Source organism: Melospiza melodia, chromosome 2, assembly GCF_035770615.1.
Source record: "Melospiza melodia melodia isolate bMelMel2 chromosome 2, bMelMel2.pri, whole genome shotgun sequence".
Taxonomy (NCBI): domain Eukaryota; kingdom Metazoa; phylum Chordata; class Aves; order Passeriformes; family Passerellidae; genus Melospiza; species Melospiza melodia.
In genome coordinates, this window is record NC_086195.1 from 127,805,301 (window position 1) to 127,949,479 (window position 144,179).

Below are 144,179 nucleotides of genomic sequence, written 5' to 3' on the forward strand. Positions count from 1 at the left end.
AGAACCCCACCCTGTTTTTGAAACACAAGCATGATTTAGAGCCAGGTGATTAAAAATGTATTTTTCATTATTCCACAATTAATAAAAAATGGAATTTCCTCCTGCAAACTCTGCTGTTCTTGTGCCTCTAGCCCATGTCAGCCACAACACTACCACCAGTGTTTTCATAAAGTGTTATTGTACTCAGCAATGCCCGTATTCCAGCCTGGCACCACAGAGTAGGGAGAGGACAGTCACACCCCTCTGCAGGTCGTTCTGTCTTGTGGCCCTCACTGCACGGCCCTGGAGGAGCGTTTATGCTAAATAAGGGGATCAAGGACCACCTCCTGCTGCTGAAACCAAGTGGCCCTGAGATGCTGTTCCCAGGCACAGCTCCTCCGGCAGGATGGGTGTCCGTGCCACGGTGCACATTGTCCCGTGATCTCTGCCACGGCCTGGACTTCCAAGAGATAATCACCCTGTTCACATGGGAACTCCTTTCAGAGAAAGAAGAGCCAGCAAGGTCCATGGTCAGGGCTCCAGTGCTCACATTCAATTTATGGGCGCTTTTATTTAACTTGTTGATGGCCCTTTCTGTCCCCAGCCCAGCACACCCGCTCTGCTCTGCCCAGGCACAGGGCCTGCTCACATTGGCACGGGGCCTGGGATGTGGCTGGGGTTGTGGCTGTTCATGACTGAGGATATATGAAGCGTGGAATTACAGAATCATAAAGGTTGGAAAAGGGCCTCCGAGATCATTGAGTGCAACTGCACAGCCCAAAAATCTACAGATCTCGCAGCCAGGAGGGGAAATGCAGGAAGAACATTCAGACAGGGAATGAGTCAAAGCTGAACAGTGAACAGCTGAACAGTGAAAAATGTCCAAATCTGGTTGCAAATCTTGGAAAGTGTGTCATGAATATGTCAGAGAACTTAAAACTTGGGTCCCTGCTTTCCTCTTACTTTTCTCTGGGTATCCATATTAAAACATGTGGAGAGTACTCAGGTGATTGCTAATGGCAAATAATTGCAGCAGAAGTGAACAGGAACTGTTCTTTGACTTTATGAAACCCTGAACTTACCAAGTTCTCTGAAAAATCCAGTTGAAAGGCATGTTACATGGGGGAAACAGCATTAGAGGACCTTTTTTCTTTTTTTTTTCAGTGTCTTCACTCACGACTTGCAAGAGAAAAATAACAACCCCACCAGGGTGTCAGGAGGATAAATTCATTAATATTTGTGGCGAACTAGAGCACTACAATGAGAGTACTATGGGAAAGCCCATGAGAAAATAATCAGTGCTGCATTTGGATGGAGAGCAGTAAATAATGGATAGGGCAGACATTGAGAGGTGAGTCTAAAAAGAAATATTGAACAACTACCCATTCATTGTGCTCTGTTCATCTTTTCCTGATCCCGCTGTCTGCACCTCCCATGAAGTTTGTTGAGTTTAATCTCATCTGATTTTAGTTTATAAAATAAGATGTCTAGTCTGTGCTTCCCCTGTAGTCAGTGAAAAGAGAAAGGTACCTTAGGAAGCAATTCATCACACTCCCTCTGACAGCTGTGTTAAAATGAGGTGATCACTGTCTGGGGTGTCTATCTCTTTTCCTGGACACACACTGATGGAGTGCAGAGAAACAATATGGCTTAGTCCGCCAGAGTTGGGATGACTTCAGTGTTTAGATTAATCCCTCCCTAAATCTCAGTCTGAATGGAGCAGTGTGCCATCCCAAAGCAGGTAAATCATTTTAACAGCCTTGTTTTCCTTCTGGTTTTCTGTGAATCATGATCTGTTTTGCACAGTGAAGTAAAGATGCTGAAATTTGCATTAGATTGTCACTGACAAGATGCTTCAAAGGTGCTATTTGTGGAGCAGCTGGAGAGTGATGGCATGACACCTGATTAGACATAGAACATCTGGTTTTGTTTTCCCTGTATTGACTAGAGAAGAATCCCTCCCTTTCTTTGTGTCACTGTATGTAGAAGATTCCTTCATAGTACACAAAACTGAAAAAAATTAGAGGGATTTTGAAAGAAATTATTTTGCATTAGGAAACAAGTATCCTTCCTTATCCTGGGCAAATTATTTTAATCATTCATATTGCCAATCTGACCTTTGTGTTATGCCAGGGTGAGGAATCACACACAGTGCAAAACCCCGCTAGGAAATCATACAGAGCCAATAATGAAATTTTATTTTGTGATTGAATATGTATTTAATTTTAAGTCCAAGGCAAAGAGGAGAAATAAAAGCTCAAATGAAATAGTTTAGTAGCAATTAGATGGGGGAGAGGTTTTCAGGCATAATTTTTAAACATTTTATTTATTATCTTTCTGCTATTAAAATGGATTTGTGAGAGCTTACCTGTGTCTTACAAGGACCAGGTTCCTACAAGCTTCTGAGGACCGGGCTTCTTGAAATTGTGAGTAACTAGCTTAGATTTAAATAAACCAGTAACTAGCTTAGATTTTAAATTTTTGCTTTTCATGAAAACCTTGGTGAGCTCAAATCCAGTTGTATTTTATTTGTTATGCATTCTTTTCTTTTTCCAGGATTGCTATTACAAGGCATCTTTTGTAAGTGAAATTCATGACTGTATTTTTGATGGTTAAATTTAAAAACTTATTTTGAAAGGGCGTTTTGTAGGAAAATGCAGAATAGGAGGTTAATTAACAGAAAGCTCAACAATCAATCATCTTCAATTAAAATTTGGCTATAGATAATGCAGTTACAAGCCTGTGTCAGTCTCTTCACTCCAGGGACGAGTCAAATACATAATGCAAATCCACCCTACTTTTCTTCATAACATTAATATTCATTCTATAAAATTTTCATGGTAGGTGAAGTTCTGCATTTTATTTTCTGACAGCAACTCAAAATAGCAGTTTTATGCTGGTCCTCTCATTTGTTTTCTTTATTTTCTAAACACTCCTGTTTCTTGTATCCCCAATCAGGCAACTCCTTTGCCATATGCAAAGGAGGGACACCAAGGCCTACTGCGTCCTATAATCAGTATTGAAAACAAACCAATAAATCAAAGAGCTGGCCAAATGAGATAAGATGGCTTTAGAAGCCACCTAAATAAAAGTCAAGGTGGCTTCCAAATGCTGTCTCAGGTATTACTAAGAATAAAGGTGGAATTGCTAAAAAGGTAAATTCCCTACATTTAGCCATTGCTAAGACATTGCTGGTTTTAGACTTCTGCAGTGACCTGCAGGAAGTGATCATCTGTAGACTGGGGAACCAGAGCAGAATTTCAATGGACTGATTTAAAAAGTTGTGACTTTCAGTAGTTTAAAAGTCTTATTGGAGGTTGGTGTAGATCTATGTTAGAACTGACTACATAAAGACACTTCATTTGCTCCAGTGAAAAGCTGGATTAAATTAGTTTAAGTGGCTTTGCACTGCAGTGAAAGAGGAATACTCACGTGGTTGGTTCTGCCATAGAAATGGCATCTCAGAGAGAGGTGATGGTAAGCAGCTGCAAAGTGAAACATATTGAAGTCCATGTGTTCTGCAGTGAACATCTCCCCATGTCCCAGGGGGCCTGACCACATCAGACAGGCAGCTGAAAAGGCACTTTCTATATGATGGAATTTGTTCCATATTTTTCTGAAGGGTCTGTGAGGTACGTCCTACATGTTCAATGTCCAAAACATGCACTGGCACTCTCTGTATTCTCATCTATTCACAGATGTACAAAAATGGAGACAGGGGCTTCTGCACAATCCCTCTCTCAGCCATTAACTACATGTGTTTACATTACCTTGCTAATTTATTAAATTTTACCTTGTTCTCATATGCACAATGTAACTTCAGTCTATAAACCAGTAACTTCTCCTGGGCAGTCAGTCTGGGTAACACAAAACCCCAGAGCTACCTCTGTGGGTACTTATGGATAAAAGACACAAAGAACAAACTGAGGAAGGACCAGCTCTGGCCAGAACTGCTCCTTGAATAACAGTGTCAGTGGCTACAGTGCAATTTAATGTGGAACGGTTGCAAGAAACTAGAGAGCTCTGAAATGTTAGTGCTGGATGATACGAATCAGGATTCAAGGCATTTTCAATGTCTCATGGCATCCAGAAAGGCTCATGGTCAGACACCTCATCAATCATCCAAAAATAAGAAACCATGCTGCTACTTGAAAACATGAGGCAAAACACAGAGCACAAAATTTTAAATTTTTTAATGTTTTAATTTGCCTTTAAAAATGTGGTTTTGTCCATTCAGGTTTTTTCCCCAGCTTTTTAAAGTGCAAAAAATGGACTCAATGACTATTAGACTTAGGGAGTATACTAGATTAGATTAATTTTAATAACACTATAGATACTCATCAATCATATGTTACCTAATACTCTCTCTCTGAAGGGTTGCTTGAAAATCAGATATTTTCATTTACTAGCAAGGTCTGGATTGAAGAGAAATGTCTCATGCACCATCTGAATTTCATGCTGCAATGTCTATAAATCAAAACTAAGTAAACAGTTTTGTTTAGTGTGCAGACAGTTTTCTCCATGCTTCAGGGCCTTCATACTGATTTCTTTTATGCTGACATTTGTTCTTGTCCATTGACTATTCTGTCACTATCTGCCAGTTTTCTATAACCACATATACTGTCCTTTCTTCTATATTGTCCTGCTATTCTACCCTGTGCTATTTTCTCCTTCTCAACACTCCTTCTCTGAAAGCCTTAAGGAAATATCTGAATGAAACTCCAAGGTAAGAATAGTTTAACTGCATGGGGTTTTTTGACTCCTGAAAAGATTTAAAATCTCTATGATAAATTTGTTTAACTTTCTTCCTCTTTTTTTCCCCCCCTGCTTTTTAGTTTTTTTCTTGTGTTTCAAACCAGCCCATGTTAAGCTGCATTACCTAGTGAGCTAAAACATTAGGGCAGATATGTTGAGGACTTTAGGAAATCTGCACTGAATTTAGTACCCAGGTGAATTATGTTTTTGAGTCATAAACAGATGAAAGGCAGCAACCTTATTTAATTTGATAAGGATGTCTCTTAAACCAGCCAGAAAATGTTCCATTTTGCACCATCACTGAATGTGAAGCATGTGAACTATGTGAAGTACCTTTTATTTTCCTGTTTTGAGCCAAAGTATGTTCTGAGTTGCCAAACAGGAGAATCAGTGTACAACTAATATTATTCCAAAGTCGAGTGCTGAGTGACATTTTGAATTATGTATTCCCACTATTGTGCATAACTACCTTCCAGTCTCTAATTGTGAGTCCCTTTTTGTGCATTTTAAGTAGTTTTTCTTCTTGACTGAATTATAATTTTATCTGAACATTTGCAAGTATGTGTGCTAATTATACAAAAAATCACTCTGCATTCGTTTTGAAACTAGAATATGTTTTCAAGAAAATGTTTCCATTCCATAAATGTGAAATTAAAACTACTGCTAGATTTTCCAGTCAAAAATATTTTTATTCATGTTATATATTAGAATATATTTATGAGACACATAAATAAAGTTACCACTTGTTTTCTACATTTTATTGTAGCATTTCTGTTAATAAAACAAAAATAACCTAAGACTATAATGATAAATTTCTAATACAATATACAGAATAAAATACTGGCCAAATTAATATAGGTTTTTTATTTTAGAGTAATTTTAAGGAAATCTTTTCCAAAAAAATTATTTTCCTTTTACTAGTTTATCTTAGCTATGAGATAGAATTTAATTTTAACTTTAGATATTTAAAATTATACCACTCTACTTCTGATTACACACATAATAATAGGTATTATTTTAAAATTAAAGGATCCACAAAGAAGATAGATTTCTAATGATTTCTTACCTAGTATGGAAAAGGAAGGACAATGAAATACAAATGGTCACTTGAAGACTTAACTGCTTAGTTATTAAATGATTGAAAGGGTAAAGGAAATAAATAATTTTAAAGTAATTTTGAAATGTAATTCTCCATTATACCATCAGTGATCCAGGCACATAGTGATTTACCAATGAAAAATTCAGCATCATATTAGGCAAGAGAAAACCTATGTCAATAGCTACTACAACACATGAGCACTGGTTTCCAGGAGAGAGAACTTGGTGCAAGATGGATAAAGCATTGTTTTTAATAATTCACAAGTTTTTAAACTTTATTACAGCTATTCAGAGCCAAAACAAAAAGCCTGACTCCTAACTTGGCTATTAATATCATGAAATTCTGATCTGTCAATGCTAAAGAATACTCTCCTGGCAACAGATATGCTATACAGAGGAATTACCAGTATAATTAAAAGCTCAATATTGATTTGAGCATAGTTTAACACTCAGATCTGAGTGTAGTTTAATTGTTAATTGTATAAGCTAATTTCTGACAATTAGCATAATGCCAGTACATGTGCATAAGATTCAGCCTGAATGCCATTTTGCTTTTGCTGTGCAGTCCAAAAATTTGTACCATGGGCCCATCTGACTTAAATCACACCTCCTTCACAGAAAGTACAGTATTTGGAAAACTATAATAAAAATTGTTGGGAAAATATGGGAAAATATAATAAATACTCCAAAACTTAGAATATTTAGAATTCTACCGACTTATGGAAAACTGTGTAAGTTCTATAACTGTTATATTATAAATTATAGGAGTTTTAAAAAGCAAATTGACTACACCAAATATTTTCTTTAAAAGTGTTGAAAAGAACCGAGAAAGGCAAGAGCTTAGCCACAGGGAAATCAGATTTCTTTGAACATGGAATCACTAATCAGGCATTGTGTAGGGGAAGTGATCTAAGACTGCACTGCTTAAGTGGTGATTTTGTTCTGACAATGCTTTCACATCCATGTGAAACAGAAACTTTATGTTTGGTAAAATCAGCATTTAGTGATATCAGAAAACTGATCCATGTCACCTTGTGTGCCAGCATGACAGGGACAGCAGGTATGGGTCATGCATGAGGTAGAAGAACTAACTCCATCAGTGGCTAGACTTTTCAAACTGAATTAAGCTGTTCTGATACCTTATGCCTTTGATGTGGTAACAGGACTTTCCGTAATCATGTGAGGAATTGAGTATTGAGGCATCAGTGAGCCTTTCTCCAGCAGGTAATAGAACATTTGCAAGAAGAGTCTTGTGTTTATCTTCCTAGGCTGCCAATCCATTGAACTGAATTGAAATGAATTCATTAATTGAAACCTACTTGAAAGTTTTAGAGAAGGTTTCTGATTCCTGTTAAGCAATATCTGGCTAAAAACTTTCCCCTTTCCTAAATGTGAAGAGAAGAAAATATATGATGTTCCTATCCAGGGAGCTGGGTGAGAGCACTCAACCTTCAACTTGAAGAAGGGACAAAACTCCTGAAATATGTTAAATACACCAGCTCAGGGGTGGCCACTATCTAGGCAACACAGTAATTACTGATGGCCTACCAAAATCTAGTGTTTTCCCAGTGCTTCTCAGTCAAAACACACTGTGTAATGGGCATAAGGCTTGTACTTCAGCCTAAATACCTGACTCCTAGGGAAGAAGATACTGAGATACCTTGTGCTGAGTTTCAGATGCACAGCTTCTCACTGCTGTGGTTACACTGGGAGCAGAGCAGCAGACCTGCAGCATTCCCATTTTCTGAACATGATTCCTTCGCCCAGGGTTTTTCTCCTGGGAAGCTGAAAGGCAGTGAGAGGCCTCAGAGAAAAGAAAAACAATTCTTTTCTCATTTGCTTCTCCTGTGTTGTGCTCATGTGGAATGTTTGGAGATTGTTTACCCAAGGTGATTTCTTGATTGCACTCCAGTGTGAGTTGTTTTGATTCATTGACCAATTAGGGCCAAGCTGTGTTGGGACTTTGGAAAGAGTCACCAGTTTTCATTATTATCTTTTTAGCATTCAGTAAGTATCTTTTCTGTATTCTTTAGCATAGTATAGTATTATTTAATATAATATAGCATAATAAAGTAATAAATCAGCCTTCTGACAACATGGAGTCAGATGCATCGTTCTTCCCTGCCACGGGGCTTGTTGTGCATTTGCAATGCAGCCCCACCTTCTGCCTTGGGTATGGCTGCACCACCAGCAACAGCAGCAACAGAGATTACACAGGATCACTTGGGAAAGGTAAGGGGTAGCAGCTGAAAATGCAGAATAAGAGCAAACAAAAGAAAAGCTGTACTTTAAAAAGAGCATAGCTGGGACAATCTAGAATATTTTATAGCTCCTGCTGGCTGCTCTTCTCTTCTGGAAGAAACTGGAAAACCCCTTTGTAAACTTGAGAGAAGAGCCACTGGGTCTGCTCTTCAGCTGCCTCTGCCTCAAGCTTGGCAGACTGGCTCAAATGGCCATGAATCCCAGTTAAACCTAAAGTGCTGGACTCGGGCTGGTGTGGCCGGGGAGCAAACACACTGGTTTTGCTTTGGGCATGGTGATGTCCACAGAGAGGTGCAGCAGATCCTGGGGGCACTACGTGCTGAACTGTTCCAGCGTGAATCAACACAAGTTTGTTGGTGACACTACTTTAAGGCACCCTTATGCAGTTGGATTGCTGTTGTTCATGAAGAAAAGAGCCTTTTTCTTAACTCTTTTCTAAGGATTAAGTTAGCATTATAGAGCCTGAGGCTTGGTCTTGGGTGTTAATTGGCAAATGGTGTGTGTGGGGACCTGCACAAAAGACTTTCCTTCAGACAGTGATCACATTTATTTTCTTGCCTCCACTGTCTTCTTCAGGGCCAGTAGCTCTACAGACTCTTCCTGAGAAGGCTGCAATGTTCTCATAAGAAGAAAAGTCCTGTAAAAAGTCTATTTCTTAGTAAGTGGATGAAAAAATAAGACCCAGAACAAAATTATCAGTAACATTTTCTAGAGCTGTCATCTAGTTCATCTTCCCTGTCAATTTAATCCATCCTGTTCATATATTACCTTTTCCAATAAGAAGTATTACCTGACTTGCCAATTTACTCTTAATTCTAGACTGCAGAAATCCATTTTGACTTGTCTGAAGTTACACTTAGAACCAAAATGTAAACTTACTACATTCAGAAAAAAAAATCTCAGTTTTTCAGTGGGTCTCAGCCTTCAGGCAAAGATAATTCAAACTGGTTTATTTTCAGCTGTATAACTATGTCCTAGATACAAGTTCCACTCTCCGTTGAAAGCAGAGGGTGGATCTTCCACACTAACTGTGCAGTGTGAGTTAGGACCCCTACACAGTAACATGATGTCCTTTTGATCCTGCTCTTGCTATTGAAAATTTATAAAGATGACAAGTGAATCCTAGCATCTAAAGAGATTGTCACCTGGAGCTATCTGTTCTCTACCCCTCCTTTTCTCCCTGACCAAGGTCCCAGCTGCCTCAGGCAAACAGCCATTCACAGAGGGAGTGATCCTCAGCCACCCTACGGCAGAGTCAGGGAGCTCAGCATAAACTTTCAGTACAGGTGAACATTAACTGTCAGATTTTGGACCAACATTGTAGCACATGGACTGGTATTTGAGCCACCTGGCTCCCAGCTGGGAGGGGATTTTCTGGCTGAACACAGGTCCTGACATTGTTTATAAGGGACTATTTGGAAACAGCAGCATATTCTGATAATGTTTTAATATTCTACATTCTCAGTATCCTCTCAGGACAGACACCTCCCTCTTTCCCCCTATTACCTCTTTTAATCTTTCTGGGGTAAAACTGGCTCAGTTAACACAACACAACAATCATGGTTGTATTAGCCATCTACAGATGGTAGTAATTTCAGATACCATACAACCCTTGAAGAGGGTGCATGTCCACAAGCTAATGTCTTAAAATGGTCACTTAAATGTGACCAACATTGGGCAAGAGAGAGCATTCCCAGGTGCAGTTCTCCATCCCCACCTTTACTGCAGGATGACTATGTCATGAATGAAGCTGTTAATGGCCATGAATTAAAGAAGCACATATCAGTGCTGGTTTATTTTGACAAGCCTAAAATCTTTTGGGTTATTATGGCTGCTTCCCAAAGAGCCTAGCCCATCTTGCAGTAGAGTGAGTAAAACTCAAAAGAGGGGAGAAAGCTAGACCAAAATAGATGACTATGAGCAGGGAATATTACAGCCGCACAAGCAAAAGCCATTCCAGCTTCTGAGTCAGAGTCCTGTGTGAGCATGAGTCAAGTCCCTTAATTGTATCAGCACAACCACAAGAAATTTCTAGCTATGGCACCTTATTGGGGCCCCTAAGCCAAGCCTAAAGTAGGAAAAAGCCCTATGTTTTAAAATTAAATGCCTAACAAAATGAAACCATTTCAAACAGGATTAAACCCAGGTTAACATCTAGAAAAACTGTTGCCTGACAAGTATGCTTTAGTGAGGAAAAGTATCACAAAACATTTGTTTGAAAACAGTAACTTTCCTGTATGCAACCTCTTTTTATTTTGCTGCTTTACTTTACTTTGTGCTGCTGGAAAATTCCTGAAGTTCCTGGCTTGTCCCTCAGTAATAGTAGTAATTTCAGACATAGTGCACACAGTGAATTGCATACGTCAAACCTACTCAGTACTCAAATTAATATGATGAGCAGAAAACAAAAAAGAATAGTGTGGGGGGGGGAAAGGGATGGAGGAAATGTAGTAAATTTAGTAGGCATGCACTGACTATATTTTCTGTAAAATATCAGGGACAAGCACTCAGTTGTTTGTTTTTTTTTGTGGCTGTGGGTCATCCAAACCTGAATGAGTTTTTCATATTCTTGTGATTGTCTTTTCCATATGCAAACCCAACATTTCTTAAAACATATGTGAGTGCTATTTACAAAGTCAGTCCAGTCATAGATGTAAAGAATCCAAATAGATTTCCCCTTAACTCAGTTCAGTGTTATTTTCCAAGCTCCTCTCTTTACACATGCAAGAGTCTTGCATTTAGAGCAGGCTGCCTGAGGTCACAGACAGGATTTAACAAGTGCAAGCCTGCTTAAGGAGGCTGATTTGAACTGAGTGGATACACAGCCTTATTTATGACACAATCATAATCTGAATGAAATTGGTTTATGTCTTGTTCATGTTTAAGAGTACTGTGCTACCCTTATGCAATATTTGCATTGGAAAATACGAGATTTGCATGGGAGTGAATAACTAACATTATTCACAAGGCATTACAGGATTTTACAGTGGATCTTTAAGAAGGAAATCAGGATGATACAGTGGCATTGATTTAAAAATAAAATCTGGATGCTATGTGTGAAATTCTGTTGATTTATTTTAGTGAAAAAGACTGTCTCACCATCACTCCAAATTTAAAATGCAAAATCTCTTACCTTTTAAATAATACCTTTTGCTCCAGAGCACTTGCAGCCTATCTATCTGCATCATGGTGTTAATGCAGGCATGTTGAACACGGAGAAGTGACTTAGTCAGAATGAGAAAGCCCTGTTTGGAGCACATAAGGTCATCTCTTGAATAGGAGGATTTTCTGCTAGCAGCTGCCACTGCTGAATCTGACCAGAGACTGGAAGGCATAATGCCAGAAGCTAGGAGATAAAAAGATCTTCAGGCTGAGAAGCACAAAACTGAAATGGAGAGGAGCTGATCAGCTCTTTTTTCTAGTTTTAAAGATATGTCAGGAAGGTGAGTGAGGCAATGACTGATGGGGTTGGCACCTGTGGGTTTGGCTATGGGGGAAAGATACACTAAGGTGAATTTAATTATCTTTGAAGTCAGCATATTTATTGCAGTGCCTGTCCCTGATATGCACCTTCTTGGTATAGGAAGGCATTTTTCATTTTCAACCTGTCATTAATGGATTCAAAGTAAATGGGAAAATCATGCTTACTCTGTCATAAAAATGTTCACGTGAAAGTTTGCTCTGATAAAAAAATGTAGAGACAAATCCATGTCAGGAAAGATTTGTCAGAATAGTTTTTCCAGAAATCTCTCTCAAGACAGGGGCATCCTGTAGGGGCAACAAAAGGCTTTGCCTGTGTAGCATGCACAAAAACATGTGCAAAAGAGCCAAATAAGCTGTACCACTTCTGTGCAGCAATGAGTGGGTTTCACCTTGAGGTGTTACTGGTATAAGAAGGATGCAGGACAAAGCACCTTGCTGGCCATTTGTATGGCTACCAAGGCTACTTGTTATACCAACTGCTTTGTCTGTTTAAAGTCGCATGTATATTATTTATACCACATTTTATGTCATTCTTAAGACTAGTCTGGTGATGCATAAAGACACAACCAGACAGACTATTGTTCTATCCACACCATGGTTGCTTATCAATTTCTAATGCAATAGTGAGCACATTGAAGAACATATTTAACACCTGATACAATAAAACACATGCAAGAGTCTTGCAGGGAACACATTGGTTTTGCAGAGGCACATATGGAAGAGGCACACACTCTGTTGATTGGGACTTTACTGCTGAAAATATTAATTACTGTTTTTTTTAACCTTAGAGAAACCAACATGTGCCAACTCTCCTGTCATAAGAACATAGCCAAGATAAGGTGCTTTAATTTTGGACTGAGGGGAATTTTCCAAGGTCAGACCCAGCCTAAGAAGACAGGGCAGATCTTGCTAAACTAAACTTATGGTGAACACAGTCCTTGGCTGTGTTTCCAGTTTGGCATATCATATATATCCAAGTGATTTTAGTGGAAAAATATTGGATTTTTTTAGCAGCAAATAACTAGTCTTTGTTATCTGTTCTCATGTTACTTCAAAAGCATTTCAGCAATTCTCTCCATGTAGCACAAAGCTTATAAAAGAGACTTAAATTCTGCATGCAACTGAAATTTGCTGTGGACATCTATGTGTCTAGGACAAGTCTCTGAAACAGGGAGCAGTATGTCCAGGGTGTTTCATTATCTTTGGTGATGCAATTTGTGTTTGGAATAGTCGTGTCCACACACATGGAATTGCTATGCCTACACAGCTGTTACAACATTGCTGCTTTGCATTCTTGGGAGATTCCATGGTTTATTGCCTTGCCTTTTCATGCTTGCTCACTGTGAATACTCCAGTACAGAAAGTACTGGAGTATTTTCTATGATTTTCTCTCATTTCATCACAACTTTGGAAATGAGCTCTGTTTTTAAAGGACTATTGATCATCAGACAAGAAGCACTGAAGACCACTGAGAGGCTCCTGGGGCTACTTGCATACCTTTAGGGGCAGGTGCACAGCTGAAGCTGGAAAGGGAACTGACTAAAATAATTCATGAAATGGTGAGGCTCAGTAGTGATGACATTTCAAAAGGTTTGGGCGTATTAACCTTCAAGAGCCTTAAAAGGAGAAATTGCCCCACAACTGTAAGAAAGGAACACTTCATAAGGGTTTATCTTGTCTTGGTGAAATATACTCATCCATTTTCATCTGTAGAGTCACCATTCTCATTTGGTAACCATTTCTGCAGACAGAAATCCACCGAAAAAATGGTCAGGTTTATTGTGAATGGGAGTTCTTATTGTATGCAAGAACTAAAATCCTGGTTGGTATATATGAGTTGGCAACACACAAGAATTTACTGATGAGACTAAATATTTGAAATGCGTTAATTTTGTTTAGGTCATTAGGTAATTCTACCATTAATGTGACAGATAAGGTTATTCTCACTTCAGGTTGTACCTCACAGAAGGTGGCATTTTCCTGTGATATAGCAGATGATCACTATGGGAAATTTACTAATACTAGAATGACATGATGAGTAAGTCCAAGAAAGTTACATTTTTGGAAATACTAGACTATTTAACGCTATTTTTTTCATTAAGGGCAAATAAAGAAAATAATAATGCTATGATTATTTTTGTCTGTTCAAAAGACTGAGAAAATTTGAGAAGTAAATAAAATAGTGATGGTAAGCTCCTCTGACTGATCAGAAAGACTGGAGTCAGTGATACCCCACAATTAAGTTGTGAAATGAGTGCACATTTGTGAACAAAATGCCTGACCTCTTGGGGCAGAAGCAGGGAAATTTTGATATATGAAGTTTTTTAATATATCACATAAGAGGGATTTTATTGAATTCTGTAAAGCCTTTAATATTATCAAGCAAGGTAAGGAAAATAATTTCAGAAAGTATAAGTTAGTACATACAGTTAGTATAAGCAGCAGAAAATTTTCTTTGGAACTTCAGAAACAGACTACCCCTTTGGGCAGATGAATAAGTTTATAGAGGTCCACCACAATAACATTTTATTTGCTGCCTTGCAATGTGGAATGTGGAATGTGGAAGAACAAACCTGTTCCTGCAAACTGCTACCTCAGTGGATACACAATTAGTGAATGAATTCTATCTCTGAAAGAAGAACATTTTTAGATCTATCTGCTGTCTGTCTTCTGCAAAAGCTGTTTCTAAAGGATCAGGACCATTCTCCTCTACTATCTCTCCTCTTGATCATGTTAAATTTAACCTTTTTTTCCATTTCTCCATAATTTTTTTCACTTTTTTGTGTACAGAGAATCAGTAAATATGCTACACTTTGATTTCTTTTCCTTTTAGTGTAGATTGGACAGGTGTTCCTCCAGTGTAGGCACATGTGGCTGTAGTTGCTGTAATGTAGCATGTATGAAAAAGATAAAAAGGAACAGGTAGTCATTACCAAAGAAATGGCCTCTGTGCCAAAAATAATAAAATATAGCTCTTTCCTTAATTGCACAATATCCTTACCAAAATAGGGAACGGTGTTGGCCTGAAGATTTCTTTTTTAGTACCCGTGGGTCAGTATAAAGTCATCTGTTAAATAGTTATGATTCTGCTGTCACTAAAGATATAAAATAATGAGAATCTCTGTAGTTATTATAATATTTGTGTAGTCAGAGTTGGGTGATTTGTAACAACTCTAAAGCTGAAGGTATAATAAAAAAAGTCAGAATATTTATTTTATCCTCTTTTTTTTTTCTGTTGTTATCCTTTTGTTTCTGCTCTTACAATTAACTTACCTTCTACTTGTTAGGCCACACAATGTTGCCCTGTTAGACATGATGTCTCTGATGAAAATGATAGAATAGGAGAGAAGAGTAACCATGATTAAAAGCTGTCCAGCAGACTTAATCTAAAAGCTGTTTTACATAAGTGGGACTGAGGTCTTGCACCTTGAGGCACTTCAGTGTTCAACTCCAAAGCTGGTATAGAAAATTAATGGTTTAAAATAATTTTTGTATCTTGAAGATTTTGAGGCTCACTTGCTTCCTTTCCTCATGATTATATAACAATTTATTTTTCTTCTTTTTTTTTTTTTAATCTCCATGAGAAAAGAAAAATGCTGCATGGATGTCCAGATGTAGAAGTCTGCTCTGCAAAAGAACTGGATCAGGACTAATCACCACGGGCTCCTTTTATTGTCTGTGGGGGGAAAAATGGAGAAAGAAGAAACTTTAAGGCATGATTCATACCATCCTAATGTAGGCATCTAAAATAGGTCAGGTTCATTGAGCTCTAAAATGTCTGTTTTTCTCTATGGACAGAGGCATGGTCACCCTGGGGAATCACTGGCTTAGATGTGGATATCTATGTTATCAAGTAAGGTGAGATGATTTCCACCCCATGTAACTTTTGTGACCAAGAATAAATATCTATAAAGAACGAAACATTACCTCTATAAAACAGGGCTTCTAATAGAATGACATGTGCTAAAGTTCTTGTTCCACATTGCCTACAATGACCTAGATCCTATAAAACTTAAAGATTGAAATCTCATCCCAAAGAAAAGCACGTTATAATATTGCATTATCCTTCATCCTGACTTGTGAAACTGATTTCTCACTCAACTTAAAACACATGCCAAGAAGTACACAGCAATGATCTAATTAAAGATGTGCACACAGAATTCAGAGCTGATTATTATGTGTATTATAATTACTGCATACAGCAGTATATTAGCGTATACACACATATATATGTGTATATACATGCTAATAGAACACTTAAAAGACAATTATAGATAATGGTTGTAATTTCATACATTAATAAATGCACTATATCGGTATGCACACTAAATAGATCTATGAAAACATAGGGATAAAGACAGCAAGAATATGTCCTTATTTTATTCTGAATTTCTGAAAGACTATTTAGCACAATAGAAATCTTAGTGCTGACATAGTTCCATCACTAATTGGGGAAAAGAAAAGCATTCATTGAATATTTCTGTTTTGCATTTAGAAAGAAAAGCAGTTTCTGCATTGCCAAACTATCATCTATTCTGACATTTTCTAAAGCAGATGGTAAAGAACGTCTATTAATTTTTTGAAATTGGCAGGTCCACATAACTTGATTGAAAGATTTTAAAAACAATTTGTACTGCTCTGCTTTGGCATACTGGAGAAGTCCAAGAGGCCTGGAAAAATCGAATGCCATGTTGATATTTCAGCAACGTAAACAGGATGACCAGGGTAACTCTAGATGAGTTAACGTGACCTTGGTTCCGTGTGAAAGAATGGAACAGCTGATATGGGACTCTGTCCATAAGGAAATATAACATGGTAACATAATTATTGCCAGTCAACAGGACTTTATGCAAAACAGGTTAAGTTAAACAAACTGCATAGCACTTTTATGAGATAAGAATTTTGATTATTTGATTTGTTTAATAAAGGTAACTATGTTGACAAAACAATGCCTTTCAGACTTCTGTTAAGCATTGATACCACATGACACTCTGATTAAATGTTACACCAGAACACAACCAAGACAACATATAATAAATGAGACTAAACCCTAGAACTCAGAATTTCAATGTGTAATTGTTAACTAAAATTTACCAAGTATCACCAGTGTGATGCTACAAAGATTCTTCCATGCCTTAGACAATTATTCAATCAATTTACCTATGGGATGACAAAAAAAAAAAAAAAGGGCATAAACTTAATATTGTCTCTAAATTCTGAAAATGGCAAGAGGAGAGAAATTATGAGGAGAGATTACAAACAGGAAGTGATTTATACAATGGTAGCTAAGTAAAAATTATATGGGTATAAATATTGCCAATTAAAAACTGTTTTGGGAGGAGAACAGAAATTACACTTGCAGGACTGAGTGTAGTGGATTTAAAAAATGGGTAAGCGATGGTTAATTGCTTAAGTTAATGGTTAATTTTTTAGTGCAAAAGAGCACTAAGTTGGTTAATGTGATCCATGGTTTTACACTGGAAAGGGTGAGAACTGGTCTTTTTATGGCTGTTGTAGTCAGACCAAATTAAGCTCTCCATAGAGAAAGACAGAAGCAATGAAAGCTACCATCCTACAGACACATATTGCTCTGTTTTGAACTATAAAACCAAGCAGCTTCCTTGGGATATATTGCAAACACAGCAGATGAAGAAATAGTTAGCAGGGGTTATGTACATCTGCATAAATAAGGCACAAGAAGAACAGCAGGGAGTTTTTCCTTGTTGTGTTTGGGGAAACCAGACTTTGGCTACATTATTTGTAAATAAAGTTGCACAACTTTGCTAGCCTTTGTGGTGTTTGTGTTTTTGTTTTGGGTTTTTTTTTTTTTTATTTCAGTAAGTACAAAACAAGTCTCAGAGTGAATCAAGAAGCTTGAGGCTGTGATGAAATTTTCAAGATTTTTACTGGGAAACTTATCCTGACCATGTCCTGCCTATTTTCCTGTATTCTGGTCCCCAGGGATTTGCTGTGTAAGAGTTGGAATTCTTTCCTGGTCCCTCCTTGGGGCAGCCATCACTGGCATGGAAGGACAGAGCTGTCTGTGGCACACACACACACACCATCCACAGTTACCCTGCTTCCTACAGTCTCTCTTTTCCAGGAACACCAGAGAAAGACACTGATTTTCCACTCTCTGTTTTCCTTCCTAGCATGTTTTTAAAGGGAAAGATGATAAAGACACACTCTCTGCAGGTCTCACCTCACTCTTGCAGTTCAGAAAGGAGAGAGCATGTCTAAAAGAAGTTTGATGGGGATTTGAGGAGCTATATGAGATTGCATGCAGCCAGCCAAGGGACCCTGATCTCTCAGTCCTCTCCAGTCTCCAGGCCCAGGGTTTTGGGTGGAAACCATGGAGCAGGAAAAGGGGACATTTAATATTTAAGTTCCATTTCTGTATGGAGTCAAATCTGAAGTTTGAAGAAACTGCTTGGGATTTGGTAATCGGGTAGAGCTCAGTAGGCTGCTGAAGGGAAGCAGAGGTGAAGCTGAAAAGAAAAAAAAAGCGGGGAGAGGTGAAGCTGAAAAGAAAAAAAACCTGGGGAGATGCATATCTCTTGGTATTAGTCAGTGTCTGTGGATAAGACAGAAATAATGGCAGATAATGTGATGGGGAATCAGAGTGATGCATCAGGCCATGCTGGGGAGCAGCCCTGCAGCACAGGCATACCCCACACACCTCAGGGTGCAAAGCACCACCACTAAAGGTGACTCAATACCGTACAGTCCTGCAGCCTTTTCTCTCTGATCTGACACATAACCCTCCAATACATCAGTTCATGGAATAGAAGAGCCTGAAGCAAAAATAAGTACAAAGTGGGCCAAATGGGGAGAAGTCAGGCAGGAGCAAGGGTACAAATCTCATTGTTAATACATGAGATTCAACAGATTGGAAACCGAGAGGCAAATGGGGGCAGGACTGAGAGTGGTGCTGGGAGAGTGTAGGAGTCAAAAAATCACCTAATCTAATCATTGCTGATATTCATATGGAATGTGAAGATCAATAATGATGAAAAGGGATAAAATGGATAGGTTATAAATAAAGCACTGCTGAACAACATCCCAGCATCTTCACCATCAAGGATATTGTGGGCTTCTGTCTTTAATCCCTCTTCTAAATAGCCTGTAATTCTACCCTTTCTAAAACAATGACCCAACAGCTGGTGTCTTCCTTCTTCCTCTACCATCATCAACAAACCATCTGTGAGAAGAGAGAGGGAAAAAATGAAATGTCTATATTTTGCTCTCACTGGCTGGCTAAGCATCTGTCCCACAGCTGTCACACAGCACTTAGAGAGCAATGGGTAACCTTAAAGTCCAAATGTCTTCCCGTTTCCTGGTTTTCAGGAAAATCATCTGTGTTGTGCTCTGTAATGCCTAAAATGTTTTCTGAAAATTTCCAATTTCCAAAGTGGTCATATTGTATCCAGGCAGCCAAGCAATTAAACATGTTTGTCTTGGCTTTGGAAAAGAGAAAGGGCAAGTGTTAGCTAGTTCTCTAGAGTTCCTTTACAGCAAATGAAGGAAAGTTATTCTGTAATGGAAATATGTCACACCTTTTTTAATGCATTGCTTTGTGATTGCTGACACCAGAACTGTATACAACTAAACATAAGGGTCTTTCAAATTAAGGTGAATGCTTTTGTTAAGTGAGCAGAGCACACAGCGTTGAGTCCATCAGGGTTTTATGCTACAAAAGCTCTAAAAATGCCCTAACTGGCAAGAAAATGAAGTGTGGCATGGTGAGGGGGGATGATATCTGTCTGGACATAAACTTCCTGGTACAAAGTTAATGCCTTAATTCTTTGTAAAAATTTGAATCAGTAGTTGCAATTGTAGGAATCAACACCTACATAATGTGGCTACATATTATCTCCTCCATTATTAAAATACATATTAACCAGATTCACTCAGCTTAATGTTAAACTTCAGAACTACTTGAAGAAAGGATTAATAACCCTCCCTTCATTACTTTGGAGGAACTCTAGAGGCTAAAATGCATTAGTCATTGAACTTTTAGATAGCTGTGGTTAGCTGAGATGAAACCACCTCACCAAACATGCAGGCACAGCCAATCCAGCCAAGTTTACAGCATGTCTTCACTCACCCCATCACTTATGGATATAACCTAATGGCCCCTCAAGGCCTGTGCAGGAAGACTTAAATATCATAATTGAGTTTGATCACAAGTTGTTTGTGCTGCAGAGGACATCAGATCTGAAACCTCCATAGCAGGCTTTAAAATTCATGCTGCTATAATAAATACAACCTAAATTGTGAATATCTATTCTTAAGTAACTTGTTAAGCCTGCAAAAAAGTATAAAATTTATCCAAGAAAACACAACAAAATAGAATGAAGTTGTTGAAAGAAAATATGTCTTGTGGATTGTGATGGTTTTCTTCAGATATAACATCTCTTCTGGAAATGCAGAGTACAGCTGCTGCATTTCTGTAATACCTGGTCTACTGTGGTGGTTTAAAACCAGGTGAGAATTAAACTCCAAATAATCTGTTCCTTTTTCCCCCTGCCTCTGCTCCAGTGAGAGAGGAACAAAGGAAGAGACTATGTGTTGATATAATAATTTATCAAAACCAAACAGCCATGGAAAAGAAACAACAGCATTAACAACAGAAGTGTACAAAGGAGAAAGTGCTTTAGACACAGAGGTGTTCACCACCTTGACCCTGTTCTGCATGGCTGCTGAGACCAAGACAAGATGGCAAGCACTCTCCACAACTGGCATTCCCTGTCCCAGAGCCTAAGACAACGAAAAACAGTGATGGACAAACACCCAAAGAGCTGGATGGTCTGCACTGTGCCACCACTTCCCAGGCTCCTGGCTCGGTTGCTGTTGGCAGTCTTCAGCTCGGCTCCTCTCCACTCAGCTTGGGATCGGCTGGGCTTGGGCTCAGCTCAGGCTCAGCTCAGGCTCAGCTCAGGCTCAGCCCAGGCTCAGCTCAGGCTCAGCTCTGGCTCAGGCTCAGGCTCAGCTCAGGCTCAGGCTCAGGCTCAGGCTCAGCTCGGGCTCAGGCTCAGCTCAGGCTCAGGCTCAGCTCAGGCCGGGCTCAGCCCAGGCTCAGCTCAGGCTCAGCCCTGGCTGAGCCCAGGCTCAGGCTCAGCTCAGGCTCAGCTCTGGCTCAGCTCAGGCTCAGGCTCAGCCCAGGCTCAGCTCAGGCTCAGCTCAGGCTCAGCCCTGGCTCAGCCCAGGCTCAGCCCTGGCTCAGCCCAGGCTCAGGCTCAGCTCTGGCTCAGCTCAGGCTCAGGCTCAGCCCAGGCTCAGCTCAGACTCAGCTCAGGCTCAGCCCAGGCTCAGGCTCAGCTCAGGCTCAGCTCTGGCTCAGCTCAGGCTCAGCTCGGGCTCAGCTGAGGCTCAGCCCAGGCTCAGCCCAGGCATGGCTCACCTCTGCTGCTCTGTTCCTGTGCCTGCTTCCCACAGCAGCCCCGCAGCCTGTGCGCTCTGCTGGGCTCAGCTGTGTTGCCACCTGGAGTTGCATTCTTCCTGAGGGATGGGAAGGGATGGGCAACAGTGAGAGAGGGACAAAGTCTGCAGGGCTGGTCCTGGTGACTTCCTCAGGGAGAAATGGAACAAAATGGCCCCACTTCCAGAGTGTGCTCCCCTTTTCTTCCCCTCCAAGCCCCTGTCTCCAGAGAGGATGCGCAAGGTATAGAATAGCAGCCTAGCTCCAGCCCTTTATCAGCACCTGCAAGAAAAACTAGGATATCTATTCAGCACTTAAAAGTTTAAAATGAGGGACAGGAATTAATTTACTGAAACTAATGAATTTGAGATAAAATATTGTCAGTTCTGTGAGGTCATTTTCAAATAGAAGGGAGCCTTGTCAAGTGATGTGTGCTCCTCAGTCTTGCTGAAACAATTGAGGGAACAGAAACACAGGAATCCTGAAGCACAGGAAGTTCCGCATGAAGATAGGCAAGAACTTCTTTACTGTGCAGGTGACAAAGTACTGGAACAGGCTGCCCAGTGAGATTGTGGAGTCTCCTTTCCAGCAGATATTCATGAGACATCTGGACAATCTTGAGCAGCATTCTCTAGGGTACCCAATTTGAACAGGGAGATTGGTGTAGATGACCCCAAGTGATCCCTTCCAATCTTAGTGATTCTGTGAGTCAGTGACTGGTTTGTAAGATTTTCATGTTTTTCTGAATATTAAAATCCAATTGGAGGCAATGTTTACAGTAGTGTATCAATTTGATTTGTATGTGGAGTGTGGTTACAAGTTGAACCTGTACTTGAAAAAAAAAAATATTAATTACAGAGAGCCTTCAAAAGTGAGAAATATGAAAACTTGCTATTTTTTTTCAATCTGAAAGTAAAAAAAAAACCCCAAAAAAAACCCCAAAAAAACCCAAAAAAAACCAAAAACAAAACCAAAAAAAAAAAAAAACACACACACACTAAATCAACAAGTCATTAAATGGTGTAGTAAGATTACTTCAACATTACCTGCCTAAAGCATTGGTAATGTAAGGATGTCTCAAAGTGGGAATGTTTTGGGGACTGTGGTTTTTACCTTGTAAATATTTCTTTAAATATAGGCAACAACTGTTGTTTTTAAACTTGACTATCCTGCATGAATAACAAGATCAGTTCCCCATAGGCATTTTTCAGCAAATGTTCAATTAACAACTTTACAGCCAGCTACTGACTTCAAAACTATCTGATCTTTCCACAAGCTATAAATTTTATCTGTTTAACTTATACCAGTGTGATAGTTACATTTTTAGAACACTGGCTGTGTTTATCCATTCCTGAACAAAGCAAAAATGTCATTTTATTACAAAGAAGGACACCTTCTCAGGAAATAGCTGCAGAGGAGACTTCTGTAAATAAACGCTGGCAAGGGTAACCCAAAGGCCAAACTGCAGTGCAGCCCCGGGATCTCTCACTAGGTTCAATTTAGTTGGGACTGAGGTTTTTGTTAGCAAACGGACTCAGAACACTTTGTATCAGAAATGCAAGGTCCTTTCAGCTCACTGGAAGGTACAAGAAAAATATACCCCTAGGAAGCTTCATTTCTAAGGCATCTTTCAGGTCCTTACACAACGCCAGCTGAAGAAAGGGTTTGCTTTGGCTTGGTCACTGCCAGGTAGTGAACTGAATCTCAGCTCACTGATCCACTTCCACACCAGCTGCATTCAGGAGGTGACAGCAGCTCTTGCAATGTCTACATTTGGAATTATTCATCTTTAAAAAATCTGCTTCTGTAACCTTGAAAGTTTTTACGAGTCAGCAAAGAGTCTCTCAAAAAAGAAGTGCGTAGGAATGAAGCGAGGCACCCAGAAGCATTCCCTTATTGTATGATTAAATGCAACAAATGAAATTAAAAACATATTCATGTGCCATGATTACCTCATTCTCTTCTGTTACATATGCTGTTCCTTTGCTTAATCAGCAGTTTAACTGAAAACATATACTTCACTTGTATTTTGTCTGTGGTCTCACACTTTAGTAATGAACATGTCACGTTCACATGAATATTTAAAAACATTTAGTGACCATTTCATTTTGCATCCATGAGCACTCAGCAGAACAGGCAAGAACTTTTTATTTTTCCTTTCTGTGGAATTTACTTGACAGCAACTTTTTAATCAAGTTATTATTATTAGACATGCAGATTGCCTCCAACCACGGTAGTGCTTGATACAACAAGTATCTTGGACATGCTATTCCTCCTTCTTATGCCCCACAATCCATGAGAGAGTCTCTGGCATGGGTGGAGTGTTTGAGCCCTTATGCCCAAGAACTGGGAGCAGGTTTCATTCAACCTTTTTCATTAGCACATGAAACTGCATGTGTTTCTGGTGCCAAGAGTTTTGTACTCATCTTGTTGTGATGCTTATCCTTCCTGAAATTAATAGTTGCACTTAATCTGCATACCTGAAAAAACGTGCTTCCAAAAATGTACTTCAAAAAGATCCTCCACCTCTTCCCTCAGGCCATGTGTTGCCTTTGTGCTTCCCCCATGCATATAAGCCCATCAAAATATGGAAGACTGACACTTTTTAGTTCCCTTTACATGCTGAGCGTGCCTGCAGTGTCCATTTGTTAGGAAATGGGTGAGCTGAGGCTGCTGCTTGTCAGTCAGCCACAGCATTCATGGGACTGCAGAAGTGCATTTGCCTCCCCACACTGGCAATACTCCTCAAGTCACTGCATATGTACAGTATATACACTAAACAACACAGAAGGAGGCCCACCATTAATTACCCATCTACACAGTGTCTAACACAATGGAAGCCTGAGGCTCCAGTGAGTTTCCCAGACATTGCCTAAATAATGCAGATAGATGGTAATTTTCCTTGAAAGTAGTCAGCCTGCTCTGAGGGCAAGCCTTCCTCACCTTATGCACATAAAACTTCCACTGAAGGGATACACTGAGAAAAGCAGGCAAGATTTTCCTCTGCAGTGTCTCTATTTCCCCAGATGTCTCTCCACATTCCCGGTGGTCTTGTGCATGCACAGATGAGATCAGCAAATGTCCTGCACAAGTAAGAATTGCACCAAAAGTGTATCCCAAACACTAAGAGATGATTCATAATCAGTTTTACACTCTTTATTTTGCACCGTTAAATTAGCAGATAGAGAAAGAAAAGAAAAAAAAATAAAAGAGAGAGAGAGAGAGAGAAAGTGAAGATTGTTCTTTTCTCTTTGAACAGTAATAATCCTGGAGCTATTTATAGGTATATATACATCACAGAAATCCAACAAAATAGGACTGGAAGTAAACATGAGATCATCTAGACTATCACACTGCCCTGAGTCAGGACAACTGTACTTGTGTCATTCCTGAACAATATTTGCACAGCTTAAAATGCTCTAGTGATAGGGACTCCATAAAAAATCCCTTGACAGTCTACTCCAGAATTGCATTACCCCTGCTGTTAGGAAAACTATCCTGATGTCAAGATAAATGATGGAGGAAGTTAGGCTACCTTCTGAAGTTTGTTTTTTTTTTTTTTTTTTTTGTAAAGGCTAGAGGAAAAAAAGCTACTACCTAAAGCAGATGCAAAGGCCAGAGGCAAATAGCCAAATGAATTGTAAGGCAGAGAGGAAAGCTGAATGATTGGAATGATTTTGTGATTTTGCTGGGGAACAGCCTTCAAGAGCATTCAGAAAAGAACAGAAAAGGTGGCTAGAGTAACCTGCCTTGGGAAAAAAAAAAAGTAAACAAATAGATTTTCAAACAGAATACTACTACAGTAAGAATCAGAATTGAAAAAGCAGAAAACAGACAAGCCCTCTTCTGTTCAAGTCCTGTGGTGTTTGGGCAAATGAGGCTTTGCAAATTTTCTGCAAACATTGCATCAAAGAAATATTGAATTATATCATCCATTCTCATCTTGGAGAGAAAAATACCCTAAAGGACCGTAGATCTTGACTATCCATACAGGTCAGAAAAGTACATTACAAAACCTCTTTAAAAAAAAAAAAAAAAAAAAAAAAAAAAAAAAAAAAAGCAAAAAGGGCTGTATGTTCTCAGAGGCAAGAGGAGTATTGACTTCAATTATTGCTTAAAAATATTTGTCTCTGTTGCTCCTCTAACACTTTGTTTTTTCCCCTAGGACAGAACTGGTTATAGTCAATCAGGCACTTTTCTTTAAATAACAGTATTTTTTTCAATCAGTGATCAATCCAGTAGGAATGAAAGACAGCATTTCCCCCGGAGGGAGGTGAAAAACAAAACAAAACAAAACAAAACAGAACGAACGAACAGAAACCAACAAACCATCAACAACAGAAGGTGTTTGGGAGCCCGCGCGCTGCTGCCTCGGCAGCGCGCCCGCGGTGCCCCCGCGGAGCCGCCAGGGGGGGCGGCCCCAGCACGGTTCCCCCACCGGGGGCGGCCCCATCGCGGTGCCCCCAACGGGGACGGCCCCAGCACGGTTCCCCCACCGGGGGCGGCCCCGACTCGGTGCCCCCACCGGGGGCGGCCCCATCGCGGTTCCCCCACCGGGGGCGGCCTCGGCTCGGTGCCCTCACCAGGGGCGGCCCCATCGCGGTTCTCCCACCGGGGGCGGCCCCATCGCGGTGCCCTCACCGGGGGCGGCCCCGGCGCGGTTCCCCCACCGAGGGCAGCCCCGGCTCGGTGCCCTCACCGGGGGCGGCCTCGGCTCGGTGCCCTCACTGGGGGCGGCCCAAGCGCAATTCCCTCACTGGGGGCGGCCCCAGCGCGGTGCCCCCACCGGGGGCGGCCCCATTGTGGTGCCCTCACCGGGGGCGGCCCCATCGCGGTGCCCTCACCGACCGCGGCGGGGGCGCGTACCGAGGCTGCCCCGCGGCCCTGCGGCTCCGCCATCGCGGCCCACCGCGCACATACATAAAGGAAAAAAAGAAAAAAAGAACCCCACAAAAAACGCAAACCGAACCCGAACCAAAATAAAACCCGCAACCAACAAAAATAGATGTTCCAGGAAGAAAATCCTGGTGATTGCGAAGCGCTGACGCATATCAGCCCCCAGTGCGTAATTTTCGAACCGGCAGCGGAGGGGCGGGAGCGGGGCCGGAGCTGATCCCCACCCCCCGCACGCCCCCAGCCCTTCCCCAGGCTCGCCCCGGCAGCTTTACCAAAAGCGGCGATTTCCGCGGGAGGCGCCGGACGCGCGCAGCCCCCGCACCGGGCGGCGCTACCGAACCGGCGGAGCCCCGCGGCGGGAGGGCCCGGGGAGCCCCGCCGGGCCCAGGGACAGGCTGCCGCAGCGAGACCGGGACCGAATGGGCCCTTTGCGGGTTCACCTGCCGCAGGAAGATGGACTGACTCCTTGTTCGGAGCCCGGGAACTTGCGCAGGGCTTTCCCCAAACACCACCAGCGTATCCGCCTGCCTGGGGACTCCGAGGTTCCGAATCTGCCCCTTGAGATATAAATTTGAGGAAGAAATGATCCAAATGGAGAAAAATATCCAAGTCGTAGTAAAAAAAAATTTTTAAAAATCTGTAAATAAGGCATGCTCCAGATTTTCCTCGGCTTAATCCCCCCTCCCATATAAGAACGTACAAGGTAGTGACATCAACATTATTTCTGTGCATATTTCAAATAATTAATTAAAATATTATTGCTTCAAGAATTACTGAATATGCACAAAGTTGCATAACTGTAATCCCTATTTATTTAACCTGGAATTCTCTGGAAAACTCTGGGTGCTATATTCACTGAAGCAAGTAACCTTTACTTAAGAAAGAAGTATTTTTAGAGTCTGTGATTTCTGAGTATCTTTCCCTCTTGTATAAAACCACCCATAGTTGTTTACACAGGAGCAGGGGGAAAAAAAAATTGACAGCCCCTATTTAAGGATAAGGGCAACTGTATCATTTAGCATTAGTTCTCGCTATAAAGGAATAAACCCTGCTGTTAGGAGTTAGTAAATTAGTGGTATCAACAGAGTCTTTTGTAAAACTATCTGGAAAGATGACCTGTCCTTCCTCCCAAATAACACAGACTTCTCAACTGGATAGTAGCACAGTCATGGTACATTAGCACTCAAAGGAGTTGAGAAAGGTTAGAGAGAAACAAGTTCACCGGAGTTCATGTCCTCTTACACTCAGGTTATGAAATGTATAACCAGAATGACACTGTATCAGGAATATGCAAATAAATGTACCAGGGAATAAAATGACTTCACCTGTTTATGTAGAAGTTCAAGGACATCAAAATATAAATCACTCTGTTTTGTTGGAACAGATAACTGTACTCTTGATAGTATAAGAAAATGTTGCTGACGCACATAATCTTTCTCTGCACCTTTTTCCCATGGCTTCACTACCATCAGCTCCGTGAACCTGGCAACAGGTAGAAGGCAACAGCCAAGCCAAACATCAAACAGATCCCTTTCAACTGTTACTCTTTATCCTGATATTGAAAGATATTTCAAAATTATATTTAGAATAAGAACAAAGGAAAAACTTATTTTTAAAGGATGTCACAAATTTTGAAATTCAACCTACTCATGCATCCAGTTTTTCAGAAAGTGTCTTCTGAGTAACTGTGAATTTGGGTAGTATGTAAATATAGCTACATATTCATAGGGCCTCATGCTTTAGTCCTGCAAAGGGAGGTGGAGGGCAGAGGGACAGGGAGCAAACAAAAAACCCCAACTGAATGCTGTATGTGCTGGGCTTGTAGAATCAAACTTCCAGATGTAACTAAAACCAGTTGCATGCCCCTAGAAGTAATAAATTCAATCATTTAACTATTATTCAGACAAACAGCCTTCCCAAGCAAAATTCATCGATGGCTTGAGAAGTTCATTGCTTGCAAAGCCGTGCTGTTGGCCAGTGTTTAGCATCCATCCATATAGCTCAGTAATGAAAACATGAAGTTTAAATACACTTACACATAAATGACATTATCACAATTTTTTTTTTTTTAATACAGCTAAGGAACCCCAAGTACTTGAAGCATGGAAATGTGCAATCAGTAGGGCTCTGTGCCAACAAAACTGTATTTGCTACTGAATCTAAACTTCATTGCCAAAAGCAAGGTCTATAATTTTCTAGTCATGCCTCTGTCATTTTAGGGTGGACAGAGTAAAATTTTATGACTGACATAACTGATGGCAAATGCCCCTCACACAGATAGTATATTTTGATAAATCTGACCATTACCCAACACAGTTTATTTTTCTTGGAGGAAGCCTGGTATGCTGGCAAAAGCAAAGTTTAGCAGGCAGGAAAGATGCTAATATTAGAATTATTTGGTCGGTGTACTTAAATACTAGCAAAGCATTCCCAATCAAGATCTCAAACTGGAAGGTGATGTGGTGAAATGGAGTTGGGGTAGAGTATATAACAGAAGAAAAGGAATGGGAGGGTAAAACAGGATCATTTTTTCTTTCAGGATGATGAAATTGTTCTACAGAGATGATTTAAGCAAACATCCTCTGGAAAATCTCTTGCACTACTGAAGTTACTGTCACCCCTATGTTGTTCCTGAAGTTGCTGGGTAGAAAAAGGATGCATGTGTTGTGCTTAACCATCCCAATTCATGGCTCTCTGTATCTCTGAAACCCCACTTATTTCAGAAATTAAAGCAAATATTGCTACACAATGCACAGGAATAGCTAAATCATAAAACATGCCAGCCTGCAGGACCAGTGAATTTTAGCTGAAAGGTGGGATGGAGGAGTGGTATTAGCACATTTATTGTAGGTAAATGTCCTGTAATTACATTGAAATGACTGTGAAAATTTTTCAGAAGGGATATAGTGTTGAAAAACAATTCAAAAGAGTTCAGATGAAACTCTGAATAAGACAGATCATCTATGTAAACTAAGAAGATTCATTTCGGAGTGTTGGTCATGAAATAATTTACTTTTTAACCTGTATTTTACACATGCCTGGGTCCCATTTCTTGTGTTCAGTACCCCAGTTATGCATTAAAAAGCCCCAAACATAACTATGGAAAAATAATGCTTGTTATGAATCAAACTCTGCTAAAAAAATGAGCTGCTGAATATATATCTATACCAATATAGAAGTAAAAACTATAAACTGCAAACTTGGATTCTAGTATATCCTAATGTCTTTGTCACAGAAATTATTTGCAAACAAAGCTGTGCTGCTGTAGCCGGTATTTTTAATCTGTTAATGGTCAAGAATAACATATACGACAGTGTTGAGTAGATGAAATAATATTTATCTTTTTGACATTTCAGACCTAAGAATGCTTGCTTAAGGTCACCAATATATTTCATAAATGTCCGGGGGAAATATTTTCAAATTCCCAGGGGGTTTGCAGAAAAAAGTTGGAGTTTATAGGCCCAGATCACCCAGTGGCAAGAAACTTTTAGTTACATAACTAACTCCCTTATGTCTTTGGTAGCGTGGATATAGGAGATAGTTTGGCCCACTACAGTCATGGCTAGAAAATCAGCTACTCCTGAGTTTTCATAAGAAGCTGTCCTCACTGAGATTTCTTATAAAATCATCACATATAATCTAAGTTTACAATTACCAATTCTATGCATTTTTCCAGATACAGAAATCCAAGCACATTCCCAGGACAGTAGAGATTGTCAGCATCATTTTCTGTGAAGAATCACATAGGTAGAGAGAGGGCACAGGTACCTTGCCTAAGATTACGCTCTTTTCTTGCTTCTGCAGAGAGGTTGGTGCCTCTGATCTCAAATTAATCTCTAACTCCGTTGACTCCCCCTAAATTTAATAAACGCCGGTAAGCACTAGTTAATGTTAATGTTATTATTTTCCCATAAAACGATGGGACAATTCTTCCTTCATAAGATGCTTTACTGCAGCATACTGGTGTTTACAGTGAAGTCTTTTCCAATCACACTCCTCTCACCCCGTTACAGCTGTTAATTTCTAAATGAGTTATTATGACCCAAACCGCGGAGAATTTCGTGCAGGACGGAGCTGAGCTGCAAGCGCGGTCTGTGCGGGCTGCGGGCGGCCCCGCCGCCTTCCCCGTCGGGAACACGGGAGAGCTCGGCCACGGCCCCGCACGGCGGCAGCTGGAAGCGCCGCATCACTTTCGTCTTTTTTTTTTTCCCTTGCTTGTTTGTTTGTGGTGTTGTTTTTGTGGGGGTTTTTTCCTCTCGTCTTTACTCGCAAACTTGGCTGTTTCAGCTTCGGCGCAAGCCGGCAAATGAAAGAGTGTCCGAAGGCAGTCCAGGGAGAGACGGGAAAACACGCAAGGGTGTTTTGCGTGACCCCAGCCTCACTTTTCTTCCCGGGCATGTGCAAAGGGAGGCTTCCCCAGCCGCTCCCGGGGCGGCGGAGATGCGGCTGCGGTTAGGAACCGGCTGGACGGTGTCAGTACAGCTTCTTCCCTTCATCCCTCGACTTTTACTATCGCTGTCCTCCCCGCACCTCTCTGCGCGCTCGGTGACGCGCCGCGACCGCCCTCATCGGGGGGCGAGAGCCCGGCCCGGCATCCCCGCCCGCAGCCCTCGCCTGGGCCCCTGCGCTCCCCCTTCCTTCCCCCGCTCCGCCTCGCACAGGAACATGCGGGCTGGACAGACCCCCGCCCCTCCTGCCGCCCGCCCCGGCCGGGGCCCCTCCGCCCCCCCGCGCCGTTCACCTCCCCCCGGTGGAGGGGAGAGAAAGGCGCTCATTGATCCCGGGCGCGGCCCGCCCGGTGACGAGCGCGCGGGTCCCGGTAAACAAGCGCGGCACCTCGCACACCCCCCCGTCCTTCCCCGCCCCGCGGAGCCCCTGCGAGCCCCGTGAGGGAGGGGGAGCGGCGGCGAGGGGGGCGAGCAGGAGGCGGGGAGCCCCGGGCAGGCGGGGGGCCCTGGGGCCGCTTTGCCCCCGCCACCGCTTGTTCCGTCATCACCGCGCCGCGATCCCCCAGCGGGGCCGGGATCGTTTCCAGAGGAAACGCGGACGCTGCCCTTATTCTCCACTAAAGCGAAGCGCCCGATAAATGAGTGCTGTTTAATGAACACGGCCGAACAGCGGCAGCCCCAGCCCCCGGCCCTCCCTGGGTGGCATTTCCCGCTCCGCGGGGAGCGGGCGCTGCGGGCGGGGCGCGGGGGCGGCCGCGCGCGCGTGGGCGCTGTGACACAGCGCGCGGAGGAGCGCGCGGAGCCGCCGCGCGTGTGCGGGCAGGGCTGACGCACTCGCGCGTGTGTGCGGGGGCGTGCGGGGGGCGCCCGGCGCTCACGCACGGCCGGAAGCTCCGCCCGGCGGGTCCGCAGCACCTGATTTGGCCTCGGCGAGCTCCGCCGGCGCCCCGCCGTGTCCCGAGGGATGGCGAGGGCCAGCACCGGGGCTCGCCGGATGTACCGTGCCTCCCCGCCGTGCCCGCGCCCCCGGCACGTTCCGCGCTGTGCGCGCTGAGGGCAGCGGCGACAGCAACGGGGTGCGCTGCGCCCGAAGGGGGCCGGAGGCTGGGGGCGGGAACGCCGAGGGGCGGGAAGGGGGCGGGGGGGCGAGGCTCCCGCCGTCCAACGGCATCGCGCCGCCTCGCTCCGAGAGCCCGCCCCGCCGCCCCATTGAAGGCCGCGGCCGTCCTTCGCGCTGCCCGGCGGCCAATGCGGGGCGGTGCCGGCGGCGGCGGCGCCCCGCCCCGTCTCGGTGTGTGAGCGCCTCGGTGAGGCGGCGGTCACGTGTTGTTTTGCTCTTTAGTTGGGGCACTCGGTGCGCGATGTGTTACTTACGGCGAAACTCCCGCCGGCAGCACCAGCGGCAGCGCCAGCGGTCGGGGAGCCTTAGCGGCGTCGCCGGTACTCGAGCCGGGGAGGACGCCGGGCGACCGCCAGCAGCACCCGCTGCCTAGAGGTGACAGCGGAGGATCCCGCTGCGGCTCCGAGCACTGCGCTCTTCTACGAAGGAATAACTTTATTTTACCTGCTTCCCTCCGTCCTTCCTTTTTTCTTTCTTGCTTTTTTTTTTTTTTTTTTTTCGTCGCGGCGCTCGGGCTCCGGATTCGCTCAGCGTCGGCGACAGCAGCGAGAGGAGCCGGGCGGCGCTCCCGCCGCGGGGCTGGGGATGGCGAGCCCTGCCGTGCTGGGGCTGCTGCCCCCCCTGAGCTCCCCGCCCGGCCCCAACCTGAACAACAACAACAACAACAACCAGGGCGTCAGGAAGTGCGGGTACCTGCGCAAGCAGAAGCACGGCCACAAGCGCTTCTTCGTGCTGCGCGGCCCCGGCGGCGGCGGGGAGGAGGCGGGGGGCGCCCGGCTGGAGTACTACGAGAGCGAGAAGAAATGGAGGAACAAGTCTGGGGCGCCCAAGCGGGTGATCGCCCTGGACTCCTGCCTCAACATCAACAAGCGGGCGGACGCCAAGCACAAGTACCTCATCGCCCTCTACACCAAGGACGAGTACTTCGCTGTCGCGGCCGAGAACGAGCAGGAGCAGGAGGGCTGGTACAGGGCTCTCACCGACCTGCTCAACGAGGGCAAGGCGGCCTGCCAGGGGTCCCCCTACCGCCACCTCGCCTCCCCCTTCTCCGCCTCCTGCAGCGCGGCCGCCGCCTCCCTGGCCGCGGCCGGCGAAGACCTTAACTACGGGCTGATCGCGCCGGCCACCGCTGCCTACCGAGAGGTCTGGCAGGTGACACTGAAGCCCAAGGGCTTGGGTCAGAGTAAAAACCTCACCGGCGTCCACCGGCTCTGCCTCTCGGCCCGCACCATTGGGTTCGTGCGCCTCAATTGCGAGCTGCCCTCGGTCACGCTGCAGCTGATGAACATCCGCCGCTGCGGCCACTCCGACAGCTTCTTCTTCATCGAGGTGGGGCGCTCGGCCGCCACCGGCCCCGGTGAGCTCTGGATGCAAGCGGACGACTCGGTGGTGGCCCAGAACATCCACGAGACCATCCTGGAGGCCATGAAGGCGCTGAAGGAGCTGTCCGAGTTCCGGCCCCGCAGCAAGAGCCAGTCCTCCTCCTCATCTTCCTCCGGGGGGGCCGGCGGGCCCGGCGGCAGCGGCGTCTCCGCCACCCATCCCATCACCGTGCCCGGTCGCCGGCACCACCACCTGGTCAACCTGCCTCCCAGCCAGACCGGCCTCCTCCGCCGTTCCCGCACCGACAGCCTCGCCGCCGGCGCCAGCACCAAGTGTACGCCGTGCCGGGTGAGAACGGCCAGCGAGGGTGACGGCTGCCGGGTGGGCTCCGCGGCCGGCAGCCCCATGAGCCCGGGCCCTGTGCGGACCCCCCTGAGCCGCTCGCACACGCTCAGCGGCGGCGGAGGGCGGCAGGCGGGGAAGCTGCTCCCGGTGCTGGCCGGCGGTGGCGGCGGCGGGCTGCAGAGCAGCCGTTCCATGTCCATGCCCGCCTCCCACTCGCCCCCCTCCGCCACCAGCCCCGTCAGCCTCTCCTCCAGTAGCGGCCTCGGCTCCGAGCCTGCCCACCCGCATCACCCTCAGCGCCCGTCCAGCGGCAGCGCCTCCGTGTCCGGCTCCCCCAGCGACGCCGGCTTCATGTCCTTCGACGAGTACGGCTCCAGCCCAGGCGGCGACCTCCGGCCCTTCTCCTCCTCCTCCACTGCCAGCAACCGCAGCAACACCCCTGAGTCGGTGGCCGAGACCCCCCCAGTGCGGGACCCGGGGGGCGGCACCGACCTCTACGGCTACATGGCGATGGAGCGGCCCCCGAGTGGCCGTCTCTGCTACCGGCCCTGCCCCGACGCTGCCAGCGACAGGTGCCATCGGAAGCGGACCTACTCCCTGACCACGCCGTGCCGGCAGCGACCCGCCGCGCCGCAGGTTTCCTCCGCCTCCCTCGACGAGTACACGCTGATGCGCGCCACCTTCGCCGGCAGCGCCGGCCGCCTCTTCTCCTGCCAAGCCGGGGCTTCCCCCAAAGTGACCTACACCCCCTACCCGGAGGACTACGGGGACATCGAGATCGGTTCTCACCGCAGCTCCGGCAGCAGCAGCACCAATCTGGGCCCGCCGGCAGTGGGGGGAGGAGGGGGAGATGATGACGGCTACATGCCCATGACCCCCGGTGTGGCCGCATCCTTAGGGCAGGGAAGCCGGGGCAGCGATGATTACATGCCCATGAGCCCCACCAGCGTGTCTGCCCCCAAGCAGATCCTGCAGCCCCGGGCAGGGGTGGGTAGCGGGTCCCCGGGGAACGGGAGCAGCTACAAGACCAGCTCGCCTGGGGAGAGCTCCCCTGACGATAGCGGGTACATGCGGATGTGGTGCGGCTCCAAGTTGTCCATGGAGAGCTCAGATGGAAGGCTGAGTAACGGCGACTATATCAATATGTCCCCTCGGGACCCCCAGAATGGGCCCCAAGCTCCCTCCCTCACCCCCCCGGACTTCTTTTTTGCCCCTTCAGGGCATGGGTCCAGTGAGCCCCCAAAGCCCAGCTGTTATTCATACAGCTCCTTACCCCGCTCCTACAAGAGCCAGGGCTTGGCAAAGGACAGCGACCAGTACGTGTTCATGAACTCCCCGGGGAGGATGATCCCGGAGGAGGCGGTGTGTGGAGCAGGCACCTTCGCCCCCTCCACCCACACGGTGCCTTCGCCCCTGCGGCACAGCCGGACCGAGAGCTTCCTTAGCCAGCGGTGCCAGCGGGCGGCCCGGCCGAGCCGCCTCTCCTTGGAGACCTTGCGGACGGTGCTGCCCAGCATGAACGAGCACCCTCTGCCGCCGGAGCCCAAGAGCCCCGGTGAATACATCAACATTGACTTTGGGGATGCTGCCGTCTATTCTCCCCCCTCGCTGCCTGCTGACAGCCCAGCCTCCTCCCTGGGGTCAGGCACGGGGCAGAGGCGCTCCCCTCTCTCTGACTACATGAACATTGACTTCGGGTCACAGTCACCCTCCCAGTCGGGCACGGTCTCAGTGGGCTCCTTGGAAGCTCTCTCTCCGGGTTCTTCCTCCAGCACCAGCCAGCCCAATGGGCGCTACCTGAAGGCGGCTGTGGGGATGGCTTGTTCGTCCAGCCCATCGGATGGTGGTGACTACACTGAGATGACATTTGGCATGGCCACTACCCCACCTCAACCCATTGTTCAGAAACCAGAAAGTGCCCGGGTCACCAGCCCCACGTCTGGCGTGAAGAGGCTCACCCTCTCTGGCGTGGAGGCTTTCATTCTCTCCAGCCCTCCCCCAGACCCGAATCGGGGGGCCAAAGTAATCCGGGCAGACCCCCAGGGGCGGAGGAGGCACAGCTCAGAAACTTTCTCCTCCACCACCACTGTGACCCCAGTGTCCCCCTCCTTCGCACACAACCCCAAACGACACAACTCGGCCTCGGTGGAGAACGTGTCCCTCAGGAAAAGCGAAGGCCTGGAGGAGGAGCAGGGTAGCAGTCCCATGTGCCGGGAGACCTCGGCTGGCTTCCAGAATGGCCTCAACTACATCGCCATTGATGTGGTGGATGGGTCCTTGGCAAACTGTGACAAATCCAGGTTGAAAGCTAGGCACCTCCTGAATGGGGGCATCAATGGAGTAGAGATGAGCACCTATGCCAGCATAGACTTTCTGTCTCACAACCTGAAAGAAGCCAGTGCTGTGAAAGGTGAGTAGCTACATCTGACAGTGCCTGCTGTGTGTGTTTGTGCTTTGTGTTTACCATCACAAGGTTGAGTGTTGTGTAGAGCACTATCCCTCTTCACTTCCTTAGAAATCACTTTTATCTCTTTTTACATGTCCTGTAATAAGCAGTCTTGGAGGAACTTTGTGACCTTTTCTATGAGGAAAAAGGTTTAACTTTGGAATATTTATTCATGTTTCAGTACTACTGTGCCGTTATTATGTACCATGAGAAGCTGCTGTTTACACAGTTTCTATGTTTGGGCTGCATTCAGAGTTTTCTTAAGATTTTGGGAAGTGTTTGGAAAATGTGACCTAAATAGTTTATGTTAATGCAGTTTCTAAATAGTATTTAAAAATGTGAAATGATTGAGTTAAAACCAGCATTGTTTGATAGAGGACATCAGATTACAGAAACAATCCTTGGCTCTCTAGCTGAGAAGGTCTGGAATATCAAATTGAGAAGGATAAATTTAATATCATGGTTTTGAAATACCTTATCTCTTGCAAAAGTTTAACAGTAAATCATAGTGAGCATGGAATGTGAATTTTAAAAATGGTAATTCTTTCCAGAAGTCACTATATGCTTGAGCTGTTGTATGCTGTATTGCATATTTCATTTAAGGGCCCAGCCTGTGTTGGTGTGTAACAATGTTCCAGTTGAGGGCTCATAGATTGCAAATGTTGGGTGTCAAACTGAAGAAATATGAAACTTAGGGTGAGAGGGAATTTTCATTTTCAGTATGTAGCTATTCCTTTAATTAGGTGCTGGTTATGCTGAGAAAAAAAAGGAAAGAAACAAATACCCTTCCTTCTTCCCTGAAATAGAACTCCACCCTCTCTCAGTGAGTGAGGGTTTGTAGGAACTGGGGGCTGGTTGAGGAGGGCGTAGAGCAGCCAGTCTGTCGAGGAGGAAAAGTTAATAATGAGATACTTGTAAGGATTCTCTTGGATTTATGCAAGACATGGTACTCAAGCCCTCAAGCTGTAATATTGTTTATGGGTATAGCTGGGGGAAATGACAGGCCATGCAGTAGCTGCTTGGAGGAGAGTAGGTATTGCTTCTCTGTTCACAGTGCTGATAGAGGCATCCATAACAAGTGAGCAGCAAAAGCTTGTAAGAGCCACATGCAGGGCTTTTTTCCTTGTGTTTCCTTAGTAGCTAGTAGATTTTGAAGAAGAAAATATTTTCTCTTTTGATAGGAAGTATAGGAAGATGGAAAAGATGAGAGATCGCACCCTTTGCAGAGCATGCTTTGAACCTAATTAAGACGAGAGGATTGTTGAATGCAGTGTCAGAGTTTGAAAAGATGAAGGCTTATTCTGAATGACTGGAAGTGTTGAGGGCCGAGCCTTATTTGTCTGGTGCGTTTAGTTTTGCTGGGGTCGCTCTCAGGATCCTTGCGGCTCGCCCGAGCCCAGTGCCGATGCTGCGGTCCCCGCTCTCTCTCCTTGCCCGGCCTGGGGATGGCGGCCCCGGGCGCCCCAGACCGTCACGGCCCTTTGCTTTGCAAACGGATTTTTCGCAGAAACGAGGAGCTTGTCTCGAGCCACCTACAGCCCCGATTGCCGATGGAGCCCGGTGTTGGGAAAGAGCTGTTTCCACAGCATTCCCGAGCCGCTGGCCCTGAGGGGGAGGGGGCGGCACCGGTGGCCGGGAAAACCCGGCACGGGAGCGCGGGAATGGGAGCGGCGGCGGTCGGATAAGGAGAGGGAAACGAGCGCTGTCCTTGCCAGCCTGTAAACAAAAGGATAATGCAGAGAACGCAGCCGTGTTCATGTGGTTTTACGGCGGAGAGGGCTCAGTGCTGCTGCTGCGTGTGTTTGTCCAAGGACGGTTATAGGCTTGTCTTTATTTTAATATTTAATCTGCATGTGTGTTTGTTTTTCCTCTTTCCCGTAAGCTTCTAAACGCAGATCACATGGAGGAGTGGTGCGGGGAGGCTCGTTGGGATTGACCCTATCTGTAGGAGGTGGGCTGTCTTCTCCAGCACCTCGCTTCCCTGAGAAGGGTGCCAGCCTGTAGGGTGCATTCAGAGGTACGGGATGCAGGGATGGATGGATGGAACCAGAGTCAGGTGCAGGTAGTAAGGAAGAACCTCACACCACCAGCATCCTCAGCCGACAGTGGGGTGGGTACCAAAAACGGGGCATCAGGGTAATTGCACTTGTGGCAGCCGATCTGGGAAAGTCATAGCGTGGGGAAGGAGAAATAAATCATAAAGGACTTCATTGGTGTAAGTTTAATCAAATAATAAACTTCTGCTAATTCCTAGTTTCCCTTTTCGTTTTCATTGGGATTTCACACTAAAGTTTGTTTATGCTAGGTCTTCTGCCAGTGCTTAAAAAGGTCACCCAGAATTTTGCTAATGTATTTGAGTTTCAAACATTGTGATTTGGGAGATTACTGAGAATTTTATTTATTTATTTATTTATATATAAACAGAATTAAACATACTCTGTTTAAAGAAAACTGTATTTTGTGCATAGAAAAGATTACTTCAACAAAAGTCTTTTGGGTAGAGTTGAGAAAATATAATTCTGTAAAAATGTTGATTTGCACAAGAGAGCTTATATAATCAGCATTGTTTAGTTTGCACTTTTTTCAAACTTTGTTTTTAACTGCAGTTATACGTAGTTATATTTTCATGTGGAAAAATGCTTTTCAGGAAAATGATTTGTATAATTTAAAGGTGGCTGGCTTCCATGTGTAGTGTATTTTTCTGCTATCAGTAACTTGCCTCTGCTGCATGGAGTGCTTTGCTTTTGGAAGTCTCTGTCCTTATTATTCTGTCATGGCAAGAGCAAGGAGTGCATCCTCAGCCACTGTCAAAACAAAACAGTTAAAATGTTGCTTGAAATTATCACTTCATTTAGTTCTACTGTGTTCTAAAAATGTGCAAATATTTAGGAGTTGGAGAAACAATTGCCTTCATCTGATATGTAAATAAAATAATACTGTTATTGCTGGGTTAAAACTTGTTACTTGCTAATAACTAGCTTTTGTTCTTAAACTATGACTTTTTTTGCTTAGAAACATCGACTGTGAATGGATTTCATTATTTATGGAGATGTTTACACTAATTTTTCTCATAAAGTGTGAATTATTTATTCCAGTGTATTTATGACAGATTAATCAACAATGATGTGACTTTTTATGGTGGATCTTAGTTCTGAAGTCAAAGTCGAAGTCAGATAGGAGTTTTGTTTCTGTTTCAGTGAGGTTAAGATTTTACCCTTTGTGTGTAATCCTGGAATTCTTAATTAAGATTACCGTTAAATTTAGTGGGTGTATAATAGGGATTTTTCTTTAGTCTAAATCACCAGAGTGGGTTATCTTTAATTTTGTTTTCTTTTCCATTCACAGAGTGCTCTGTAGTTTCAACTTGTAGATGTTTCTCATAGTTGGCCTAGTTTTCTAAAATTGAACAGATACTGTATGTAATAATGCAAAAAACCTTGAGGGTTCTTTCCCTCCTCTGTCAGTTTTGTGAGGGTTTTATGGTTGTACCTAAATAAAAAGCCTATCTTAAGTAATCTCTTTCTCTGTCTTTCTGATGGTGTTTTAGATTGTGGAAGACATAAACTTTGTTGTCTTTTTCTTTGGGATTACTTTACACAATGAATTGTATTATTAAGTTGTTTTTTTGACCTCCTCTTCATATGCCAACTGCCAAAAAGTTTTGGTTCTCAGAGCAACATGAGAATGCTTGTCTCTTTAACAAAATTAATGCTCATTTTAAAATAACTTCTTGAAAGTAATAAAATAACTATATGCTTTGTTAGAAATTTATACATCTTTTGAAGTCTTTTTTGAATAAATCCATTGTAGTAGTTTCTCTTACTGCTAAGTTCTGTAAGAACATCAACAGCAGAAAGAACTGAGCTACTTTTAATAACTTACATAGCTTGAATCTTTAACTCACACTTAAAATTAAAAATTTGAGGTTTTCTTTTAAATGTCTCAAAATTCACTTATACTGTCTTTCAGATGACACTTTGCAGGTGACCAAACCAAAATGGTTGGATCTGAACCTAGCAGTGCCACTCATGAAACACAAAATGTAGACTGAAATTATCTAGGATTAAATGAAGCTTTAAATACTTTAAATTATGTTGATTATATGGGTGTCAGCTTGTTACAAACAAATAGAATATCAAGACATCAATTAGACTTTTTTTTTGCTTTATACTTAAAATTATGTTTAGCTATACTGCTCATAGGAAGAATGTCATGGTTACTTTCAGTCATTTAAGATAAATTGTTATAGACCAAATTGAATGGTGGGTTTGTTCTAAAATGAACCAGTACAGTCATGGCTCAAGGCAGAGGAAATGCTTAGGTTGATGATTGCTTCTGATTACTTGATTTCTTTCAAGATAGCTACAGAGACTAATGTTCGTTTGTAAGTAAGAAGAATAAAGGAGTGTTTGAGCAGAAAGAGTATTAGGGCTTGTTTTATATGGTGGGGTTGGTTTGTTTTTGTTGGGGTTTTTTTGTTTCTAAAGAGAGTCTAACGTGGGTTTCTTTACACTTGGTTTACTCTTATTTTTAAGTGTTAATTACACTGGAATGCTGAAGTGGTTTATAAGCTTAAACACAGCAAGCATCCACTGAAAAATTTAGCCAGCTACTGTATGGAGTCTGACTTCCCTCCCTATTCAGCAGTTAAATGGCAGCATAATTCAGGTATTTTCTGTCTATAAGTTTTCTCTAAAAGCACTATTAATATGTTTCTTTTTAAAGTAATAAACATCAAAGAAATGGTTGTATCTGTGACTTTTTTCTTCTGAATTTGTTGAAATATAGTATACTTTTTTATACTGGTTGTCCATATGTTTTTGTTCTTTGTGTCTGTGTTCATTGTGTTAAGTCCCGATACAGAAAATTTTGTGGAAGATTTAACATTAAGTTGATACACAATGTGTAATAGCAATTTCAAGTGTATATGGTGACTGATTTGTTGAATTAGGATGTGTAATTTTGAAAGTTTCACAACTCTGGGTTTTTCTGTAGTTTCTTACAATGTTTGCTTTGAAGTGATCTGTGTATTCATGGAAATCAGTATTATCCCTTGAGTTTTCAGAAGATGGTGTAGTGACCTCCAAAGTTCAGATATGTTTTCTTTGTGTCTGTTGTCTGGCATGTAGTTATTTTTAAAGTTTTGTGTGTATGTGTGTGGGGGGTCAAGAGTGGCAACTTTGAAAAGCCAAGTTCAGCTCAATAGTCCCGTTGTTGCTGGTTGTTGAAAACACTGGCTCTCCTGTAGCAGTTTTCAAAGGAAAACTTGTTTGTTTTTGTTGTTGTTTTGGTGGGGTTTTTTTGCACTCGTGTTTGTGTCAACTGCCTTTAGCTGTCTTGCATGTGTGTTTCTTGGATTAGTCAGTCTGCCAGGGCTCTGGAGAGCCAGCAGCAGTAAACAGAACCAGCAAAGGTGGCTCCCATTGTCTTTTAAATACGCGCTATAAAGTAGCATGCATTTTCCACTTCATCTCTGTCAGCTTTGGAGGAAGCCAGGATTACTGGTTCAGATTGTGTTTTCAGTTTCTACACTAATACGTGTAGAATGAATCCCTTAGTTGTGAGGTTGTGTCAGTAGTTAACAGAAGCTTTTAAAACTTGGATATTACAAGCCTGATGCAAACCATAGTAAAACCAATGCAAAGATTGCTTACATCTTTACAGAGGGCCACTTGAAAATATTTCTTAGTGTGTTAAAGTGCTAACACATCCAGTAATGTTTGAAGCAGGCTCGGAGACAGCAGTAGGTTGTAATCTCTGTGTGGCCAGTTAAACAGTAATGAGTAACTTTCCTGAAGAATAGGTGAGTGCCTGCTTATTTCCACGGAGTTATGCTACTGCTTGGTAGCTCAGGTGACAAACTGGATACTAAACTGAGACTGTTTAGGAAAGATTTTCAATCTCATTATGAGAAATCCCTTTAGAAATTAATTTAAAAGACCAAGGAAAATACTTGGAGTTCTGTTACTATTTTTGCTGTAAAAAATACTTTGGAACATTCTTAATTGTTTTTATCAGTGATGATTACCCCAATTTCTGTATAGCTGTATCAAAAATAGTAATTAAAGAAAAAAGTTCTTGCTCACAGTGCAGGCAAATACTCTCTGGAAAGAGGCTTGCTACAAGTGAACAGTGGGGAGATACTTTCCAGAATAAACATACTTGATGCTAGGGTGGTTTTTTTGTTTATTTTCAAATCCAGAGTTGCCCATCTCATTTAAACAAAAGTTATTTCAGAGTGTGTTTTTTATCTCAGTAAATCAATCACAAAAATAGTTAGAAATAAACAGTTCAAGCTGCAAACCTAAGCCCCCACCTCTGATGGTGACATCTACACTGCAGAAGAGTAATGTAATAGCTTTATTGCATAGATTAGGGATGATTCAGTGTTTTGTTTACATTATTTGTCAATCTCTTCAGCATCCTAGAGGAGAACACTTCCTTCCTGGCAGATGGCAGCCCCAGGGCCATGCACCTGCCGTTACAAGCACTACACAGTAGTAATCTACCCCAGCATCGCTGTTGACAAGAGACTAATGATTGGAGACTGTCTGCCTGACAGCCTAAACAAAATAGGAACATATTTGTCCTTCAGTGAGGCTCTGAGAGATCTTAGGTGGGACAGGCAGGACAGTATGCTGAAGAATTATCATGAGACTTAGTTTGGATCTCTTTGGTAGCGTGTGTAGCATGAGCCACTTGTAAGATAATGATGTTTCAAAAAGCAGGCGGTGTCTCAAGGAAGGGATTTTCTGTCTCTCTGGCAGCGGTGTCCCGTGTGTCAGTGGCTCAGGGTTGGTGACTGTGGAGCTGTGTCTGTCCTGCGGCGCTGGCTGCCCTCGCTGTGAGCATGGAGAGCTTGGCTGCTACATGGGGCCGTGAGCACTCCTGGAAAGTCAGAACGTCTCTCTGCTTGAGTGGTGTGCTAGGTGTTTGCATAATGCGTTCCTATTTCAATAATTTGATTTGTAATTTTATGTGTTTTCATTATGACACTAGACCACAGTCTCTTCTTTAATTTTTTGTTCATTTCTCTTACTCCTAAGTGTGCATTTGCTTTTCTTCTTTGGAACAAGTGTGGGTGATGTTTCTAGGGGACACTACCCAAGGCAAGGGTATCTTTGAACTAGGCCAGGATGTTCTTTGCTAAATTTAAAAACTACCCAAATATTACCCAGAGTTTGTAGGGTATTAAGCAGGATTACATGACGCACGGATTAGACATTGTTGAGCAGCTTGTTTTTGTTTGAAGGGGTCGGAAATGGAGGCACTGGGGCTCTAGTGTGATGCCAAAATAGCAAATTTGCTGATAATCACAAACAGCAGAAGTTTCTTAGAAATAGTAGAGCACTTTGTAGAATTTTCCAAGCTTTCTCCAAGTGATGCTTGAGTAAAACTTGTTTGATGTGTGCTGTGATATAAAACTCTGTTCTGTTGAGTTTCAGTTTCCAAATCTGTTTCAGAGGTACTTTAAAGTAGACTAAGAACACCACTCTAAGTGCAACTTGAGGCAGAGGACTTTGATTCTCTTCAGTCAAAGACAAATCAATAAATCATTCCAGTAACAATGGGAAAATCATGTCAATGAAATAAGATCTAAGCTGGCTTTGATTAGTCTCTTACATTGTGTCCACTGAGGCAGTATGTTATTTTTAAGTGTTTATGACAGTTATGTCTATCTCATTAAATTGAGTGGTATTGTCAAGTTAAGGTAGGAAATCAGAATTATGAAGACTTTCTTTCCGTTTTGGGTTGGTTTGGCGTTTGTTTGTTTGTTTGCTTGTTTGTGATTTTTTCTTTGTTTGGTTTTGCTTTGAATCTAGACTTTTTCTCACCAGAAATCATGATACTCATTGTACAAGGCATAGACAATCTTTTGGAGCTGGGTTAGGCTTAACTCTTATGTAGAAGTCAGTGGTGTTGAATAGTTGCTCAAGAACAAGAAAACAATAACTTTTGTTTAGTCTGTCTTCACTGACAGATAATTTGGCCTATAGAAACTTACTGGCAATAACTGGTAATGTTGCATTTTAGCATTATTTAAAAGAATAAGAGTAGAATTGACAAATGGATGCAAACCTCACCAGTTTTCTAGTTAATGCAAAACTTTTACATCATCAAATTGACAGCTTGAAATACTGTGGTCTCTCCTGTGCTTGAATTACTGAGAAGTTATGGAGTGAATTTCTTATGTAGTCTTTTTGCTAGTTCCTCCGGTAGTGATTTTTTTCAAAAACTCCAGTGAGTTGTTTTTAGTTTACTTGAAAAGGCAAACCAAAATCAGGTGTTGTGTCTAACCAAAATTTTCACTTATACTTGAAAAAGACTTCTTGTGATGGAATAATGAGATTTGGAACTGGAAGGTGGAGGTAGAGTTCTCCTGGAAGTCAGTTGCACTCAGTTGTGTTGTAGCTGTATTCATTTTTACATCATAAACATTTGGTAAAGTTTATAGGAGGCTGGACTTGCATCTTCTACAACAGCTTTCATTCCTGACCAATTAGTTCTGTCAAAATTAATGAAATAGAACTATAATAATACCATCTTTTTAACATAGCTAAAGGAAAAATTACACTTTTATTGTAACAATCCTGTATGTAAACAAGAAAGATTTGTCTTGGTGATTGCCATGGAAGTTATTTGTGAACTATGAAAAGTCATTTAATTAAAAATTGTTTACAACTAATTAGTTTTAATCTAGCATAAAACTTCAAACAGTTATGTTTGGATTTCGAGTCACTCTTGTATAACCATGCAAGTTACATTACTTTCTGAAGGTTGAAGTTACAGAATTAGTGCTCATGACTTTACCAGTGGTTATAGAAAATTAACTATGTGGATGAGCATTAGGAATAAAAATATATATATGTATGTATATGAATGACCCTGATGCACAGAATACTTGAAAGAATTGGCCATAAACTTAAAACTGTTAGTACTTACTGTTTTACAGTCCTAATAGTCTAGTAGTTACTCTCACAAATACCAGAGAAACTCTTAACATGCTCTAATGAGTGGTAGGATAATAATGCTTTCTTTTGGGTATCTACAGAAAGGTGATTTATTATATGGTTCTGTTTTAGTCTTCAAATGTCAGATGAAAATTCAGTTAAAATGAGCTTTTAACTTTAACCTTGAATTGTGTATTTTCATGTAAATGGTAAATTGTGTGGGCTCTAAATAAATAAATAAATTGATGATAATTGGATGTTGAATGTTAGCCAATAGGATGATTTCCAGCTACAAATGCACTGATGTATTTCAGCACTGTGATTTCTAGATTAGGTCCTCTTTTCTTTCATACTACTCCTTCCCTGCTGTTAGTGTGAATATTCAAGGGACAGTGGACCGAAAGGTTTGTAAGATGGTATAGCATGAGAGAGTGTATCTGCTACTAAAAAAAAAAATTTAAAAAATCAGAACCTGATAGTAGTGAAATATTATTGATTTTTAGTGGAAGTCAGATTCAGCCCTCAGGAAGTAAATTGACGGACATTTATTTTAGTACGTGTGCACTTGACTCTGTGGAGTTGAGTTGAAACAAGAGCTTAGATCTTGCAGCTTGAGTGAGCACAGTGGAAGTGGTGTGCCTGAATGCAGAGGGAGCAGGGCAGGGCTGTGGGTGAGCTGTGTGGAGTGTTTGGATGCCAGGCTGCTGTTTGATGGAGTTGTTGTGAGGGGTCATTTAGGGAGTCTTCTGAGTCTGAAATTACTCCTGAAGTCTTGAGTCTGCTTCATCAGTCGTGAGCGTGGCAGGCTTTAACTTGCCATAGGCATCCACCATGTGGGTGCTATCTTGTCGCATTAAGAGAAAATGCTGCAGTATTCTCTATTCCTCTCACTTGTTTTCTCCTCATGTTTTCAATTTCCTGTGTTCTCATAGATGGGCTGTTGTCACTTTTACAGGGTGACAACATTTTAGCCTTACTGTTTTAAAAACACATACTGTGAGTTATTTCTATGATTTTTTTGTGTCATGTAGATGAGCTGGTATTCCACTTACTTTGCTAAAGTATTCTACTCTACTTTGCTGAGAAATAGCATTGAATTAGTGCAGCTTATGCTGTATCCTTATCACTTTCTTTGCAGTAAACTATTAGATGGGAAGGATTCAAGGTGCATCCAGTGGAGCTGGCAGCAATTGCACTCATTCAGTATAATCTGTGTTTTTTGCTTGAGAAAGAGAGTAAAATATGGGTAAGAAAGAGGATGTAATTAGATGCTCTCTGCTTTCTCAAGTATCCTTAATAAGGACCAGGAGAAACAGAATGAAGGGTTTATAACAATAGCAAAGAAAAGGTGCTGGGACTTCAGAACATGTTCATAGGAAATAGTTATTTTTAGAAGTGATGCATAAGAGACAACTTTAAACTCTCCACCCCCACTGGAATGAAGTTTGTGTATTCTCTGTTTAGTTGGGTGTCTTAACCCCTTTATCAGGCACTCATTTTTTGCCTGTCTTCTTGAGGGATTTTCCAGTTTGTTTTCTGTGGGTTACCTGAGTAGCTGATGCTTCATTCTGCTCTGAAGACAAAGTTTTATTAAGTTCTGCTGCAGGTGTCAAAACAGTGGACAAAGAAGTCTTTATTGAATCCATATGTTAAATTTTTTTGCAATCTTAATTTTTTTTTTACCGTGTAAACCCATTGTTTTATTGGGGTGTGAAGTGGCTTTATCTTATTCATTAGTATAGTTGTGTTGTGTGTGTGTTATAACTCATTATTTGCATTAGATACACATTGTTTTCTTACTCCAGGTAAGAATTAGCCTTGTTGGTGCTTGATACATAAAAGCCTGTTGCCTCATATTTGGTAATTTTAAATTAATTCAGGAGCAAGAGGAATTTGTGTAAATTCTGATTTAGTTTAGGAAAAACATTGAAAATAAGTGGTACAGGATATAGTATACAGTGGCTGTGACTGTAATGGTTGGAATAAACAGCCTTACCATCTTCTAAGTTTGGAATTCTGTTTCTTCATTGAATCATGGAGTTTTTTTCCTAGTAGGTGTGTTTTTCTTGCTGTATATGGTGATAATATTATTTAACTTCCCTATTCCTGGAATGTGGTAACTTTTAATTTGACAGAGATTTCTGAGATTTTTTGTAACAGTAATGAGATATTAATAGGGAAGCTCAGAACCATTTCTCCTCTTTGTCTTAGGTCATTTTTTGGCCATTTGTAACCACATAATAGTCTTTCTGGAATAGTAATAATTAATTTCTTCAATTAATTTTTCAAGGTATTTTAGCTAAAAATAGCTACTGGAAATAAAGACCTCTAATACAGTCCACAGGGTATTTTGTACTGTAATTTGAAAAGCTTTCTGTTCATGCTGGGTTTATTTCCTGTATCTTTTGTGGACATGGTTATATAATTTTGTCCAAGACTTATTTCTGCTCTATACAACAGTGTATCTGTGGTCCCTTGTCTCAAGTGTAGATTGAATCTGAATTTTATTTTTTTGATGATGATTGTTGGAGAGGCTGAGGCATCAAAGGGAAAGACATTTAAAATTGCTGTATCTTTTATTAGTGCCTCAGGTTGCTTTGGTTGCTTGATTTTTTTCCCTTGTTGTAAACAAGCAGCTTGTGTTTGCTGTAGAAATGTTTTGATAGGATTGTTTAGCCCAGGCGGGATGGGATATTTGCAAGCTGAGGGAGGATATTCCAGAGGAGGCAATTTATCTGTGTTTTTCTTAATAGGTTTTGTGAAATTCAGCTGTGCTGGGATCCTGTTTTGGTCTGATGAACATGACTCTAATTAAAAAAGGGAGAGGCTATAGGTTAACCCCAGGACATGGGGAGTCTTAAGGGACCTTCATGTATGTGTCATAAGTGAAGCTGCTTCATGTCTTATGTGTTGCAGTTTGCAATACAAATGTCTCCAGTATGTCCTAAGGGTCTGTGTTCCTGGTTTAGATTTCCAGGTATACGATGGTTGTTTTTAATCTAGCCAATGCTGTTGCACTTTGTGCAGAACTGTAGTAATAACTGTGTAATGCCCACATTTGCCCCTTAGGAGCCTACCAAAAGACTCCTCTTCAGAGAAGGATCTGTCTTCCATAAGCAGTCTTTCAAAGGATACAGGTGCCTTTCAGTACTGAAGAGGCTGGTCAGAGCCTCTCGAGATTGGAGATGAATCCAAACCACAAAACCACCTCCTTTGATCACAGAGGGAGCCTATATGCTTGGCATAAATGGAACATCTAACTTCCAGAGATCTGCAGCTTGTGAGAACTATGCAGTGTCTTATTTTAAGCAGGAAGACTTGAAATAAGACTGATATTTGTATGTGGATCAGCTGACATAGTTATATATTCTTGCTTGACCTGGACTGTACTTGAGTTAGTTGATGATATATTGTACTTGTTCAGTAAATGTGAAATTAAAAGGGATTTGTGTTCTCTCTAGCTGTGCAGCTTCTGCACTGTTGACTGAACACTCTCAAACATATTTCCTGGTCACTCACAATATGTGATTTATGCAACAGTATCAGGGCTTTGGTACTTGCAGGCAAACTTGGGCTTCGAAGGTGCAGATGCCTTGGGAGAAGTACTGGTGTTCTGCAAAGTATTTCTTCATGGCAGTGCCTGTGATCTTTCTGTTCTAGAACAGCATCATAGCTTTATAAAAAGTCTCAGCTACTGCATTGTATCCTACAGGAGGTCATAGTTCATTAATATGATATCCTGGGGTGCTCATCACACCTATTAGAGATGTCCTAAGCAGCTTTAAAGAGCTGGAGTGTTGGCAGTAGGAGAAAATGCATGCAGGTCTTGATGTGCTGGAAAGTCTCCCTGAAATTTAGGGGAATTCTCTGCTAAGCATTGTGGGATGAGAGCCAATCTCTAGAGTATTCCATCTTAAGTGACAAAGATGGGTTTTAATCTGTTTTATAGAAACAGTCCTGGCAGCATAATAAAATTTCAAAAAGATGCGAGTGTCAGCTGTATAGTTGTGTGGTCAGACATATTGCTGTAAGTGAAATGTATTTTTAAAAAATGCTATATTGGTACTAGTGAGCCTTTCTTAGAAAATTGAGTGTAATTGATTGCTTGTAAATATATTTGCTGGCAACAAATATGGGGAGCGATAAAACAAATAAAAGACACCTGCGTAAGAGCACTTGGGAGAGGAAGAAAAACCTGGTGAAACAGTAGAGTACACCTCTGTTTCTGTAGTACTGAGAGCTCTTCTAATTACAAAAGAAAGTGTATCTTGCACTGGAGCTAGTAATGTTGCAAGTAATTGACACTAATTTTTTGGATCTTTTTAAAGAAATCCCTTTGAAGCTTTGAGAAAAGTGCTGTGAAAGCACACTGTACTCTGAGAGCATCATATTTTTCATACTTTACAGGTTGGGGTTTTTTTGGATTTTTTTGCTTGTTTCTTCTTGAGGGAGGTAAAATTTTCTACTGCAGTCTCAGGGCTGAAAAAAACCAATGAAATAAGTGTTGTTTTCTGAACTGAGATTGATTGACTGCATGTCTCACATACTCTTGTTCCTGAGGGTGGGTAAACTTGGTGCTTTGCATTCACCTTGCCTTCTTTAAAAATGCAGAGCTTTAGTATCTGCTTGATCTTGCAGAGCGAATCATTCTGGGCTTGCTTCACTTTCTTTACAGTAAATTATTAGACGGGGAGGATTCAAGGTGCATCCAGTGGAGCTGGCAACAATTGCATTCATTCAGTATAATCTGTGTTTCTTGCTTGAGAAAGAGAGTAAAATATAGGTAAGAAAGAGGACATAATTATATGCTTTCTGCTTTCGCGAATTATTTTCTGACCAGTATCCAGTTTCAAAACTGGTGTTCTCAGAAAATTTAACCACCTAAATTACTTTTCTAAACAGCTCACTAAGCTTTTTGCCTCTGCTTTCCAACAAAGTATTAATTAGCCTCTGGGAGTGATATGTAGATGATATTTATCATTTCCGTGTGACAAAAATACATCTTTTCCTTTCATCTCTTAATATAATACCAACTTCTTTATGCAATGAAATCCATGTCAACTACAGAAAGAAATGCTAATTCATCTCTGGATTAAAGTCAGAGTAAGAAGTTACAGATGCCTATCTTTGTTTTAAAAATGCAAAGTAAAAATATTTTTAAATTTTTTTCTGGCACTTATTAGCAAAATATTTCATGCAAAGGAGAATAGAAGAAAATTTGTAAATAACAAATCCAAGTATTCTTTGAGACATCATTTTGGTTTGATTACTGGGACTGTTTGTTGAAGGAATAGTAGGAAATGTCTGCTGAGGGATTGTGTTAGAGTGGCTGTTTTCAAGAAGACTTAGTGGGCTTCTGTAGAGTGATAAGTATTAAGGCTGAAAAATGTGAAGATGTTGAAATCAACAGGGTTGGGGCACCTTGCTAAATTTGTGATTCTGGCTTTCAGAAAGTATGCACTGTGCCAAATGCTGATAGTCTACAGCAGCAAAGAATTTAAGAAGAGCTTGGCTCGTGTCTTTAGCAGTCTGGCTTGTCCTTATAGGTAAATCATTAGAAAGTAAAGAGAACTTTGGGTAGTATCTCTATTTGCAAAATCTGTATCTTGAATTTTGTATGCAGCTGCTTTTGACCCACTGGCAGCGAGAGGAGACTGGATTAGAGGAGAGTATAACCTGCTTCAGTGCAGCACTTTTGTGTTGTATTGCTCACTTCACTAAATGGTTTCAGGGAGTGGTGATGTGTTTTCATCATGGAACATGATGAAACTTCTTGCCTAGCTTCATCTTTTCCTCACTTCTCTGTTACTGACAGATTCACATTGACAAGGGTGAGGCCATAAAAGATCTCTAGAAAAGTATTGACAAAATTGGAAAACAATCCTTTAAAATGTTTATCCTACTTCAGGTTGCTCAAAAGTTTTAAGTGGGGATGTGGCAAGAAGAGAAAGCTCTAGGGAAAAGGTTGCCTTCCTGTGCATGCCAGGTTGTTCCTCTTAGGCTTTCTCTGCTTTCTTTTTCTCTCACTTCTCTCCCTGTGTATCTCTTCTGCAAGAAGATGCATTTCTCTGGACACATCTCCTAACCTGAAAGTCCAAAAGCTGCAGTAGCTGGCTAACCTTTAGTGTGTGACCATCCAGTGTGTTTGGGTGGCAGGTGAGATGCCTGAGTGAATGTGTGTCCTGCCAGGGATGTTTGTCTCCTTGGTAAGCCATGTGAAGGTCAGTTTACAGAACAGGAGGGTGGTTGACTGTGAAAGCTGGAGAGCCCTGTGTTTTAAAACATGCTGCTCTCTGGAAGATAAATGTCTTCCTCTAGGATTCTCTTGTAAATCTGAAGCCTCTTTTGATACTGAGTGCCTATGCCCATTTGGCAGTGATGGAGGCAGGGATTAGTCTTTGAAAGAGTGCCTGGATGTAGTGTTTCTGTTCCCTCTCCACAATATTTATGAGGCAAGAGCACTTACCTGGGGCTGACCAGCATCCAGTACCTTTCTGGCTGAAAAAAATCTCAGTCCTCTTTTCCCCCTCACCACCTTATAGCATATCTTAACCATATATTGTTGGGTAGAGTGCTCTTGTTCTTTCTTACTGCAGCTGTTTTTATGGAATAATTAGATATCCACTGTAATAGGAGGAGAGACTGAACATGACTTCCCACAACTTACATGAGTCCTTATCCTGGTTCCTATGAATATTTAAATTTTTAATGTGAATATTTCTTCAATTTAACCAGTGCAAAAGATTACTTTTTATCCCAAGTTGGAGAGTGGAAAAGCATACTTTTAAGCTCTTTGAGAACACTCTAATGTTGTGTTTTCAGGCATGTGTTTTCAGCCTAGTGGCTCAGGAGCAGTTCTTGAACTTTGGTATTTGTCCAGTGTTACCTAGAATGGCAGTCAAGCTCTCACTTGTTGATCTCAACCAGAAGTCTGATTGTACTGTTTTGGTTTTTTCCCACCTCACTGTTACCTGCTGGAAATAGGACAACTAAGTTTGATGGCATTTCAGTTGGCAGTTGTGTGAGATTATCAAGCTCTGCTTCACAAGAGCTCTTCCTCCTTGTCATAACTTGTTGACCTTGTTAATAACTACTGATATAAATTAGAACAGGCACAAATATGCCTTTGACATCCCATCTGAGCAAACTTCCCAGCAGTTGTAAAGGTGTGTAAAAGGACATCATCTCTGTTCCTAAAAGGTATACCAAATTTTATACCTCAAAGAGTTTCAGACTTTCAGAACTCTTATTTGTCAGAGCCCAATATAAAATAGGGCAGAAAAATTGTTGCTTAAAACTCACTGTTTCTTTCCCTTGACTCTAAGGAATTGGAATGGCTGGCTCCTCATAGGTCTGAAATGCAGATGTACACACGGAATTTGGTAGAATTTAGCTGAGTATTGCCTAGTAGGTGCTTTTGGGGCAGACATGCTGATTCAGTTGCTGTTGTGTCTCCAGAGATGGGGTTGGTAGGTAGTTGTGTGTTAGTCACTGATCCCTTCCAGCCTTGCTCTTCATCACTTGGAAGGTGAGCATGTTGTTTTGCAAAAATTCTGTCTCTTAAGAAACTTCCAGCCACACTTTGTGTGCAAAGTGGCATTGCTGGAGTTCCCACGTTGCTGGCAGGCTGCACCTGGGAGAAGCTGTGCCTTGATGTAGTGACCAGAGCTGTGAATTCAAGGCAACAGCCCCACTGAGGCCATGCTTGTGGTGTTGGATGGTGAATCTGCACTGATATGGGAAGAGGGTGATGGTTGTAAGGTGGGAGGCAATTTCACATGTATGATAATGGTCATCAACCTTGAGCATGACTTCTTGTTCCATGATGGCTAAGTGCTGTGTGTGTACTGTGGAGTGGCTCTTTGAGTGGCTGCCCCAGACAAATCTCTCCAGTGGCAAATTTTCTGTGTATCTTCCACATCTGCTACTGCTGTGTATGTGTTTCTGTCCTTCTTACAGGCTCCCAGTGGAAGGGCAGAAGGACTAAACATTTTTATTTTCTAGCATTTTGTTTACTCAGAGAAAGCTGCTTGATTTTGTTTCATTTCATGTAATGCTTTTGAATGGTTGTATATGCAGCTTGCAAGGGAGAGGATAATTGAACATATTTCAGATAATGCTATGTTGAGGGGGTTTCTGTCTAATTTATTTTATCCCTAAGTGTGGGATTAAATCCCATCTATACAAACTTGTTTAAAAGTAAACATTTGCTGTGGCTCTGAAATTAAGAGATATAATCACAGCTGTATTAAATTAATCCTGGGAAAAATGAGCATGTCTGGTTTCTTAATTTTAAATTAGAAGTGCCTATATTTATTATCATTTATATGAAAAATTTATTTCTGGACCAGCACTAGAAATTCATTACAATTATATTTGCAAGTTTAATAATTTTATTTTCCACATAATTACATTTTAATGTTTAGTTATTAGTACTACAAAATCTATAAGAACCTTGAAAAAATTATATGAAACACGAATTATATCAAATTCTGAAGTCAACTAAGCATAGCCCACATTCTTGTCTATACTTCTACTATAGACTCAACTGCTTAAAATCCAATGCAAGATCATAGGCAAAATAAGTATTTATCATGTAAACATATGGCATCAAATACAAATAATTCTGTTTTTTAGTACCTTTGGTTAAAAGTTGATGATTATTAGAAATTCTGGGAGATTTATCCATGACAGCAGATGAGCATTTTGACCTCTTGACATTATGGTTGGGCATACAAACCCAAAAAGTGTCTGCAGGTACTGATGTGCAACACCTTTTCCCAGACAATCTTGCAGTTTGTTCCCACTTTAAAAGTTAATCTTTCCCCATGGTTATATTAATGCAGTTCAAACTGATACTATTCTAACCATTTGACACAAGAGTTAAAAGTACTGTCAAGCTCATTTTAATATAGGTTACTGTGGATACAGAATACCTACTTTACTACTCTAAAGTAGTATTGATTTTTTTTTTTATTGTTTGTCATGAAAAATCTGTGTTGACCAGATGCTCGCTTTTTAAAATTCATAAAACAAGAGACAAATCTGAACAACATAATGTACTGTTTCTTAGTGGAATAACATATCAAAAGAGCCTGGTTACTTGGTACAGTGTGTTTCCAATTATGATCAACCATGACTTGTTTAAAAAATAAAAATAACGTTGATTTTTCATTTCATGGTTTAACTTGTTTTTCTCATCAAATGTGGAAACATTTTACTTTGGGTGGATATTATTTGTGTGCTTTGTGAACTTTCAGAGCACACTACTTCATGTTTTCCTGCAAAGTGTTGGTAAAGTGAATGTTTAAGCTCTGATTGAAACCTGTTCCTCTGAAAGTGGCTGTGCTCAGCTTTATTTGGTAAGAGTAGTCCTGCTAAGTGGAGCATGGGTTCTCTGGAATTGCTTCTGGAGAGCCATAGCTCAGCACATGAGCTGTTCTGTTATCTTTAACAGGGTTACCTATGATGTTAAGTACAGTATTCATTGCGTTGCTTCATGGGAGTTGGAGCCAGGTCAGGATTTGGTTCCCACTGTGCACTTCCCAGTAGTGTCCTGGGTAGCATTCAGGCTGCATCTGTGTTTGGGTGCTTGGCCAAGTTTGTGACCTTCTGATGAGTGTGGCTCCTGTGATGCCTCAGTAAGGAAGCCCTTGGAGGCTGCGGTTCAGACCCCGTCTGGTTTCTGTCAGTGCCTGCCCAGCACAGGTTTATTTCCATCAGGCCTGTGCTGTTCCTTCCCACCCTCTGCTCCACTTGCCTGCAGACACAGGCTGCTGTGGGCATGGGGATGGTGCTGCCAAGGCTCCAGGCTCCAATCTGTGTGGGTGCCTTTGACCCATCTCCTGCTGGGAGCCCAGCCATACAGTGCCTGGTGCTGCAGGAGCTTGAGTGATGGGAGGGCAGTGTAACCTGCTGATGGAGGCTGCACTGGCCCTTTCTGGGTGATACATCTCCAGGGTCACACCTCTTCTCCCAGGTGTCTGCTGTACCAAAGGGACCTCTCGGTGAGTGGGGTTCAGTTCCTTGGGTTGTGCTGTCTGACGGCCTGGCCTGATGCCCGCAGATGTACGTGTTGTTATCCTCCAGTTTGGTTGTATCAATAGGATTGCTCTTCCAGGAAAAGTTAGTTAGCAGAATCACAGCCTTAATCGATTTGGCAGATGACATGGGGAGGAGGAACAAAGGGATAAAACCACTGAGTGATTTGCCTGGAGTCAGGGCAGAGCCCTGCAGCAGAGCTGGGGGTTCTGTGTCCAATGCCTGATGTGCTCTGGCAGTCACGCTGCCACTGGAATACATTTACTGATTATGAATAACCAGCAACGTGTTTTGCCACAAGTCACATGAATAACTGTTTCTGCCTGCGTGCTTGTTAGCAGATGAGAATTATTTTTAGAAATTAAATAAAAATTAGTTTTGCTGCTTACTGAGTTTGAAAATTAATAGGGAGAGTAGATCTTTAATTGACTAACCATTGTATTTCTTCACAGTGTATTTAGCAAGTCTATGTGTATTTGGTAGTTTCATAGCAGTTTGTGTGTGTGTGTTTATTCTGTGATTTATTCTCTGAGAAGCACTGGTAGAATCAAATGATTTAAGTAGTTTTGGAAACTCGGCAGTGATCATGGATGCTTTTCTTAATAAAGCTCAAAACCAAGAGGAAACCTCAATATTGACACAGTGCTGGACTTTGTATTTTGATTAGTGCATGCCCATGGGGAATGAAGCTACCAAAGAATATGTGCTGTAGGAATTTTGAGTTCTTGTGTAAAGATGGTGTGTACTGCTGTGACTTGCTATGTGAGTGAAAGGTTGACCTGAGGCTTGAAATAAATAAAAGATAGTAATCACTGAGGTAAAAATAAAGATGATGTTGATTTTTTTTTTTTTTTTTTTTTTTTTTTTTTTTGTTTAGTTAGTTGTTTTTACTTTGGTATGGAACTTGCAATTTTTTTTTTTCCAAGTAGGCTTCCTCTGAAGCTGGCATTATTACATTGGTCAAGTGGTAACAGTAGTTATTTTTCCTTTATTGATTCAAAACTTATTCAAAACAGGATTCAAAGTTTATTGAAGTTGAAGGAAATAGTTTTATTATTGAAGACTATGTTTGGGGTGGTTTTTTTTGAGTTATAGGTCATCATGGTCATCATTATAGACTCATTGGATGATGTGTTTATTGTATCATAAGGTCTTAGGCTTGTGCCCACAGTCCTATCATCCACCTACAAAACCATGCCAGCTAAGTATGGAAGTGCTTTGAAGCATCAGCCACTTCCCCTCCTCCAGTTTAATTCTGCCTGGAGAGTGCCTGCTGTACTGTAAGAGCAGTATCAGATGTACTCAGTTGCTGATACTCTTCCCTCATGTCTGCCCTAGACTGGCATACTTCTGGAACCATACTTGCTTGTATCCTTTGCATTTTCCAGCAATTTCTCTATCTGAAGATGAGGATTTTTACTTTTTAAAAATATTTTATTTGGCTTTCCCTCTCTTTCTTACTTTGGGGAATGTAAATTTAGTTGCTGTGTTGGTTTCCATTTGAAGGAGGAAAGCAGTAACACAGAGTTAGCAGGTACCTTTGAACACTCTTTTGTTTGCCTACATGATGCATCTGTGGTACTTCCCTGAACAAAAGTGGGAGCAAAGTGGTTTGTTAAGTGTTTCTTCCTCAAATGAGGAATTGCTGCTCTCATCTGAGAGCGGTCCATCCTTGCCCCATGTTTACCCATGCAGCCCTTTGGGATGATGTTGCCAGATGCATCATAAGCCAGTTCTTGAAACACCCGTAGAGAACAAACAATGAAAACTCATTTACTGAAGATTGAATGGATAGACTTGACTTAGTTTCTGATCAGAAAAGGGGCATCAAGTAGGTGGCAGTGGGTGGGGACAATAAGGCACTTTCCTTTTGGTCTTGGCAAGCTATTAATCATCTCAAGTTGTGGCATGAAATAAAATCTCTTTTATTTCAAGTAATATCCTAAGTATTTGATCATATAGTGGCTCCAGTTGACTCCAGCCAGACTAATGCATTGAGTAAACCTTAGCTGTCAGAGATTCAAAGCAATTTAGCAAGTCTTATATGTGTGCCAAGATACCTCAGCCTTTGTTTTTGTGTAAGCTTGAGGGAAAAGGATTTGTATTGGTTTATCAGACCTTATGTGGATTGAAACTTGCACTGATAGGTGCTGGGCTTACTTTGACATCTGTGTTTTGTATCTAATTTATTTTGGTTCTGTGGTCCCAAAGGAATTAAAATATATAGGAATATGACTTCCTGTATCAATACAGTCAAAACTATAGACTTTTCTAAGTAACAGTGTTTGTTCCCAATATGTTCCAAAAAACTTGTTTTTAGAAAAACTCATGTAATACATCATCTAACTAAAATTTTCATTTAACTTGGGGGATATGTATGGGGATAACATACAACAAAGAAAAGTGTTACAATTACTAAGTTTTTATTTTTAATGGCCATGTTATTTAATAATTTTAATGCTCTGAGTTAATAAATAATAATGTTCCTTTATGGGGTAGATGCATGCTATCCATTAATTCTTTGCATGAAGAAACACTGCAAGGGTCAGCTGCATTCTTTAAAATAGAATGGGTCTCATTGTAATCAGTTTCTGTTTTACTGCAAAATTCACCTTGACTGTTTAAAGCAGCTTTGTAGTCAGTAATTGGGAGAAGCCTCTTTCCTTTTGCATAACTATTCATTTTTTTACTTCTGGAATAATAGTTGTTTACTAAATCAAATAACTAAATTAAAAGAAAGTTCTTTCTATACTTTGCTTATGTTTTTAGTAGACTTCTTCCCTAAAGACAAGATAACTTGTTTTTTCTCAAACTTGTTTTTAATGTCTGGATGTAGAAAGCTTTTTGCAGTATCCAGCTGACAAAGAAAGGAGTGAAGCTTGTACCTATTTTCTCCAACCCCTTTGCCTTTCCACTGATGCAAAAAACTCTGATGGTCACAACTTGAGTGGGGGGGATTTTGTGTTGCATTTTCCAACCCGTTCTGCGTCCTGCAGTTTGCTGACCTGAAAGGTTCTTAAAAAAGGGAGTGATGTTGGGTTGGGGAATACTCCCTTTATTGCCTTTGCAATCCCTTATGGTGTATACAAATATTAAAACAGTTATTGAACAGCTGCTTTTTTTTCAACATGAAAACCCATTCTGAATCATCTCTCTGTGGTACTTTTTGTGTTGTCTGTATCATATCTATGAAGAAATTTTTGCAGTTTTGATTGACTTTCTTTCATTTTTCTTTTCAGAGTGAAGGAATTAGTTTTCTCATCATGACCTCAAACAACAGAGTACAACATTCAAAGAAGCTGCTCGGCATATACCTTTTTGTTTATTTGTTATTTTGGTTTCTGTTTTTGGGAACTGAAGCTGCTTAACGTTTACTTTTTATTGTTGTAAGTGTTGGCCCTAACAGTTGCATAATTGTTGTGGGCTAAACCATACAACAAATCTGGGAGGAAGGGAAGGCAACCTGCCTAACTCATTACCTGTCATGGCATCTGTGTTATCATTTTGCTGCTGTTTCGACAGAAGTTGGAGATGCTCTTCAAGTCATAGGAACTTTTCTGCCGGCCTCTTTAACTAATGGCCAATGCCTTCATTTTCTTTTTCTTCAAAGACAAACTGTTTTTCTTCTCTGGCATATTAGGGGATTCTGTAACACCTGCTGAAGCAGCAAGATCTGGTATTTACTGGCATAATTTCAAGCCTACGACAGTACTACCTCAGTTCAAAGTAAAGCCGGATTTGCAGAGTTGGTGTGGACAGGAACTCCTTTATCTCTGTGCTGAGTCTCTCAAGAACGGTCGCCAGCCTTACTGAACTTGCAGCTTGTACAGCTGCTGCTGCTGCTGCTGGGTTTTGAATCACTAGCCCCAGGGTTTACTTCTCAGTCAAAGCCTAAAACAGGGCACTGAAAAGTCTAAAATGGGATGAAACTCTGTGAATCAGACTTGGACAGAGGATTCAGAGTAGTTAAAAAGTATAAAATGTGTAACTGAAGTAACATAAGTTAAAAACATCAACCTGTATTAGGGGCATCTCTGTACCTTTGACACACTTGTTTAATCCTCTCTATGTAGGTGTTTATGTAGGTACTTCAGATTGCAAAAGCCTTTTCTTCTATTTACAAGCTCACTTTTTTCAGCTAACTGTTCTTAGCTGCATTTCTTGTAACCAAAAATCCACATAAGCATGCTAGGAATGCAGGGATGATAATGGGTATCAGGCAGATTCAAGAGCTAATGTTAACACAGTATTATCTTGCCATCTATAGAGTCCTGATATTTGCCTTTTACCAAGAAAGCACCATTGTAGCTGCAGGCACTACTGCAGGGAAGACGAACCATTGCAGTCACTTATCCTGAGTTCTTTTCAAGGCTAGCTGTGCATCACATTTCCAGTGGCCTGAAAATCTGAGTGGTGTGGCAGCAACTGTCACAAAAGTCGCATCCAGCTGTTGCACCAGACTAGCAGAATGTCATGCCACCTTGTTTCTCCTTTGCTTGAAGTGTTTGTGTACATTTTAAGGGTACCCCACCAGTGCCTGCTCTGATAGACATGTAACTATTACTAAGTTATGAGTTATGTGAGGCTCTTTCATTTTTTTTTCTTTAATCATTGTGCTTAGTGGAACCTGTACTTCACTTTTGACAATGCATTATCTTCTTTTGGGATTTTTTTTTTCTGAGGAAGACAAGAGTCAATGTCTTACAAATACAACGAACGGCAATGCAGTCTTCCTGCTTACATGCTGAATTTTTAGAACTGAGGATTGTATTACAAGACAAAGATGAATGTAAACTAATTCCTTCCCTACTCCATGGCACACTTTATTTTTCAGTGTAATTTTTGGGGTCTTAAATCACAGCAATGCTTAGGTTAATAAAATGTTAGATCTAAAATCAACTTAAATATCTGATCTGATTGAGTTTTTCTCTAATACTAATGCTGTAAATGGTTCTAAGATATTCTAAAATGCTGCTTGTTCAAGTCTGGAACTAAAAAAATCCTGCATACCTTTGACATTTTCTGTCTGACCCCTCTCCACCCCCAACCAGCACTGAGTGTGGTACCTGCTGAATTCATGTTTTGAACGCCTCTATTTTCAGATATCCCTCTGAATCAATTAAGAAATCATGCCACTAAAACAAATGGCTAAACTGCATACAACAACTTAATAAAACAACCAACTTGACAAAATAATAAAATATTCTCTATCCTGTATATTTCACAAAGGCATATGCAATACTTACATTCTTAATTTAGTTTACAGAATGGAACCAAAATGTATAAATGTTATGTTTGCTAAAACTTCACAATGTATATTGGGTCTTTGTACATTTTGCCTGACTTACCTTAAATTTAAAATATTTTTTGCTATATAACCTTAACAGTTATTAAGCAGTGTTTTCTTTTTGGGTACGTATTGTTTCTGGATATCAAGATGTTAAATATATTTCTTGCTATTGTGATATGACAAGAGACTTAACTTATCTTGCTGTGTCTTCCAATGTACACGCTGTATATAAGGATAAATGTGATGCTGCTGGAGACCAGAATAAATGGAACTAGAGTAGTGTATTGTATTTAGTCTGTATTGTTCATGGATGCTCTCCTTAATAGCCATATGCAATAAAATACATTATTTATGAAAGGAGTAAAGTATTTGTGTGCCTATTTTCTCTAGGGGTGAAGTGGTTTTTTCTGGTTGTTTACATAAAATCAGTTTTTCCCTCTTTTGAATGGAAACATGCTTTCTGTAAATAAATCTTACTGCACTGCACATACTTGTTTTGCTTTTAATTCCTGAAACATCATGGAATCATTTTAAATCTTATTTAAGTATAAAACAATTGGTTTTATAAAAGTCAAGTTTATGTATTTGAGGAAATAACTAGGAGCAGAAATCATCTCAATTTTTAATTCCAGTTTTAAAAGTGAGTGGAAGATTGTGGGAGTCCTTCTGGCAGCCTATGTAGTGAGAACAGGCTTGCCCTATAGAAGTGTAGTCACCTCTGCTGGTACAAGGAGAGTTTGGAGTTACCTCCTGCTGCTGGTTTGTGTGTAGGGAACCTGGGCTGCAGTCTGAGACACCACGGGGTCACTGCAACCTGACCTGGTCAGTAGGAATGTCTCTCACACCTGACAGGAGACCCTTTTTCAGTGTTCTTGCACCCAGGAAAGTGATGGGTGTGGGTCACGTACCTGACAGGGAATGTGGCAGTGAGGGGCAGGGGACACCAATAGTAGCTTCATAAAAAGCTTGATGTCTGTTATGCAGCAGTCTTGGTAAGAACTCCTTTCCTTAAGCTCAAGAGTGTTTCAGTGACATATCTTTGATCAGATGCAAGGCCTGCTGGTGCAAGGAGCGGACAGGATCTCACTGTCTTTCATGTTTAAACTCATTTGAGGTGAAGTCCTGCCTTGGGATATGTATGCTATATTATGTTATGTATGTGTGTTACATTCTTCTGGCCACATCTGCCACTAAGGGGCTGGTACTTTCATGGTTGCCTGATGTTTTGGGGATGGTTCAGGGACCATACTTGTACACCTTGGCCTTTAAAGGGCAAAACCTGGCTCACTGTGGTGAGTGCCTTACTCTGAAAGTGGCTTGAATGGAAAAGAGCAGTTCTCTTTCTTGCAGCAGTAGGAGCGTCCTGTGGCTGCTGGAGTGTCCATAAAAGCCACAAAGTGCAGAAATAAATGTAAATGCTCCCCAAGAGAGAACGTTCAGTTCCTTCTCTTGTATGTCCTGACCTTGTCTGTAGGCTTTCCTAGGGGAGAGAAAATGGGACACTCTGAGTTTCATGGTGCCTACATTCTTGGCAAGAAAAAGCAATTGTTTCAGTCTTTGAAATTGCTCTGGAGAAATACAGCTACCCAAAAGAACTTCCTCATTTTTCTGCTGTCAACAGGGTATGAGAGTGGTACCTTACAATACCATAGGAGTACAATGTCTTTGCTAAGACATCTGGAAATCCAGTATTAGATTCTTTGGAAGGTACATTTTCTGATAAGCAGAAAATAAACCTTTGGATATTTGTTTCCTTAGTTTAATGTGTGTAGGATGCTTTGAAACAGAAGAAGATGTGACTGTACTTCTCCAGGATAAAGGGGTCCATGGCTTCCAGCCTCCTTGAGAACCTGCATTTACTCTTTGTGGTACATGGTTCAGACAAGGGTTGATACATGTCCAGGTGTCATCCCAGCTTGCTTTCCTTTCTCAAACACCATGGGAATACAAAAGGGTTTAGGTCCTTGCTGCACTGATTCTAAAGTAATCTCTGAGTGTTCTGGGGTTTGCTTTTAGGAGAGCCATTGCTGAATAGCATAAAGGAAACAAATTTGGCTGGAGGTGCAAGCATTAATGCTCTGTGGGAGGCAAATAACTGACCAAATCTTTTAGTATATTACTACAGCTTCAGTCTTTCCCAGATGGCTTTTCCACCTTGAGAAACTTCAGCTTCAGCCAGCTCTTGCAGAGATTAAAAAAGTAATGGGGATAGAAAATATCATCATTCATTTTTGAAAAGATAGATGCCAGTTGGGCTTTTTTTTTAATTTTTTTTAAGTTTATCATTGTAATGTATCCTATCTATTTATCAGACTAAACATATGTTTTATAATGTTCAGTGTAGGGATGGGGAAACCATGGCCTGTGGGATGAATGTGGCACATAACATTGCTTCACATGAGCTATGGCCTAATTTTTTTTCATTTTATTAGGCAACATAGTGTCATGTGTTGAATAAATGGCTGCCAAAGGTTTTTGAAAAGTCCACTTGATCTTCAGTATTTCTTCACAGGGCCTCCTTGTATTCACTCTTTTTATGTTCTCTTTCCCCCTTTGTTAAAAGTGAGTAATAAATACAATTGTAAAACTGCATCTGTAAGTGTCAATGTAGAAGGTGCCTCTAGAAGGCGAGGAGCACTAGGGCTAAAACGCAAGCTCTTGCATAAGAGGATGTAAACATCAGGCTATGTTTACATGTCTCAGATGGAGGAGGCAAAAGGTGGAATTAGACACACCTTGAAACAGCCATTAACATGAATTCAAGGAGGGACTAGATAAAGGAACAGGATTTCCTTAGTTGGAAACATGCTTTCTGCGGATGGACCAGTTCAATTTACCTCACACATGACAGCAGTTAAGCACTACTATATTATTCTGCCTCAACCTTTAAAACTTCTGCTACTGCTCATTAAAGTAGCTTTCTTTCTCATTAAATAATGATCCTCTCTGAAAATGTGGGTGTACAGAACAATTCATTCATTGGTGTGAATAAGCTATGTTGCAGAGCTGAACATCCAGGCCTACTGTTCTACCTCAGACAAACTTCACTGTAGAAATTTTGCTCAAGCAAAAGGGTGCAGACCTTGTAATATGACTTAGATTTCTCCCCACAGAAAGTGAACTGAAGTGTGTGTGTAGTTCAAAATAGATCAATTGATGAAACTTATAAGGGATGAACTAACTACATCTCTGCTAGAATATTATTGTGTAAAAGTCTGACCTTAAAAGTGTAGAGTTAATATATGTTCTTATGCTCCTAATTACTTTTAAAAGATTCCTTTCACCAAGGCATAATGGCTTTTTGAACAAGTACACTAAATGACTGTGAAAAGGTGTTCTGGTACCCCCTATAAGGTCTCCGAGGCATAGTCTAATTATCTGATGCAACAATATATTACAACTGTATTTGACAGAGCAGTTACTTCTGGGGGAAAAAATAATTTCTGTATCAGTGACCCTTTACTGGCAATTTAGCTGATTTAGATGCAGATGTTGAAGAGAGAGGACCATCCTGCAAAAGGACAAGAAAGGGCAGGGACAGGGGATGTGTTATGCCTTTACTTGAGCTGTGTGACAAACATAGGTAAAGGTGTCATGGTTCATGTACATGAGTATAGAATTGAACAAGCTACCTAGATAAAGGAGAAATAAGGAATACAAGGCAATAATGTTGCCATATCTGTTATTTCATTTAATCCAGTCCAGAGGTAACTACGAGGTATTTACCCCTTCCCTATGGAGCAGTGATTGCCTTAAATTATCTCACACTTCGTGTTGTGACGACACAGACACTGGGGAGTAAGTTCACACTGGTCAGCTACAACGTGACCACCAGCTGCCCTTTTACTGCTGCCAATTTGTAGTTTAAATATCACAAGCTGTTGCACTAAGATAAACTCTGGAGCCCTGGTCCCAGTGGCCACTGATTAGGAATATGCCACCACTGCATTCATGGTGATTTACTGCAGCTGTAGCTCTAATTCAGAGTCATTTGGGAGGTTGTTTATATATTTCTGATACTTTTTTTTTAAACCCTATGTCCTCTAAAGGCTGTTCTGCATTGTGATCTAAGATTGCCTTAGAGCAGTACTTCAGGAAATGTAATTATAGTCAGTTATTTGTCATGTCTATCAAGCTGTTCCATGTAAATGTCTTAATTCTTAAGTGGGATACATGAAAGATATTTTCTCTCCTAGAAGGCCAAACCTCACAATGACTGCCCATTTTCTCAAGGCTAAACTGCTTTTAAGTGACTTTTTTTTAATTCTGGTACAGTGTGTCAATGGAAGCAGAGTGGAATTTTCACAACTAGTCTATGCCTTTAGCCAATGAATCAATAAAGCAATCCAGTATTTATTTCAGCTGCAGATAAATGAATGTTTCTCTAAAGGTTTCATAAAAGTAAAGGTTAAATGTTAATCTTATTTATCTAAGAACAAATATTAAAGTGTTTCTACTTTGGGTAGAGTCTTTTCTTAGTAACAAACTTGACAGAAGAGGAGTATTGTTTTCCTTCTTTACCTGTGATGCATCATGTTTAATATCCCAGTGCTGGGTTCTGTGTTATTTTAGTCAAATAATGGTTTTTCTATTTCACAGGAAAGACTTTCACTGTATAAACATTGAATTTTTTTACTTACTCTGCCTGTATATCTCAGATAGTAACAGTCCCCAGGATTTTTCTGTTCTAATGGAATAAAAACCAAAAGAAATTTCTAATTTGGCAGCTGTAGTCCATTGCCTTCAAAACCAGAGAAGATGCACCACAAAAAAAATTCAAGACAGCATACTTTTCATTTTGAAAACTTGCTCTTTTGTTGTTGGACAATCACACTTACATGATGTACCTGGAGTGCACCATTGCCAGGTTATTTCCATGATGTTTGCTCTTCATTTACAGGCATGCAGATCAGGGGAAACATCCAGGGGCCATGGACAGAAGAACCCCATTTATGCTTGGACTTATCTTTAAGCTTTCCAGCCATTGGACTTCCTGTCCTGTGACAAATTATACGTTCAGAAATTCTGTTGTTCTACACTCTGATTGTCCTCGATTTGATATATAAAACAGAATATACCATCTCAGTTTGAGGTGCACCATCACTGTGTGTGGAGTTCTCCCTCACTGTTCAGAAGAATGCTCTGGTTCTCCTCTTATGCAGCAGCAGCACAAGAATATCAACAGATACTCTTGACAAGGGCCTAATTATACTTGTTACTGCTCAAGAAATCTCATGCTTTGTGTGCGTTCAAATAGAGTTTGTCAGATTTCGGTGTATTTGGAGGACATTTGTTGGTTGGTTGGTTGGTTGGTTGGTTGGTTGGTTGGTTGGTTGGTTGGTTGGTTGGTTGGTGGTTGCTTGCTTGCTCTCTTGCTTGCTTGCTTGTCCTGTTTTGCTAATGAGTGGGTGACTATTTTACTTGTCCTCAAGCACAGAGGATCTACAGGGTGATATCTCTGAATGTTCCCTGAATGATGATTCAAATGACCCTGCAACTTTTGTCAGCAACCAAACTTCATCTTCCTGCCTCAGAGCCTGAACTATGGTCTGTGCCCATCTCTTTGTGTGTCTGTAAATCATCACATTGATCTGTGGGACTGAGATGTAGCAAAGGCAAGAGCTCTGCAAAGCTCTTTTTGAACCCCTGTCTCACTACATTAATCTGCAAGGAGGCTTTGGAATGTGTCTGACGAGCAAAAGAAAAGTGGAACTTTTTGTATCTCCTTTAGCATTTCAGGTTTTTCAGGAGCTTTACAAGAGAAGAAATAACCCCTCCAGCTAAGTACAGAGCTGTGTTCATCATTAAACAGGAAACCTCCATGGTGGTGGGTATGGAAGCAGGGTAATAATGAATGCACCTTCCCCTTAGGGTGAGTTGTAGATGGAAGCATCACCTCGCTCCTGCTTCTCCCGCTCCAACCAACACCGCCTGGGAATGCCCCAAAACATCAAACTGAGCCTCACCGTCGTGCTCTACCCAGTGAGAGGGCAGGAGCAGGACCCTCCAGGTATTTTATACCCTTCCCCAAAGGGAGGTGCCCTGGGCAGCCCCCCCGGCTGCCCCTCGCAGTGTGTGCGGCACGGGCACTGCTGGCATTGTCCCTGCCCCACTGACAGGGCCTGGGCACCGCTCTCATTGTCCCTGCCCCACTGACAGGGCCTGGCCACCGCTCTCATTGTGCTGCCCCACTGACAGAGCCTGGCCACCGCTCTCATTGTCCCTGCCCCACTGACAGGGCCTGGCCACCACTCTCATTGTCCCTGCCCCACTGACAGGGCCTGGGCACCTCTCTCATTGTGCTGCCCTACTGACAGAGCCTGGGCACTGCTGGCATTGTGCTGCCCCAATGACAGAGCCTGGCCACTGCTGGCATTGTGCTGCCCCAATGACAGAGCCTGGGCACCTCTCTCATTGTCCTGCCCCACTGACAGAGCCTGGGCACTGCTCTCATTGTGCTGCCCCACTGACAGGGCCTGGCCACTGCTGGCATTGTCCCTGCCCCACTGACAGGGCCTGGGCACCGCTCCCATTGTGCTGCCCCACTGACAGGGCCTGGCCACTGCTCTCATTGTCCCTGCCCCACTGACAGAGCTTTGTCAGCTGCTCTGGTGCTCGAAGGCATCCCCCACCGATTTCCATGCCCGCCTCCTCGGCGAGAAGCCAGCGTTTTGTTTACCTCTTAAAAGAAGATTCATTAATGTGTTTTTCCTGTTCAAATTTATTTGTGTGTCGTTTACCCTGCATAGACAATTTTGCTTTTCTAGTACTGTTTATATTTTCTGTTGGCTGGGGAATATGGGAGGTTTGTTTTAATCATTAATATATTGGTGAGCTAAGTAATTGTTTGCAAAATGAACCATTTGTGGTTAAAGGGGGTTTTCTGTTTTGGTTTTTTTTTTTTTAATTTAATTTTTTAGGTTTATGAACCATGTTTGGTTAGCAGTTATTTTTATGCAGCCCCACTGAAGTCAATACAATTCCTTAGTTAAAACTGAGCATCATACTCAGCCTGCTGTAGTTTTCTCTCAAGCCTTGTAGTAAGGGTGTGTTTATGTGACATATCCAGGATTGCCAGCACCAGTGGCCCTGCAAAAGGACTAGATGCAATCTGAATGTCAGCAAATGAAGCCACATAGTTCTAAACTGCCAGGATAAGATAACCTGACAAATTTAAAGAAGTAATGCTCAAGATACTGATCTGCATTAATATTACACTACTGCCAAAAGAGGTGATGCTATTTTAGTAGAGAAATCAGATTCAGGGTTTTTGATAGTGTAGACAAGCGCATCAAACAAAGTGGTGAGAAAGCAGTAATTTCACAACTTTCACTGCACAATGTATTCTACAGAGTGTGTAGCTTTTTTTCTTTTGCATTTTTAAATGATAAGACAAAAATGAAATTAGCAGAGTCCCTTCCCTTCTTGCTGCATGCATTAAATGATTTTTCAAGGTTTCCGTGGTCACTTTGTATATTCTTGATGGGCTGTGAAATGAGAAGATGCTAAAGAATGACTCTGCTCCCTTCACTCTGATCCCTTCATTCTGCTTTTAGGGGAGGGAGCAGTGCCTGGGGCAGCGAGACAGGTAGGGAGCAGTAACCTTTGGCTGCCTGGGCTCTGAGAGCCCACCAGATAGAGGGGAATCAGGGAGGCCAGATGTCCAACGTATTGCAGGGGTTTACAATGGTCCTCATGTGATTATTTAAGCATAGTAGTTCATACAAAGCAAGAATCGTAGCATGAGCTTTTCCATTCCTCTCTCCTGGAGCTTAATTAAGTTTGTCCTACAAACTGTCATTTTGGGATGAAATTATTTTAATCATTTAATCAAATGAATTCAAGGTCAGATTGAGAGAAGGAACTAATGAATACATTCTGAAAGAAAGACACTTTCTGTTCAGTGCCACTCTGCCAGGGAATAGCTGAGATCAATTTCCTCTTCCTATAAAGACATAGCACTGAGGCTTAAAAGATTTATGTTAAAAAAAAAATAAATCTCCTCCTTTCAGGATGGAAAAAATGTGATTGATTTGCTCCCTTGGAGAAAGGAAGTCCTTGTCTAATTAACACTCCCATTTGCTTTTTTTTTTAAGGTAAAGTATTAAGTGATCATGTGTAATGATCTTTTGTTCCATATTCTGTTTCCAATTCTGCTAGACCAGTGAATCAGGGTCAGCAATGCAACATTTTCCACTGGCCTCATGACCACAGCAAGGAGGATTTTGAAGCTTCCACATTCACTCCTCAAAAGAGAGACACGTTCCAAAAAACTGTAAGATCTCTGTCATCATGAATACCTATGTTTCAAGTTTAAAAACCTGTTTCCTTGGTAACTAGACTTGTTAGGCTGGTCTGCTCATACCATGCATGCAGAGGCCACCACATACCATAAAAAGCTTATTGAGCCATTTAGCAAAAACATGTAATGCATTAGAATTTTGTACTAATTTTAAAGAATTCCTGAGACAAAAGAAAAATTTCTCTGCTGCTTGTCTTGTGCTGTATAAAATCTTCTCCTGTGATGCTGGAAGGTATCATGGCAGAGGATGGCAACAGTGACTTTCACAAAGTCATTCTGCTCTGGACTCATCTCTCCATCACAATTCCTTCCTGGATTCCTCCCAAGCATGGTCAGCTGTGACACCCATTTATTGTATTTTTTCTGTCTGTGAATGCTGCTGTTATTGAAGACATTTTAAACTTGGCTATTGGGGGCATATCTCTGTGCTGTCGTCACATAACTGTGTGATGGGCATTAACTTGGATATCCCTGTCTGGCAATTTGACTCCCCACACCCAGACAATGTACATTCATAGCATCTTGGTTGCCTGCCATTTAGCCCATCTGTTGGATTGACTCTTTGCCCATTTAAAAGTCAGTCAGACAGGGGTGTAGGTGCCAAGAAATGTGAATTGAGAAGAGGAGTCTGCATAACGCTGCTGGCAGAGCATCTTCAGTAAGAGCCTCCTCCTTTGTGGCAGCCATCACTGCCAGATGCCTCCCTACAGTGGGTTACAACTGCTGACATTTACGTACCCAGAAAAGGATACAGGAGCAGAGAAAAGGAGGGAAGAGTTTCCAGGCTAGCCTTGGCAACTTGCAAGGCAAGCTGTGCTCTTGCAGGTACTCGGTTCACAGCACAAGTAAGAGACGTGTGGAGATTGCAGGGTATTAAAATGTTACTCAGTAGGAAGGGGAGCACATTGTTAGTGTGCTAAGGTGAACCTGAGTTAGCCCATTACACTTAAGGACAGAGCCAATGACCCAGCAGAGGTAGCTGCAGGAACCCAGTAAAGGTATTTCTCCTCCTCTTCTGTGTAGGAGACCTGTATAAGAGTGTTAGCCCTGCCTGGGGAGTGTTTCTGAATGTGGAGCAGATCCAGCCATGCCTTAAGGTCATCTCTCTCTTATCCACAATTGGACTGTGTAGGGAATTAACTCATCTGTGTCTAAAATTCATAACCCAAATCTGGAGTGTCAGGCAAAAGACATCTCCTCCTGATGTCTTTTGCCCAATGTCTAATCACAAGCCGAGAACCCCAATTTCTGCAAGCCTGAGCTAATGTGCTGAAGAAGCAGCCCACCAAAAGTGATGTCTGATGCTGTGCTCCACTTTCCCTGATGTGAGCAAGTAACACAGAGGAATCTGGTGTTCAACATGTCATCTCTGAGCCAAGAATTAGGGACCACTCCCTGAGGGGACAGGAAGCAGATTTAGTGTGCCTACTTGTCAGTTAATAGTCAGCCTTATGTTGTACAGCAACGACTCTACTTGCTCATTACAAGGAAGATAACAACCAGTCAGAATACAGGAAAAATTCCAAGCAAGAGGAACAATTCTCCCCCCATACCCTATTTACATCACTTTTAGGCAGATTGCTGCAATTCTAAACACGTGGTATCAAGTAGTACCAAAATTATTAGGTGCTGATGCATGTGTAGCTTTTGCAACACCAGTCAGCTGTTCTGTGGTGTGCTAGCCATGTGACCCCCCTTCCATGCCTCTTTCCCCATGCTTTTCCCCTCTGATCTTACACTCTTGATCTTGATGATGTAGCCTGCACAGTCCTCTGTGTGCATGGTGTAGATACATGATGGGGAAGTGAGGGCTCTTGCTTGTCCCCAGCCATGTCACTGATCCCTATTCCAGGAGAGTGTTGTGTGGGGGGGGATGAGTTTGGAAAAGGACCAGGGCTTTGGGGATGCAGGGACTGGTGGGGATAAGGTAAGCCATGTTTCCAGAAAAAGGAGAAAAGCAGAAAGCCAGGTTGGAAGGGAGGAGTTCAGTAAGCCATGGGATGAGAGAAAAAAAAAAAGGAAAAGAGGAGGAGACAGGAAGAAGAGAAGGCGCTGGAGGTGCAGGTCTCATGGTGCTGCTTTCCTTGTGTCTATTCCAGAGTGCTCTGCTGGGAAAGTCCCATTGTCTGGAAAACAGAGATGTTAAATACTTAGTGCAAGGCTCTGCACCTGGGTTTGGGCAATCACAGACTGGAAGAAGTCATTGAAAACAGCCATGAGAAAGAAGAAGTTGGGGGTTCACGTAGAGGAAAAGCTGTCAATGAACCAAAAATGTGCTCTCAGAGCCCAGAAAGCCAATTGTGTCCTGGGCTGCACCCAGAGCAGCATGGCCAGTGGGTTCAGGAAGGTCATTCAAATGGCAATCTGTAAATCCAAGCAGTCCAGTCCAGGTAATTTCTTGTCAATAGATCAATCCATCCTGGGGAAAGAAAAAAGCACAGAAGAACGATCTGCATCACATAGGAAAGATTTAATATTTGGTCTGACTGGTACTAGGAAATATGAAAGTTGTCAGAACTGATAAAAAAGTAAAGTACCCTCCTAGTATTAAAGTGCTGCAGCCCAATAATAGTTCCAGTCAATGAAAGCAGCCTTTTAAAATAGCACAGCCTAATTCCTCACTCTTCTTCCATGTACTCTACAGGTAGTCTTGCCAGCAGACTGCTGTGTTGGGTTTTTTTTCCCCTTATTAAAAACTATTCAGAACTCAGCTGAGAAAAACACACATTATTTATTTAAACTGTTTGTTAAAACCAGATTAATTCTTTTGGCATTTATTTTTCCCTAGGTCTTTTTCAGCCAGAGATTGTGAATGTCCTAACCTAGGTCCCTTTCCCATTTTGGATCATGTGTTGTTATCCAGTGTTTGTAAAATGCATCCTTTTCAGTTCTAGTGGATATCTAATGGATACTCAACATTAACATAGTTAAACCCATTTATAAACTTGTGTAATACATGTATGCTGCATGTTCTGTAGATTTTCTTTGTGTAAGCTTTATGCCTTCACTTTTATAAATATCCTGTATAAGTAACAGCCTCTTAACACTCTTACAGTGCGTCACTATGGAGGAGGTACTTCCAAAACAGGTCAGTGAATTTGGAGGCTACAGCAAGAAGGAATGGAATGACTCAGGTGCCACAGTCATTCCCAGCCAAGTTAAACTAGCAGACAGCACTACGAATAGGCAGGCCTGCATTCTCTTTGTCCCTGTGCATGTTGAGAATCATTGAGTGGTCTGGATTGGAAGGAACATTACCGATCATCTTGTTCCAACACCCTGCCATGGGTTTCCCCCTTGGACTTATGCAATTCCTGGTGCCACCTTAGGTTTCATGCAGCTGCACAGCACACTAGGCAGGGAAACCCACCCAGGAGAAAGCTGTGCCAGGCAAAGGAGCTTGGATAGCTCAAATGTGGGTCTGGTCCCCACCCTGGTCCACTGCAGCAACATGCACCTTTTGAATGCCAGAAAAAGGGAGAGGGCAATATTGAATCAGAAAAAAAAATGGAATTGTGTAGGGGGATACAGTATGGGCAAGTGAAGGTGGTATAGAATGTAATCTTGCCCCCCTAAAGATTTACAGCTGAACCAATTATTAAGGATTAGGAGCAGGCCTGATGTTAACAGGCAACACCTGCAGCCAATCAGAAGAGTGTTATAAAAGAGTGGATTGGGTGGTTGAGGGGAACTGTAGTCAGTTGGCTGCTGTGAGGACAAGGAAGAGGTGGTCCCTAGAGGAGATGCCAACAAGAAACATCAGGGAGGTACAAAACTCCAGCAATATGGAACCCTTGCAATGTAATGATGCTAGAGCTCTTGCACTATAATGGCAATAGGATTGCTTCATTTGGCCTCAATGTTGGGCCAAAGTGTCTGTGAAATTAAAGTCTCTGAGTGGTTAAACCATGAATAAAATTTTATTGTGGCTGAGAATTTTCTCTGGTCAGTGGCAAGCAGCATCCATTCCATCAGGCTCCTGGAATACAGGCAATAAATCTATTTATTTTTTACTGGGTTTTTTTTTTGTATCTTTGTATGTTAATGCTTGACTGCAGTGAGTCCTCTTCTGTCTGAGTTAGGTTTTCCCTTTGCTTGCACTCCAAACTGAGATACAAGGGACTGGCAGAATTTTGCTCTTTTGGGGGGAGCCCTTATTGTCTCTATGATAACAGTGCCCTTCAGCAGTCACTGATGGGGTCTTGGTCCCTCCAGGCATGAAGCCTACACTGTGGAGTTCCTGCATGTGTGGAGTTAGCAGGAGACACCCAAGAGCAATAGGAATGACGACTGCCCTTCGGAAAGGCGATCTGGCTGCTGCTCTCTCCTGCAGTCCTTCCGATCCAAAAGGCAGATGAGGTTAATGGAGCAGTCTGCAACAAAAGAGACTTTTTCAGGTGCTTGTGTGGGGGTGTCTGAGACCTTTACCAGTCTCATTTATGTGTGCAAGCCCAGCTTTTGCCCCACACTTAGACTAGAGCTGTTTGCACAATGCGTCTGAGTGAGGTAACCACGTATGAAGCAAGGTCCAGCATGACCAGCAGTCCTCAGTGAAAATATGTGCAGTTCAGCACAAAAATTGAAGTCTTCCAAACATTGCACAATCTCTCATGCAGAAATCCCAATTTTAAGGAAAATCAATCCAGATACCCTAGATTTAGGGAGGGACTATGGGTTTTGTGGGCTGTGTAAGGGCTTCAGAAAGCAGTACAGGGGGCCTCCATTGGCAAGAGTGCCAAGGGTAGGTGACACACAGCCCCCAACAAAACCAGGCTGAGTGATGGGCAAGAGGTGCAATTCAGCTGAAGCACAGGCATCTCAGGTGTTTGGAGGAGATATGTTAGAAGGCTAATGGTCTTGGGATTCTGTAGACAGCTCTAGGTGGACTGTATAGCAATGGGAGACTGTTTTTGTCCTCTGCCCTTGTAAAATAAGACCAATATATGGATATTTGAGGTTGGAGAAAAACACTTGTATTGATATGCAAGAATAGTGGCATAGTAGGGTAAAAATACAAGTTCTTTTATCAAACACACTGGTCAATATTGTGGTTGTGAAATGCTAAGAACATATAAGTATCTGTGAAACATCAGGAAATAAAAGTGCTTTCCATCTTTACAGCCTTTCCCACCCCTTTATAAAGATCTTTCTATTTGTTTTCTTTTATAGGGTAATGCATTTCTTCCTTCTGGCTTCACCTCTGCTCCCCCAAGCTTTTGTTTTCCTATATTTGTGTTGGGAAACATCTCCTTTGTCAGTATCACTTTCATTTGTAGTTCTACTTTGTTTTGCAAAATAATTCAGGAATTCTTGATCCAAAGGCATCTGTTTGAAAGCATTTCAGTAAAGTCTGTAAGGAGAAAATATCTATTCTTCTGCTGTTCATTTTCTCTATAATTTTTTCTTCTCTCCTTGCTTTTGCCAATGACCACTGATTTGTCCACTTAGAATCCAAGGAAAAACACACTTTTACATTTTTGAAAGAGCCAGTGTTATTTTTCTGTCCTTTGCAAGATGCCACATGTGCAATTTCCTTCCTGCCTGGAGGTCTGAAATCACCAAAACAATACCTTCTGCATCGAGGGCTCAGGGGCTCCTCTGCAGCAAAACACTTGAGCAAACCCTTAAAGTTAACCCTCTGAATAGGCTCTTTGAAGGAGGTGAAGAAGCATGAATGTACCTTGAAATGCACTGAGTTCTTGTATTAACATTTGGATGATTTGCATTCAAAAGTGAACTGATGATATTTTTACACCAGAAGTTGCTTTTCACTTGAAATGTAATTTCCATTGACAGCAAAATCATTTGACTTTTCACAAGAACGAAAACAACAAGCTCCTCAAAGCCAAGACTCCAACAGGAATAATTATTGTTTTTTTGAATTCTCACATAACATGAAAAATTACAGAAATTTTAGCTGATCTCTTTCTTTTACTCAGAGGGAAAAAATCTAAGCCCGTTGACCCTAGGTCTGAATTTAAAAAATGACATGAAAATGAAGATGAAAAAATATGTGGAGTATTGTTTGTTTGTTTCTCCTGCTTTGTGGTATATAAACCAACCTGAAAGCTTTGAAGATTAGATAAGGTCCTGAGTCAGAGTCCACTTCCCCTTGTTCAGCATGATTGAATTTGACATTCAGGTTCTCTTCTTTGGAAGGGGAGTTTGCAATCCCTGCCCTCTGGTGCTGTAAATGACTGTGTAAGGTGTAAAGTGCTGGAAAGCCCACCTGAAATACCTATTCCTTTTTACTTGGCACAGTCAGATATGTGTCAGGGATTGCTGTACATCCCTAGAGGTGCTTCCAACATCACCATGCAGATTAGGGTATCTTGAAATCTGATAAAATGTCCAAGGAATGGACCTGCCTAACAAAGAACTGTAATTACTTGCATCAGACAAATGCACTTGAAAATAGATGAATAGCCTGTTTCTGATGCAGAGGATGAATCAGGAATTCTTCACACAAAGAGTCTGAAAGATCAGGCCCCATGTCATTTGGATTAAGGTGTTGCTATGTTGTTATCTGAGATGAACTGTGGGATTTATATAAACATCATCTTCCCCTTGCTGAGGGTCAGCCAATTCAAACAACCTGTATAAGTGGTTTCCATGTTAAAGAGGACTATGTTTACATCTTGAGCAGTTGTTGCTGTGGTTTGGTCCTGTACAAACCCAAAAGAAGCCCCTATTTAATTTCACATTTGTTAATGTGCTTCCAGTCTTCTTGGACATATTGATGGTTTTGTTCATCTGTGAGCATAAGGCCCAGGCAATTTGGCCAGGGAAGGAATACTCCTGCCTAGTGGGACCACCAGGTTTTGGGAAGTGCTGTTGTGCTTCCTCTGCCACCTTTCAGAGTTGAGAAAAGAAGGGAGAGAGAAGGAGAAGTGATTTGTTTTCCTTCTGTCTTTGTGTGTGTGAGCTGTGTAGAGTCATCCTCTATTGACATCCAACTTTGCCATTGCAGCTCATTCTCTGCTTTTTTGGTGTCACAGGGGAAGGGGTGATATGGGACAGCCTCAAAAAGCAGGGTTCTGGCTTGACAATTACTTTTTTGGTATTAAATGCTCAGTGGTTGTCACAGCTCCATTAGGCATCTCCAATGGGATGACTTGGAGAGAGCCACTGAGATCAGGGATTAGGGACTCATAATCAGTAACTTCAGACCAGTTGCTGATGACCCTAATCAATTACACCAATTTTCCTGAGCGAACATCAGGGTCCTTATTTCACTTATTGTTTGTTTTCCTTCCATATACAAATCCCTTGCTGGGTAACTCTGAAAGCTTTAGTACTTTAAACAAATACAAACATAAGGAAGAACACAGCTCTTTATAGCTTACTCATTTTGCAATTCATATGGCCCTCAAAAGAATTTTTTTGCTTTAAAATTTTGAACCTGCATGTTAATGCACTTTATCTTGCCTAGCTAGTTCAAACCAGGTCTGATGAAAGCCACCTTTGAGTTGATTTTTGTTTGCATTAAATGCCTATTTGAACTTTGGTGTGGGTGGCTGACCTTTAGAATCAAAAGCTGTACTGGTGCAATGCAGCTAGAAGCACTAAAACAAGTGTCCTGACAATTAAATAAAAAATGACTGGCTGGGCTGAGGTACACTGGTCACATTAATGCTGCCAGGAGAACTCAGTGCCCACGTGATGTTTTGTTGTTATTTTTCTTTTTCCCCTATAAATCTCAGTTACGTAAATTTGCTAGGGGGATTTACATCTATGACTCTGGCTTCAGAGGCACCTTGCATGAAATTTAAAGGAACTCTAGGTCTTTCTCTCTGGAATGCAGGATCAGAAGAGTGCTTACACACTAAAAATAAAAAACTAAATCAAACAGCAGAATTTTATTCTTTAAAGTAAACAGAGCAAAGGCTGTCAGTGTCAGACACAGCCGCAGTCAGGTGTGTGCTGACAAAAGAGACTGAGAAATTTTTCCTAACAGAGGAAATTATTGGGGTTTATTTACACTTTCCAGGGAGAAAAAGATAATTTTTAAAGGATGCAGGATACTACCACTAATAATAATGAATCAGAAGGCAAACTTGTTTACACCCAACCGTTGAAGCTCTCCAGCTTTTGGCCCTTTTTGGAAAACTACCGATCACTCTAAGTTCAAAGAGGTCAGTAGAAAATCAGGTAATGCTCTCAGAATCCATCCCAGTGGCAGGATGAGACAGAGCTTTGAGGAATGACTCCCTGATTTATCATTAATAAGCTGTAGGCGAGGAACTCTGGACTCATGCACAGTTTTGCCAATAGGTAAATATTTTTTGCATAGTCATGTTAAAGCAATTTCCTGGCAAGGCTGCTGTTTACCTTGCTTCTTCATGAAAGTAGAACTCAGGTTTGTTTCTTAGGCTGCCTGGATTCTGTCATCTATTTTGGATTTCCTAATATCAGGCTAAATTTACTGTATGCTTGATTTGCAAATCAGTAAATTTAGTTTGCTCCATCAAGCATTATACTCCAATGCAATGGAGTATAAAAATTGAGCATGCCATTGAAAACCCAAGTCTCAGAAAACCAAAAAATCAGAAAGAGCTGTATTTTCAAGTATGTAACAGACAGAGATTTTAGTTACTTATCCATGATAACATTTTGTCACTGGAGTTGCTGATTTCAGGGTTCTCAATTCTTTTTGCCTTGTAAGTTCTTGAAAAGAAACTGGTCTATCTTTTGAATCATGTAGGTATTGCAAAGAAGACAAAACCTGCCTCAAAAGCAGCACTGCAGTGACTTTTGGCAGTGACACTGCTATTTTTTCTTGCTTTGGAGCCAGGTGCAGCAAGTACTGCTGGGTTAGATAAAGTTTAGGAGGAGTTGAAGGAAGCACATTGTGTATGTTGGAGGTTCTGGAAGGAAGAGGAGTCCCTGAAAGTTCCTCTGAGACAGTTTTAAAAATTATATCAGACAAGGGATGTGTTTACAATTTCATTGTATTTCCTGCTCTGAAGTCCAGCCTGGCAAGCTTGGGGTGCAGCCCCTTATCCCCACCTGTTGAAGTGCCAGTAAAACAGACACACATCTGTGACAATAACATCAAACTGAGGAATTCTGCTCACTAATGATGATCCATTTCTGTCTTACATACAAGAGACCTGACTGCAAGAGAATAACTATTATTGTTGCAGTGGTTATCTTATTAAGTGCTGCTTTTTAATAAAAATAATAATAGCGAATTTTCCTGACACAGCTGAGCCAAATTGATAACTGCTGCCCTTGAAGGAACAAATTTCATCCTTGTCCTTCTCCACCTTTCTTTTCATGCCCTGATTCTTCCACACATCTTATTTCTTTTCCCACTCATAATTCCTTTCCATTCCTCTTTAACCTAGCTGCATCATTTGGGGAAGAAAACCCTGAACCCACCACCCCACATTTCTGTTTCCACTGAATATTTATATCATTTTGATGAATGGAATTCACTAAACTTCTTGGTTGTCCCTCTGAGCTGCCAGACAACCAGCACATCTGGCACAAGGTGAGTGACAGGCAAATGTGTCCAGTGCACATGACAAAGGTGTGTGGGCTTTCTCTTTTCCTGTAGCAAAAGAGATATTTGGCTCATCCTGCAGAACAAAGCCATGCTCCAAAAACGTCATCCAAGTGACATGCTCCAGTAATATTTTTCTTACTATCAAAATCAGTTTAAGAGGTTCTGATTCCTCTGCCTGTTCCCACTCTCTGCAATGTTTCTCCTGCTCCTTTCTCAGCTGTTTGTATAGATGTGTTGCAGGCTGGATCATTGGAATTATCAAAATCACTTTCAGAAGGTGCTTTTTTTAAAAAAAACCCATAAACCTCATCTCTGATCCTTCTGGTGATTGTGATCAGAGTGCAGCCCAAAGAGCCCAAGGCAGCCCTGCAGCCCTTTCAGTCGGCAGAGCTGGGAGGGCACTGAGCTGCAGCAGTGAGCCAGGTGGATTTGCAAAGAAGGGAACCAAATGTCCAGGAACAGGGAAGCAAGAAACTATTTTACAGTGCTTTGCCAATAGAGAAGGCAAATGCCTACGTTATGTGGATTTAGGTTTTGTTTCCAGTAAAGGCTGCAGGGAACATGACCCGGTAATGTTCAGCAGCAGATGAAGCAGAACTTCTAACCACTGATGTAAGTATAAATTTTTACAGTGAAAACAAAAGGCTAAGGACATCAAGGTGACAGCTGTGTTTTCAGCTTTGATCATATAAATTGAGAACTGGTGCCAGCTGGGAATAGTTCAGCCTTTTCTGGGATCCAGCTTTAACAAAGAAGCAATTTTGCTGTGGGAGCTAATAGGCCTTTTTTGTTACACCTGACTGACCCATACTTAAAAATATATATAATAAAGAACATTTTCTAGGTTTGGAATGAAAGAAATGCTCATCATCACCATGGATGTGGTTGCTTGGCATAGGAGAATGTGAAGTACAGTACAGTATTCTGCAAAGTCCAGTCAAGGAAACCTACTATTTCCTAATAGATCTTTGTCTAGTGTTAGACAAAATTCAATCAAAAAATGTAATGAGCACCTCATGCTGTAATTTATGGCCTTGTATAAAATACCATTGTCATCTTATGTGCTTATATGGGATACAGATTTTTGATTTTAAAGTATATATACACTGAGAGCTGAGTTCTTTGAATACCAGGTGTGAGGGAACATTGTCTCTCTAGGGTGTTAATGACTTGCTTATATCAAGTACATAGTCCCTAACAAGTTTCTGTTTAGGGGTAGAGGACTTCATCTGAAGGGGACCTTATTAACTCCCCAAGTTAAATGGGGGGAGCAAATAACCCCTCAGTGTCACAATTATCAATCTGATTAAATTACAGATTACAGATGTCTGTGATAGGGTAAAGGTTTGAGCTTGACTGAGAGCTTAACAGTAGCCAACTTTCAACACTATTTTCTTCTGAGAGCAAAAGACAATAATTTCATCCTAAGAAGAGTGTACATGGGAGCATTTTAGCAGTATTTGCAACAAAGAAGTAAAATGTCTTTGAGTGGACCTAAAGTACACAAACATATAATCATTATTCCCTATTTTATTTCTTGAAATTTGAATTTAAACCAATGAGTGTGCCTCTATCCATACCTTTCTGCATCTATTTCTGTACCTATTTTTTAAGTCTGTCTTGGCATGAAGTTGATTCAAGGATAACTAAAACACCAAAGAATTTTTTCTTATGGATATTATGGTCCTTAAATCCTGGATTACTTGTTTCTTTTCTGTGAACATATTTTGAAGAACTGAAAAGTTAGTATTCCTTCCCTAATTTATAAAATGATTTGAAATCTAGAACACCACCATAAATAAAATCTTTTTCAATAAGTAGTGTTAACCAATATTTCAAAGTCTTTCATTGATACAAGAAAGTGTTCTTGCTGAACTTTAGATGTAACTGGAAAAAAAGATATTTCAAAGAACTGGATCATAGATGAACCATATTCTCATAGTAGGAAAATAAATAATTAAATAAAAAAACCCTTAAGCGCATTAAATAAGCAAATAAAGAGCAATGCAGTACAGGCCAGCTGTTATTAGCATACATTAAATTATATGGAACATATCAGATCTGTAATTGTGTGAATAAGAAACAAAAAAGAAGAAATAGCTGCAGGTGCAAGATATTTAGGATGCATTTACCTAATTTAACCTCAGTTCAGCCTCAGAGTTTCAAGGTTTTAGGGCCTGTGCAGATGGGATTCTAATCAGGAATGCAGGTTCAGTGCCAGAGGGGATAGAAGTCTCCTTTGTTTACAATCAGAGCTGCTTTCTGACCTTCAGCCATTGAAAGCTCTCATTCAGCTTTGAAAATATGAATGTTCTCACTACTGATGCTTTCCAGGCTTCTCATTTCTGTTACCATGACTAAAGCTAAGCTAGGCACACACTGTTTACAATTGCTGCTCAGGCTTTGCTAAGCTGATTCCAATGTTGTTATCTCAGACTCTTTCTAAGGCTCCGATTCTGTGATTGCATCTTACACTATTCAATATACTAAGGTCTATAACAAACATCAAGATTCAATTTTTGATCTGAACCTCAGCAAACTCCATTAGGAAAGCTTCTGTGGGGTTTAGAATTCCATTTTTTTCTGCTTGAACAGGTCTGTCTAGCTCTTTCTTGTAGAAAACAAGAGCTTCCAAGGAGCCATAGTAAGGTTTGTGTTTTTTATGAATGATAGAACCACAGAAGTGTTATTATATACGCTCAAATAGATGAAGGAGGCATACTCTAATGCCTTAGAGTCAGTGTTATGTAGTAGAATTCAGGAAAAAACAGTATCCCTGTGGCTATTTCATCTGTCTTAAAAGTTTTTGGAAGAATTTCTTTGTCTGTTTCCAAAGATGTGCATGGTCTGCCACTTTGAACTGTTGTAGGCATTCTGGGGCTCTGAAGACTTATTTTTCAAGCCTCAAAAAATGTGCAAGTCCTCACCAAAAGCTAACTAAAGTATGTGCTCTCAAAACTTCAAAGCAAGTAGGAAACAAAATGCAGGTGCAACTGTGGCATTCACAGGAAGGCCATTTTCCTAATGCTTCTGTTTTGACAAGGAGAGGGCATAAAACATTAAGGTTGTAGCCACTGACAGAGAGGTCTGTTTCTGCTACAGAGCTATTAGCAGAAATGCAATAGAAATGGAGTAGAATCAACATTTTTGTGCAAGGCAAACCATGTGGATACACTGCTAATTACTTTGTGTGATATCTAATTTACTACAGGATTTTAGCAAGGTGTGTAACTGGAGGTAATTTTGCAGAAGAAGCAGTGCTAGAGTGCTGTTGGGAACTGGGGGATGTGTTTTGCTGTAGACTGGTCAAAACAGGTTCTACCACAGCTTCATGGTTTGTTCTAGCAGACATCTTCCCGTTTTTACAAATATTCCATGTTAGACACTTTGTTTAGGTGAAAGCTTTTGAGTTTGTCAATGTAAATCCCCAGATGAGATAGGGATAAGAAGATTTAGCAAATAGAGACAAGACTGAACATTCAGGAAATTAGACCAGATGTAGATGGGAGAGTAGGAATGCAGAAAAATTACAGTCCATTTAGCTATCTTCTTGAAGAAGTTTTTCAGGAGAGAGTTAGCAGGAAATGACAATATTATTAATTCATTTTTTTATCTAGTAAAAAATAATTATCAAATTTGAAATTGCGTTCTGTGTGATTTTAAACTAATATCTATAGAATCCTTCTATCTTAATGCCAGGATGTAAACAATGAATAAAATCGAAACATCATATTTCCTCTTTAAACAAAAAGCATGATTTCTCAGTTTGCATCCTATCAGGTTTTCTCCCTCCCAAGGTCTAAAGAGCATGTTTGAAACAGTTTTCTATCTGTTACTAGTACTTTGTCCTTTTTCCCTTTCCCATAACTCACAATTGACCCTGAATCAGGCTCCAAGAACAATTTGTACTGTTGGATGAAATCAATAGGAAAGTTTTATTGCTTGTTTTCCTTTCTGCTTTATTTCCTTGTTCCTTACGGTGCTGCTGTCATGTGATTTTTATTTTTATTTAATTTTTAATTGGGAGTCTAGTAACCAACTTATAAATTGTCTTGTTGGTTCCTTTTCTACTTAGTCAAAGGAAAATTCAAAATATAGGTTGTAAGAAAAATTCAAAATATAACTTCTTAGGAAAATTTCTTTGTGGAGGTAACAAAAAGGACTTCTTTCATTACTCCTGGGTAGGAGAAGGATGGTTGGAAAAAATGGATGCAGGGGATTTTCTTCCTTTGAAGCTTCGTTCCACTCTCTGCATCCATACACGATACTCTGGTATGGAAGACAGGCTTTACTGCTGGTTTATGTACATGTTCCTGTTGATTGCTCTGCATGTTCCCACATATACAGAACATTTCCTCTCCAATAGGGTAAGAAGATACATTTCAGATATGCCTGAACTGAAAGTAAGTCATAATTCTGGCAGTCACTGTGAATAGTCATCACTTCTGGGTGTTCATCATCTTACAAACTGGGCTTAAAGACAATTATAATGAGATAAGGGAAAATCTTGGCCTTTAAACATCTTAGGGAGTTTTGCTGCTGACTTTGACTGAAGTCAAAATTTCACCCTGAATCTATTTAGCTTGTTGAATGTCTTACATTCCACTGTCAAGTAGAAGATTTCCTGTCTTTCTCTGGTGGCTAATGTCCCAAAGACTTGTAGATCCCTTCAGAAACAGAAACTGGAATTTAAATTATTATGAGTTTGCCTTGCAAAACTTTTCATTCAGAATCTTTTCATTCAGATTCATGACTCTGCACTCATGCATTGAAATGCAAGAGATGAATCTGATTTTAAATGACAGGTGAACACCTTCAGATCAGGCATATGGTACATCTCTATCTATGCAGCAATTCTGAAAATGGATCCTTCCTACGTAATTAACAGATTTCAATTCAGTGACACAGTGATAATAATTCATTCTAGAGTTCAGATACATACTTGATTGACTTTAATTTAAATACTTTAAGATAATAATAAGAATAAATTTTATAATTCAGGCATTGTAAGAGCTTAAAGGCAAGTGTCAGTTTGTTCCACACCTCCTGGTAGATTAGTTTTCCAATATATCTCCTTTACAATGAAATTGCAGTGGCGAGGCTGTAATTTGGGTTATCTGCCAAATGTTCTTATGCCTATTTACATTTTAATCTTCAACTGGAAGTGACACATACTAGGTGTTTCCAAAATACACACCAGATTTACACAGCACACAGAGAGAATTAAATACTTTTAATTTAAGATGGAGACTCTTGCTGATCACAAGTTTTTCTCTGTCATTTCATCACAAGCTTCTTTTAATAGGTATTGATTAGGTAGAATCTGAAAATGCCAAATCTCCTGCCACAAGGCTGAGTTATCCAATTCCCTATTAAAAAGAAAACACACAAATGTTTTTTTTTTTTCTCAAGAGTCCAAGAGAGACATGTGGACAGGGGTCAGATTGTGTCCCAGAGGACTTTGGTGCTCAGTCAAATGATCTCCAGTCTTTGAGAAGGTGTCACTCATCACCACATTGGTGGCCCCTCTAGACATATGGGACAACAACATTCCAAGCATTTGAATAGGCTGTTACCAGCAAATATGGATGTTCCTAGCTCTTGTCTTCAGTGCACGGTGTATCACTATATTGAACATCAAAATGTAATGTTTTTACTTGGTTTTTTTGCTAAATCTGCAATTTCATGCTTCACGTTTCCTGCAGTATAACTGGCAAGGGGCGACTCTTCTTCTTTTGTATAACTTCCTGGGGTTTTGTCATCTTGTGTCCTCCCTTTCATGCAACTGAGAATAAGGGGGTGCTTCTGGTGTGCCCACTTCTGGGGGCAGCACTGTGGAGGGTGGCTCTGTGCCACCAAGTGCTGCTGGACGTGGTGCTGGTACTGACCACAGCCAGGATTCCCAGAGCCACCTCTCCCCTGGAATGCCAGGAAACGCCTCCATGAAATGCAACAGCCAGCTGCTCTGCTGCCATGGCTCTGCCTTATCCCTTACCCTCCCTTTACCGTGTACCCACTCCTCCTTACTCCTCCCAGAGCACCTTTTGCAGGTCTGTGTTGTTCTCTTTTTATGTGGTGGGCACCCTTTGATAAATTGGAGGACTCATGAGCAAGTACCCTTTGGAAAGTCTTTATGCTACTGAAAAGAGTGGAGAAAACCTTAAGAGTATAAAAACACATCATGACAAGAATTTTTGATAAAGGTGTCAAAATCTGGCACATGGTTTTGTTTTGTTTTAGACTTCATGCATTTAGTCAATTTTGATTCTGAATAGTCAACCTTAAAGAGAAAAGAAGTCCTATTAATTATTTACATTCATAAGAGGAAATTATGGGAATTTTACATATGATCTTTTCGTATGATTCTAGGTCTGGAATCTTAGTGAGGACTGTTGTCCTCACTTAGTGGGTCTTAGGGTTTCACTTTTCACCTCCTGGTCCTTAATAATGACCCTAATATTTTGTGAAAGAAGTTTGATCATAAAAACCTTGGTTATAAAAAAATCTACCATTGTGAAAAGCTAGATATTTTCTTCAGAATGATGAATAAATAGTCTGTTCCTGATTTCACTGATGCTGGGGTAAATGTGGAGAAACTTTAGTGAGGCCATGTAATTGCATTTGTATTCATTCAAATTGAGGGAGAGATGAGAATCAATAATACTATACTTTTCTATTTTAGTAAAGATTGCCAATATTATCAATATTTACTGCAGTGATATTTCTTAAGGAATTGTGCCTTGATCTCCTATCTTTAGTGATTAGTCCAATGAGCTCAATTAAATCAAATAAAGCTTTTTAGTATTATGTTTACTAAAAATAGATCTGATTCTTACAGCCTCAGACAGATTAAACTATACTTCAGGTGGTGAAAGGACAGATTGCTCTGGCATGATCTCATTATTGAGATGTTTCTCTCTGAAACCAAACTTACATGCAGGGGAAAAAAATAGATATTTATTCTATGCTGCTCAGAGCCTTAAAAGAAACCTCTATTGTCACCTCCCCGTGTTTTCATGTTGGGTTTTTTTCTACCTTCCCAACCACCTACAACACAAAATGGATTAGCACCAAATAGTCTTCATTTCCCAAAATTGTTAATAGATGATAGTTTTGTTCTGCCTGCCTTTCTTCTGATTGCATGTCAGCAAATTATTGCAATTGTTTCACCATTCACATATTTTTGCACAGTAGAACTTATAGTCAAATTAAACAATTTTCCTGTATAATTTTATTATTGTTTTAGATATTTTAAAATCCTTTTCTTAAGCTTTTCTGAAAAACACCAGTGTCTATAATGTCAGAGCTAAAAGCGTTATCTTTCTCACTGCAGCAATTAAACTGCTCTGAGATTAGCAGCAGATTATGCAATGGAATAAAAACATTTACTGTTTTGTCTTTTCTCTGAGGGCTGGGAAAGTAACCTTTAATGCCATCAAGGACAGGAGGGCTTTAGCACCTGCATATAGCACAAACATAGATTTGTGGTTTTAGGGAAAATACAACTGCTGTGAATACAACTTTTTGCACTAACTAATGTGTGTGAAAATTATTACTTAGTGCAAAAGCTTTTGGAAATGAAAATCTTTTTTAATGGAAAAAGATTTTTTATAGTTTCTGTATATAAATGCCTATTATTATTGTGCTAGTTCTGCTGTGAAACAAAATAATCAGAAACTAGATGAAGCAGAATTAGGAGAAGACAGGTAGAGCACTGTTATATTTATAATATTAGTGAACTAGAACTTAGGGTCTCAGATATTTAAGTGCATAACTCCTACTAGTTTCAGTAGGAATCAGGAATTCAAAGACATTTATAAAATGTGTGATTGTGCAGGTACTGCAAGGAGTAGAAAGGACATGCAAAAAGTGAGTATTTTACACAAAATTTTTACTTTAACACATTTATTTCTTATTTTTTAGCACTGTTGGGCCAAGCCTTAGGGGAGGTAAACATCAACCCAGGAACTGCATTTAATTTTTAAAATACATTCTTAAGTAAACTCTCAAGAAGACCTCTAAGATCATTGGCTCTAAACATTAAGCCAGCATTGCCAAGTCCACCACTGAACCATGTCCCCAGGTGCCACATCCATGTGGATTTTGAATTCCTGGATCTCCTCTTTCTTTTAGATCAAGGGGTGAAAAGGTGGCACCAATGGCATCACTCTGCTAACACCAGAGTGAAATTGTGTTACTGTTGCTTTTTCCAGCATGCCTTCCTCCTCCTCTTTCATCTCCCTCTAACCCTGATCTGTCCCTCTAGCTAGATGTTTGCAGGTTAGGCAGGCAATGAATGAGGTAGCATTTGCTCTCTAACACTCTGTGATCTGATTCCACAAATAGTTTCCCAGGCACAGAGTCCAGCTAAGAGCAGTGAGATCATTCACATAAGCAAATAAAGATTTGTAGGATCAGGCCCTTGATCGTTCTCATCTCTTCTCTTGGGACTAATGTCCTTTCCCAGCACCACCATAACAACACTCCTCAGCAACTCTTTCTTGTATTTTTTTCCTCCCAGTTTGCCCATTCAGTCTTTCGTTTCATCCTTTAACTGTCTTGAAAGCTCCATCTGTCCTTTTACACAATCCTCAAAAGCTAGGGGTTTTTAAACATTGAAAATGAAGGTTAAATTATTTTAAACTCTTGATTTCTCTTATGCTTAGTTGCTGGAATAGGATCTCTTCTCTGAAGCCTGATGTGTTAGCACATGCTTTCTCCAGAGGCTTTCTATCCTGAGTGTTCAGCTCCCGTGAGTGCTGTGCCACAGAGAAATATTGTTATCACTGAAAAATCACTTCTCTATTTCTGAACATCTGTACACACCAAGAGCATAATTTTTACAGGGGGTTGCATCATGTGATGTCAGAGCTTTAATGAGAAAAATTTCTTATTGGGAAATTTGGAGAAAACACCAAAGAGCCTAGGGCTGCTTCATTTGAAGTCAATAGAGATTTGGCTTCTGACTTCAGTGGGAGCAGAACTGGGTCCCAGGATTACAACTACAAGGTCCCTGAGGGGCTGATTTGCACAAACACTCTTTATTAAAAGAAACAATAAATTCCCCAAAGCATTAGGGAGAAGAGCATATGAATGCTTAAATGCTTTCCCCTGTGCCACCAGTACCTTTATATTGTTGCCCCCACTCAGTCCTTTCTATGGTGAGCTGGGCAAAGGACAGACTGCCTATCCAGACAGGACATAGAGGTGTCCAATTAATCCTGAGATCTTTTTATGGGAAAATAAGAAGAGCTGCTTCCCTGAACAGCCCATCAGACTTTCAGGCTTAGACCCCATTCATGCTCCTGGTATTTTCTCTGACATCTCCTCTGTGGTGTCCTTTACCCTTGTGAATGGAGATGTGATTGGATTCTATAAATGCCAATCCAATGGGGCTAAATACCATGACAGATAAATAGGAATTCACCAGTTATAAGCCACAGGCTTTGGGAACCTACCTAAATCCTGTCCTGGCATTTACCCTAGTGTAGTATATTTTATTCTGTTGCATTATCCCTGAGCAGCTGAGTAAGCCTGTATGATGGCATTACTTGTTTCTGGCAAAATATTGGCTACATGGCTTGTCTTTCAGAATGGTGAAGTAAAAAAATAAAAAGTACAAAATCTGTGAACAAACTGTTCCTGGGCTTACAACCATTGTATTCCCAATGGGCATGTTGACAAAGACCTTAATGGTTGTGAACCAGCTATTTCTGTGCTCATGGCTATTAGAAAGGCTCCACTGAGAAGCCAAAGGAGTTTATAATGGCCATGAACCAGCTATTTCTGAGTTCATGGCTATTACAGATCTCAGAGAAATGCCAGTGGAGTTTATCATGTTCATGAGCTGTGTGCTTCTGTCTCACAGTGCCTATAAACTCTGCTGAGAAAGTGAAAGGGTTTGTAATGGTCACACATGAGCTATTTGTAGGCTCAGTACTATTACTAACCCAGATAGGAAGCCAAAAGTTCACAAAGTGGTATTTCTTTCGCCTCTGGCAAACTCCATGTAGAAACTGATAAACCTACTAATGTTTCTCAGAAAACCACACTCCAATTCACAATAACACCTCTCAGAGTACTACAGTGGTGCAAAGTGTCTGCTCTGCTCAGAGCCACCGTGGCAACTTGCCAGGACCCTGAGGGCTGCAACTCTTTTATATATGCATTTACATAAATTTACATGAATTTTGCGTCAATTTGTATTCCGTCAATGTTGCAATGAAACCTATACTGAAGAGAATAAATAGCATATAGCTAACTAACAGCAGCACTGTTTTTCTTTTTGATTTTACTTATTTCACTCTCATTTTCTTTACATCTTTCTAATACCTGTCCTGCAGCTGAATTGACTTCCAGTCTTGACGAGAATCTGTTTTGTAGAGTAAGAAAAATCCTGTTTCATCTATGTTCAATGGCAGGGAAGCAGAGTTGTGGCTTTGGCAAATTGCTTATGCTGCACACTTAGCAATCTCCCCAACCACCAGTAGCTAATATACATATTAAAGAGGGCAGTGCTAGCATAGTCCCTTGCTGACCTCCACATGTGAAGCCCTCAGAATATTAATGAGATTTTAAACTAACACATTAAAAAATCCTGAAAATCAGAAATAATAGTTTTTTTTTTTTTTTTTTTTTTTTTTTTTTTTAACATTACTGCTAAGGCTGAATTTCAGAGAAAAAAATAGCTCAGTGGAGTGAATTAGTTATTTAATAGCAACAGTCCCCTTTGTGACAGGATCTATTAGTATTTAATGAAATTTGATGCCTTTATGCACCTTTGCTTTCCCTTAAGGATGCACAGAAAAGTCACTTTGACTTCAGAGTATGATCCGTATGAACCACAACCTCATATTCTGCTTTCTGCCATCCTCATGAAAACACTAGCTTTGAGATGAGCAGTCTCCCACTTGTTGCTTGAGGGCATGACAATATTTTAAAGTGGAGACAGATTTAAATCTTGTGTAGTTTTGCTGAGGTCAGGAATCAACAAATTGCCTTAAAGACTCAAGATCTCCCTGCAATTACCTAGCATGAAATGGCTCATAAGACCTACTTGAGAAGCCTTGCTGGAGTAGGAGAAATCATCAGCAGAGGCTACAAGTAACCCAGACAGCTTCAGTGCCTGTCAGTGCTGAAAGTGTAGTTTATGTTGGCTGTTTAGAACCTATTTTTAGAGTGCTTTCAGCTCTCTGCTGCTGTATTCCAGTTAGCATGATGCTTGTGCTGGTGGACAGCTACAGCAATGAAAGCATTTTTTTAATAGAATCGCTGATTTGAATGACCAGGCATGGGACCTACCTGTATCACCAGAGTGCTTGTCATATATTGCTCCCACCAGAAGTGAAATGTTTAAAATTCATACTTTAAATTGTAGAGAAAAAACATTATGTATACTGGGCAAAAATTTACTGTGTGGAACCACAATTTATTTAGTCCAGGACCTTGTCTAGTAGAGTGGAGGTCTGTCAGATTTCTTTTTTAGGGTAAGCCAACACGAATAGTGACCCTACACAAGGAAAAGGAAAGCAATGTGGATACCATATTGTGAGGTTTCCTGTGTTTGGTATCTGACTGCCTGGCAATCTTTGGAATAAGGACTGCCTGGTATCAGGTAGTGCTATCAGCATCCTGATGGATTTTTATTTCATGACTTTATTTAATTACCTTTTTAGCCCATTCACAGCTCTGTCCTCCCAATTTTATGTTAGAAAGAATAATGAAGAAACATTTGCTTCCTTTCTTTGCAGAGTCTGCAGGGGTGAAACAGAAAGCCAGATCTAGCCAGAGAGCCTTTAAGCTAGTTGGACACACATGAGTCCATGGGACCCGACAGGGAGCACCCAAGGGCACTGTGGAGCTCTTTGGTGTCATCGTGATGTCCCTCTCTGTCAGCTTTGAGACATCATGGCAGCTGGGGGAGGATCCTGGTGACTGGAAAATCTGTCCTTGTAGATGTTCAAAGCTCAGAGGTTTGGACTGGATGATCTGCAGAAATCCCTTCCTACGTCTGGGATTCTGTAGCCGTGTGCCTGTACTGAGGTGTGACTGAGGGAGTCTGTCAGCTTTTCAAAACACTCCATAGTCCTCCTCTGATTCATTGCCTGGGGAAAAAAAATCTACAGACAGGCAATTTGAATTGTTTAATTGTAAATTACATGAACACTAGCGTTAAATGGAACATCTAAATAAGCTGATATGCACTGTTAGAGCTTTGTGCAGATGTATTGTTATACTTGAGCTGTACCTTGGTCCTCATGAACTCAAAATGATTTGCAGACATTAAATGAGTGTCACAGACATTCTGTGGGGGCAGGAAGTGTCCTGTTTACAGTGACAGCAGGTAAAGACAAGCACCACGTGGCTGCATGGCTGAGACAGGGCTGCAGGAGTGGGCAGGTTAGGGTGGGTCAGCAGGAAATTCACAGCATACAGAGAGCAGGAGGAAAAGTCAGAAGCTTGTCTTATGTGACTCTGTGCAACCTGCAAGCCATGACAGGGTCTTTTTCTACAGTGTGTGCTTGCATCTCTGAAGGGTGAATGAGGAGGAGGGGTAACAGAAGATCTCTCCTGCTTCCTTTCCTCCAGCAGAGGCTTGTAGGCTGCCAAGGGCCAGAGACTGCACATCTGTGCTGCTGCTGGAGCTGCCTGCTTGTGACTCCTTCATGTGCAATGCCCTCCAGAGCTCCAGCTGAGTCACTTACATGGCCACTGGTCTTGTCTGCAAGAGTCTGCCCTTTTCTCCTAAACCCTTCAGGTGAGGAGCTGGCCCCCATTGCACAAGAAGCCCCTCATTTCAGTGCTGCACGGGGAAAGAGAACATTGGATTAGTCAGTCAGATTATCAGACATCCACAGTGCAATGTTAAGCATTGTAAGTGTTGATTAAATGTTGCTTTAAGTGCAAAATTCAGCCCAGATAAATCCTTTAACAGAAAGTAACTGCCGAGCCTGGCAGAAATAAGGCTTTTCTTTCTGTGTTGTCTGAAGATTACACTGAATTGAATGCTTTGAAAAAAAATAATCATGGATTTGCCTTCCTGTTTAAGATTGCTGTTTAAAACACAATATTTCTTCACAGTTCTGCCTTGCAATCCATAAAAAAAATCATGCAAACAAGGAAATGCATGAAAAGTTGATTGCTATAAAAAGAGCAAATGTGTGATGCTCTCAGGTAGGGGAGGGTCAGAGGGTGCTGGGTAGAAGGTACAGTTTTGACATGCGGGGTCCAGACAGATTCTTCTGTCAGAGCTGAGATATTTTAAGAATGGATCTTTGCTGGAGCTCTCTGGAAATCTTCATCAGGCTCAGTAGCTTATGGCCAGAGCAGAACTGCAGCTCCTGGCTGAGTCTGGAGCTCTGGTGAGAGGAACAGGCTCCACTGCAGCTCCAGGCAGTGCCATAGGGAGGCTGACAGAGGACAGGCAGAAAATTATGTGGTCAAGGTCTCCCGTTCCAGCCTGACATGCTGTTCAAAGTTGAAGGGTCTGGCTGGAGCAGGGTGGGAAACAGAGAGTAAGTCAGGGAGACACCAGGATTGCTCACTCCCTCAGAGCAACATTTGAGGGATTCGATCTAAGTTACCTTTGCTAAATGACATTTAATTTATCAAAGCCATGCTATGGCTTGAAATCAAGGTCTATATCTTAATAACAGCCAGAAGCAGTTTGGATCTTACACAACTCCTCTAAAACCAAAACCTGTTATATTTATTTACAGACTGTATACAGAAATGATCAAATCATTGCTGAAGTATGAAAAGCTAAACTAGACATGTTTTTTTAGAAATGCCCAGGAGAATTTTGACTAGATTCCCCTGTAACCTCAACTTTTGGTGTGTGGAGTTTGCCACTGTCCATAAGTCTAACACAGGCTAAAACTTGCTGTATGGGAGCAGCACTCACTGCAGGCTGTCTGTGTGTTATCTGAGACAAACTGGTCCTGTGCAATGCAAAACAGATAAAAGTGTCAGGGATATGAGTCTGCACTGAGGCACCATTTCTGTGTTTTCAGTTGGCTGATTTATCACAGTGTCCTGTGGACTGTGACTGACCACAGACTCAGGGGCCATATCCTCATGAGAGGTGGGGATACACCCACTAAAAAGCAGAAGATGGGACTTTGGGGGAGGTGGAGAGAAATGATTTTGCATGGCTCAGATGGCAGTGATGGCCATAAAACACATCACAACATATACAGAGTTATAGCAGTCTGTCAGTTCAAGGCCTGCACATAAATGGAGCAGATTATAAAAGTAAGATTAATGTGATTCCAAAAAGAAAAATATTGGGGAAAACATTTATAGTAAGAAACATGAAAATGCAGTAAATAACATTTTTATTCCTGCAAAGAAAACAAAAATATTTTCATCCACTGTCATGCCAATAGATCACTCGATTGTGATGGGAAATAAGAACTAGCTTTCCAGTTTTGTGTATAGCTAGAATTATGCATCTTTTTGTGACAAGGCTTTATGTGCTGCAAACACTCTATTAGTGTTCTTTTGATTAAAAAATTAACTAAAAACCTCCTTGAAAATTTGTTGTTTTAGTTTTTATGTTGGGGATTTTTTGTTGTTGTTGTTGTTTCTTTGGGGTTTCTTTTTGGTTTGTTTATTTAGTTGGTTGATTATTTTTTAGTTGTTTGTTTCTGTGGCCAAGGCTGCCTCAAAGTCATGTAAATACAGGACTGTTACTGGTAGTTCTTGTCCATATGCTGTGGGTGCAACCACAGCACCATGTCATCACAGAAAAAGTTGTGCAGACACAACCAATGGAATAATGAGATTTAGCCCAAAGTTATTGCAACTTTAAAGTGAAAAAATGTACTTTGTATGTGCCCAAGTCTATGAGATGAAGTATAAGTTTCAATAAAGACCTGTTGATAGATTTTTTGCTAAGAAATGTTGCACTTATATGAAGAAAAATCTTGACTAAGCAGAACAAATGGAAAGGTATTTCTCTCCCTTGTGTATATTAGAACATAATTTCCCAAAATTTCCTGATTTCCTATTTAATTACAGCAAAAGTTATGTTATTTTGTCTTTCCCATGTCCCTTGAAAGGTATTTCAGCCAACCACAAGTATTACTGAAGGATTAGAAAATAAGATGACTTGGTACAGATTTCTGGATTTTAGGATAAATGTTTTACATCCACAAATTATGCAAACTATGGGTAAGTACTTCAGGAAGCAATCCAATATTCTACCTTCAAATTCTATTCACTCAGTTTTCTGAAATGGCTGGAATGTTTATTCCAACTTCTACATCAGAAAAAGTTTTTATTGAGGTGTTTAGAGATAGACCTACTAAAAATGGTGAGTGTTGAGCCAAATGGAGACCAAATATTTTCACACAGAAAGAATTTTTATTAATCAGTTAAAGTGAGCTATTGAAATAAATTCATACTCTCCACAATTCACATTTGAAGTAACATGCTGAAACCAAGGGTAACTGCATTGCATATATGGAGGCAACTGAAATGTACACCAAAGAGAAGTGTCTTTTGGAATAACACACTGTTTAGGTGGTGGAATTTCCATTCATGTATTTGCTCTTTAGTTGTACTTCCAAAGTGGGAATACATAGGTTAATAATTTTTTTTGTTTGTTTTGGGGTTTTATTTTCGCTTGTTGTTGTTTTTGGCTTCGTTTTGCTTTGCTATCTTTTTTTTTTTTTTAATTTAATTGTAGAGTTACTTCTCCTTTTTCCCTAGGAAAAGCTGTATGTTCTCTCAAACAAGAATTTATGGTGTTTAGTGTTTTATAGGACAGAGCCCTCTTGGCAAAATACAACAATCAGGATAGTTCTCTACAGTTCATTACTGATAGTGCAATGAAGTGCTCTGTTTATTTTAGACCTCACATCACACTTGTCTCTAAAGTATCTCAGCAGCTCAATCTTTGAACTTATCTCTCTGTGAAAAGCAGGATTGCTTCTTCTTATGCATGTACCAGTGCTTTATTCAGGGTAGCTTGTGATGTGTCAGGATATGGAATTCCCATTGCTTCCTTAGGAGACTGTTTTACCCCAGCTGCTCTCCCTGGTAAGTGGTTTTTCCTTGAGATCTGGGCTGGCTGATCTCAAGCAGGTACTCTGAATTGTGTCTTCACTATTAAAAAGCTTTCTGGAAATCTCCTGTAATGCAGCCTGAATGCAGAAATTCATTTATTGGGTCGAAAAAGCATCTTAAGCAGCATCTTGTGTTGAATGCCCCAACAACATTACTGGGTCAGGAGAGTATGGAAATTCAATGAGTGGTGACTCACATGCCCCTGAGCTCCCATTCTGTCAGCAGTTTCCATTCTTCTGCTTAGCTGATGTAAACAATGAATCTCTGCTGGGTTACCAAAGGAGAATTTGGCACTGCAGTGTTTTTGTCTTCCTAGATTTAATATTAATTTTTGTTTGTTTTCTTCCCCTTTTCTTAGATCTTCTGTTGTGGCTGAATCCCAGGAAGCAGCTACCCATCAGTAACTCCCAGGGAGGGCAGCTGCTGTTTTACTGTCTGAGGCAGAGGAGCACAAGAAATGTAAACACTGAGGATTAGGGAATCAGAGATTGCCTCCCACAGCCAAGATCCAAGAGCAGCATCCCGGTTCTACCCCAAGGGAACACATGAATGAGTAGCATCTCCCATTTGCTGCTCAGAAAGAGCTGTGGGCAGCTGAGAATCAGAGACTCAGGGAGCACTGAGTCCCTTCTCCTCCTGCCCCAAGTACCTCTGGAGCAGCCCCACTGTCTGCCTTGCCACTGTGGAAGACAACAAGCAGCAAATAATATCTTCCAGACTTCCCTGTGGTTCTGGAAATAAATAAAATGTAAAAAATTGTAAGCTTGCTGTGTTGTTCTGCATGTTTGAGCATATTCAAATGAGAGTATTGCAGTCCTGGCAGCACTGCTGAGAAGAGATCAGAGAGGATTACGAAGTATTTTGACATAATAATAGCTAATCAGCTGGGCAGACTCAGACTGACCTGATCAGTAGAAAAGGTAATGGGATTGCTCTTCAAATTAAGAAATAAATAAGTAATGAAAGAAAGAAAAAGAAGTGGCGGAAGTGGCGGAAGTGGTGGAAGTGGCGGAAGTGGCAGAAGGAAGGAAGGAAGGAAGGAAGGAAGGAAGGAAGGAAGGAAGGAAGGAAGGAAGGAAGGAAGGAAGGAAGGAAGGAAGGAAGGAAGGGAAAAAGAAAGAAAGAAAGAAAAGAAAAGAAAAGAAAGAAAGAAAGAAAAAGAAAGAAAGAAAGAAAGAAAGAAAAAGAAAGAAAGAAAGAAAGAAAGAAAGAAAGAAAGAAAGAAAGAAAGAAAGAAAGAAAGAAAGAAAGAAAGAAAGAAAGAAAGAGAAAGAAAGAAAGAGAAAGAAAGAAAGAAAGAAAGAAAGAAAGAAAGAAAGAAAGAAAGAAAGAAAGAAAGAAAGAAAGAAAGAAAGAAAGAAAGAAAGAAAGAAAGTTAGTTACTCACATTGTCCATAGAAGCAGACATCAGGCTTTGGGAATATATGATAATAAAACTCACCACACAGATTATTTTTTCAGACAATTCACTATTTCCCTGTAAAGTCTGAGGAATGTGGGAATCAAACTTGGGAAGTTCTTGTTACTAATGTGTGCTCATGACCACATAACTCCAGTGATGAGAGTCCTGTGCAGCAAATTGGTTTCAATCTGCCCTTCTAGTGCTTGAGCAAAGCAGGAGGTGTGTGTTAAATATTTGTATTGATCACCAGAACTGAAAGTAATCTGGGCAGTCAGTCCCAGTGCTGGCAAGATTCATTGTCACTCTGCAGTGCTGCTGACAGATGTTATTGATTGCAGTTCATATTGTTTATATGTTTCTCTGAAACAGTTAATTTTAGCACAGTGGGACAGAATGTCTTACTACACATGGGACAGTCAGAATGAATGGCTTCATGGAATTTTTAATTACTTTCTGTTCTACTCTCATCAATTAATAAAGGCAGGAGCAGTTTTGCTGCTGTCAGAGGACACTTTCAGTGTTGTTTGAAGATGATGACTATAAAAAAGCCAATTAAAACGTATACTTTTGTGAAGAAAGTTCTCTTCATGGGAGTGTAGACTTTTTTCCCTCCTTGCCTTTCCAGAGGGAATGAAATCTCTTTACTGGTGCACTGCTTGGGGCATTCCCTTTGTGATCTGAATGCACTGTAGCTTCTTAGAGACTCATTCCTGCATCCTTGTGCAAGTGAAAACCTGCTGATGTTTTCATTGTGCTAGCAAGAAGCTCCAAGCTGGCAGTATTGATATTCTCAATTGCTGTTACTGTGCTTAGTGCATCTATTGTCAGTATGGAAAAACATCTTACATTTGGGCACCTCTATGCCACTGCTGCCTCTTCCCAATGATTTTGTATCTGAGCATTTTATGATTGTCAGTGTTTGGAGGCTCTAAACTCTCCAGCAAAGTGCCTCTATCCCTGACAGAGAACTGAAGCACAAGCTCTGACAGCCAAAGTGCCTGTGCTTGTAAGGATGCTTGTCCTGCACCTTGCTAGGGTGCTTCCTGCCCCAGTTCTGGCTTAAATCAGCTGGCACTCCTCCAGCCCCTGGGAACAGCTTGGGAGCTTTGTGAACAAATCAGTTACAGCCACTTGATTGGGGTGCCAGAGTACAGCTCATGGCTTGTTCAGTTCCCTACTACAGACATGGTGTCCTCTCACATCCCTCAGACCTCTGCTCGTGTTGCCACTGATGTCACGGAGTGCTTGGGTAAGTAAAAACTACTTTAAAGGTGTAACTGCTGCCATAACAGGGAGATAACTACTGACCCTTGCGACAATCACTAGTACCATGATGGTGTCTACAGAATATAAATGCAATAAAATTGCTAATACAAAGTCACCTAGGCTACAATACCTTGTTACTAAATTTCCTGCCCTGAGGAAGTGCAAATAAATGTCGTTCTGCTTACTGAGTTACCTACAGGCAGTGCAGGCTGAGGGGTACAGACAAATGGCAGATGCATTTCAATAATGACTTTGCTCATGCATATAATCCCACCAAGGAAGAGTGGACACAAACACCTTCTAAAGCAAATAAGAAACCAAGAGGGTTGGGTTGCTCTGATTAAGTATGTTTTCTCCAGAACAAAGAGACTTTCTGGAGCTTCAGTGGAGTATCATTTAGACTCCCAAGCTCTCTGGTGGCAATTTGCAGCAGGGGCTTGGCTTGTGTTCATAAAAGTGATTAAGTGGAATGGAAGATATCAGCAGTGTAGTAGAAACCTCTTGTGAATAAGATCCAATAAAGCATTTTAGTCCTACTGTGCTGACTTAGTTATGAAGTCCAATATTATTCACAGGGTTTAGTCTTCATAAACTTCCTGTCCTTAGTACAAAGGTTCATTAAAGAGGGATAGCATTAACACTCTGTTTTGCAGCTGATCCACATAAATAAAATGTAAACAAAGTACAACTACCCAGAGCTTATTTTCTCAGCTGTATTCTGGTGCTTTTTAATTTTGGAGAAAATTGAACTGAACAGAGAGATTACTAAGGTATTTTTATGTGAAATCTATTGAGGTATTTATTAGGAAAAAATAAAGTATATATTCTTTTTTACAGTTCTGAACTCTCATCTTTTTTAGTTGCTTTACAATTATATGAAGCTTTTTCAATGCTGATAAACATGACAAATCTCAAAATTACTTAAACCAGTTAGGAGAGTCACAGTGAGGTATAAAAATTCTTTCATTTTTTGCAGGTGGGGTAATTGATGAAGATAGGTGTTATGTGGACTTAAATTAGCCAATGTGTTGGTGATGTATTCCACGTTGTCAGGGTCTGGTCCTGTTTTTCTTAGTGATTTCAATCAATACTGATTGAAAATATACCAATTCAAGAAACTAAACTCTCCAACTCACAAAAAGGGAGTGGTTAAAGAAATTATTTACAAGTTCCAAGCTGTAGCTCCCCCTACTTCAAACCCTCATTGAAATCTGCCCTCCTCAAAATGGAGTTTGATAGCTCCTACATATATCCTTCCACTTGCTTTGCTGTGACTACTTCACACACTGTGGGAGCCAAAGAACTGGTTTTTAAATATAGCCATGCTTCTTGGTCATTTACCCTGTTTACTGATGCAGGTTCCTGCTGGGTCTCAGCTCATGCACTGTAAAGATATCCCATGTAAGGATGCAAGGACCAAGCTGTGCTGTGACAGGCCTTGGGGTCTGGGAGGTTCCCTACCCTGTCTGTGGCACGGGCCAGTACCTGGTGATGAGGGGAGGGTGTAAGGACAAGCAGAGTGCCATGAGTGCTCCTTGGCTTTGTGCCTTCTCATGGCAGTGGGCTGAGGTCTAACGGGCCCAAAGATGCTGGCTTGCCTCTTGGGGACTCACAAAAGGTTTTCCTTCTGCAAGGCTGCACAGTTAGCTTTAAAGGTATGTGTATTTTTGGCTTTCAACCATCCTGCAACAGTCAAAAGGCCCACAATTTAATTATGTGCCACATAAAAACAATCCAAATAAACGAAAAAAGCCCCTCACTTGTTTGGAAGAAAAATAGGTTCTGTATTACAACAATATAGCAACTCACACAGCAACTCTTCAATCCTTCCCGACACTCTTGTCTCCTAAGGCTCCTGTCATACTCTTCTGCTCCTTTCCCAGAATGAGAGACCACAGACAACTTATTTCCCTGTTGTAGAGCAGCCTCTTCACAACATTTGCCAGTCCCTGTCTTCATTCTGCCAGCTTTTCCTGGGGTACTTCTTCATTTTTCAGAAAGATGGCTTGGAATTGCATGGAACTTCCAAAATGCAGTGAAGCCATGGATTTTTGCTATGGACTATGGAGGACATAGGGATTTTTCATAGGTGGAGATTCATATTCAGGTGCAGATTTACCTGATTACATGTCTGCAACCCCTTTCTTTTCACTTATTACCCGTCCATCTGCTGTAACTCTTTCTTATGTTGCTTTTTTTTTTCTTGTCAAATAATGTGGACAACGAATCAAAGACACAGCTGGCTGGATCTGGCCCCAGTAGGGTTCATTTGATTGTCTGTGTTGACATTTCCTAAAGGAGGACAAACTGCTCTTGCTGCTGACCCTGGTCAAAGATTTCTGGTAAAATAACATTTACTCAGCTGAGATGGCAATTCACCCTATTTTTTGCCTTCCAACAGGATGGATTTTTTCTCCCCCATGCCCTCAAAACAAAGCCAAAGCAGTAACTTATGAAGGACAACTAAGGGAACAGAGATTTTGGGTTGCCTGGTCCTGATATAACAAACTCTGCCCTGCACTGAGTAGAGGTAATCCGTGCAAGGAAGCTGCATGTGAAGTAGTTTTATCCAATGCAGTCACAGGTGCACAGAATTCATATTCATCCCACTGTTTTAAAAAACCTGACAGAACTGGAATCATTAACTGTTTTTTTTTACCATATCACACTGTCTGACATTGTTAGATGGTACTGAATTTCTAAACCTGTCTGTGAAATCTGAGTCTCACAAAGTCACCAGTTTTGGAAGGAGCTTTCTCTTTTCCTTCTGGATTTTTGCAGTGTATCAAGAAGCATGAAATACTGAAAAGGCAGAAAGAAATATGCCGTTGCAGATCCCACAGTTGCCTTAATTCTCTGAAAAAGTGCTCTAATGCAAATGTGTAGTTTTAAATTATATTTACTGATATTTCCTAGTGCATACTTCATTATTCTAAAGGCTTGAATAATATGAATAGGGTGTTCTGTGACTAAGGAATGAAGAGGTGAAATATATAAGAGAAAACACAAAAGCTGCCAAAAGAACTGAACAAATCACTTTTTTCTTTATTGTGATTTACAAAGCAAGCGTATGAGTTGCTTTACTACAGAAGCTGAGCAGCTTCATTCAGCACTTTGATGTGTTCAGGCTAATAAGCTATTCTGCTCTACAAATTTGATGTGATTTCAGAAGCAGATTTAATTCTCAGTTAATTAATGTAGGTGAACATGAATAGCATTTTTTTCCCTGCACTGAGCGAAGTTGCTGAAAATAGGTGTCTCTGCAGGTTGAAGCAAAACAGTCAGTGCCAGAAAAAACAGACTAAAGGTGAAAATGCAGCCAGGAGCTAAATCTCTCTGTAGGGTGTTCCTGGGCTTCTACCATTCTTATTTCCTCCCTGATAGAGCTTTCAACTTAGCAATTTCCAGCTCTCAATGTAAGTAGCATAAAGCTATTAATGTGTACTCTGATAAGAGGACCAAAACAATTGTACAAGGGGAATATCACAGCATGCCTTCCAGAGTGCCAAGTAAGTGCAGCCTTCACATGTTGGATTTATCAGGACACAGTGAGGTATTTAATAACAACACATTCTTGCTCTTTGCCTCTCTTATGTGCATGTTCTCATACACAAATACCTACAAAAGACTCCTCAAAGTTTCCATTGATCAGCCAATGCTTGTGAAAGTGAAATTTCTCTTGGTAATATTTTTAGGGGGCAGTTTGTTGTGGCCTTCTCCACAGAAGAGGATAGATCAGCTCTACAGTTACTGAAACCTTGTTTTTATTTGGCATTTTATTTAAATTTACATCTGTGTCTTTACATCCCAACGCCAGTCTGTTGGAAAAAAAGGAAGAAAAAGTAACATAGGAAGGAGGAGAATAATAGATTCAAAGGAAGAAAACTGCAGTCCCTTCCCCATACCATTTACATCTATTCCTTTTACTGGTCTTATGTGACCAAATTCTGGGTCCTGCATTTGGGTCACATCAATCCCATGCATCACTACAGCCTTAGGGAAAAGTGGCTGGAAAGCTGCCTGGCAGAAAAGGACCTGGGGATGAACATGACCTGGCAGTGTGGCCAAGAAGGTCAATGGCAGCCTGGCCTGGATCAGCAATGGTGTGGCCAGCAGGAGCAGGGCAGGGCTTGTCCCCTTGTATACCAATGAGGTCACACCTCAGACTCTGTGCTCAGTTTTGGGTTCCCACTGGAAGAAAGACACTGAGGGGCTGGAGAGTGTCCAGAGAAGGGCAACAGAGCTGGGGAAGGGTCTGGAGCACAAATTGTATGAGGAGCAACTCAGGGAGCTTAGGTTGCCTAGTCTGGACAAAAGAGGGCTCAGGGGAGACCTCATCACTCTTTAAAGTCCCTGAAAGGAGGCTGTAGCAATGTCAGGGCTGGTCTTTTCTCACATGAAACAAGCAATTGAGGAAAAAAAGAAATGGCCTCAAGTTCCACCTGGGGAGGTTTAGACTGGATATTAGAATTTCATTTTTTTTTCACTAGAAGGTTTGTCAAAACCTCTGGAACATGCTGCCCAGAGAAGTGGTGGAGTCACCATTCCTGGAGTTATTTAAAAGTCACGTAGGTATGGTGCTTAGGGATATGGATTATTGGGGCTTGGCAGTACTGAGTTAGTGGCTGGACTCGCTCCTAAAGTTCTTTTCCAACCTAAATGATTCTCTCATTCTGTGATTCCATAGTTTTGATTGTGACAAGAGTTTTTATACTTTCCCTTCTGCCAGTGTTGCACTGTTCCAAATATTCCTCAATATCGCTTTCAATCAGCATCTTTCCTTAGAGTTTTGATTGCTTTCCTTGGGCTTTGGCTGCTGTGTATGTTTTCAGAGCCAAGAGATGCATTCCTTTGAATGTCCTCCTTCTCACTAACCAAAAGAGTTTGTACAGCATTTGATGAGGAAACCTGGAATGACAGTAATTGTACTGAAGCTTGCTGGGTGCTCCCCACCTCCAGACAGTAGGCATTAATACAGCTGCTCTCCTGTTTTCAGCAAGGTAGCAGCCATAAACCCACCTGTGGCAACAACATCTGACAGATACAGCTCTTCTAGGAAACGTCAAAAAGACTGAGCATCCACACAGTGATCCTGGCTGCACCTGCTCTGACCCCAGGCCTGAGGCGTACTCTTCTCCCACTGTAACATTTGCTGCTACCTTGGATCAGGGTAATTACAAGGTGTATCCCCTTCTAGCTGACAGGGAATTGTAAATTGGGAATGGGTAAAATCCCCCAAACCTGACTGTCTTGTGTGATGACCCTGTTGGTGGGGTCAGCCCCATCTTTGCTGGGACAGGGAGACTGTTGTCTTTGTGTGCAGGATGTGCAGGGCTATGCATGACAGGCTTCATGCAGAGCAGTTTAACCAGACATCTAATCTTGCCTGGAGGGAAGAATGATTCTACAGAGTGTGTATTCATTCTTTTATTCATTTAGCTCTGTCTTTCTGCACCAGTGGGTAGGAATAATTCTTTATATTCTATTCTTTGAATAATACGAGAAATTCTGTCACCCAATTTTATCATGTCCCTTGTTACTCATCAAAAATTTCAAAACCAGACATGCAACTTGCAACAATTTTGATGTGTATGTGCAGATAGATCACTGAACATGCACTACATTGTAGAAGGTAATTTTTAACTTGTATTCTATTTATCAATGATTTCTTAGACTTTTTTTTTTTGTTTTGTTGGGAATTATGGTAAATTATAATTCCAAAAAGGAAATAGCAATAACATTTCTCATATACGATGCCTGATGTGACCTCATAAATCTTTATACCTCAGTAGTGATAATAGTTCTCCAGATGTAAGTCTTCAGACTAGTGGTGGCCTAAGCAAGAGAAGTGGGTACATTCTTTTTTCCACTATGTATTTCTGGAGTAGCCCTTTTGGCTAGGAAAGGTTTGGCTAGGGTAGCCTTTTAGGCAGGTTGATCAGCTTCATAACATGTGGGTATGCCCCATGGTGGCATAATTCTCCCTTCTGCCTACAAACTCAAACTGCAATCTCTGTCTCCAAATCCAAACTTTCTCAGCAATTGTGAAGCTGGGATAAGCCCTGGGGTTTGTTTCTGTTTGAGACTTTGGAGATTTTTCATCCTTTCCTTTGGACTCCGCTGACCCCGTCGGTTCAAAGTTGACACCTTGAACATGAAAGCCTTAAAATTCTAATTAGACTGGCTGGCAAAGGAATGAGAAAAATATCAGCAGGACTGTGAGGCAGAGATTGATAAAACACGGGTTTAGTTTTGTAATTTAAAAGGCAGGTTTGTTAGGATTAAGAACTGAACCAAGTTCATGCTCCCTTAGACTTTGTGCTTCCACTTCCTTTAGTTGCAAGGACCAAGATAACTGAACAGGAGTAAGGAAGCTTTGTGCAATCCTCATTTAGGTGAACACAAACCTGTTCCTACTTGTCATATTTGCTCAGCATCATGTTGTGCCTGCACACAATTACTTGACCATCCTGGAGACCAGGCAAGACCATTTCTTTCTTCTATCTGATGGAGGCAGTCATAAAAACAACTCCTCTCACCCAAACAGGAATTGCTTTATTGCACATCATGGCTCAAGGCTGACCCACCCTACTTCCTGCCATAGACCAGCCTGGCTACATTGCTAAACCCTGCACAGATTAATTACAGATTAAAATCCTGAATGTCTTAGTGGGCCACTAAGGCAGGTTTCAAGATGCAACCTCACTTCCCTGTGGGAGACAATGAGGCAAGGAAGGGCACACTTGCTCTCCTCTCTCCTGCTCCAAGGCTCTTTGTGGGATGGCAAGAAGCAGGCAGAAACACCTGCCCTCAAGCCTTCCAGAGCTTTCTGCCTTGTGCACCACCCTGGCAGACAGGAGGCTGTGGGCAGCTCTCATTCTGAGAGGTAACTCTCAAACAAATGTTTTCATCTATTTTGTGGGTAGCCTCAGGGAGCAGGGTTATGATATAAGTAAAAGCTCTCTGTCCCAGAATCAACATTTTCAAAACATATTTCATTTTTTCAGATTCCCAAGTGACACTCATGAAAGTTATCTCTGAATTCATGACTGCTTTCACTTACCAAAGCCATAAATCTGGTAAGTTTACATGAAAAGTATAACCCTCAAAATCCCCTTAGATGAAATCTTCTTGACACGTTGTGATTCCCTCAAGAACTTCCAGAAGGCATTGGACATGCCAGCAACCCAGTCCAGCTCATAGTCATAGAGTGCTCTGGGTTGGAAGGGCCTTAAAGATGATCTGGTTCCAAGGCCTTCCTGTGGGCAGGGACATCTTCCACTAGACCAGGTTTCTGGTGAGAGTGGAATCATGTATTTTGGACTAGCATCAGAGAATAATCTTTTTATGTCATCTGATCTATGATAGCCAATTGCCACCAAACTGCATTTCCCTCCCCTTTTTCTTTTCTTTTTTGTCTTTCCTAAACATGATTTGGACAAGGAAAAGCTGCATTTTGTTCAAGACTGTAATCTTTGGACCCTGAATTAAGGCAGTTGCTGATTCCCCATGAGAAGCCCTGGCTGGCTAGTGCTTTTGGTCTGCTGAACAGTTTGAAACCCCGGGTCAGTGCTTGGTTCTAACACCACTGCATTTAATCTCCGTTTTTAGAGCATGCTAAGGGCACAGTATTTGCCTCTGCTGACTGCAGCTAATAGAGACTCAGCACACAAGTCTTATGTGCTGCAAATTGCTCTAGCCCCCCTATCTGATGCTATACATTACATTCCTTCGTCTCAAAAGAGTTTGCATTCATCTTACTTGTCCTTTTTTTAGAGGTGGCTTGAGACCTTCCAGAAAATTACATTTTATGTGACTTATCTCCACAAATTCACATTCCACTCTGGCTCTGATTTATTTGCCACAGAATGTCAGCAAATCTGAAAGTGCCTAGCCAAGTCTTCATGACAAAATTGTACAGGCTGGGCAAACAAAGTGCTTGGTATGACTGGGGATTCAGGGTTGAAGAGACTCTGGACTTTAGGAGCTGAAGGGAGAGATTAATAAACAAGAAGGCATCTGAGGCTGCAGCCATGAAGCTGCTTCTCTGGGAGAAGGGATGGCCTGGGTGCTTACTGCTGCTCCTGATGCTTTTTAGCTGATGACATTTAATTAACAAACGCACAAGCAGTGCTGGGAAAGGCAATGGTGCCTTTGCTTTCTCAATTGACCCTTCCCTTCTCCTTGCTGGATATCCAGGCTTAGACTAGGTGGATAGAAAACAACTGTCCCCCTTGTCCATGGGACTGGGTCATTGTGGGACACAGGCCAGGGCCAGAAATAAGATGCAGCCAATTCCAGATCCCAGTTTAAGATGTTCAGATCCCATCCCAGGGCTGGCTCAAGTGTGAAGGTGACTCAGAGCACCTCTAAGTGAGGCAGGGAGGTCTCACCACTGAACCTCAGTGGTAGTGGGTAAGGAACATGTCTGGAGGCTTAGAGGGGTTCCTGCAGGCAAGTTTTGATGTACTTGTTTGGTCCTGCCACAGTGCACATCAAAATCCTGTTTCCCTGATGAGGTGGCTCCCACCTGGGTTTCCTTCATTTGAGTGCAGACTGGTGTCACTCTGAGGTGGGTATTGCTCACTTGCAAGGTCAGGGCACAGCCAAGACTTGTCCCTACATATGGGGACACAGAAGCTCCCCTGTCTGTGTCTGGACAATAAAGCTGAGTAAGGCTGCCTGGGCAATGCAGCTGCTCATTTACCTTGGAGGAAGACTATATGCCTTCATCAGCTGTGGGAAGTCATATAATCATAGAATAGTTTAGGTTGGAAGGGACCTTTAAAGACCTTTAAAGACTATCTACTCTAATCCCTCCTGCACAATTATTTGTGCCATAATTTTCCTGCATTTCATGACACTCTTTTATTTCCTAGGGGCAGGCACCCTACAGAACAGGACACAGCTGTGTAAGCAACTGAATCTCAGCTTTCTGCAGCAAGGAAGGGAGAAGTTTCCTACTCTCAGGAAAATATCAGCTTTTGTTTTTCTGCATTATTTTGATGTTAGTGCTTAGAAAGCAGAGGTTTACAGTCTGGATTTACTCTTTCCTGCTGGAAGTCAGCCTCATCTTTGCCTATTCTGCCTTGGATCTCACTTTCTTGGCTACAATATGGCCCAGCTTTCCATTCCCAAAGAAGGATCAATGTGCTCTGAGTCCTGTGATAACACCCTGCTGGAACCTGGGCACCCAGGAAGGGAAGAGCTCAATCTGCCCCAGTGCTGAAGAGCACACCTAGTACAATAACCCATACCATCTACTGCTTTCATTTAGTACTCTGGCCTGCTAATTGTCATCATGACCCAATTTTTCCCTCCTACATCCTTCACTGACTTGATTAAATCTGATGATCAGTGACCTTCTGAGTGGACTGTTTGGAACATTCTGTTTAGAAAGAGACAGAAAATATTCTTGTTCTTGAAGTCTGGCTTGGGATGTTGGGCATCACAGGTGCAGTGGCTCAGGAGACCTCTCAAATAACCATCTGATGTAAGATCAGGTGAGCAACATCATCAGGGCATTGTAAAATCAGATCTTATGCTGCTGACACTTCTACCAGACAAAATGTTAGGCCTGCAAGTGCTCATTCCTTGTCCTTTCATTTAAAAAGCAGTCAGTGCCTCTGGCCATTGCAAAGCTGATCACCACAAACCAGCATTTCTAACAACTCTTGTTGTCATCAGATGTTGAGTTTGTAGTCAATGTTCTTGATGATCCTGATACTACCTCTCCACTACGTGTATATTTAAACTGTGCCTTAAATATACATGCTTTAAATAGCCTTACATCTTGGGTATTACATTAAATCTTAGTGGAAAAAAAATTCTTCCTGTCAAGACTCTAACCACTGCACAAGGGTGCATGAATGACATGCAGAGAGATATGTGCCTCTGCTAGGGAGGAGGCAGAGACACTGACCCTCTTATTTAAAGGGAACAGATCTGAGTGCTAACCTCTGAGAAGGACTCAAAGGTCCCATTGTTCCTCCTTACAGCCAGCAGCAAGAAGCTGGTGGATAACAATGAGAGTTGGAATCTCTCTCTGGTGCTCCTCAGAAGCACTTGCTGATCCTTCCTTGGCTGTATGGGAAGTTTTAGCTCGTGGTGTCCTGCTATCCAGAGAGCAGTGAAGCAGTGCCTGGGTGGGGAGCACAGTCAGGCTTGGGGAGCTGCCAAGGTGTGCCCCTGTTAATGTCCCAAAGGCTTCAGCCTGAGGCATTTCCCCAGGAAAGGAAGGATGTGAATGGGTGCTTCCTACTTCAAAGTACTTCAAAGTAAGTTGGGTATGTGCCTGCAACTTATTTAGGCACTCTAAAAAAAATCCAGTTAGATAATTTAAGTACTCGGAATGTCTAACTGCTAATCTGCAGCGAGGTTGTTGTACAGGTATTACAACAGAGTTCAAAATCCCTCTTTTTATCCAGTTTTTCTCTTGTGTCTATTCATGTTCAGACTCCAGAGAAAACTCAAACTGAACTGACCCCAATTATCTGCTCTTTGAAGCAGAGAGTTACTCATTTTTGAAACAGTGTTATAGTTTTATCATAATCCCTTTACAGCCTATGACAAGAAAAGCCATCAATAAATTAAATTTGCATCACATATTGTTTCTGAGGGACATCACAATGCCAATATTATCTTCAAATACTATAATTTGTCTGAAAATTTTGAGACTTTTTTCTTTGAATTTCTATTAAAAACAGTGTTTAGACCAAAAGCACAATCTCATTTAGTAACCACCTCTCCCAAGTTTAAAACTTGATGTTAGTGCTTATTGCACAAATTAAATATTCTAGGATCACCTTTATCATCATATTTTTTTCTGTAATAGTGACAAAATATAACAGAAACAATTACATGTGGTACCAAGGTCAGTATATTTAATGCAGGATTTTGTTTTTTCCTAAGAGCAGGGCATAGTAGTCCTACAAAATTCCTTGAAAACAAACCTGCAGACTTTTGTTTTGGTTTTTTTTTTTGTTTTGGTTGGTTGCTTTTTTGTTTGTTTGGTTTGTTTTGTTATGACAGTTTTGCAGGCTGGAAATGCAGGAGTTAACGAGTTTGAATTTTGAATGAAGTCTAATAAGCCATCCGACTTAAAGTAAACAACGGTCTGAGTTACATCATTTTTGTTTTTATTAGCTGACCTTGCAAGCTAATAAATTCATCCTGTATTTTTCTGCTACTGCCAGTTTGCAGCATACAGGAAACTAATCTTGTACAATAACTACCTTCCTGTAGTCAGTTCTTAAATGGAGCCAAATGGATTGGTGGCGGAAGAGCTCCCCAGCAGTTCCTGTGAAACAGTGCTGAGCACAGCAAGACCTGACAGAGGCTGCTTGCTATTATTGACTTTGACAATGTAATTATGTTCTCATTTACCTCCCTAGCACTTAAGGAAAAAAAAAATCCCCCCCAGTACAAAGACTGCAACGATTTTAATGTCAAATTAATTGTGAGATAGGTATTTGTAACATGCTAAATATACAGCAATTTCTCTGATTTTTTTTTCTTGGGAGGGTAAAATACACTTGCAGTGGCCATTATAGCACAAAGGTCTTTCATACGTATTTGGCTGCTGCAGCAACACTTTGTTCCAGATACAAAGGCTCACTAGTAAGTTAATAAAGGGTCTGTATTCTGATTAGAAGCCTGCATGTGCACTTCAACATTAAAGACATTACATTAATGTAATATCCTATAGTATACCACAAATATAAATGTTTAAAATGTTTAAATGTTTAAAATGTTAATGTTTAAAAATGAATCCAGGATCACTTTTTTTCAGGGGCTGAGCTGTTTCTTTTGAGTTTAGAGATGTCCACGGGTGTTTTGCATCCTTAGGAGTGGTTTCACCTTGTGTGCACTGGGATCAGTTGCAGGAGCTGCTGAAGATGCCACTGCTGCAAGGCCAAACCCGTAAGCAGATCCCCAGAGTGCTGTGGCACCCCAGACCCCCATGCAGGTGAGGGCATGGCAGTGTACAACACTGATATCCTCAGTTTGCCCCATCTGGGGGAAAAACCTCTGGAAAGGGGGTCTGTAACTCAGTCGAGTGAGTTAAATGTCTGGACAACATGAAAATTAACATGGAAAAGCTTTGGTTGCTTTGATCTGTCCTGAAATGCTTTTACGAGTGTCCATCTCTCTGACCTCCCATCCCCCATCAAAACAAAGAAAAGGACCAGAAGAAACTATTTGAATGACATTTTTGAAAAAAAAAAAAAGTTTGATTATATAGTTTTCCCCTCTAGTTCTTGATTATGCCTGACTTCTACTTAATTTGCCCTCTCAGAAAAGGTTAAACACCAAGTATGGCTCACATATTGCTCTCCAGGGAAAAAGACCATGATAGCTTCCGAGCTGTGACTGTCATTATTGTAAAGCATTTATGAGAAATCACACAAGCTACTCCACTAAAATGGATACATTTCTCTGCAGCAACTTTTATTTGAACTCTATACCAGCTGTAGTTGTGAGTACGGTTGGGTGGAGAGAAAGGGATAGAAAAACAAAATGAGTTTCTTTGTTCTTGCTGAGTCTTTTAATCTGTGATTTTTTATTTTTAATTGTAAAATATAACTGAAACTTGAACTTAACTCTCAGAGTTCAGTATTCCATTTCACATGAACAGAAAATGTGTTTTATACACACAAACCTTTGTTATAGGTTTCTGGATCTGTCATTTCTCATTTAAGAGAAATGAGCAATTTGGATTGAAGGCTTCTTGATTCATGACTTAATAACATTTGTTACTTTGTATAATGGTATATCTTCTTAAAAATTCTGCACAGGAACTGCTGCTGGAGTGGTTCTGGAAATGAGGCAGTTAATGATGGTCAGGAAGACAGGCTGTGGATAAAACTGAAACATACACTGTTAATTTAATTCAAATATGGAAATGCTTGCTGTTAAGTAATGGTTTCTAGTATACATTGCTGGCTTAATCTTCACCCTTTGGCCTTCTTCTCTGAGGATCTTTAAGGTCCCAGAGCAAGTGTCTTAAATGCATGTCTTTTGCTTTGCAATCAGGGTAGCCTGAATCCACCCTCAGACACTAATGGCATCATAACTCAATCCCCACAGCCTGTTGATCCACATATCATGTCCCTCCTGACTGAGACAAGGGCTCTGCAGAAGATGATATGTGATCCTGTGATTAAAGATATTGCAAAATATCAGACTGCAAAAGTAATGTCCTGGTCTTTCTCAACCTTTGAATAGACTTAGCAAGATTAATATTCTTTAAAAAGTCTAATATTTGGGTTGGTTGTTTTTTGTTAAAACCTAAAAATAAGCAGACGAAATACCCACAGGTAAAGCAGACCCCTTCCCAGAACAATACTGGATTCTGATCTGGGATCTGTTAAGCTGGATCCAGACTGCAGGCTGTCTAGGTTTTATCATTTAATAAAAGAGCTGCAGCAGCTGTGAGGCCTTAATGGCTGCGTAGGCAGCTCCTTAGAGCAGCATGGAGTGTGGCAGTGTGCTTTGCCATCCACTGCACAGACAAGTACTCTGGGCTCAGCTCCCCATCTGGAAAATGAGCAGTTTATAGGCAATCCTCCCTGTTCTCCTATCCAATGATCATTTAACCCCACTCCATTCCCCACCCCACTTTCCTTTTTCCGCTTTTCCTCGCTGCCTCTCTCCCCAGCCCTGGCTCTCATCTCCAGGTGCGGATCTTGGCCTGCTCTGAGACTCCTCTTGCTGCTCACCTGCCTCTCCTCTGGCACCACGCTCCCCCAGGCTTGCAGGCCACAAGGAGAGGAAGGAATGGGAGCGCTGAATCAGGGGCTGCCTCTTGCATCTGAGTGTAGCAGCACTCCTTGTGGGTGGAACTCTTGTAGCGATCCCAGAGGTAACGTTGCTTAAAACGTTAAAAAGTTCAAACAGTTTGATCATGTGGAAGACCTGTAGTGAAAAAGTCAATGAAAGTGGACTTTTCAGTCCATCCAAAGCTGCTGAACTCTATCAGATCCTGGTCAGCTCAGTGCTGTCCTCGTAAAATCAAAATTTCCCAATTTTTTTTTTAATGACACTGAAAGTTTTCGTGGGGATAGAAAAAGCAGAACAGCTCAACTCAAATGTGTTTCTGAAGTACATGAAAGAGACTAGAGATTGACAGTAAAAGGACTTAAAAAATATTTTCTAAGTAAGGAAAATTGTATGCTTCCATTATTTTGTTCTTGAAAACTGTCAAATCCTCAGCAGAAACGTGCCCCAATACATGGTGCAAATGTATAATGTATATCTGAAAAATATAAATCATAATACTCCATATCTGAATGACTAATTTAGTAATTCACTGTAAACATTACCTTGTAATGGGTATTTTGGCAACCTTAGACTTAATTAGTGTTCAGTTTCTGTCTATAACATTTAAAGAGCACTGTTATGGGTTGGTATGGTTTGCACGTGGCCACAGGAGCTGAATCATTGCACCTGTCAGATTTATTGTACACATGTTCAAGAGGTTGTCTGTTTTCCCTGAACCTTTAAGACACATATGTTTACTTGTTTTTTGTACAATTCTGCCTTCATCCTCGCTGCACTTTCCCTCTGTACTTTTCAAATTCTGCAATGTCTTGTTTAATCTGAATAGACAAGAACAGAACGCTGTGTTCCAAGTGGAACCCTACCAGGGAAATGTATTATTCTCATCATTATCACTGTCTTAGAGCAAACCTGCTGTGAGTGCTATTCTAGGGGCTTATTTAACTTCTTAGAGTCAGGAACAGAGAGGCACTCCCTTCCCTGTCTATCAAACCAGGGTCTGTCTCTCTGTTTCATCTGAAATCACATCTGGGTGCTCAGGTTTCTAATCCTTTATTTTCAAAGAAATAATGCTTCAATTATCTGCTGGTTTGAGTCAATTTTGTTAGTTCAAATAAACAGTTTTGCAGACCTATAGGAAGATTACTTCTAGGAATTCTGAATTTCTTAAGCAAATCTGCATCTGATTTGACTATAAACATGATCCAAATCCTGATTATTCATTGAATAATTTACATGGACTCCTGAAGCTTACTAATAATTACACACCAGTAGGATATTTACTGCTCCAAATAGCACCTAATTTATTCATAGCCATTGATAGAAAATAATTTAATTCCATGAACTTTCCATATTTTATTGTGTTTATATCATACCACTTGAAAACTCTTTTAGCTCCTCAAAGACCATTGAACACAGGGGACTTTATGGAAAACAGTCAAAAGCCTATGCAGAACACTGAGTAAAGAATAAGAATTTCTGAGACTCTGTACTAATGATTTCAGGTATTTAGCTAAATATTTTGGACCAAAACTTTAATTTTTTAAACTTTGTTTTGGCGCCAGTGCAAAAAAAAAAAAAAAGCCTGGAATGCTTCTATCCAAATTTAGCTGCATTTTAGCTTTCTTTTGCTGAGTTGTACATGATTCACCAAAATGCAGATAATCTGGCCTCTGTGCTTTTCCAATTGACCCTAATTTGCAGGTACTGTGGCAGGACAGATCGGTGTTTCTTCCTCTGTGCAGCTGAAGACAAATCTTCCTTTGAATGCTGAAAGCTGACTCCCTCCCTCCCGGCCTCCTGTGACCTCCTGCGAGCTGGGCAGGCTGTGGTGGGAGCTGGTCTGTCACAGCACATGGGGATGAGCCCAGCTGTGCTCCCTGAAGCCATCTCCACTTTGGGGTTGCTCTAAGTCAGAGCCTCCCTGCTTCCCTGCTCTGGGAGCTGTCCCAGACACTGCACAAATAGCCAGGGGGAGGAGGGAGGTGCACATTTGTATGGTTCTCTCTCAGATTTGTGACTGCATCTAGCAAGTTACAACTTCACAAGTGCTCTCTGACGATGTCCTGCACTACCCTTATCTCCTGCTGCTTGGGCAGAAGATGGATTTTCTGTATCTCACAGAGGAAGGCTTTGAAATGTTGTTGGAATATTTGAAGATGTGTCCCATACTAAGTCAAGCCATTATTGTCAGAGATAAAATGTTGGCCATCTGAGTGATAAAACTTCCACTTAAGGATTATTTTCTCTCCTGATTTATGCTGCCTTCTTATTAGGTCTATTATTTTCTGTTGGTGCCTGCAAAGAAAGGTGACAGCAGTATATTTTGAAGTTCAGCTCATTTTCAGATGGGATCTGCAAAATCCACTTTAAGCTACCACAGTACCTAACTACTTGGTGCCCTGGAGGCAAAATTCCAATAACTCACAAAAATGGAGGAAATGCCACTGAAATACATGACAAGTGACAAAATCCTGGGTATAGGCCACGTAGTAGCTTCAGATTGGCTGTCAGGATTTAAAAAAATGTTACCTGTGGGTTATGCAGGAGATTAGAAGGAAGAAAATGCAAGTAAGCACACAGGAATTTTTATTAATGTTTAGCTGAACTGCACTTACTCTCCAAGACATCACAACACTTTCTAGAAACACAAAGATATTCCCCTCAGTGTTGAGCACTGATGCAAATGTATGATAAGGTGTTATGACTTTCCGGAATCACTGCAGTGATTGTGAATTATTCATGAAATTAAAATTCCAAACTAATTCACAGCATCAAACAGTTCTGGCAAGTGGCATATAATGCTGGAAACAAAAATATACACTACATATTAATCCAGAAAAACTCTCATCCCTTAAATCACTGGGCCCATACTGTTTTCCTCACCCTCCAGCTTGCTGGTACTTTGTTTTTAGAAGTGATTTTGTTTTTCACTTATCAGGATTTAGATATTGTGATTCTGTGCTGTGAATAGGTTGCATTAGAAATAGCTCAGAAATGAGCAAAAAAAGTATTGGAAAAAAATTAGCCAGTGGAGATGCACAACTATGTTAATAATTTTTTTTTACAAAAAAGGGTGGATACAATGTTTTTCCTTATCTCTGTAGTAAAAAAAGTGTTAGTAGGTGCAATGCAGGAGTAGGGCAATCGTGTAATCAGTCTGATCAGTGAAAAGGCTTATTTTTCTGGCAAGTACTTGCTTAGATTCAGTTTCAAAACTCTCAAGAACACTGGTATTTGTCTAAAATTGCAAATGATTTTCACTTTTGCATAGCTTGCATCCAAAAGGTGGATAATTTCCAGTTGAGGGAGGTCAGCTCTCAAGTTAAATCCTAACTGATCTTTTGACTTTGCAGGGATTTCTGGCATTTTGCTGTTTTGTGAATGTTTGTCCAAATATTAAAATCCCGAAAGGTGAAAAACAGATCTGGGAAAATGTTACGAAAACTATTCAAATATTTACACAGCCCCACTCTCCTCAAGGATATATGCACTGACATTTTCAGTCACTTCTGGATAATAAACAAAACATATTCTGGATCTGTTCTGCTCCTGTCTTAGTCAAGGGTGTTATCAAATGCTAGAAAAATCAGTGGAGGTATTATTGTGAAACTGGAGCTCTGCAGTAGGGAATTAGTTAGATTCACTTTTGGTGAACCTAACACATGAAAGTAAGGTAAACAGATGTGTGTTTCTTTGATATCAGATCTTATTATTCTTTATGAAAAAATGAGCCACCATTATTCCCATTAAAATAGCACTTATATTTACACAGTTACCCCTTTCCCAAGTTCTCTGGCCTCCTCAGGAACATAAGCACAGATTCTGAAATCACCCTTTTGCAGCTCAGTGTATTCTTCCATTTTCATTTTTCTTCTTTCAGGCTTTTTCTCCAGAAAGGAGGCACTTCTCTGGAGTAGTACTTGTTTATTCCACATTAGGACACTGGAAAAATGAAGAGTGGTACCTGATTTTATGACTATATCCTTATCAAAAGTCACACCTCTAGGAACAGCTTCAGATGGAAAATATGAGTTCTTGAACCTTCAAGATTTGCTCTTTCAAGGGTCTTTTTAGAGCAAAATGCTCAGTTTTGAGTAGAGATGGGAAAAAATTAAAAAAAAAAATAGCACAATGTACTAACTGGTAAAAAGAAAGGAACTCAGGACTCCCAGATAACAATGTACAGCTGCTAGCTACTTCCCCTACTTCCCAGAAACCCTTTCTTTTTTAAATTTAATGCATTAATGAATTCCTATGTGCTTTGACCTAGTGAATTTTGAAAGCCCCAGACTTCTTAGAATTGTTCATTCCTATCTGGGCCAGAGTCTGTAGGCTGTGGGTGCTGGTATATTAAAGGAAATTTAGGTATGGAAGCGCCCCTGGATTTATGTGCAGCTTGTAAAGAGAGGAAGGAAAGACAAAATGAGTATCAGGAAAGACCAGGAGCTCAGATGGCATGCCTGTTATGAGGAAATGGAGACTTTTTTAGCAGATGCTGCCACCTGCAAAGCAAAGTGCTGCAATAGGGACACAGGGATTGTAGTCAGCACCCTGTGCAAAATGCCTGGCTTCAAAAAGCTGCCCTCAGCTTTCTCCATGTTGTTTATTCAATATGGGGAGCAAACAGGAGAGAATTTGTCATAGCAGTTAAAAACCACATCCCCAGCAACTACAAAGATGCAGAAATATTGCATACAGGCAATCACACACAACCCAGAATAGACTTCTCTTTGCAGCTCAGTTCCCATGGCTTCTCAGTCATCTCCTTTTGTTCTCTTCTTCTAGAAGACATTTATAACACAGCAGTTCTCACTTTTATCTTCAACAGGAAATCACTGGACAAGGCTACCTGGTCCCTATTTTTCATATAGGGTGAATATGAAAATTCAAATATCTCTAAAAACTGCTGCAAAGGAAACATTTGAACATTTTTAATGTGCTATTTCACAGTAAAACTGCAAGGAAAACTACTTCTGTGAAGCATTCAGACTATTTTTGGGGAGAGATGAAAGCCTTGTTTAAATCTTTTTACGTTTTCTTGGCAATAAATATCTCCCTGCAGAAAGACAACTTACATGTCTATGTATGCAGTTACTGCCTTGCTGCTTCCCAACTATTTCATCTACCTAAAATCAACAGAATTTCCCAAGTGCTTAATCTGTCCTGGGAGAATTAAGATGGAAATTGCCACATCTGGAGTCTGCGGAAATGAAAACTGTCACCACAGCAAAGGGGGAAGGGAGGTGTGTGCCCTGCAGCAGTTGGTGTAACCTGGCTAACACAGGCACAGCTCAGAGTGCTCTGTGGCAGCAAAATCTCATTGCACCCTGGCTAGGAGTGACTGCTGGCATGAAATGGTTCCATTAAATTGGTACCTGTATTAACTGCTTCCATCTATATCTCTAAATGCATCTTCAACCTGCATCTTTAACCTGCCATGCAAATATTTCTGAGGAATATTAGGAGGGGGGCTTGTTTTCACATTGCCATTTTCCATTGCCATTTTACTTGCCATATCTCAGCCAGTGCAAGAGGAGCATCATCATGTAGAGAGCATCTAGAACATCTTGAACTGCAGGGGAGAGAAAGATGCATGGAAGAAAAGCAACTGGAGAGCTTTTTTAGAAAATTAGGTGTCTGTGTTTGCAGACAACTGTGAAAGCAGAGCTGTGAAGAGGTACTTTTCCAGAGAATCTGGAAAAGTTGAAGAATGCCTGCATCACTCTGGAGGGAAAAGACACTTATAAGTCTCAAACTGCTGGTTTGAAGCACCTTTTTGTGCATGGGACAAAACCAACTGAATATTTTACTTTAACCTGCATGGCACAACTTATAGAATTGTCCCATGGGATGTTTATTTTAGTATCAGCCCCAAACATTAACCTTGAGGATATTAAGAAAAATCTATTAAAGACAGATGCTTCCAACTGATCTTTTGCCTTTCCCCCCATATTCCTCTTCTGTTTTAAACCTTGAATCGTATTCTTGCTTTAATTGCTTAGGCCAGTTCTGAAAAAGTGACACTTTACCTCTGCATTTTGCTATTAAAAAGAAAATTATCTCAGAAGCCCTAAATTCTCTATCCAGGTCTGCCCAATGATTATGCTGATGATGACATTCGGCACTGTTATTTTTCACTACAATGTAAGAGTTCAGAAATTATGTTGGAAAAAATAATGGCAACCAGGCAGTTTGTTAATGGAAGTTTTTACCTCAGGTTTTGCACAATTTTAGGTACCTGTGGTACAGCTGAGGGCAAGAAAAATCAAAACAGTGATTTTTGTGAGAACCAAATTGTATTACTGTTGTCTTTTAGGAAAGGACTTGCATTTAAGAAGCTTTATCACAAAGCTTCATTGACACTGTGATTAACAAGGAAATTAAATCAAGTTAGGCAGCAAAGTGAAATGAGCAGTTTATTAGAGTTGAGCTGCCACAACTGAATTGAAATAAATAGATCAGCGTGACATTTCTGTGTAGATGTAGACTAAAATGTCAGAGATTCCAGGCAGAATGGGCCAGGCAAGATGCTGGGTTGATAGCTTGAGAGGATAAATGTTACTCATCCTTCCCCAGTGACTTAAAGTCTCTGTGGTAGGTAATGTCAGCTTCTTCTCATTCTGGTACTCAGCATCTTCTCTTACCTAAAAATTTGAGTTCACTTTGAATATTCTTCTAGGACTTAAAAAAAAAAGGTTTTTTTTAAATTTATTTCAAACTTTCTTAGTATTTCTCTCCCTAAACAGCATAAGCTTTTCCCTTCACAATATAATCCTTAGAACCATACAATTTGTTTATTAGCAATGTCTTTATTTACTGGAAAAATGTTCTTCACACAGAGCATGAGCAATCATTGAAGAGGCTCACCAGGGCACGGCACAAAGGCATGGCATGAAGTCTGAGAGAGTTCAAGCAAAGAGCTTTGGACACTTTGGACCATGCTGTCAGGCACATGGTGTGAGTCTTGGGGGTGTCCTGTGTAGGGCTAGGGGTAGACTCAATGATCCTCATCGATCCATTCCTGCTCAGTGTGTTTTATGATTCTGTGAAATAAATTTTAACCCTGATCCAGCTGAAACTACTCTATATGTTCCTCTCCTTTCTTTCCTTTCAGGCCTTAACTTCCATTATAGATCAGTGTAAGAAATGAACAGAACCACAAACACAATCACCAGTTTGTACCAATTTAACTTGACATGATATGTGATATACTCTGGATAGGACTGGGCTGTTTAACCAAAGCAGACATGGGCTACCATGATGGGGAATCTGCAGGTCCAGCTTCTGCCATCAATCAGATTATTCCCTGGAATTTGAATCATGCCTCAGAAGGCTGTTTTTATTTTGGAGACATTTCAGGTTCTTAATGTGTAGTAAGCTGTTAAAATATTTAATTAAATACTTCTCTTTCCTTCTACTCCTCATTTGCTAGCGCCAAAATTTCACAGCTGGAGAAAGTTTCTCTTTTTTATTTTGAAAGGTAATCCAGCTCTGAGCAGGAATAATCAGCACATCCCCAAGCCATAGGCTCAGATGTTCTGCATTGACTGCTATTTTGATATTCTTGGATGGAAATCCATCACTTAATACTCAAACATGAGGCACATACTGGTTCTCTGGCATGCCTTTGCCTGGGACCATCTGTTGGGGTGGCACTATGCCCACTCAAAAACTCCCTGCCAGTTTCAAGAGGGCATAGGTATTACCCAAATATAGATTTACAAAGACAGCTAGTAGAATGCTAGGGATGTCATTTTAGCTGCAAGACTATTTCTCTTGTTGTTGGGCAATCCCAGACTGGGTCCATACATTTCAGAAGAATGCTTGCAGGCACACTGTAAGCTCACCTCAAACATTCCTGTTTATTCACATATATAAAAAGGTAAGCAAATGTTATTAACTGGAAAATGCCCACATACTCAGTTTTCTCTGAGAAACTGGCTTGAACTTGGGAAAAACTTCTAAAACCAGCCACTGTAAACAAGCCACTTTTTATACAGAAGTAGCTCTTTCCCATCTCCATCTCCTTTTTAAATATAATGCATTGATATTAGGCAGCTACTGTAAAAAAGGAATTGGGAATTTTTACTTGAATAGGAATTTAAATTAAAAAAAATTAAGGATCACTTGAAAGATACCTGTGGCTGGGATGCTCAGAAAAGTAATATTCTTTGGATGACTTTAGAACATAAAAATATTCATGACAAATGAAACTTGATTCAGGTTGTAGATGAATACAATTACAGTTTCAGCTTGGCAAATGTAGGGTGCCACTTTAGGATAAATTCAGAAGTTAAAATCTGCAAGGCTTGTAGACCAAAAAAATTTTTCATGTCCTACATTTATTTACTGCTTGGAAGAGGAACAAAACTTACTGATATTGCTAATACAGAAGACTTTGGTTATGCAGGTGATGAACAGGTAACAGTATTAATAAATACTTACATTTCTTATATCTTCATCTATAAATAGCAGTTTACAACTATAGGAAGACAAAATTCCTATCCATCTGAATATTTAATAATTTGGAACACATGAGAAAATAACATGAACAAGCTGGAGAGCAGATTGGAAGGAGGCTAAGAAAGTGAGAAATGGAGAAAAAAAATTAAAACCAGGTTGGCCTAAGGACAGAATCATATGACCTCAAAGACAGAAGCAAGAAACCTGAATCTGATGTGTAAAGAAGGAAAGCTATAGAAAAGTGGGAAAGCAAGCTTTGCATTAGTATTGAAAATAGGTGAATAGGCTCCTCTGTGACTCTTAACCACAGGCCATAAATGGGAAGGTGAGGAGCAAGAGTCCAGGACAAAATGATTGCAGAAGCACAAAATTTGTAAAAGAGAACTGGAATTCCTTTTTTTTTCCATTGAAGAGAAGATAATAATTTTTTATAATCTTTTATAAAGATTATAAAAAGCTGAAGGCAGAATAGCAGATAGAATTTAACAAAAGATAAAACTAGTCAAAGTCCTAGACATATCCGTATTTGATGTATCTGAAAGTTTGCTCAACCAGGAAGTTCCCAAGAAAGTGGGAAAGTTTGCTTTTGTAAATCCAGATGTTCACCAAAAATATGGATATGACATTTCCAGTCAGCTACTGCAAAAGTAAGATTTAAAGATTAACTGAGGATTCCTCTAAACATCAGCCAGTGCTGGGTCTTTGAGCTCTCCTCAGGAAACATTTACATTGTGCCACTGTTTTACAAGACTGTGCTAACTCTGTGGTCATCGTGCCTGCTCTTACATGAAGCTTGTAAAAACCAAGACCAACAATATATGAACTTTACCTGCTCTTTTAATTGGCCCGTGTGTCTCCTTTAATACACTCCTTTTTTCCTCTTGGACATTTTGGAATCCTTTCTCAAGTGCTAACTACCCTTGATACCACACCTCTGAAAGGCTGGAGCAGCACATTGTCTGTGTGTTCCTCTTTATCTATCTGTTCCTCTTTACTCAGAGGAAGATCAGTGGGACAATTCAGGCACTTGTCATTAAGAAAATAATTACCTGTCCATCAGCAGGCTGTACATCCACGGGTCCTGTTATGGGACTGCTGTGCTGACAGCCATATGAACACACAACAAAGAGATGGCCTTGAGGCACAGCAGTTACCCTCTAATGGCCTCTTTAGGAAATAATGTGTGTTCCAGCATTTCAGCAGTTGCACACAGAATCACAGCACGGCAGAGGAAGGGACCTCTGGTGCCACCCAGTCCAATGCCCACTGCCAGAGCAGGCCCACCTAGAGCAGGTTGCACTGGATTGTGTCCACGTGATTTCCTGAATATCTCCAGAGAGGGAGACTCCACAACCCCTCTGGGCAGCCTGTTCCAGTGCTCTGCCATCCTCCCAGTAAAGTTTTCCCTCATCTGCAGATGGAGCTTCCTGTGTTTCAGTTTGTGCCTGTTGCCCCTTGTCCTGCCCCTTCCACTGGAACCAGTGTGGCCACATCCTCTTTACACCTGCCCTTAAGACATTTGAATACAGTGACAAGATCCCCTCTCAGTGATCCCTTTTCCACTGCTGAAGTGGGCTTTGATTCTGAGTTTCAGTGTTTTGTTTCCATAACAGGACTGAAACTTGTGTTTGTTCTTTGGGTTGTAGCTTCCCTCTGATTTGCCACAACCTGTAAAACCCTCCATGTCTTTGAGTCCAGAGTACATACACAGCCAGCCCCAACACCTCTGACCATCTCCTGGGTGCAGTAGGGTATGGGAAAGGATTTGCTACCTCACATGGAGAAATCATCTGGCTGTGGAGAAGGATGATAGAGAGAAGCCCCACAAAAGCCGGGTCTGTTGTCCTTGAGCCCAATAATAAAGGTAATAAAGAATTTTGGCAAAGCAGCAGGTACATCTGCTTCTTGCTGTACTTACAACTCTCCCACAGTACAGTCTTCACAGAGGGAAAATTCAGCACCAGTGAAAAAATTCAATAGTAATAAATGCTAACTAGTTTGTCTTTGAAAAGAACAAGTAGAAATGTCTGGAATGTATAAGAGGTGGCTAATTTTTCTTGATTGCTGAGAGGCAAACATGGAACTCATCTATGAGAACAAGCACCATTAATCTAATATTATTTCTTGTTAACATCTATTTGTCTTGACCTATCACACTCTCATAAACCTATATTGAAATAAGTGTCTGTTTTAATTTCCATTGGACATGTTTGAAAAAAGGGTTTATCAACAGAGGGAATCAGCAGCTGCAGGTGAGGAGGAAGAAAAAAAAACCAGAAGACTGTATCAAAGTTAGAATGCGTAGCTTTTTCCTTTGATGGTGTTTGAAAATGTTTAAAAAAAGATTTGCAGCTTTTGGAAAAATTATTTCTCTGTGAAGAGTATAGAGTCAATGTAAATCCAGCGAAACGTGCCAGAGAATGATTATAAATAAAAAATTATTAAAAAAATATATATGCATATCAATACCTTTAGCTATACATTCAGCATAGCTCTGCATAAAGATATTTATCATTTGCTTAAATATATTTTTGATTTAAATGTGCTTCTGATTTATAATTTGAAGTAAAATAATTCTATATTTTCTCAAATCTTGAAACAGAAAACACTTTTAAAGTGTATTTCTCTCTATGTTTTTGAAAGATGAAACCCTTTTCAGAAAAAAAGGCAAGAAAAATAAGAATAATTTTTGTCTCTAAATTATACCCCTGTGCCTTCTAAAAGCCATGTAAATTCAATTCCCATTTGTAACTTACAAATACTTATTCTATGTTGAAAGTAAAGTATTTACTAAAACTCAGGAAACATGCTCTGACAAAGTCAGAAAACTGTAATTAATTCAATTCATTACAATACTCCATCCATAGCATTTAATAGGGTTACAGAAGGAAGTAGAGTTTTTCATGTCATGTGAGAGGGCCATAACCTTCAGCAATCTCGGTCCATCAGAAGTTGGGAAAAGCAGGACATATAGTTCTCTCATAAATGAGCACTCATGTGTTACACAACCATTCCCTTTGTGTTTAACAACAAACTAAGAAAAGCAGATAAACAAAAAGTGGCTGCGCTGCAAAGCCAGCACAGCTGTAAAGCTCACAAGTGTTTGACATGGTATTTGTGGTGCGATCAGCACAGTAGTGGGCTGTTCTTCAGACTGGGAACACAAAGCAGGATATATATTCCTAAAATCATTGTAGTCTTTTAAGAGCACTTGGACTCCTGTAAAAACGTTGTCAGGGAATGGTATGTTTCTTTGCTAGAAGGTGGCTGCCAAGCAGGATCACTGAGCACTTAATCACCCTTATATTAAAGCTGAGACACATGAACTGAAACAGTTATTATAGGGAATAATTACAGATCAAATTAAAAGCATTAGAACTGGCAAAAAGATCAAAGCAAAGCATTCCCTGCAAGAAATGCATACGATGTTGCTCAGAACAGGTAGAAGCGAAGGTTTGCAGTGAAGATTGTATTTCTTAAAGTAAAAGTGCTTAAGAACAGTCAAAGTGCAGCTGATAAAACACACAGAGAGTCAGAAAACCAGGGCAAATACCTGCTTGCAATAAATTTGAGGGCAGGTGCATAATACAATCAAGAGGAAGTGATTCCACTTTTGAAAAAAACCTGAAATTTTGCCAAGAATAGAGCAGCAAATCCTAAGCAAACCTTGTACTCTTGATCAAAATAAGGAAAAGACATAGCTAATTACCAGAAGGCCATATGCAGAATATCACAAAGATCATCAGTTCAGAGACTTGTCTCAAAAGAAAAAGTATCTGAGGACTCCCTACTTTGTGAGCAAAGTGGCTGCAAAAACTGGTGATGTGAGGCTATCAGAAGACAAGGAATATCTGGTCAATCTGGTTGCCCTTCATGATAAAACTAATAGTTCTAGGTCATGCACAAACAATACTGCACAAGTTTTCAAAGACAGAGGAGCTGGCAATCTGTTAAGATAATACCTCTCTCAGTTGTCCCACAAATGTGAGCATAGCTGCTGTGTACTCTCATTTCATAGATATGATAGCGAGAGAACAGTGGAAAGAAACCAAAGTTCACAATTTGTTTGTTGTTACTCTCCAGAACGCTGTGCACGTGTCTGCAAAAATCACATTTCCCTCCCAGCCTCAGGAGGCAAAGGGACATGAATAACCAACAGGTGCAGGTTCAGGGGACAGATTCCTGGCAGTAGGAATTCCAGGCCAGGGAGGGGAACATTTCTGAAGAAGACCAAAGGAGATCTGGGATTTTGAAGTTATTTACCTGGTGTGTCCTGCAAGAGGGGCAGAACATCGTCTTATTTGACATTTGAGAGTTGTTTTCCCTGCTCTGTCAGGTTTTATTAACTGGCTGTATCAGCTGGTAATGAATGTGTCATTTCCATTTGATTAACAAAAATATTGAGAAGTTGGTGTAACAGTAGATGCTGACTGCTGACATTCAGGGTACAGAACAATAACAAGCATGGCACCTATTAACCCTGAGTAGTGACATATCACTGGCTCAGGAAATAAAAACCACTATATTCTAGTATATATTATACTATATATAATGTATATAGGGTATATGTATACACTATATATATAGTATATATAGTATAATATATAGAATTATATATCTAAGTATATATATATAACATAAAATATATATATATATACAGTGCTTGCATGTGTTATGCCAGTACCATAATGACTGGTATCATTAAAACAGTAAAAATATAATCAATGTATCTATATCAAAACAAATTATTTCAGGGAAACAATAACTGCAGTGGCACATATCATGCTCAATACCTAAATCAATACTATTGAGCTGAGCTAACAATAAATCAAATCTGCATAATCAATTCTTCTACTAGAAATGAAACCATTAGCATTCAAATATGAAAGCACATACCATTTATACATTTTCTTTTGGCAATTGGTATGTTTATTTGACTCTAGAATGTTCACTAGCTGCTGTTCAAACACACTGTCCCTTTATTTATGCTTAAGTGGTATGTGAAGGAAAGTATTGTGGGTGAGGTTGATGCCCTAACATTTTGTGAACAGCTCATGTTGCTGCTGGGTAGATTAGGGTTTAGAAAGGATTAACAATATTTCAGCAGGTTTGGGGCTTCTGAGGTCAGAAGACACCACAGTGGGGTAGGCAAGAATAGCTAAAGAATTAACTCCAGACTGGGTACACACAATCAGGCGAGTTTTTGGGCGCTGAGTTTTCCTGAAGCATAATTTGTCATTTCTACTTCACACTTCCCTGCTCAAAGGGATAGAAAGACGCAGCATAGACAGAACTGATCCAGGAAGAGTCAGAATGTGGCACAGAAGTGTCTTCTCACCACCGAGCTCAAGGGCCAGGCACAAATTTGTACAGCCAGCAAGCCAATATCTGTGGGAAGATTGGAAGGGGAAGAGTATGAAGGAAGGTAGGGTCAAAACCAGATGGACAATAGCCAATAATAACAGCAGTAAACAATCCCCTGCACTTGCTGCACAGCCTTTTACTTTGTGGAAAGTCTGTGTTGGTCTGATTGCACTGCTCTGGGAGAAATCAACTGCTATAGAGAATCTGAAATGGTTTTGGTAAGGACACACAAAGGAAACTGATCATCTGGTACAACCTCCAAATCTCAGAATGACTGCTGCATGAAACATCCCACGTCAATCTTCCTGTGTTCATAACAGCCATGATTCTCTTTAGGACTGTTATCTTGTAGTTTGAGAGGGAAGAAAAGATAAGGGACATGTTGGAGAAGCAATTACTCTGTGAGTAGTGAAGTACCTCAGAAATACTGGAGAGCTTCATGGGACTTTTGCACATATCTCTTTCCTGGAACTCCTTCTTTCTACAAAATCACTTATTTCTAATTAAATTTATATCCATGAATCTAAAAGCTGCAGTCAGACCCTTTGCAAAAATCAAAGCCTTTTTTGAGTAACCCACCTCCTTTTTTCTTAATCTTTGTTTTCAAAACTGCTGCACTGCCCAATTTCTTTAAAGTGATGGGTCTCTTTTAGCCAACTAAAAATTTGGTTTCTAGTCCAGCAGCCATTCTTCTATTTCTGTAATTGATAAAGGTGTGAATTTTCTTAATTTCCTTTTGGATGCACTTTTTTTTTTTTTTTTCCTCCCATGGACTGTAAAGGGAGCTTTTGTGCAGCTAAAGTCAAGCTTTTATAAGCCATTTGGCTCCAATGGTAGCAGGACTCACTGAAGCATCCCCATGCTTCAGAGTTCCTAAAATAAACTACTCATAGAAACAGTCACATTTCTAAAATAGAAGCAGTAAGTCTTTACAAGTAAAAAAAAAACAAAAAAACTTTAATTAAAAACTTAATATTTAAAATATTTATGGAGACACTTAAACTTTAGCTAACAGAATAAACATGATAATGCATAAAAGAGTAAATAAAAAATAAAATAAGAAAATAAGTAATAAGAATAAAGAATAAAATTCTTTATATAAGAATATAAATAAGAATAAAATTCTTTAAATAAGAACAAAGAATAAAATAAGAAATAAGAATAAAAAACCCTGATATATTCTTTTCTTTGCAACAAATCAAACTAAGGGGTGTTTTAATTTCTTCACTTTTAGGAGAAATAAAGCAATAAATGAAAAGAGAAAAGAAAGGGATGCTCGGTGTACTTTATCTTTTATAAAAGCTAAGACAAATTCAGCGGCAGTAGAAATTCAGAGGGCTGTATGGAACCTTGCTGCACGAAGCCCAGCCGGAGTGACCCACAGCAGGCAGCTGTGCATGGCAGCATGGGAGCTGCTGCTGCTGCTGCTGCTGGATTTATGCGCTGCAGCAGCTCTGACGCATGCGGGAGGGAGGAGGTCTGAGTGTGACTCCTGCAGCTTCGCTGGATGCCATCCATATCTGCACTGCTGGCTGCTCCCAAATGCACTTGACCTAGCACACTTTGTGCTTTTCAATCCTCACTGTAGAGAGGAGCAAAGAAAAGTACATCCATATATTAATACAGGGTTGTAACACCATACAAGCCAAGGGGCAGGCATCAGGAAAGGACCACTACCATTTCACTTGTCTTTTGCTGAAGGACAGCTCTACCTTTGCTAAAGGTGCAGTTCTACCTGAGCAGGAAACGAGGCTGGAAAAGCCTAATATTGTGAAACAAATTTAACTCTCTGGAGAGCAGAACCACGTACATGCAGACACTCATGTGGTTTCTCTCATCTTCCCCCCACATTCCCCACCTGAATGGGTGTTGCTTTGGCCTGTCTCCAGCTGCAGCAGAAGGGAGAAGAAACAAAGGACTCCCAAATGGGTCAGGACTGCCTGGTAAGTTCATACCTGCTGAAATTAGTTGGACAAATTCCCCTACATTTCAAGTGCTCCTTGAGCTCTAAGGCTTCAGACACATGCAGGAAATGCCAAGCAGGTAGGGGGATTGATGCTGCTGTTGCCAAGCACTCAGCTCCTCCTCTGTAAACGTCCCTGTCACAGCTGAGCTATCCTGTTTTTTGTCAGACAGATGTCTGTGAGGAATGCTCTTGCTCAGAAGCAATCCAGCTTGGATAACCAAAAAGTTTAAACAAAAAAACTGACGTAGGAAGAAAGAAAAATTTAAATAGAAATCCTCAAAATATTTCTGTTTCCATGTAAGTAACCTTTGGTAACAAAATAAAATGGGAGAGAAAGTATGGAAAATACATACAATGATGAATTACAAAAGAATGCATTAACGTAAGCATTGCCGGAGAGAGAATAAATCCCTTGTGAGCAATGGCAGAAAAGAGACTACATCATTTAGCCATATCTGTCTGCCTGCATTCTTGAGTTACAAATGCTTCCACCTGCCTGCCACTGAGGAGCCCTTCTGCACTCTTCATTTAGCATTATAGTCATTAAATGAAACTTGGGGTATAGTTCAGCTCTTTACCAAATGAAGTAAATTTACAGAATAAGAGCAGGTGTGTGAGCATAGGCCTTGTGAGCATTCAGGTAGCTGTCAACTCACCCTCTGGTCCTGGTTTGGACCATTCAAGAAAACTGTCTCAAGGCAATAGTCACAGTGTGCTTCTAAGGCTTCTCAATAAAAAGCTTTATGGACCAGTCTGTCCTTCAGCACTGCCCCAAAAGTCTCTAGCAAATATGTGCTCTCCTATCACACCCTGAGTCAAATAACAGCTACCAGCTCCAGCCATCCTGGAGCAGAGCCCTCACAACATTTTAGAAACCTTGGAATGAATAGACACATTTAGAATAACATTTATGCCTTTGGGTCCCAAAGCCAGCAGGAAAGAGGCAGAAGGTGTGCTGGGCCAGCCCCTGTGCTGTGTGGAGGAATCTGACAGGCAGAGAGAGCCTTACACAGCAAGGGCACGGGTCAGCCCACGCCATGTGATTTTAGTGCTGTGGATCTCTCCATCTGGCACCACTAATACAGTCACAGAAAACAACAACCATTTCCTTTCCATCTTGAAATCCTTTATTGACTCTTGTGCTTTCACATGGCTTGAGAGGGTGATTTATCCCAGTCTTGTCAGCTGACGGGACAAACCACCAGCAGGTTGAATTAACTGAAACTAACCCTGCAGCCAAGCAGCACATCCCTAACTATTGAAAGTGGTTGAGTATTTGATTTGGTCAGTTGTCTTCTCTCCAGGTGAGTCCTCTTTTCACCTCTCCAGGTGAATCCCTGGGGCTTTGCTGGAAAGCTGAAGTGCTGTCTTGGTTCAGGTCCAAGGGCACGAAGTGCTCAGCTGTTTGTAGGGTACTCGGATATTTCACCTTCATCACTACTGAAACCAGCAGATATTCAGAGCGATCATTCTGAAAAACCAAGCCTGCTTGCTGGTGAGTGTATCTGCAGTTCTTTTACATACCAACCTCCTACACAATATCCTCCTCCAACTCAAATTGCAGAAAGTACTGAAAAATTGCTATTTGCCAGGTTTTTGCTAGCTCAGAAATAAGAATACATGAAAAATAAGCTCTTTCCAGGAAAGATTTCACAGATTTTCTTGTCTTTGTTTGTTTTTGTAGCCTATGGTTTGCCTTTTTTTCTTTTTTCTTTTTCTTTTTCCTTTTAATTTTCATGTCACAGAATGGATAGCATGACCTAGGATATTATTTTGTCCTTTTGCATTGCTGGTTGAATGGTTAATTCATGCATAATTCACCATGAAAATGAGGACTTAATCTCTAACATTAACATTACCCTGCTGCACTAGCAGATGTCCAGTTACAGCTGTGTATCCCTCTCTGCATTCCCTCTTCAAAAACATCCCAAGCCTTTCTGTTGCTGTTACACTTCTTTCTAAACAGTGCAGCATCAAGAAACACATGTCAGTAGAAGCTCTGACAAAAGATTTCACTGTAGTCAGCTGTGAAGGTCGTGACTGTGAGACAAGCTAGTGACAGCTCTTTAGCAAGGGTGCCTTCAGGTTTATTGGTGTCAAAAGTGTTGGAAAGTGAGAAAACCAGTTAAATGCACTCATATATTCCCTCTGTGCCAGGCTTTACATTCTGTCTTACTTGAACAATCAACAATTTCCTGTAGTATTTGAAATGTCACTCATTTGGAGGACTTCAAAATGACTTTGCAAAATTGTGGCCAAATTGATATGTTTCTGAAGGAACAGAAAGAGCTAAAGAAAAAAAAAAAAGAAAAATTAATACTATCAATTTATTATATTGACATTAATATAAACCCCCATCTATATCTAGGTGTGAACACTATTTCTTGTACAAAAACAAAAAACAAAAGACTAAACTGCAATTCTGCAGTTAAAGTGAAACTAACACTGCAGCACATTCCAAACCATTGAAAGTGGTTGGGTATTTGCTTTGGTCAGTTCTGTCAGTTGTTTTGGTCAGTTCAGTTACACTTTTTGAGTTTATCCATGCATGTACACACACACACATATAACATACCTGTTCTGCTCATATACTTCAGAGTAATTTAATACATTAAGGATGGAGGCAAGAATTTGCCCTGTGCTATGTTGATTCTTTGTCTACTTGTGTTTGAAGCCCCACATAAAAGGTTCAACATTGCTTTTAGCACCCACAGACCCCAATGAATTGTTGTCTGCCCACATGAGGTCTGAGTCTGGAAATCACAATCAATTTTTATTAGGCTCTTGACAGTGCATTTCAGTGATCCTGTTGGTTACTACGAGCACTAGCACATACAGTAGACACATTCCAAACCACATGTTCTCTATTTACTGTATAGCACAAAATATGCAGTCCAGGATTGTCCAATATAGATAATTTAAGCCACATGTAGCTCAGTGAATGTAAAACTTGGAGTATTTGATCTCAAAACCCAATTAGAGTGGTTTGTTTTCTTTGATCTTAATGGAATGTTGTAGTATACACATTATAAAACTGACTTCCAAAAGTTATTGGCATAATAAACACTAATAATCCAGATATTTTTTTCTTGAGTTCAAAAAAAGAAACTGCATGAAGAATTGCAACAAGTTATTGAGGGTGTGGCTTCTAAAATTAGCATGGTTCTCACAGAAACCCTTGAAGAGGGAAAGTGATGGGAACAGAGTAAGATGTGAACATTCACAGCACCAACACCTTTGGAGATGAGTCTGCTTCCCCTGGAATTCCTCTGTGACTGCTGTGAGATCCAGGCTTCAGTTTTACTTATTCATATATTTCATAGGGAACTGCATTCTGAGCCTATACTGATGTAGAGCAACAATGAGCTTGACTCTGAGGGTACTTAAAAGAGAGACCAATAGAGGCAGGCAGATGGCTTAGGTGGACCCAAGCATCTACATCACTCAAAAGTCTGCTTTTGGGGCTTGGACTATAAGAATGCCTCTCCCTAAAAGGGGAGAAAAGGTTATTTTGGTTCTTTTAACTTAGAATGTTTCCCTCTAAAAACCCCAAAAACTTAATATACATTATTGTAGATGAAGCTGCCTGGGAAGCACAGATATAACAGATATGCAGATCTGCCTAAAGTAGTGTCATAAAAATGATGACTGTTAAATGTGACAGCCTCCACAATTTTTGGGGGACTGTCTTATGTAAAGAAAGATTTACAAATCCATGTGGTAGCTAGCACTCTATTTTTTTACACATGATTCATATACTACTTTTGTACCCATGATAACTATATTATAAAAATGGTTTTGCGTATATGCTTGGCACTTACAAATTGTAATGGAGAAAAGATGATTAATTGCACAGCAGAACTTTTTGACAATTTGCTGAACCTGGCATCACTGACATAAATCTTTCTCCCAAGTGCCTTGACTATCATTAGCTTGAAAAATCAGCAAAGCAAAAACCTTTATGAGTGGGTTCATGGAAATAGAGAGACATATTTTGCAGCTATGGTATGCAGCAGACATGTGGGAACAGGAGAATACCTGCAGCAGGATACTGTCTTGCATATTTTATACTAATTCCTCATTTCTTATGGCTGTTATTTATGTGGACCCTTGCATTATATTTAATAAATCTTGCTTTGCTGGACTATGGTGATCTACTATGTGGATTATTTTTCCTCTCATTTGAAAGTATCCTCAAATAAAGCAAAGGCATTAATTTCCTTCTGTGGCCTCAGAGTCCTGTGCTTTCACTGCTGCTCCTCGAGAACTCAGCATCCACAAGCTGCATTCACTTAGCAACACTTCCATCTGAATAGCAAATGCTAATTGCGTTTGCTTCCAGCCTTTTCCTCACTTGAGATCCTCTGTTGCACAAGAGCTTGGGGACCTTCAGCCCAAGCCTTGGAATATACATTCAAGAGACTTGAAGGGTTCTTGTTTCACGTTTTAAATCTCTGTGAGTGCTGGTACAGAAGATGTTCTCTGAAAAATGGCCAATTCCATAAAGCTTGCCTTTGTATTGAAAATCTGATTTTGTATTTGGATAGATTTGTCACAGCCAGAGCTCTCTGAAATGAAAAGGACATTTGACACTGATAATCTGAGCATGAAAATAGACATATTTGAGTGAATTAAATGATATAAACAGTTCAGATGAAAATATGTAACAGTAATTGCAGCATGTACACCGTTCATAGAGAGTCATAATAGGGTTCATTCATAGCATTTCTTCATATTTTTTATGTTCATGTGCAAGGACCCCTGTATTCACCAGAATCACCTAAATCTTGGTTAATTTCTGTTTTCACATACTCTCCTGAGCCACCTTACTTGAGAACAGGAAATATTTTTTTGCTAAAATTTAAATTGTCTGCAGAGATGTAGAATTGAAATTATGGTACATTCAAGCTGTTCAAGTACTTAAAAAAAATTCAAATTTTTTTTTTTTTTGAAAGGCATAAAATTAACTTTCATCTAATTTGCTTGAATTGAAAAGTCAAAATTAGGAGCCAAATCTTTTGGCACTCATCCATTAATTTTTAAATTTTCATACAGTTTCATTAATGCTCTTCTTTAACACCATATCTCTTACAGACCAACTTCTTGAGCAAAGATTACTCAGTTCTTCAGCTGCTTTTGGAAGATAAACATTTGTACAAACATCAGTGCAAGTCCACTGAAATATCTGCCAATATAGGTGGAAAATCTAAAAGCTAACATATTTTTCCTTTTGCATGTAAATCCCCTCAATTCAAGATCATTTTTTTCCGGGGTGAAAGGAGGCTGTCATCTACAACAGCAAACATGTGTAACTAGTACAGGACATCAATATGCTGTTGCTGATGCTTAAGAATTTCATTGTTTTCAGACAGCATACTTCAATCATGAACATAGCTTATTGAAACCAGCAACTTCTCTGTGTGGGTATTAGAGAGTTTACTCACCTATATCCACTGAACAACTGACATTTACATATTTTCATATTTACTGGCGTATCATAAGCAGAAACCTGGTAAAGGGGCTGGGTATCATTTTAAAAACACAGAATATTAAGTAATTAGGGTTACCTGATGGAAAAGATATAATTACTTCAATCAATTTTGCTTTATAATAAAAGAGATACTAATTCCATGATTATTTTTGTTTATGAGGCATATTTTCTGCCACTATGAATTAAGTTTTAAAAATCAAGCATAGAGGAAAAGATTATGAACATGGATACATTTCCATTGTTTCCACTGAAATAATCTGTAAAACTAAAAAGTTCCTGTGACTGTGGCAGTTGATCATCAGAGGTGGTCATGCACCACAATTCTCTTAGTGTAGATGTTATTTCACTTTTTTGGTAAAGATTCAGGTAACAACTTTGTGCTCTTTTTTACTTTTTCCATCTGATCACCATCTGCAAACAAACATTTGCTTCAATATTCATCGAGTTCTACTTGTAAACCTCTGGTTTGTAATCAGTAATAGTCTGGTTTTATACTGAGAGAGGCCCTTTGTGTGGATGTGCAGACATGTAAACATCAAAAACCCCCCGTGAGAACCAGCCTCCTAAACTTAATACTAGCCAGCACCTATAATTTCCAAAGCACAGTATGAACTTCACCTCCATCTGAGGCTGGTCTGCTTAGAGCTCCAGAATCCCACAGCAGCACACAAGGTGTTGGTAAGTTGTAGTCACAAACTCACCATTTACTGTGTAGGATGAAATATGGAGACCTGTCAGACAAGTGCTGCTGCTGCAGAAGGGCCATTACTGAAAGTTAGGTTCAGTCTCATGTGCTTCTTCAAAGTCATAGCTGAGACACTTTGGAGCCTGGAAGATGTTTTCTTTCCCTCCCACCCATTTCTATACACTAGGACCTCTTTCCATTTTGTGATGCATAAAGAATGATTTGAATGATTATCTCACTATCGTGGTATCAGACTCATCACAAGGTAGATTCAGCAACCTGTCAGTGCTGGTTTACTAAAGCTAGAATACAAAGAGTCAGCATTCATATCTATGATTATAAGCCTTAGAAATAAACAGGAAGAGAGAAAAAAAAAATACATAGAGAATAGAGAACAAGTGAGCCTGGAGCAAATGTTCACATACAATATAATAAAAATTTCTGCCACATCTGTTCTGTGGGGTTTGAAGGGCAAGGAACATAACCTTGACTATTCAAGAAGGTCTATTAAAAGGTAGTGATTTTAGAAAGTACCTAGGACTTAAGAATGACTTCAAACAGACAGATTTGGAGGAGCTGAATTCAGGTGAGGTGGCAAATTTCAGACTGTAGGAAGCTGAGATTTCTGAAGAGAAGTAGCTAAATATTTACTGAAATCAGGCTTTCAATATGATGAAAAAAGGAAGTAATGAAGAAAAAAGCTAGAGTTTTACTTTCCATAATAAAAATGGCATTTTCAGAGTCATTTGTTGCACATATGTATAAACTAATATATATATATATACATCAGAAGTCCTTGTGTGACTAGAATATATTGGCCTCTTGAAGAGTGAATAATATTCAAGTCATTTACAGTATTGAAGTCCTTTAAGACTTCAGGAAAGCAAGCCTGAGCAAACTAGATACATTAGAAAACAGAGGACAACCCCGTTCTTTTGATCTAAAATGTGATTTATTGATGGAGAAGCATGTGGTAATGAAATAAAGCAGTTTGTTTCAATACAGTCGATGCGGAGTGCAAGTGCTCTTTTAACACAGGTAACAGGAAATAGATACTTTTACTGGCTTCTGCATGCATTTCAGTAAAAAGGTGGAAGAAGAAAGCAAAAGGGCGTTACACATTTAAGCTCATAATCCTCTTTACCCCGCAGACAGGCCCAGCTAAGCCTCCATGGTACAGATCACCAAGTGACGAGTGACGCAGCCTGCAATCACCATTGCTACCTGGGACAGGAGCCACAATTTACTGAAGTTTTCTGCCTGCCTTTAGCACCCCCTGAGGTATCCCCAACATCTCTGTGCCTTTGCCTGTTGGGAGTCCTGGCTCTGTCGTGGCCTGAGACATCGTGTGCCAATTCCAACTTTGTCAATTCTCTGCAAAGCATTCAAACACTCACAATGCATGTTACTGTACACCAGGTTCAAAGGGTCTAATGGCCCAGGTAAATTATTAATCCTCATCTTTCATAAATAAAAATGTTCCATATTTTTAGTAAACAGATCTCTAAAATGCAAAGGTAGTATGGTCAGAAGGCTTCTGAACCCTTTGAACTTTGTCATCTTGGGTGTGGTATTTCCTGTCTCTGTCCAATGCCCTCATGTGCAAAATGGAGGTAATAATACTTAACACAATAAGTTAACTCTTGCACAGTGTTGTAAGCATGGCAATATCTGTGTAGGTGCTTATCTGTTACTGATATGTTGCAATTAAACAGCCCTTACTATGAAAAGTTCACTACAAACTTGATATCTGGAGAATTAAAATTGGCCCTCTGAATGGAGCAGCCTGCAGATTCAGGGAGTGACCTTGGGGGCAGAGCAAGAAACTTTGAACTATTTGAATAACCTACATCTGATAGCGAGCTTAAAATAATGCCTTGAAACTTGGCCAGTCACTTGTTTTTATTTTTCTTAACTTTTCTGAGTCTTAATTACTTAAAAGAAAAAAGAAAAAAGCAGTCTCACTTGCTCCCAGCTTCCTTCCATGCTCTCACAGCCGGTTCATTGCCACTTTTTGCTTATCACTGTGGCATTCCTGATGCTCTCCCTTCCCACTCCCCCAGCCCCCCATCTTTCTTTCTCTCTCCATGCTGACTCCTACAAAGGGAATCTGCTGTTGTTCCTCAGGTTACTGGAGCACCCACAGTGAGCTGCATTCAGACCAGGGGCTGCATTCAAACCATTGACTGTGGCAGCAGTCGTGGGGCCTGTGTGTCTAGCCATCATCTCTCTGTAACTTCCTGCTCTGTCTCAGTCTCCTGTCTCTCAGTGTTGCCTGATTCTGCTGCCACAGGTGCCTGGGCCATGGGCATCCCCCTGGCTGACACTGTGGTGTGATAGCCAGGCACTCTGCAGCTCAGCTCAGCTGTGTGTTGGATGATTGGGCTGCTCAAGATATTCCCAGTGACCTCTTCACAGGCACCCCTAGATGTCTTCCTGGAGCAGTTGTCCATTATCAAGGTTCAGATACTTGTGTCTGGAGTCTGAGATTTTCACATTTAGAATGTAATTCTTTTCTTTAATGAGAAATAGTTCACAGAGACAGTTGAGAAGTTAATTTCTTCTGAATTATAACTTCTTGGAAGTATTTTCTTCAACCTGTTTGGTTTTCCATGTGCAAGACCTTGCAAACCTAGGCCAAATTAACTATTGATTAGGACATTACTGGAACAGAGAGAAAGCATGGAAAAGAATGAAAGTGAACATCATTAATACTGTTTCCTTGGAACAGTTTAAATTATGACAGTGCCCAGAATCTTGTTTTTTCTTACTAATGTTTCAAGAGAATTAAATGTAATGCCAATGAAAACTGCTGCTTTGGCAATCAGGTATTTCATTCAGTGGCTGACACACTCAGCTAGGTCTAAACCAGTAATCCAGCTGTCAAAGATACATCAACCTTTCCTTAGCAATCATTTCTTCCAAGTCCATTTGTTGATTCAGGCTTAGGGTGCTTGCCTGGGACCTAGTGAACATATATTTCTTGCCAGGATCATATCTGGAAAGAGAAATGTTTCAATTTCATAATTAAATGAGAAAACTGAAAAAGCTTTGCTGAAAGATAAATTACTTCACTCTTTTTGAAGGAGAGGTTTCTAGAATGAATTATTCAATACTAACAGTGTAGACTTTGAAAACAGGATGGTTTCCACAAATGTCTTGCATATCTATCTCCCCACACAGAAAAAGACACATGTAGATGCAGATGCACAATCATGCATGCAAGCACATATATACATGCTTTTTGTAAAAATAACATATATTTTGGCCCTCCAAAGAAGGAAGTGGTCATTCTTAAGTATATAACGAAAGGGAGAAACTCCAAAACATTCAGTGAAATGCTGTGTAATCTTAAAATGACTTTTAACATTTGCATGGTGTTTCCTTAGGCTTCCTATGTATTACAATTTCTCAAGATTACTGCGCACGCATATTCTAAATTTAAATGAATCTACTTTGGCTTTAAATATGTGAACAAAACTGCACAAAATAGTTGTAAGGTCAAAACGATCTCCTCTGATTCTGAAATGGAAGGACATCCTTATGCAGAATCATGTGGCAAAACCAGGTATGATCAGTTTTAATTTAAAATGGGTCAAGATTGCCAAGTGTTTCTTTTTTCAACTTCACCTGCCTTTTCCCTGGCAAAAGTAAAGCCACACCAGTTTGTCCTAGGAGGCAGTAGGGTCTGCTTTGCTTTTCCCAACTCCCTCTCATAACAATTCGAGACAAGACTGACAGTCCCCCTCCCCTTCTTTCCCCAGACAATTTGGCCTTACTTGTAGGAATGCAAGTGGAAAGATACCCTGACAAGATGCCTCAGGCAGTGAAGAGGCTGAATGTTTCCCTAGTGGGAACATGGTGAGAGGAGCAAATAGGTACATATGGGATCACTTAAGTGACTTAAAGGAGGTGGGTGATGTTGAGAAAGGGTTTCTTAGAGAAGGGAAAAGGTTAAGTAGCTGGGAGAAATTTTTAACAGTGGAGGAAATAACAAGGAAGGAGATGTGAGGCAAGAGGTGGAGGACAATGGTTGTCCTTTTGAACCAGTATGACAAATGAAGCAAGAGCAGAATGAAGAAAATTGTAAGATGTTTGATGCGGTTTCCTTACATTTAGTTCTCTGTAAATTTTAACAGCATTGTACCATAAAATCAGAGCAAGACATAAAGCTGGGCTCTATACAGTGCTCTGTGTTCTGGAGCCAAACATCTCCTAAAGTGAAAGCATGCATTGTTTTTGCAGCTTCAATTGGATCCACAGCCTATACTACTCTTACTATTTTAACAGTCTTATTTCTAACTGGTTGATTGAGAAAGGCCTTAAGAAGTTTGCCTAGTCCATTACCAACTTGCCTGATATAAGATACTTCTGAATTCAAATCCTTACTTACCTTTAGGCCCTGAGTAGATGATTTACCCTTTTATGTCCTGGCTTCCACATATTTTGAAATATGTTTAATTATACTTGCTTACCACATGGGAAAGTCGCAAGGATTAGCTTGTACAGAGCTTTGAGAATGCTAAGTATGGTAGTTATTTTCTTTTCATGGAAGAAAAGCAAAGCAGTTGCTACAGTCCCACACTTGAAACCACCACCCATCACCAAGGAGTGACTCACAAGCACGATGAGCCAAGGATATGGTGTTTACTCCTGCAGGTTTGTTTGCACAAGAAGAACGATCTTTGCTTCCCAGTAGGCCTGGTGAGTACAGGCAGGGCAGAAGTGGCTGTGTCCAGAGGTGTGGCCCATGGCTGATTCCCGTCAGCCACACTGCATCCAGTCTTTTCTCTGGGGAGCACAGCTGAGCAGGAAAATGAACCACTGCAAATGGTAGGAGACATTGCAGCTGTGCCACTTGGAAACCACCTTCAGTGGCCTATGCTGAGTGAAGTTAAAGAGCCAAATTTTTTTTTTTTAATTTTTGAAAAGGAAATAGTTAGGATTGAAAGATGATGTACCTCAACTATTTACACACGTGTATTTGTGGACTAGAGTAGACATCACAGATCCCAGATTTTCCTTAATGAACTAGGAGAGAAATTTCCTATTATTGTATGATGTAGCCCTGCCAATCATGGTCTGGGCACGGCTCATGACTGAATTCCAGCAAAGTCAGGAGCAGTGGCAGTGGGATGGGGGCTGTTGTTGGGAATGGCTGCTGGAGAATGTGCTGCTGCCAGGAGCAGTGTCTGGGGCAAGGGGTCTGATCACTGTGGCAACTTCACCTCTTTGCGCAGGTTGTGCCCACACCTGGGCTGCCACCAATCTCAGATCACGATCTCTCTTTATACTATTACAGAGAAATATCCCATTATCGATGGATATGCCCACGTTTCCACATAAAACCACATTTCTCACCCTATTTTTTGCTATTTTCCAGTACAACACAGGTAAATTATAAGGCCTAGTTTCTCTTGAATTGGTCTTTGTTTGATCTAAATCATTCTGGTTGCCTTGAAAAGCAAGGCTGTGTTTGCTACCTGGAGCCTTTATGCACTACAGTCTTCTTAATCAGCAGACAGACAAAAAGACCCTTTTAATATGGACCAGAAAATACAGTGCATCCTAAGAGAAGGCCATGCTATTTCACTAAAAAATGCAAAGTCAGTATAAGTGCTGGAATGGGTGTCTTTGCAATCTTAGATCTTAAAAGCATTCCGTTTTCATGCTCTCTCACATGCAAACATAGAAATATAATTTCAAGGCCTGTAGTGGCTTCATTGTGACCCTACACTAGCTGATAGTGAGACTCTAATGTCAGTTCAGCATTAGCCTTGTCCTTTACAAGCTGGATATTTATAAATATGATTTTACTTGAAAATTAATTAAAAGAATTGCTAATTATTGTTATTAAGGTTCTGGGCTCTGTATCATGCAATATATTTACTCCCAACAGAAAAAAGTAGCCCTAGGGAAACTGGCAAATCTTGGAGTTCAAGGAAGAAAAATTATTCTTCTGAGTATTATTTCCTTCCTTCATTTTCAGAATGAGAAGTAAATAGGAGAACATTTATGTGCTGCTTAATGGACCATGAGCTGTCACTAGAGAAACAGTCATGACTCTAAAACGGGGAGAAATAGTGCATTGAAAATAAATTCTCTTTCACACTTGCCATTTAAAAAAAGGACAGTGCTTTCCAATTAAAGTTTGCACTACAAAGCATGCAAATTCACCCATGAATAGTGAAAAGAAAGCCCAAGCAGCGTGCTGCTTTGCAGCCCATGTTGAAGGAAGGTAAGAAGAAAGACGCTCCAGGCAGTCAATACAATAGAAACTGTACAGACAAAGGCAAAAGGGGGAAATAATAGTGTGCTGCCCTAGTCTGGGGAGATATGAGTGCAAGAGGAAAGAGGGAAATAATAATAGGAACCATATTATGCATAAGAAAAGAGAATTCTGTGTAGGCTGCAGAACCAAAGGACATTTGGCTGTGACTAGCTGCTGCTCAGTGTCAGCACATGACTGCTGGTTTCATAAAATGGGATTTCAGCTTAACCTCTTTTTGCATCGAGGTTGCTCACTGCAGTCTACCAAAGCAAGTTGTCATGAATGAAAATCTGTATGCATCCTGTTATGAAGAGAAGACATTCATCGGAAATCATCAGACCCTTTGTGTTTCAGAACAACTTCACATTCCCTTTCAGCAATATTTTGACCATTTTGTTCCTTGTCACTATGACTGATGACCAACTCCCCACAGAGAAAGGATAATTTGCATTAGTCCGCTTGGAAAAAGGAAATGTTTGCTTATCAGATGGAGCCCACTGAAGAAAAAAACCCCAAACAATGCCCCCAAACTGTACTGGCAGTGCAGAGAACTGCAGTAGCTGAAGAACACACTCTGACTTCTAATTCTGCCTAAGCTGTTCATGAGGATAAAGGTATTCATTTAGCTGAATAAGATGCTTTCCAATTTAAAAGTACATTCCCATCCAATAGGTGGCCATCAATCTTCAACAAAGCAGAAAAGTAACATCTCTGGTCTTCCAAAGACTAGCTGTTATCCATAAAGAATATATCATTTACCAGGTGGTATTTTTTAGTGTTCTCTGTCTGGACACAGCTGTTCTATGTCAAGTTGGTGATGTGTAACACATTTTTTAAAAAGCCTATTAACACAGTTGTCAGTTGGGTGAAGATGGCTGTGTACTATTGTCTGCCAAGTCTCTCCCCTCCCGCCCAATTAACTTCCTTATTGAGATGACGGAAATAAAAATACAGAACCATTATGCAAAACACGTTTTAGTATTTACCTGGAAGCATTGGGGCAGCATGTTCTCAGAGATGAATGCAGTCTTAGAAACTAATTAAAATAGTTAAATTAAGCACTGTCTCACACAAAAGTGAGACAGAGGAAAGGCAGCAGTACAGAGGAATTGTGTGCCCTGGAACAGATGAATTTTTTTGAAAACAGGTGGGAGGCAGAGTGTTATTTAGAGGTAGTCATCACCAGTTCTCAGGAACCATGTGTAAACAGCGTTAGCAACCTTCATTTGGAATAGTGTCAAACACAACAGGAAATAGAAAGACAAAAAGGGTTTACATATTTAATGTTTATTGACTTTTCTTGTCGGGTTGATTTTAAAGTAGAATTGCTTCAAGATGAGTCTACAGCTTTGAAATAAATACTCAAGAACCCCACTTGTGACATTGTAGCCCTCTGGTTTTATCTGTTAGGCTTTGCACCCCCTAATTTTAAACAAACAAATGTCTTTAGAGCGGCTTCATCCGAAACCAAGACGCCATAGATAGAACTGATGCAGTAATGAGCAGATTTTTCGTAAACAAACCTGTTTATCCACAAGTCTGCCTGGAAGAGATCTGAGGATCCAAGTGAATATAAAAACAAACAGCTTAGCTGTTGCTTTCCTTGGGCAAGTGTTTGTTTTTATTTAACATGAAAATACAAGGAACTACATTTTATTGATTTGAAATGGCAATTACTTCCTTTAGTTCAACATTATTATTTTTTCACAGAATGTGCTGTCTTTGATTATTTATTTGTTACTGGAAAATGACTGCATATTTAGAAAATGTAATCACTGCCTGGCTTCTTGGAAAAGCATCATTTTTCCACGTACATTTAACACCTCCTTACATAACTGGGTTAGCTTTTGTCTGAACGGGGAGTTTCTGACAGACGCAGATTTTAAATCTCACAGAGCCTTTTTGTAACATGAGCAGAGCATGTTCTGGACACTGGGGTCCCTGCCTGCCCGTGCCCGTGCCCTCAGCTGCCCCCTCACCCTCCCAGCTGACCCGAAATGCTCCTTGGGGCCGACGCCGTCCGAAACCCAAAGTGATTTCTCCATCATCACACAGGAACCTGTGAGGGAGACAGACCTGGCAGGGCAGTCGGAGTCCTCACCAAGAATTAAAAATGACACGGTGGATGTGAGAGAGCAGACACAACTTGCTAGGAATTCCCTCAGGAGGGGGAGCCAGGCCTGCTGTGCAAAGGGATTTAGTCTGAGGGGGAAGGACACTCCTGATAGGCTCTGGATAAACATCCAGACATTTGAATTTGTCTAAATTGAATACAAAGGCCAGAGAAAAGATAGTAGCTTTGTGGTTAAATTCCAGACTGTGGCTTAACAGATTTGCATCTCATCCCTGGCTTGCTGCCATAGACATTCTACATTGCCACGTGTAGGTTACTCTCCATTTATATAGCTTGATTTTCCATCTATCAAATGTGAATAATAAAGCTTTTGATTTATGTCCTCTATTTCTTCTAGTGTATTTACTGTATCAAAGGAGTAGTCAAAATTATCTCAACAAGTCTTTTAGCATCCCCCTATGGAACAGCAAATACCCAAACACTCCCTGAAAGATGTTTGTCTAAGTAGTTATTAAATGCTTATAGTCATTAAAATCAGAATAAGGGCTGTCTTTTTCTGCAGGAGTAATAAATTCAATTTATGAATCACTTTTTTTTTTTCTACTTGCAGCATGGCAATTAGACATATTTCTTATTTGCAGAATCAAGTTGTGTTTCCTCAGAGCAATCTGTACACTTGTATTTACTGCATATCATCTACCAATTTGAAGTCATTTTGGTAATTAATTTAGATCATTCAACTTCTATTCTTCCAACTGCTTAGTAACTCTTACTTTTGAGAATAACCAAGATATCTAGAAGTATTCAATTTCATTATCAAGGGATTGAGTCCAGCTTTCCTGAATTAAACATCTGCAATTTAGATGCTTAGAAAAGTCATTCTCCTAAGTGCCTAGGTTTTCATTAACCACAGATGAGAAATAGCTACCTATGAAAGTATCTGGAAGAAGACCCTCTGTGCCTGTCCATGATCTTGTTATTCAGATCTTTCAAGCACCTGAGCTTTTTTTTCTGGTGAGACAGAGTATACACTAGAACTACTTTCCTAGACAGCAAAAATGATGGCAGAAGAAACTCAGACACCTCCCCAAAGAAATACTTTAAAAATATTGACTGTAACTAAGATCAGAACATGTAGAGGAGGGAACTATTTCTAGAGCCTCCTGACAATTATTTATCTAGGAAACAATTTGTAACTGCCTAAAAGTCTGTTTTCTTCCCAAGCAGTGTGTACCAATCATATGACATGGATTTAATAAAAGCCAAATTTCCCAGTTTTCTCCATGTAGAGGAGTTGGAAGTTCAAGACAAGATAAATCACAAATAATGCTTTCTCTAATTAATTCTGAATTTCTTCTTTATTCAATAGGCCAGTTGTTCTAGTTAAGAAAATTATGTTATTGCATTACTGACAAATGATGATGGTTTAACACTTGATTATTCTTCAATCCATACAAATAAGCTGTTCAATAATGTATTTTGATGTCAGACATGTTAGAGCAATGTAACTGACCCATTTCCCTCAAGATTCCTTTCACTTCTCCTCAGCAATGCATTATTTTCTGTCCTTTCTTCACTTCTTTGGAGTGACTTCTGACTCTTATGAGTTCTTCAGGACTTTTCTAACAGATCACAAAAAATCTTTACCTCATTTCTTCTGCATTCTTGTGTGCATTTCAACAGCGTTTGCCCACATGAGTACATCCAGTATATTTGGTAACCTGTTACTTCTCTGTTCCATCCTCTGCTCCTATCCCTTCATTAAAATTAAATATTTTTTACTTGTTTACTATCTCCTTTTTTTTGTTATTTTTTTGTTGTTTTTTGTTGTTTTTTGGGGTTTTTTTTGTGATAAGGGTGAAACTAGCTGTTACTTGCATCATTAATGGAGTGATGTGTTCCTCTGCCTGCTCCAGGTCCTACCTGAACTCTTTCTCCTGCCTCTCTTGTTTCCTGTTTCTTATTGTGCCCTCAGCTTCTGTAAAGCCTTCCATGAAAACTCTATATTTGTACTTCTACTGTTCCTTTATACTGATCTTCAATAATATCATCTTTTTCACTTATATTTTATTTCTGTAAAAGCCCCTGAAGAGCTCTTAACGCATCCTTAATATGTTCTAAGACTTGACTTCATCTAAGATTATCAGTGTTTGAGGATACGAAACAATTTCCTTTGTGATTTGGAACTTTTGAGTGCTACCATAATATAAACAACCATGTGAATTTTACCCATCCCTAGATGGAACACTGCCAAGAAAATTCTATTGTTCTTTCCAATCAAAATTTCTTTGATTTCACTGGAAGTATCATAATGAATTTTCAGTTTGGCAGGGTTCAAAGTTTCCAATTTCTTAGTCTGGATTTCAGTCTTCTCTACATCATCAATTATCTTTTCCTGTACCCAGTCTCTGTGAGTGGATCTTGCTCACTGAAACCTCATATGGCGGGGAAGAGAACACAGACATGACAGAGGGAGAATGAATACAACGAAAGACTGATCTGAATTAAAAAAGGATACACGGATTTCTAGGACTCCTTCATGCAAACCTGAGGCTTTCTTGACATATTAGGTAAGAATTTCGAGATAAACAGACATTTAAACTATTCTTTAAACATTGGTAAGCTCCACAGTTTCATTGTACTAGGCACTTCTGAGGAAAAAATAATGTCTTGAATTCCCAACCTTTCTTATTCTTTCCCCTGAACAACTCATATTTGTAATCATGCTTCAAGTTCAGATCAAGTTTCAGGATTTAAAAATAAAAACTCAAAAAACTGCACACTTTTCCTCTGTTGCACAGCTTAAAACTAAATTCAGATACTAAATCTTCATTTACAGCAGGCTGTGGTTGTTCAGTGTAAAAGACAGTTATCTTGAAAAGCCTCACTGAAAGATCACCTGGCCCTTCCTTACATATTTATGTGTGCATGTATTATATAATTAAAAGGCATAAACAAGGACATGCTGCGTGTGCGAGTTTCTGGAATCTCTTGTTTTCCTCTATAGTGCACAAACAAGTCATTTAGGCGAACAAAGTCTGAAAGTGAATCATAAACTTGTGTTGTTGTTTTTCTAAGAGGACTTTCTCTGGCTGCAAAACAGAGTTACCCTGTGGCAGGCCAAAGTTACCCTGGCTTAGCCCCCAGAATTCAATACTATTGCAGAGCTAATTCTTGCAGAGAGGCTGACAAAATTATCTAGTAGCTCTGTGCCAAGGATAATGACATTACAGCTTGGAGTAGAGCAGAAAGCAACATTATACTCTGGTTTGAAGTGTGTAAGTAAACAACTTTGTTTATCACTCCATTAAGAAATTTGATACTAGCAAACACCTACTCTCTACCTGGAAGCCATACCAATGAAATCTTTGGTAAACTGGTGGTTTGTCTCTAACACCAATGAATGATTATATTCAAAAAAATAATTTCTTTGTTAAAAAAAAAGGAAAATTGTGTTTCAATAATTAGATTGACAGGGCAGGGACTAAATCCTTGAGAACTTTGTATTTTTCAGAGACAGCTCTCAGACAACATGAGTTGTTATACTCACCCTCTATGTGCACATCTATATTGCAGCCCTCAGCTGGTGGGGCTGGGTGTGCAGCTCAGCCAGGCTGTAAATGAGACCCAAGGAAGGCAAAGCCTGGCCTGTGAGTCAGACAGGCACTGCAGC

At 40.8% G+C, this 144,179-nt stretch overlaps 1 protein-coding gene and 1 long non-coding RNA gene across 4 annotated transcripts; one reads left to right on the top strand and one right to left on the bottom strand.

The window, feature by feature from the left end:
• Window positions 1–13,955: 13,955 nt before the first annotated feature.
• LOC134415245 (uncharacterized) lies at window positions 13,956–26,226 on the bottom strand. Its single transcript, XR_010026978.1, has 3 exons — window positions 26,167–26,226; window positions 23,942–24,081; window positions 13,956–15,253 (listed from the first exon to the last, which is right to left on the bottom strand). It is a non-coding gene; the product is annotated as an uncharacterized LOC134415245 (long non-coding RNA).
• A 5,407-nt stretch (window positions 26,227–31,633) lies between these two features.
• On the top strand, window positions 31,634–60,344 carry IRS2 (insulin receptor substrate 2). 3 transcript variants are annotated; one of them, XM_063149964.1, is made up of 2 exons: window positions 31,634–35,540; window positions 37,459–39,087. In XM_063149964.1, exons 1-2 carry the CDS (start codon window positions 32,048–32,050, stop codon window positions 37,578–37,580), a joined length of 3,615 nt encoding a protein of 1,204 aa, XP_063006034.1. In that variant the 5' UTR covers window positions 31,634–32,047; the 3' UTR covers window positions 37,581–39,087. The 3 variants fall into 3 exon arrangements, with proteins under 3 accessions (XP_063006034.1, XP_063006035.1, XP_063006036.1); XM_063149965.1 differs by lacking the exon at window positions 37,459–39,087 and adding an exon at window positions 36,758–37,451 and having other exon boundaries at window positions 31,635–35,540; XM_063149966.1 differs by lacking the exon at window positions 37,459–39,087 and adding an exon at window positions 57,808–60,344 and having other exon boundaries at window positions 31,637–35,540.
• Window positions 60,345–144,179: the final 83,835 nt, after the last annotated feature.

Bases quoted from the DNA above. Each gene is read 5' to 3' on its own strand.
- IRS2 (XM_063149964.1), top strand. From the start codon at position 32,048: ATGGCGAGCCCTGCCGTGCTGGGGCTGCTGCCCCCCCTGAGCTCCCCG. The intron at 35,541-37,458 runs GTGAGTAGCTAC...CTTTCCCGTAAG, and splicing joins AGAAGCCAGTGCTGTGAAAG to CTTCTAAACGCAGATCACAT.